This window comes from Periplaneta americana, chromosome 3, assembly GCF_040183065.1.
Source record: "Periplaneta americana isolate PAMFEO1 chromosome 3, P.americana_PAMFEO1_priV1, whole genome shotgun sequence".
Taxonomy (NCBI): domain Eukaryota; kingdom Metazoa; phylum Arthropoda; class Insecta; order Blattodea; family Blattidae; genus Periplaneta; species Periplaneta americana.
The window spans coordinates 33766216-33870391 of record NC_091119.1 but is presented as its reverse complement, the minus strand read 5'-3'; the positions used below and the strand labels follow the sequence as shown (position 1 = coordinate 33870391).

The 104176-nt window shown below is 36.7% G+C and overlaps 1 protein-coding gene across 1 annotated transcript; it reads right to left on the bottom strand.

Annotated features, from left to right (window-relative positions):
- Positions 1-45253: 45253 nt before the first annotated feature.
- On the bottom strand, positions 45254-103964 carry LOC138695910 (uncharacterized). Its single transcript, XM_069820269.1, has 7 exons — positions 103430-103964; positions 94373-94557; positions 79259-80814; positions 72158-72620; positions 67352-67725; positions 60945-61596; positions 45254-47440 (listed from the first exon to the last, which is right to left on the bottom strand). The coding sequence occupies exons 1-7, from the start codon at positions 103870-103872 to the stop codon at positions 46041-46043; spliced, it is 5073 nt and encodes a 1690-aa protein (XP_069676370.1). The 5' UTR covers positions 103873-103964; the 3' UTR covers positions 45254-46040.
- Between the last annotated feature and the right edge of the window lie 212 nt (positions 103965-104176).

Genomic DNA, 104176 nt, shown 5'->3' with positions numbered 1-104176 from the left:
ATAGAGATTTAAACACATGTTCAGTAATCCCTTTAACATCAGAGTTATTTGAAAATTAGCAGTCCTATCAACAATGGGAAAGTAAGTTACAAAACTGTATTAATTTAATTTAAAATTTTTAACAGACTTCAGTTGTGCAGCTCAACAGTTAAATGCCAGTCAGAGTACACATAGGTTCAGTTTTGTAAATCATACTATAAAGACGGTAAATATGCCAAAAATACGTCATTCAGTCAATTTAAAATCAAAACTAACAAGTTACATTTCAGAATTTAAAGAAGATGGTTTATCAACTGACAATAAAATATTATTTTGTAATTTGTGTCAGTGTGCAGTATCATCTACACAAAAGTTCCTGGTGCAACAACACATTACAACTAGTAAACATCAGGCCAACAAACAACTAAATTCCAAGCAGAGACAATTGTTTTTAACACAACCAACAACATCGAATGTAAGATCTGAGTTTAACATCGACCTGTGCCGTTCTCTCATCTCTGCTGATATTCCTCTCTACAAACTAAAGAATAAGGTCTTCAGGGAATTCCTTGAAAAATATACTCAACATGCAATCCCGGATGAGTCAACACTTAGGAAGACGTATGCTCCATCCATCTACGATGAGACAATACAGAAGATAAGAGATGAAATTAAAGATAGTTCAATTTGGGTTTCCATTGATGAGACTCCCGACAAAGAAGGTAGACTTGTTGGTAATGTAGTTATCGGTTTGTTAAGTGAACAATATTCTGAACGAATTCTTTTACATTGTGATGTTCTAGAAAAGTGCAATAACAAAACTATAGTTAAACTGTTCAACGAAGCTATGGGTATCCTGTGGCCAAAGGGTATTATGTACGATAATGTGTTATTTTTTATTAGCGATGCTGCCCCTTATATGGTCAAAGCTGGACAAGCATTATCTGTTGTATATCCTAAATTGACTCATTTTACTTGTGTGGCGCATGCATTTCATCGTGTGGCAGAAGTGGTCAGAGACAATTTCCCTAAAGTAGATTTGTTGATTTCATCAGTGAAAAAAGTATTTCTCAAAGCTCCCAGTAGAGTTAACGTGTTGAAAGAAATGTACCCTGAAATTCCATTGCCACCAAAGCCAATTTTAACTAGATGGGGTACATGGCTAGAAGCAGTTGAATATTATGCCGAACATATAGACTCTATTAACAATGTTCTCCTTGCATTGGACTCTGAAGATGCAGTCTCAATTGATACTGCGAAAACAGTTACCTGTGACATAAGTGTGAAGAATGACTTAGCTCACATTCAGCATACATTTTCATGCATCATAAAAACGCTCAAAAGTCTCCAAAATAGGCACCTTTCACTATCTGAAAGTTTTGAAATTATAAATAGTACTGTGGAACAACTGAATCGTGGTAGAGGTAAAGTTGCAGATGCAGTAAGAGCTAAGGTGGACACTGTACTTTCAAAAAACCCTGGATATGAAGAACTACAAAAGGTTGTTGCTGTGATGAGTGGTGAATCAACAGTGAAGATTAACTTGGACTTATCCCCAGCAGACATTGTGAAATTGAATTATGTACCAGTTACTTCTTGTGACGTCGAACGCTCTTTTAGTCAGTATAAATCTATCCTCAGAGACAATAGAAGAAGATTCACTTTTCAGCACTTGAAAGAAATGTTTGTAACCTATTGTTATGGTAACAGACAATAAAAATTGTGTTTTGTTGAAACTACATTGGAAGATAAGGTCCGTCCATTATATTTTTTGTTTAGTTTGATTAAAATGTACCAATATTTAACGTACATAGTCATTTTTTTATAATTTTAAGTCCATATTTAATTCCATATTTTGGTAAAAATCCATATTTAATTCCATATTTTGGTAAAAATAACTACATATATATTTACATATTTCATATATTTTTAGTCCATATAAATCCGTTCCCTGCTGATAACGTGCAAGAAACATTAACAACAACGCAGGTGTACTCCGTTTATTCACAGGTTGCGGTCAAAATTCTTCACGATTTGAGGTAATATTTTCATATCTATGTAACATGTCCGTCTATTTTACATTTATTATGTTGATTCAAAAGTTACTAGACATGAACACAACATTAATATCGTCTATCATATGATATCTTCTTCTGCCCTCAACTCTTATCCCGTTCACCATTCCTTCCACTACATCCTTCAGAAGTCAGTTTCTCCTCAACCAGTGACCTAGCTAATTCCGTTTCCTCTTTTTGATTAGTTTCAGCATAATTTTTTTCTTCACCCATTCTTTCCAACACAGCTTTGTTTCTTATTCTGTCTATTTCACACGTCCATTCTCTTCCATATCCACATTTCAAATGCTTCTAGTCGCTTCTCTCACTTCCTCGTAATGTCCATGTTTCTGCCCCCACACAATGCTAGGATTTTTTTCTCGTTGCCAAACTTTCAGAATGGTCCCGAGGTTCACTCAGCCTCCTATAAAATTGAGTACCGGGTCTTTCCCTGGGGTAAAAGGCGGTCAGAGCGTGGTGTCGACCACACCACCTCATTTTCTAGTGCCGAGGTCATGGAAAGCATGGGGCTCTAACTCCATGCCCCCCAAGTGCCTTCATGGCATATTACGGGGATACCTTTACCTTTTTTTTTTTTTTACCACACAAAGGAATTCACTAGTCTCTTCCTTAGTTCTTTTTTCAGAGGTTCGCAGAAAATGCTCCTTTTTCTATTAAAAGCTTTCTTTGCCATTGATATTCTCCTTTTGACTTATTGGTAGCAGCTTATGTTACTGCTTATAGTAATTATTTAACAGAAAATCAAATTAATTCTGCTCGAAGACCATTCTTAAAAATAAAATCTATAACAATATTTCATCTGGACCTCCTCGTCCGATCTATCGACCGGGAAAGACGTTGTTCAGATGCCTCCGCACTTCACTAATCTTCTCCTTAGTTCTTTTTCCAGAGGTCCGCAGAAGATGCTCCTTTATTTATTAAAAGCTTTCTTGGCCATTGCTATTCTCCTTTTGACTTCTTGGCTGCAGCTCATGTTACTGCTTATAGTAATAATTATTTAACAGAAAATCAAATTAATTCTGCACCAAGACCATTCTTCAAAATAAAATCTATAACAATATTCCATCTAGACCTCCTCGTCCGATCTATCGACCGGGAAAGACGTTGTTCAGATACCTCCGCACGGTAATGCGGAAGTGGACTGTAGCACCATCGTGTAGCAGCCACATAACCAAAGACATCTCTTCCAGCAGGGGAGGTGGGTCACTAGCAGGAAGTGCAGATATGGCTCGCCTGTGAGGCGCTGTGGAAGGACTAGTCCCACGAGGCGGTCGTCAATAATTCCCGCCCACACATCTCGTTATGGGCAACAGTACCGCCCTCTAGCGAGGAACCCATGCATTTCCGGACATATGTCCATATGACCTTTCTTGTCCCTTATCCTCTCAAGGATCGTCTCCTTCAGTTTGTCCCCATTGGCCCAAATCACCTTGTATAGTTCCTTTTATTAAATGAATTTATGCATGTAACTCAAGTTTTCACTTTCATCTTTTTTTTTTTAAATTGGCTTATTTCCGACGCTTTATCAATTGGAATGGTTATTTAGATTTTAGATTTATTTATTTAACCTGGTAGAGATAAGGCCGTCAGGCCTTCTCTGCCCCTCTACCAGGGGATTACAACTATAACATGAACAATAAGATTACAATTAATATTAAATTTACAATTACAATTACAATAAAAATTAAAGTACGACAAGAATACCTGATTAATGAAAGCTAGACATTTTATCATAGAAGTTAAGAACAAAGAATATTTTTGTATTTACTAAATTACAAATTAAACCTACAATAACAAAATTCTATAGTGATGAAATTACCGGATATTGAGATATTTTGTGGTAGATTAAAAGAACTATTTACAAGAAACAATGTCTGAACGAGTCTCAATTACTGACCAAGTGCCTAGTAAGTTTGCGTTTGAATTGAATTTTATTTCGACAGTCCCTGATGCTAGCAGGTAGCGAGTTCCAGAGTCTTGGCAGGGCTATTGTGAAAGAGGATGAGTATGAAGAGGTGCGATGGGATGGTATTGTTAGTATTGTTTCATGGCGAGAGCGTGTGTTCAGATTGTGGTGGGAAGAAAGGTAAGTGAAGCGAGACGACAGGTACGAAGGAATAGAAGAGTTCAAGATTTCGAAGAGAAAGAGAAGTGAATGTAAATTTCTTTTCTTATCTAGTTTAAGCCAACCTATTGCTTCCAGGGATGGGGTAATATGATCATATTTACGAACATTGCTTACAAAACGTACACACAAATTATGAGCACGTTGAAGTTTCATTTTGTTGTCGCTGGAAAGGTCAGTCAGTAAAATGTCAGCATAGTCAAAATAGGGAAATACAAGGGTCTGCACAAGGGACTTTTTTAAGCAAGAGGGAAGATGAACATTTATCCTTTTTAGCACATGAATAATAGAATATACTTTTCTGCAGGTTTCTGTGATTTGCATGTCCCAGTTGAGATTATTATCCATGTGAATGCCAAGATTTTTTACCGAAGAACTGAAAGGGATATGCACTGTACTTACTTTAACGGGGGAAATGTCGAGGTGCTTTACAGCGTCGGTTTGCCGTTTGTGTCCTAATATGATTGCTTGTGTCTTTCCAGGATTGATATTAAGATGGAATTTCTTTGTCCATGTCACAATCGAGTCAATGTCTTCGTTCAATTTATCTATAGCGTCATTTATTCGATCTAAGCGGGAAGAGATGTAGCATTGAAAGTCGTCAGCATACAAGTGATAGTTACAATGCCTTACATGAGACGTAATATCACTGACATATATTGTGAACAACAATGGTCCGATTACCGAACCCTGTGGTATACCTGATGTTATGTTAAGCCAGGAAGAGCTTCGATTCCCGGATACAATACATTGTTGTCTTTCCCGTAAGTAGGATTCGAACCAACTCACAGCAGTCTCTGACAAATGCAGATTTCTCAATTTATGGGTGAGCAGGTCGAAATTTACAGAGTTGAAAGCTTTGCTAAGGTCAAGAAGTGTTAGTATTGTTACTTTATTAGAGTCGATTGCTTCACGAATGTCTTCGGTCACTTTAAGTAGAGCAGTGCTTGTGTTGTGTCCAGCTCTGAAACCTGACTGATACTTGTCGAATAGTTTGTGTTCGTTCATGTAGTTAGTAATTTGTCTGTGTACGATTCTTTCCAGTGCTTTTGATATGGCTGGCAGGATACTGATTGGTCTATAGTCGTTCGGGTCGGTGGGAACTTTGACTTTTGGAAGAGGAAGAACGAAAGCTTGCTTCCATATTTTAGGGAAAGTTGAAGTGATTAAGGAACTATTGAATATGTGTGCAATTGTAGGTATTACTATGTCTTGTATTTTCTGTATGAGTAATATGCTAATGTTGTCTGGCCCTTGGGCTTTTGTCTTGATGCGTCGGATGGCTTTCATTACGTCAATGGGAGTGACGTCGGTAAAATAGAATTTGTCTCGAGTTGGGGGAGCTGAGTCAGGCAAAACTGTGTCTTGTTTCGTTATCTAGCGTCTGAATGAAATTAAGGTGACTATTACACTTTTACTACGTCATACTACTTTTGACCAATAAAATGGTACGAAAGGACGTCTTTCAACCAATCATAGCTGCTTATCGCACAATTTTATCGCGTCCCTAGCATTTGTTTAATTTTATCGCGTCCCTAACATTTGTTTATTTTTATCACTACCCTAGCATTTGCAAAAAAAAAAAAAAAAAAAAAAAAACAGAAAATTACAAACCACTCCAATCGATACACAGCACTTTCAAATATGACTCGCATTGGCATTCAAGAACAAGAATTAATACAGATCACTGGTCATAGCTATGCATCTTCCCTGAAATCCTATTTACAAATAAATGAAGAGCACCATTCGGAAATCCAGAATAAGTTGAGGAATACACCATGCACATCAACGAGTTCCATTTCTTTTACGCACACGTCTAATATAACATCAACTGGACCATCAACCACTAAAACATTCAAATTTGAAAATTGTACTTTCAATAATTGTGCCTTTTAAAATTATTGTTTATTTTTTATTTCAACATCGTTAATTAAAACTTTTCTTGTTTATTTCATCATCCCTAATTAAAACTTTTGTAACACTTGTTTATAATAGGTTATGTTATAGCTTCTGCTATATGATATTATAAATAGTCACGTATCAGACATTGCTTAATACTAAGATTTATCGAAAATCATCTGTCAAGTGACGATGATTACTGGGATCCGCATAATTGAAGTGGAATGCAACTTTTTAATAAAAATGAAACTGAATAAACAAAGCCTTCTTGACTAGTAACCGTCCACAGAATTCAATAAAGATTCCATAGTTGGCACAATTGATAACAAGAAAACAGCTAAGCATAACACACTACTGCCATCTAGCGTAATAATTGTAATTTAGAGATGGTACAATAATACATTTGAAGACAGTTGTATTTTCGTAAGTCAATTAATATTTTATTGTAGTGAAGTACTTCGTTACTTCTAATCTTCATATACTTTCTTCTAATCGTGTAATAGTCAATTAAATCCCACTCGAGTTTTGATTTTCTCTAGATAAATCGAAACTTCTAGTGAGATTACTGTTAATAAACTGATGATGTCAGCGAAATGAGTCCAGGGTTCAGTGCCGATATCTTATGGGATATCTTATGCGAAGTTTTACCGCTAGATGGCAGAAGCGTTCCATGCGGTGCAACATGTTGTAGGGCTATGTTATGTCATATGCTACAGTTGATTACGTATTCCCGCTTTTGGTTTTCTGTGCGTAACAAAATTATATTTATAATTATTTTGTATAACCTAGTAAAATTTAATATAATTCAATATTTTCTTACCTCATAATTGAATTTAATTTACAATAAATAATAACGTAAACCTGTATAATATTGAGCGATTCCCCGAGATGAGTGGGGAAATCTGCAGTATGCAGAGTATAGATACGAGTAAATTGAATGTTCATGAACCTAAACTAGAACTTTGAGAACGAGATGCACGAATAAAAAAATAGGAACCATGTCGAAGGTGAATATTGCCCTCTTTAATCATTAGTATTTAAGTACCGTACGCTAAAAACAGGATATGCAGCCATCAATGTGCGTTTTTTTAGGGAAGGGACTATCGAGATTGAATTCCTCGTATTTTTTCTGTAGTTGCAGAAAGATCAAATGAAATTTTTAATAGGATGATATAATATGATCGCAGTAGTATCACGATTAGTAGTGCGTTTTGTAGGTTAAGGACATGCAGTTTTGAATACTATGTGGGATGATTTTGAAAATTTGAAGTTAAAAAAATGATTTTAATAATTAGGGTACAGTACATTAAAAACATTATTCATGAAATGGATTTCACTACGGATCGTCTTGGATAATAAACATTCCAGTTTATCGAGAGTTTACTGCAGGCGTAAACTTCGGAGACTCCTACAACTACTGCATATAATCTAAGCTAACATAGCTTGCTGTCGAGGTTGCATATGTTTTTATTAATTTTTCTTTTTCCTCTTCCAAAATGAAACTGTAGTCAACAATTCCTTACTTGAAGTAGTTACTTTTATTTAATAGCTAGCACTTTCGAGGCACAATTTCATTACTTATATTTTTTAAGGTTTAAAGCATATTCAGATTGTTTCGGGACCTGATTGAAGACAAAAAGCTTTCCCTGGTTTTTACATATATGGACATAACAAAATTTGCCATTTTTAGTTGTTTTTAATATACTAATACACTACGTATATCCTCAATGTTTATATACCGAAAAACAAATGCACACGCAAAGCGCATCCCTCATAGTACACGTACGCTATCTGTTGGTACTAGTTCAGGATATCCCTATTACTCAGCATTTGCTCTTAATAGGTTTGTCCCTTTTCGTTTTCCTGTTATACAAAGTTCTATTCTCTCTTTTTTGAAGTTTTTGAGCAAATTACTTTTACAGGTCGGGTTGCCAACCTAGAACAAACCTCTACTGGATGAGTTATGGTTTTCTTTGGAGTGGGGGTTCCTTCCCCTAGGGGAGTTGTCAACCAAGATTAAGAGGTTTCGTCTACCCCGAGCATAAGGTTTTATGGCGCCAGAGTCTCGCCATCCACACACACACACACACACACACACACACACACACACACACACACACACACACATACAGTACAGTAGGGGAGAGTTGGGTAGTATCGGACATCAGATAATATAGGACAGTGAGTTTCTTTCATCTACCACCAGATGATAGTACCTGTATAACATGATTATGTTTCTGTGATGTCGCATACAGAAACGTAACCATGTCATTCAGGTATTACGATCTGGTGGTAGATGAAAGAAACGCACTGTCCGATATTACCCGATATCCGATACTACCCAACTCTCCCCTATATCCAGCGACAACAAAGGTCTTTGAATATAATGTCTATAGGCATGTAGATAACAGACATTTCGGTCATTGTGTCTTTTCGGTAACAGTCATTTTCGGTCACTATGTAGCATGAACTCAATTGTCAATAGGAAATGATTATACTCGTATACAGAGTGTTAAAAAATAGTATCCAATATTTTAGGAGATGATAGTATGCATCAAAATAAGAAAATAATGTCTAATAAACATGAATCCTATAACACATACTTTCTGAGATCTGAACACTTGTTCATAGGAGGTGCTCAATGTGACGTCCATTCATGGCAATGCATTCCTCGCCTTACAATACAGCAGACTACCAGATAATCATACCGTACTTGACGTCCCTGGCATGGAATAATGATACGTCGCAAGGAATACTGAAAACAAAAGTCTGGTTGCGGATATGAGTGGGGTTCAGCAGAGATGGTGTTGTGAATTTTCATAATCAGGATGTGCAGGCTGGTGAAAATTCCCATGCAGTTGAAACGAGGCATCAGCACCGATTCTCAATCAACGTATGGGCAGGCGTTCTTGGTGATAGATTAATAGGACCATACGTGCTACCACAGAGACTTTCAGGACTTTCTTATTAACGTATTGCCTGCCTTGCTGGAGAATGAGCCATGTCAGGAGGACTACAGATGTGGTTCATACACGATGGCGCACCAGCAAATTTTCTCCGCAATGTGCGTGAACACCTGACGTTGACATTTCAGGATCACTGCATTGGTCGTGGAAGCCCCACACCTTGGCCTGCTCGTTCCCCAAACCTAAATCCCCTAGACTTTTGGTTATGGTGACGCATGAAGGAACCAGGCCAATTTTAAAGAGTGCGTGATTCCTTACGCCAAAGGGCAGAGGAATGCATTGCCATGAATGGACGTCAGATTGAGCACCTCCTATGAACAAGTGTTCAGAACTAAGAAAGTATGCATTGTAGGACCCATGTTTATTAGACATTACTTACTTGTTTTGATGCATACTAGTACCTCCTAAAATAATGGATATTTTTAACACCCTGTATACACAATCTGTTGCTATCAATACCACGTCATCAGACATCTCTGTACTCAAGTTCTTTCTCAATAGCCATGGCCCGCTCTTGGAATTCGCTGCCGCTCGAAATCAGGGGTAGTCTTAGTCCTCGGTTGTTTAAAATTAGGTTGTTTAGATATATTTTAAATGCAAAGAATTAGTTTTTTAGGTATCATTTTTATTTATTATTATTATTATTATTATTATTATCAACATTATTATTTTACACAGTCATTACTTTATTTTTCCATTAACACCTATATCTAGGTAATTGTCATTGTCTCAATGTAACACGTGCTGTGCTGATCATACTAATTCTACTATTCCTTTAGTTGTGAGATTGTATTCATGTGTATTAATTCTTTTTTTTTTTAAGTTAATACTGTATACTAGATATATTTTCCTGTTTGTGATTATGTATTCAGTCTCTTTTTTATTATATATATTTTTTATTATTGTTATTTTAAAGTTAATACTGATTGTGTGTATGTATTCAATCTCTCTTTTTTACTTAATTATGTTTATTATTATTATTATTTTTAAGTTAATATTTGTATACCGGTATGTATTTTTTTGTATGTGATTTGATCCTGGTTCAGTGGAAGAGAAGGCCTGATGGCCTTAACTCTGCCAGGGAAAGTAAAATTATTATTATTATTACTTTACTGTTGAAATTAACTTTTCAAGTGCACTTTCCTATCAAAATTAAGGTGTACTTCATTACAACTATAAAAAATCATAATCTCATAATCCACAGTTCTTTTATACTGACAGCAAAAATGGTAACAGGAAGTACTGGAGATTTGAGAAAAGACACATCTGCAATGTGAGGTGTGTAACCAGTGCTAATGTTGAAAATGGTGTAAATATAATAATTAAAGAGGAAAATCATACATATGAGGCTACAAGGCCAGAGGTTGGAGTGAGAAGTGAGAACAGTTACCGATCGAATCAAACGAAGAGGAAGAGAAGATTCGAACTAACCACCGAGAGTTATTCTTGCGGAAGAAACTCGGAATGTTGCAGATGCGGTAACACTTTCAAACCTCTCAGAAAGAAATACACTTCTGTGATCTGTTAACATGGCTCAAAATGCATACATGCATCCATCGCCTGCATCATCGAGCAAATCTACTGCACTTTTTCCTAGCCTTATTTTTTTGGTCTGCCTAAAATGTTTCAGTCTCTAATCTCCAGAAATAATGACGATATCGAGGAACGGGAGGTGGTGTTGTATTCCCCCTTGATTCACTCTGAATATAGTAGCATCACAATGGGAATTCCGAACACAAACTGATTTTCGTGAAAAAAATACCAAGGTTTAACCCCTATTCTGACAACTTTCTCGCCGTCATAACTCCACCGTATGTTTAGCGAGAACAAAGCTGATAAGTGCGGCGAATAGAGCTCCTCGAACTCTATCTCAGCGAATAGGGATTATAAGGAATGGACACTGAGCGAATTTTCCTGTGTTTTGTTTCTCTGTGCGCCAGCGTTCAGTTCCACTTTCAAGCGCTAGAGGTTAGTGTAATCGAGCATACGCTGAGATAATAATTGAGAATAAAGTTGAGACACAGGATCCAAACATCGCCTATCTTATTGCATAATCCAGTAACGCTTTGCTTCAAATAAATTCAAGTTAACAGCTTTTCCTTAATTCTCAGTGACAAACTAGTTGTAATAATAATATTTTATATTTCAGATATAATAAATTATATTATAAAATAATATAATATATTATAAAATTAAGTATCGAATTCGTTTAATATTTGTATATAATATAATATAGGTATATGGTTTTACTTCTCGTAAGAGTTTTGTTTTTCCATTTTCAGCGCTATCAAGTCATTACATATTTTAATTGTTGTTGGGGTCAACGTCACAACTCTCATTATAAAGGAACTCTAGAGTCTAGACATTACAGTTAATGACGGATTTATTATTTTATGGATCCAATTTATTTTATTTTAGTACATAATGTACCTAGATGCATTAATTATATGTGTTATATTTCCGCTGTGTCGACTGCTAGCTGGTGTGATGTCAGCGCCAACTCTAGGGAGAAAGCAGAATCTCATGCTTTAGCTGGCTTGAAGGTCATTGAAATCAGTCCGGCTACATCAAAGGTACCGACGCGAAGTGTCCATTCTTTATAATCCCTATTCGCTGTCTATCTGTAGTGTAAAGGGCAACTGTCTGCCCCCAGGCATTCCAGCAGTGTAAAATAATACCGTCATATAATACCACACTTACTGGAGAACACTTTTTGCAATGAACGATCCTAGTCGCCAAATAATGTTTTATACACGTCAGGTATTGGAACAACTAGCCAGATCTCGTCCTCTATTTGAAATTACAACTGTGTACGACATTATGCATCCAACTGAAGACTTTATCAGCTGGAAAATTGAAGGGTTCAGAACCATAGTAGGCCAAGCGCCATTTACTAAAACCGTAGAAAACAAGGGTTAAAATGAAGTTATTACCATAATTCAATGGAAACATGTAGCAAGTAATATAAAGAATACACATTAAAACTAAATTTTATGTCAATCTTCATTAAACTGTGGTATTCACTTAATTTTAACCCTTGTTTTCTCCGTTTTTAATAAATGGCGCTTGCCCACTATGGCTCTGAACCCTTCAATTAAGGCTACGTAGAATAACTTTACATAATCCTAATGGGAGAAGATGAAGAATGACTTAATTCTTCTCTGAAAGTTAATTATTGCGTACGAAATTATGTATGACATTCATGATTTCTTCACTTGAAAAATGAAAGTTTTAAAGATTTTAAAGATTGCTCTTTTTGCCATCTTTTTACCACGTCGCTCGTACCAATCGGGTATAGCTTTACCGAGTGCGATACTCCGTCGCATAGGTGGCAGGCCTGTCGCGGGGAGATAATAGACTGTTGTGACATGTAATATAAAAAACCAGCAAATAGTTACACTTTTTATATTACATGCCACAACAGTCTATAATTTAAGATAATTTATTCAATGTTGTAATGCAATGCATGCTATTCACGAGCGCTGAGAGACGGTGGTGGGAGTACCCTGTTGCTATTTTTAGAACCACAACCAACAGGTTCACTTCATTACGACAACAGAAAGTTACTGATTTTATGAGTATGACAGATGTGTAAATTATGTACAGAAAACACTAATTGTTGTCCTTGAATGTGCTATTTTCATAATTTTTAAAGTAAAAGAAATTAAGTGAATTTATACATTTTTTCTTTTCGCTACTTTGTACTATTACTATAAATTTGTTTTTTTTTTAAATACTTTTGTTCGGATTAACCAGATTTTCGGATTAGGGTAGTTCGGATTAACGAGACTCTACTGCATATTTTAATTTTTAACATCGTTTGTATTTCATCCCTGTAGTGTTCATATGTATTGTTATATTTATATTTAATTGATCTGAAGATGGCAAAATAATTTGCCGAAAACGTTAATCTGTGTTATAACTTATTTGTCATACACATAATGCTAATTTAGTGAACAGTAATTCAGACGGCAAAACATACAATATTCATATGAGCTTAGCGGAACTTACACAATATGCCTGTAAAATTTTACAGGACTTTTACAATATTAAATCTGTGTGTCTTATCTTCTTAATCTTCGAAACGGTGAAGCAGGTGGGTGATTTCCTGGAATTTGGCAGATTAGAGAATGTGTATGGTCACCGAAAGAACTGTGTAGTGTTCTGTAGCTATTGCGGAGGATTGTGTTCTCCTTCGGAAATCCTAAATCAGAATGCAGTGTGGTGTTTCGCACATACTAGGGTGCGCCTGTTATTAATCCAAGAACCGATTTTGGACGGTTTGTATTCTCTTAATTTGGCTGTGAGAAGCAGAACTCCAAATTAAGCAGCCACATTGCCAGATAGATCTGATTAATGAAATGTATATGATATGTTTATACAGGGTGTTTCAAAAATACGGGGCATAATTTCAGGTATGTATTTCCCACATGTAGACAATCAAAATAGTTCATTACAACATGTGTCCGGAAGTGCTTCATTTCCGAGTTTGGGCCTTCACAATATTGAAATTCGCCGGAACGTTTTTCTTTCCGCAGGTCGTTGTCATTACAGAAGATGTTCAAAATGTCCACCTCATGCTTGAATACAGACCTCACATCGATGTCTCATTGACCTGCGAACACGATCCCAAACTCCAGGAGTATTGCGTATGTCCTCAGAACATGCCACAATTCGATTCCGAAGGGATTCCAAATCAGGCACCGGAGACGAATAAACCAATGATTTTAAATAGCCCCACAAGTAGAAATCGAGAGGGTTCAGATCAGGTGAGCGTGGAGGCCAAGCAATTGGGCCACCTCTACCTATCCATCGATCAGGAAACCTTCGATCCAAGTACCGGCGAGCCGTACGACTGAAGTGTGCAGGAGCGCAATCATGCAAGAAGTGAATGTGTTGACGATTGATCAGTGGAGTGTCTTCTAAAACATGAGGTATGGTTCCGGTGAATTTCAATGTTGTGAAGGCCATAACTCGGAAATAAAGCATTTCCGGACACATGTTGTAATGAACTATTTTGATTGTTTACATGTGGGAAATACATACTTGAAATTATGCCCCGTATTTTTGAAACATCCTGTATTGCTGATTTGTGTGACATTATTTATTTTTATTTCATGTTTATATATTTATTTAACCTGGTAGAGATAAGGCCATCAGACCTTCTCTTCCCCTCTACCAGGGGATTACAACTACAATATTAAGAATACAATTACAATTATAATTACAATTAATATTAAATTTACAAATGCAATAAAAATCAAAATACTAAAAGATTAACTGATTAATGAAAGTTAGACAGTTTATTGTAAAAGTTAAGAAGAGAGAAACATTTTTTTTATTAATTAAGTAAAAATTAAACCTACTCTACGCAGTAAGAAAATGCTTAATAAGTTTGCTTTTGAACGCTACTAAATTCCGACAGTCTCTGATGTCACTGGGTAGGGTATTCCACAAGCGCGAGAGCGAGATTGTGTATGATGATGAATACGATGATGTCTTATGTGTTGGTATGGCTAGTATGCGGCTATTTTGCGTGCGTGTGAAGAGATTATGATATGATGACAGTTAACTGAAACGGGAAGCAAGGTAGGTAGGTGTACATGTGTGAAGGACTTGGAAAAGGAGAAAAAGAGAATAAAAATTTCTACGTTCGTTAAGCCGTAGCCAGTTTAGAGTTTGGAAGGATGGGTAATGTGGTCAGCGCGACGGACATCGCAGACGAAGCGAACACAAGATCTATGAACACGTTGTAATTTTTGCGACTGGTTGACATTGAGGTCAGTCAGTAGAAAATCACAATAATCGAAGTGGGGCATTACTAGTGTTTCCACTAGTATTTTCTTGAGTGATAGCGGGAGGAATTTTCGAATGCTGTTTAAGGAATGTAGTATGGAAAGCACTTTTTTGGTAATATGGGTTACTTGGTTATTCCAGTTTAAATGCGTATCAAAGTAAACTCCAAGATTTTTAACACAGGAAGCAAAAGGGATTATTGTGTCGTTTAACTTGATTGGAAGAACAGGAGTAATGTTGCATAATAGACGTTGATGTCCCACTAGGATTGCTTCAGTTATATAGTAATCTTGTTTATTTTTATTAAAGAATAAGGTCTTTCTCGTCGCTCTTTCGTTACATAATTTTGGAAATAAATTCTTTAAGATCTTATTTTTTTTAACTAAAGAAGTCTTCAATTGGAGGGATAATTCTGTACGTAATTCCGAAACATTTTTTTCGAGAAATGGTCTATAATCTACAGTAATGTCATCCTGAGTAAGAAATACACTGTTGTACAATAAATGAATCCTCTAGATTCAAAACCCTCTAAAGACCATTTTGTTCTGAACTGATTTATGCCTACATACTGCTTACTAAGAATGAATTCTAATGATTTACATAGTTTGAATTAAAAAAGCCACAAATTTAAAGCAAATGGTTTGTTAAAAGTCACTGTTAGGTTGAAAATTCCCTTTATTTGCCACCGGTTATTGTCAAAATCCTTTAATGTGTGAAAGTCGATATAGAGGATTTTGAATCTATAGAGTTCAAATGTAAAATTCATCTTTCATTGAGGTATTCAACGTTGAATTTCGTTGCTGCAATGTGCTGGAGGTATGGCATCCTGCTCGACGTGTTAGACAGCGTATCTGACCCTAGATAGTCAGCTGTTATCTAATCTTACGTCATCTATCCTTCATTACGCGCAATCGTATCGCTTGACGCACTCCATTCATTCCCTTATCAGTTCTTGTCTTGGTGATGTGAGCTACAACCAATCCTTATCTTGCAACATAGCTTCGTAAGCAACGGTTGTAGATATTGTTATTACGTAAGCTTTCTGTTACAAGACGCAGAAGATATTACTACTACTACTACTACTACTACTACTAATAATAATAATAATATTCAGCTCTTTGGACCTTTTCCTTCTTACAATTAAGTCTGTAAATCAGAAGTACAGGGACATCACTTTATTTTTACCAACATTTTTAACATTAACCTGGCTATACTCGGAAACACTGTTGCCCCCTTCCATTACAGGAGTTTGATGTTACTAGTGCAATATGTAAACAAATCATTTTACTAGGTATAGGAGGAGAGAAAAGTAGTGTATCCATTTATGTTGTAGGGAAATACGATATTACGATTTTCAATTTGATCATCACTTTTACGGAATTTATCAAAATACAGTAGAGTAGTAACATTTTTTTTTCAAAAACTCAACTTTTCAGGCGGCTATGTTCGTTATGTAATGTCTACTTTATTTAGCATATTAATTATTGATGTTAACATACAATATAAAGAGTGCATTTAAGTTGAGGGGGTCATAAGTAAAGGGCTGTAAGTGCACTTAAATTACTTTTGAGAAAATGGGGTTTAAATATTTAAGCTTTCGTAAAATCGGTGAAATGTTTATTTAAATTTTAATGTGTGATGCGATTAAAATATCCCTTTGCCACTAAAATTGTAGATACTTTAGCTTACACTGGATGCACTTAACTCATGTTATTACAAATGTCACTAGCATTCCTTTGCTTCTAGCCACCTCAATTCAAAATAAAGCTAATCTGAATTTTTAAACAAGTTGCTGAAAATGGTTGCCGTTCATTACAATGCAGGCTTCAATTCTTTACGCATATTATTAAAAACAGTTTGAAGCATATTCTCTGAAATTGAATTTATCGTTTCTTGAATATAATTTTGTAGTACGATATTATTAATATAGGTTCTTTCTTCTATAGAAAACGCAACCATATTTCTGAAACATACTATACACTGCAGTGTTTACTTCAGTGCTTGAAGACTTCGAATACAACAGCGGCCGTAAGTTTGTGTGTCTGACGGGAGCAAGGACATTAGTGAAGAGGTGAGAGTGAAGTACATTCAGAAATGCAGGTACAATAAAAATGCAAGTAAAAATAAAATGATGTCCCTGTACATACAATTATAGGCCAATTTATATAATTAAATGATACATTTTTTCATTATAGGTATTAAGCATTGCGTAAATATTTATTATCTACGATTTAACACCAGCATCAACATCATTACTTGATCATTAGAAAGAATTAGGATAGTAAGCTCCACTCCAACAATTAAAAATCTATTTTCTAAAATATATAATGTGCCAGTCTATAAGCTTATAGTCAAATCTCCGTATAACGATTATCGTTATAACGATAAACCCTTCTATTGCGATTAAAAATATAGTTCCCGGGATAAAATGAATTCCTTCATTGTAAAAATTCTCCCGATATAACGATATCCTCTATTGCGATACATCTCTATTGAACGATACACTTTAATGGTCCCCAGTATAGTATTTTCTCTCTCTACTACAATAAATTCCGGTAAAATGAAATGCTTCTAGCTAAGCGATACAATATTAGTAATGTTCCAGAAGAGTATTTAGTGTCTTTGGATTTAATAAGGTCTTTATGTGTGTCAATTTCCGTGAAGAGAGTTCTGAAACAAACTGATATAAGTGATTTCTTTTAAAAATGTAGAACAGTACAATAGGCAGCGTGTGAATCACTTCAACATTTCCTATCTAATGTTAATGATGTTCCACAAGAGTACAATATTTAATGTCTTTGGATTTAATAAGGTCTTTATGTGTGTCAATTTCTGAAACAAACTGACAAGTGATTTCTTTTAAAAATGTAGGACAGTACAATAGGTAGCGTGTGAATCACTTCAACATTTCCTATCTAATGTTAATGATGTTCCACAAGAGTACAATATTTAATGTCTTTGGATTTAATAAGGTCTTTATGTGTGTCAATTTCTGAAACAAACTGACAAGTGATTTCTTTTAAAAATGTAGGACAGTACAATAGGTAGCGTGTGAATCACTTCAACATTTCCTATCTAATGTTAATGATGTTCCACAAGAGTACAATATTTAATGTCTTTGGATTTAATAAGGTCTTTATGTGTGTCAATTTCTGAAACAAACTGACATAAGTGATTTCTTTCAAATAATGTAGGACAGTACAATGGACAGCGTGTGAATCACTTCAACAGTTCCTATCTAGTGTTAGTGATGTTCCAGTGGAGTACAGTTTTTAGTGTCTCTGGATTTAATAAGGTCTTTATGTGTGTCAATGTCCGTGAAGAGAGCTCTAAAACAAATTGACATAAGTGACTTCTTTCAATATAGGACAGTACAATGGGCAGCGTGTGAATCACTTCAACAGTTCCTATCTAGTGTTAGTGATGTTCCAGTGGAGTACAGTATTTAGTGTCTTTGGATTTAATAAGGTCTTTATGTGTGTCAATGTCCGTGAAGAGAGCTCTGAAACAAATTGACATAAGTGACTTCTTTCAATATAGGACAGTACAATGGTCAGCGTGTGAATCACTTCAACAGTTCCTATATAGTGTTAGTGATGTTCCAGAAGAGTGTCTCTGGATTTAATAAGGGCTTATGTGTGTCAATTTCCGTGAAGAGAGCTCTGAAACAAATTGACATAAGTGACTTCTTTCAATATAGGACAGTACAATGGGCAGCGTGTGAATCACTTCAACAGTTCCTATCTAGTGTTAGTGATGTTCCAGTGGAGTACAGTATTTAGTGTATTTGGATTTAATAAGGTCTTTATGTGTGTCAATGTCCGTGAAGAGAGCTCTGAAACAAATTGACGTAAGTGACTTCTTTCAATATAGGACAATACAATGGGCAGCGTGTGAATCACTTCAACAGTTCCTATCTAGTGTTAGTGATGTTCCAGAAGAGTGTCTCTGGATTTAATAAGGTCTTTATGTGTGTCAATGTCCGTGAAGAGAGCTCTGAAACAAATTGACATAAGTGACTCCTTTCAATATAGGAAAGTACAATGGGCAGCGTGTGAATCACTTCAACAATTCCTATCTAGTGTTAGTGATGTTCCAGTGGAGTACAGTATTTAGTGTATTTGGATTTAATAAGGTCTTTATGTGTGTCAATTTCCGTGAAGAGAGCTCTGAAACAAATTGACATAAGTGACTTCTTTCAATATAGGACAGTACAATGGGCAGCGTGTGAATCACTTCAACAGTTCCTATCTAGTGTTAGTGATGTTCCAGTGGAGTACAGTATTTAGTGTCTTTGGATTTAATAAGGTCTTTATGTGTGTCAATGTCCGTGAAGAGAGCTCTGAAACAAATTGAAGTAAGTGACTTCTTTCAATATAGGACAATACAATGGGCAGCGTGTGAATCACTTCAACAGTTCCTATCTAGTGTTAGTGATGTTCCAGAAGAGTGTCTCTGGATTTAATAAGGTCTTTATGTGTGTCAATGTCCGTGAAGAGAGCTCTGAAACAAATTGACATAAGTGACTTCTTTCAATATAGGAAAGTACAATGGGCAGCGTGTGAATCACTTCAACAATTCCTATCTAGTGTTAGTGATGTTCCAGTGGAGTACAGTATTTAGTGTATTTGGATTTAATAAGGTCTTTATGTGTGTCAATTTCCGTGAAGAGAGCTCTGAAACAAACTGACGTAAGTGATTTCTTTAAAAAAATATAGGACAGTACAATGGGCAACATATTAAAAGGGTTTCATTGATAATTTTAACACTTTGTACCATAACATACACACCAAGTAAGCTGAATAGAAAGCCTCTTACCAATTTAAGTCTTAATTTGAAAAACCTCCTTATAACAATACATCTCTTCATAATAATATTTCTCTTTGTTCTCCTAAATATCGCTATAGAGATATTTGACTGTATCGGTAAAGGAATGTTAAGAACCTTTTGAAAATCATGAAGGTGTAATATCTTAGAAGAGAAAATAAATAAAAGAGGGTAGGCCAAGTAAGAAAAGAAAATAAGGAAGAAAGAGTCGGCGCCTAGTCATTTTGAGCATGTATTTACCACGTACCTATCTGTAAGGTCTTATTTGAAATGTGTGCTCAGCTGAATTCATAGAATGTAATAATCTAATCTAATCTAATCTAATCTAATCTAATCTAATCTAATCTAATCTAATCTAATCTCACAGTCTGATAACCATAGATAGTTGCTCGATAAATGAAAAAAAAAAAAAAAACATGAAGTACACCTTTTGACACGGAAATTGTCTGTTCAGAGGTTAAAACCAACTTCGGAATAGCGCAAGAATTATTGTGTAGGCCTAAATTTAAAAATACGGAAATAAAATTTGGAGTTATCTTATTGCATAAGTTTTGCTTACAATACACTGCACATGTGCAGTAAACAAGAGCTCCTGTATACAGAGTGGAAGTGAACTAGCCTTGCAGATTTCCAGAGCGAATATCTCATGTTCTATGTAACAAAAACTATAATATCATATTCGTGGAAAGTTCATAGCTTTTTTTTTTTCCAGAAAAAAAAGTCCCCCCCCCCCCAAATGTTTAACAATCGGTAACTATTGCGAGTAGGATCGCGATTTTTGTCCAGATCGAAAGGAAATCTAATAAAGAATAATTTGCCCTCTGGTGTATTTTAAAAGCATGGACGGTTTTCGTGTAAATTTAACTTTAAAAACCCCTAAATTCAAACCACGAAGCGAACGCGTGGCAACGTCTTGGCAGCTTACGTACGGAGTTCGTTGACCTCTTACATCTTTATACGAGTAGAGTGTGTTAGCGACGATGTTGCCGGACTGCTGAAACTTCGAACTTAATTTTCTAATTAACCGTGCATTTAATTACAAAACGTAATACAGGTTTTCTATTCATTTACGTGTACCCTATCGTCTCTTTCAATCTGCAAGGTTATTTCACTTCCACTCTGTATTCACTACTTGTGGACAGGAATGTCGTGCGAAATTGTTGCCTACATACAAGTGGACTCCCATCAAGACTTGCTCCAAATTTTAATAACATATGTGTACACTGTGTTTATATGCGTGTATTTTACATAGTGAAATTCGAATTCTGGTTTTTGGAAGGAAAAGGAAGAACTTTACCACTAAGTCATAAAGGCTTCGTAGGAATATATCGTTTCGTAACGTACAAATACGTAGTTGCTACTTGACTTCACTGTTAGTGCTTTATTTTCCTTCATGTGAATCGTGCTTTAACCGAACGACAAATTAACGCTACAGAAGAATGGAGATTTTCCGTGTAAAAGGATGTACACTGATACGAATATTGTTGATTAATTGAGGATCTAACATTATAAGGCCCAGTTAACCAACCTGTGTTAAATATTTAACATGTCGTTAAAGCAGTTTAACAGTAAACTTAACAGTAGAGATGTTTCATCAACTGTTGTTGCTGCTAACATTATGCTAAACCCACTGTTAAATTAACACAGCCAATGCCCACAGTTAAATCCTTAACATCCTGTTACAGCGTGAATCATGGCTGCCAGGGAACATATGTTACAAGCTGCATTATTATATTGAGATATATTTACAATGAAAACAATTAGCTGGCAATTACTACTTCAGCATTTTTAATTGTTTAGAATAGATTATGTTCATAAATACTAAAACGATTGATATTAATATTAGCATTCCATCTGCAATAAAGAGAAGATGTGTGCTTATTAACGTAAGCTTTTGTGTGATTATTATTCCGTATTAATTCTCAGATATAATTGCAGATTTTCAAAATGATATTTCTTTACTTCACTGATTTAACAGTTCATATGTAATGATCACTAATGACGGGTGAGAATATATTTAATGTTAACGCTTACTATTGTATTCAGCATCACAATCATGTTCATTTTCTATTCGTCTACTTGATTCTAGATAATTAAAAGAACCATCGCACCCATATCATCAACTGAGAGTGAAAGTAGCCTATCACCGCCAGTTTTCAGACGTTCCTCTGTATCTTGTGCATGATCCTTCTTAGCATTTCTCTTAATATTTTCATAATATTGATTTGTTTCATAGTTCGCGTTTTCACATCGAAATGACGATTGAAATCTTGGGTTGAAGAAACCCATGCATATTCCTTTTTCCCAATGAAAGTTCCATTACTATGTTTGTCTTTAATTACATTATTATAATTAATTGCTAGATCTACTAAAATAATTATATTTCTCATGTGAGGTAACATTACTGCTTCTTATACGGTTTTTTTCTCGATTTCCGTTGTAATTATGTTATTCTCTAATACTTGCATAACGTAAAAAATAAAATTTTCTGCTAAAACAAATGACTACACCACAACTAAAGGAACATTCAGTAAACTTTCATATAATCACTGCTTCTTTGATTCCTGTTACATTGTTCTTAACATCATGTTAGCTAACAAAAGTACCTCAAATGGTTGGTGAAACACTATTACTAACAGGATATTTAATTGTTAACAACACGTTAGTTAACATGCTGTTAGCGTTATTTTAACGAAGCTTGGTGAAACTGGGCCTAAATGTGCTAAGTGCAAAAAATAACTTTTTGAGATATTGATGAAAAGCACACTGCGTAATGCACGTTGGAATACCTACAACACCGGCTTTTGGTGCACGGATAGTCACTTACAATTGAGCTACGACAAAGACAATTTAGTATGATATTCTCACATGGATGTTCCTCCCTTAGATTGAATAAAATTAAATTTAAAAAAATTGGCACTAGAATGTTAGATATTCAATTTATTTCAGACTTACATAAAATACATTCCCGCTTGGTTCTCAAATTTCATAATGAAGTTTCAGTTCAACTGCACAATGACATGTGGCAAATTTCTTCGAAGTATGGTAAAATTACTAAGACACGCAAAATGCCTAGCCGTCAGCACGCAAAGCACACTCCACACAATCTCTCGCGTGTCACTGTCGCCGTAGGGACGTACATATAACGGCGTTAGTACTGAATGAACTATTGGACATCGAGCAAATTGCTACTTCCAAGCGCCCCTACCTTTGGGAAAATCATTAACATCCTGCTATTGACTGACACTTTGTTGCTGTTCTGTAAGGGTTGTTCCGCTGATAGGCACGCCTGCTGTTCTTCACCAATATTTGCAGAGTTTGAGAAGTGTAACCATATTGTATTATATTATAGTCGTCACAGTGACGAATTTCAGAATCCTTCATTTGTCTGAGGCCTTTGAACAATGATACTCTGTTACTCATATTGCGGATCTTCCAAACAGCCCAGAGTCTCAAAAATGCTGGGATCTTGTTCTTGCTTCCAAAACTTTTGACAGCCTTTTGCGTCCTCCTCCTCAGAATTTAACAGAGCCCGTTTTCTTGCTTTACGAGAAAAAGAATCAGGATGCTGGCTTCAACATAGGAATCTTAATAGATAATACGTCCTTTAAGATTGCTATTGCCTTATGGCTTGGCGTTAAAATTTGTTTTCCACACAAATGTATTTGTGGTGCAGTTGTTGATTCTTATGGCTTTCATGGATTAAGTTGCCCCAAAAATTCTGGACGATTTTCCAGACATGATATGATTAACGACATCATTAAAGGGCCCTAATTTCCGCTGGTTTTCCTACCATCCTAGAATCGCTCCGATGGCAAACGTCCAGATGGCGTAACTTTAACACTGTGGTCCAAAGATAAATAACTTTTATGGGACGCCATTTGTTATAACACTTTCGCTTCTTCTGATTTGCCCGACACTTCCAAACTCGCAGGATCAGCTGCTGCATCTGCTGTGACAGTTAACGCAATAAGTATCTCGAAATTCTGGATCGATATAATTTTGTCCACATATGAATATTTTTCTTTGCTGTAAATTATATGTTCTTTCAACTTAATTAATAATATTCAAGCCAATGACAGAATTTATAGGAGATCCGAAGTTCCTGAAATAGCATAGAATTGCGTAGAATCAATTACGAAGACGTTTCAGGAATATGTCATAGTTCTCACACTGAAAACATCCGCATTAAAATAACATGCATGTCGAACTCTTATTGGCTGCACGTCTTGGTCACCTCAGCTAGAATGTCAGATACATTACTGCATTTAGTAATTCAGATCTCATTATGGGTAGCCTACTGCGTTTATGGAATCGACTATGAATGAGCGGGATTGGAAAACTCCTCGACTCACCTGATGTAGCGCCGTTTACAGGGCTGATCATCGCTGCCCTAAACTGGAGAATTAGCACGGTAGCTTTGAACCGTGCCGTTACGGTTACGACCAAATTTAACTAAATACACAATGTTGCCAATATAAGAACATGACTTTGGTCTGTGGTGTCGTTAGAAGGAGAAATTTGTTTCTTTTTCTCTCTACCTCCTTCGTTCTGAACATTACACCACTGTTATTCTCATGTATTTCAATGATTTTTCCCTTTGCCACCAATTTGTTTGGACAAAATTTCTACATAGAAGAATAAGACAGATCGCACAAGCGACCTCCAATTACTAACAGTATGGTCATCAAAATTTTGTGTCCATTTTATCTCGAACTAAAATCTCTCTCGCATTTTCTTTTGTTTCATCACGGCCGAATGGGTTTATCTCTTCGATATCGATGTTTCTACTCTGTCATGGCCTTTATGACAGTTTTTGTTTCGTAATATCGATAAACAATAGTATAACTAAAGCGGTGAATAATTTAATTGCCCCTAAAATTTTTTTCCGTAAAAGGCTAGGTATTTTCTCTAGGCCACAAATAAAACTGCAACACGGTTATAATTGCGTACTTAACGTTTTGGCGAACATTAACCGAAAATTTATTTTCCGTTATTTAAATGATATTCCGTGAAACACACCTTTTTTCTCTCTATTTCGTTATCATAACCTACTTTTACATCTTACTACAGATGCATTTTCTTTTGGTGGATTTAAAAACATTGTCACTGTACTGCATAAACCTTGCACTTAACTAATGGAGTGATTTATTTAAGAATATAGTCGCGAATTTTAATACCACCATTTCGATGGTCTTTTGTTTGACTCGGCTCGGTATGGCCCGGTGATTAGTGGCCAGCGAGTAACGTCGACTATAGACATTGCTCTGCCGTGCATATTATCCGGTTGTTCCCGTCACTGTTTTCCAAAAGATTTCGCAATTGGATATTTTTACTCTCAAAATTCCTGTTTTGCAGTGCAGATGACGTTCCTTCATTCTACGATTTCTTGGACCTTCTCTGTGGCATCCAAGGCCATTTTGCTCTTCTGATGTCCACGAAAGGCGAACGAATCTTTTCAATTCCTCGTCGGCATTCCTTATTCCTCATTCCGGAACCTTTTTGAACATCATACTGCGCCTTAAGCCAGTTTTCCAGCCCGAATTCCTTCTTATCATTTTGTATCATCCGGTAGTAACATTCACCAATTTTTTATGACTGCGCGACCAATTCGTTTCTTTTTAGTGTCGAATGAGCCTAACGGTTATTGATAATTCTAACAAAAAATCCTTCTTTAAATGACGTTCAGGAAAACCACTGATTTGTTTTCAGCGAAAGAGGGAAGGAGTTGGTGCTAGAAAAATGAAAGTCTTCCTAACACAAATTGCTTTTCACTATAACGGTCCGCAGTGTGTTACATCGATTTTGTCATTTACTGCAGGGTCTCGACAAACTAGCAAGCTTTTTATGCGAACTCGCACGAGCTTCATGCGGCACTTCACCACATCGAATCGATCCTGTTATTATCGTGTGGCGTGTCTGCGAAATTTCACACTAAATTCGACGTCTTTGCAATAACACGTATTTCACTTTCTTATGGAATTAATTTTAGCACAATATACTTTCCTAAAAGCAAAATATAAGACACAGACTATAAGTGCAAGAGAAAAGAATGGTAGAAATAATAGAAGAAATAAAGGAAAGAGAAAATTAAGGTAGGAAAGTTATTTTTAGTCGGTTATTTAAAGACGCTGTAACAACTACTAGGTTATTTAACATCGATGGAATTGGTGATAGTGAAATGATATTTCGTGAGATAAGTCCGAAGATTGTCCATGTGATTATTTGACATTCGCCATTCAGTTTGGGGAAAACGTTGGAAAAATTTCCAGGTATCACCCCAAGCGGGAATCGATCGCAGTTTCTGATCAGCGGGTAAACGCACACCGGTTGTTAGGAAAGATATCAAGAAACATAGAAATAAAGAAGAGGTGTGAGGAAGAAATAAAGAGAAGATAATTAATGAAAATATAAAAAGAAAGCTTAAAAAAATAAATTATGATAGAAGAACAAAAAGAAAAAAGAGGAGAGAAAAGAGAGAAAAAAGGAGAAAAAGAAAGAAAACGGAGAAAAAGAAAGAAAAAGGAGAAAAAGAAAAAAAACTGAGAAAAAGAAAGAAAAGGAGAGAAAAAAAGAAAACGGAGAAAAAGAAAGAAAACTGAGAACAAGAAAGAAAAGGAGAGAAAGAAAGAAAACGGAGAAAAAGAAAGAAAACGGAGAAAGAGAAAGAAAAGGAGAGAAAGAAAGAAAACGGAGAAAAAGAAAGAAAACTGAGAAAAAGAAAGAAAAGGAGAGAAAGAAAGAAAACGGAGAAAAAGAAAGAAAAAGTAGAGAAAGAAAAAGTAGAAAAAGAAAGAAAACGGACAAAAATAAAGAAAACTGAGAAAAAATTAAAAGGAGCAAAATAAGGAAAACGGAGAAAAAGATAGAAAAAGAAGAGAAAGAAAGCAACTGGAGAGAAAGAAAAAAGAGAAGAAGAAGAGAATAATAAAGAAAACAGAGAAAAAGAAAGAAAACGGAGAAAAAGAAAGGAAAGAAACGAACAAGATAGAGAAAAGGAGAAAAAGAAAGAAAAAATAGAAAAAGGAAGAAAAAGGAAAGCCTAAAAGAAAGGAAGAGTAAAAAGGCGAAAGAAAATAAATGAGAATGAAAGCGAAAAAAATAGATACAAGAAAGAATGCGAGACAAAAAAGAAAGAGTAAGAGAAAGGAAGAAATGTTAAGGGAAAAAAGAAAAAAGAGATAAATAAAAGGAAGAAAAATTAATAAAAAGGTAGACAAAAGAAAAAGGAAAAGAGAAGAAAAACAAATAAAGATTGAAGTAAGATTGAAAAAAACTAATTAAGGAAGAAAGAGAGAAAGAAAAGAAAACGAAATGAGCGCAAAAATGAAATAGAGAAAAAGGAAGAAAGTGATACGTTATTGTTTAGTCAGCTGTCCGAAGACAGATTGGAACCTCTTAAGTGACACCAATAAGGCGTTACTCATGAGGTAACTAAGCCAGGAGATAATGTAGCAAGATTGCCGGTTCTTTCTCTTTCCATTGGATATATCGTCGACTAGTAACATATTTCACTAATCAGTCTTAAGATGTATACAAACAAGAAAGCGATAAAGTAGAGAAATGTGGAAAAGAAGTAGACACTGAGAGAGAGAGAGAGAGAGAGAGAGAGAGAGAGAGAGAGAGAGAGAGAAATAATAATAAAATCGATTCCTAAGAAACCCACAGTGTTGTATAAGTGACGGCAACTTCTCCGTCACAAGTGCTTGGCGCTTCATCTAACTGAAAACCTGCAGGCGTACATGAAACTCAAATACTGAAGCAGTGAAGTTGACTGCAAGTAATTTGTGTTCCCAAACATACTTTTACCTAAAGAATAGTATATTGCAGTCTCCGATTTGGAGAAGTTACAAACTCAGTGGATGCCAAGGCGGGCATAGCAACCGGGAAGATGAATTCATTTACGTGGGAATATTTTGAGTTTCTGTACCGTGTCTACGTTGTAAATGCATATAACGTTTCAGAGCCACATACCGCAGTCATTATTATTCGAAAGGACAGGGGTTTTTGTCTGTTAACAAAGAACTGTCCCCCACATGTTTTATTGTTTCCATGATGATGATGGAGCGGTTGCTTCTAAGCGTGGATATTTGTAAAAAGCATAAAAGGTTTGCAACATATAGAACTATATTACAGCATTAAGCTTATAGCAGTAAAATTTTTGGAAATGTTCAACATTTTTTCCCTCCATTACTGTATCTTGTACAATAATGAAAATTGATATGAGTAAAACACTGTCCTTCTCCTTACTTACTTACTGGCTTTTAAGGAACCCGGAGGTTCATTGCCGCCCTCACATAAGCCCGCCATCATTACCATGGCATTAACATCATTAGACACGGAAAGCAACGGGAAACTACCGCGTCTAATATGTAATCTCCTAGTGCAGTCTGATAGCTGCCGGAATAGCAATACGGTGTTTATACGGTAACTAAGGTCGTTCTGGTTATACACTTTAAACATACGTAGGAAATACCAATTTAATAAGATTCAGGTTAACCTCGTTATTGTAGGCTATATCTTAACTTCCCTTTATTGTTTCCATCAACATTTCTTTTTCAAAATCACTCAATTATCTAGGTACATATTTTCTATGCTTCTATTTCATCATCACTCCAAAAATTTAAAGAATGGAAACAAATTCGACTATACTCTTTGCACATAAAATATACTAACATTGACGAAATTAGAAAATTATATTTATTTAATGAAGAAAAAATTTGTGAGGGAAAAAAAAAACTCACTTGTCATTTAAGACTGGTCCAAAATAAACCATGAACGGAAACGACAATGTGAACGAGAACGGAAATATTGTTAAAATAAATTATTTTAATGTGAGCATTCACAATTAATTTTCACGTTCCCTTTCCCGGGCTCCGGCAAACTTCACGTTAATTGTGAATGCTCACATTTAAATATATTTAGTTCAACAATATTTTCGTTCTCGTTGTCGTTTCCGTTCCCGGTTTATTGTGAACCAGCCTTTACTTGTCATATATAATCTCCCAAATAGACAGGCCAAAGTAGACAGAAAAAACTATTGGGAGAACGAACACACTACGATAATAATTTGTTTTAAAAGAGTATTTAACAATGATACAATTATTGGATGTGGTGTAACAAGGTGCATATGATGTTATGCTATGAGAGATATTTAAGAAAATATGATTGACAGAAATTGTACGATGTGATAGATGTGATATATTAGAATATAGTGACGTGAGATGTGATATATTAATATTTTGGCAATTTCTGTGCTAATACTTAATAATATGTCCTGCACTTAGTTCAATATTGTATGAAATTATGGTGTTTAAATAGTATTTGAGTTAACATTTGATTTGATTTGTAGTCTATGATGTAATGTACTGTAATTAGAGTTAAATGAGTTGACATAGGCTAAGAGCGATTGTGTTGTATTCAAAGCAGTGTCATGTGATCAGATAGAAGATCAACGTTAGGATAATTGGATGTAATATATTGTGGCGTCATTAGGATAAGGTGATGATTATGTGTCATGTAATTAATTAGTTTAATGAGAGGTAATAATATAATAAATTGCACTGAACTTAAGTTCCTTCTAATTCGATGTAACATAATGTAATTTCTTTTAGTTTAATATTCTTTAATTATAGCGTGAGGCAGTTAAAATAATGTGAATGACATAATATGGATGTATTTAGATTTATATGAGGTATGTCATTCAGAAGTATTCAGATTAATATTGTGATGCTACAAAATTGTGCCCTATTAAGAAACTGCATTTTGATTGTAATGTTATGTGTTCAGTTAATGCATTATGCTGCATTGTGGTGTATATTTACCAAGCTTAGTGTGCAGTAATTCGAGAAATTACGTAATATGATGTGATGTACTACGGTGCAAATAGAGTAGAATAATGTGACATAATGCAGTTTCTTACGAATAATATGATATAAAGTGAGATATATGGCACGATATAAGATGATAAATCAGGTAATGTTATAATTTGTATATTGCATGTTTTCTGTTCATATATTTGATGTTATGTATTGGATACATTCATGTTCACATGGTATGATGTAATAGAATGTAGTCTAAAATAATATTAATATATATTGTGCGAGATCGTGCGTATTTGATTGGTTTCCGCACAAAACCAATCCGCGGAAAGTCTAAAATTCCACATTCAGTATTCCCAACCTAACACACATAACAATTTCCCTCTTCTTACCGCTTAAGTGGCATATTGATTTTACTGCTTTAGGCTTTTAACATATTATTTTTAGAGACGTTCAATATAGTAATAATTATAAATTGGAAACTTACCACTGCAATTTCACCTAAATTGCACTGTTAATTATTGTTTTTAAATATTTGCAAAAATTAAGTAAACTCTACAACTCCACTAAAGTTACTGCATTCGTGATGCAAGTAACATTAACGAAGACGTGAAAAAGTCAACAAGATTCCAGACTCATCATAGACTGGGGGAAAAAAAAAGACAGACGTATATCACGGCCTGCTGGAGTATAGTAAACACAGAAAACATTTTAAAGATACAATGTTGAAGATAGATATTTTTGTTTTGCAAATTTGCCGTCATTGAACAGAAACCAAGATGGAGATTTCATTGCAACTAATTAGAAATTCCTCTTTCAGGTATGTAATAAACGATCTTCGCACAAAATAATGTACGATGCACGAGCGGTATGTTTGCCTTTAATTCTCGGAAATTAAAAAAGCTCAACTACGTTTCGCTTTTTCAAACTTTTCCTCGAACATGAAAACTTCAAAATACGGCTCTTGTAACGCATATTACTATTATATAAATGTGGAGTGTAAAAATGTAAAGAATAACATGATTTTTAATAAAAAAAAATAAGAAACTTACGTCAAAAAAAAAACACACTAGGAAATGGAAGGTAATATATTGGCGCCGGAGTAGGAGAATTTCCTAAGCGATGTAGTGACCGCACCGCTACTCAGCGCCGCGAACTCGAGTTCGATACCCGGCGTTGAGTATAGTGATCCTTGTGTGCGCAAGATCAGAGGATGTGGCATTTTCCCGGAATTCTCCCGTTTAACTCAACATGATGTTATTCTAACACCAACACTCACCCTATTTCATCCTACCCTTTCTTTTATTGCATTAAGATATGTGCTTTCAGTGTGAGTCAAGTTGTACGATATATATTATTTTAATGTACCGAAGTACATATGATATTTCCATGCAGATATTCTGCGTCATCATACGATGAAAGAGTAATGAAACGGAGAAAAATTCTCTCCGGCGCCGGGATTTGAACCCGGGTTTTCAGATCTACGTGCTGATGCTTTATCCACTAAGCCACACCGGATACCCACCCCGGCGTCGGACAGAATCGTCTCAGTTTAAGTTCCAACTCTTAGGTTCCCTCTAGTGGCCGCCCTCTGCACTAGGTCATAGATGTCTATGAACGTAGGACTGAAGTCTACACATGTGCTGAGGTGCACTCGTTATGAGTGATTAGTTGGCCGGGATCCGACGGAATAAGCGCCGTCTTAAATCACGAAGTGATTTACGCATATCATATATATTATTTTAATGTACCGAAGTACATATGATAGACCATATTTTCCGGCGCCGGAGAGAATTTTTCTCCGTTCCATTACTCTTTCATCGTATGATGAAGCAGAATATCTGCATGGAAATATCATATGTACTTCGGTACATTAAAATAATATATATGATATGCTTTTTTTTATTGGGTTATTTTACGACGCTGTATCAACATCTAGGTTATTTAGCGTTTGAATGAAATGGTGATAATGCCGGTGAAATGAGTCCGGGGTCCAACACCGAAAGTTACCCAGCATTTGCTTGTATTGGGTTGAGGGAAAACCCCGGAAAAAACCTTCAACCAGGTAACTTGTCCCGACCGGGATTCGAACCCGGCCCACCTGGTTTCGCGGCCAGACGCTCTGACCGGATATGCTTATTCCGTCGGATCCTGGCCAACTAGTCACTCATAACGAATGCACCTCAGCACATGTGTGGACTTCAGTCCTACGTTCATAGACATCTATGACGTAGTGCAGAGGGCGGCCACTAGAGGGAACCTAAGAGTTGGAACTTAAACTGAGACGATTCTGTCCGACGCCGGGGTGGGTATCCGGTGTGGCTTAGTGGATAAAGCATCAGCACGTAGAGATGAAAACCCGGGTTCAAATCCCGGCGCCGGAGAGAATTTTTCTCTGTTCCATTACTCTTTCATCGCAAGTTGTACGAGATTCGATGATGCCGAGTAGGGAACAGACAGGCAATCAGTTACCGCACAAAATTGAGGACTGTGCACCTTGCCAGATGAAGACGCTCGATGTTCGGGGATCCAGAATAGGCCTGTTCCTGGTGTTGAGACGTTATGTTGGTGTACGTGAAATGATCATTCCGGTCGGGGACCGCCTGCTTAGAGCTCTGCTGGTGCTCGGGGAGCGGTCTGTATTATCTGATGACCTCTATTATTGTCTCCGGGGACGGAGAGTCCCCGTAGTGTCACACTCATCTCATCTCTACCACCTGGGGTTGCACGCTTAATGGATCTGCAAGCTGATGGGCATTCGTCTGCCACTTTGCATACTCTCTCTTTCTCTTTAAGCAAAGAAGTGAGAATGATGACGATAGTCATAAAATCTGATAAATAACTTACAAATATTTCATTTTAAAATATTGCGCATAATGAAGCAACTGACAGAATATGTGCGAGTATTTCTATAAGTTGTACAAATTATTTGAAGGATTCGTAACAAGCTGTTTTTTACGGTGAAGGGTTGTTAGCCCTTCGCCCAACCCAGTCAGTTTCTGTCAGATGCGTTTCCAATTCACTGTGGGCTAAAGCAAGGAGATGCACTATCACCTTTACTTTTTAACTTTGCTCTAGAGTATGCCATTAGGAAAGTCCAGGATAACAGAGAGGGTTTGGAATTGAACGGGTTACATCAGCTGCTTGTCTATGCGGATGACGTGAATATGTTAGGAGAAAATCCACAAACGATTAGGGAAAACACGGAAATTTTACTGCAAGCAAGTAAAGAGATAGATTTGGAAGTAAATCCCGAAAAGACAAAGTATATGATTATGTCTCGTGACGGAAATATTGTGCGAAATGGCAATATAAAAATTGGAAATTTATCTTTCGAAGAGGTGGAGAAGTTCAAATATCTTGGAGCAACAGTAACAAATATAAATGATACTCGGGAGGAAATTAAACACAGAATAAATATGGGAAATGCGTGTTATTATTCGGTTGAGAAGTTTTTATCATCCAGTCTGCTGTCAAAAAATCTGAAAGTTAGAATTTATAAAACAATTATATTACCGGTTGTTCTTTATGGTTGTGAAACTTGGACTCTCACGTTGAGAGAGGAACATAGGTTAAGGGTGTTTGAGAATAAGGTTCTCAGGAAAATATTTGGGGCTAAGAGGGATGAAGTTACAGGAGAATGGAGAAAGTTACACAACACAGAACTGCACGCATTGTATTCTTCACCTGAGATAATTAGGAACATTAAATCCAGACGTTTGAGATGGACAGGGCATGTAGCACGTATGGGCGAATCCAGAAATGCATATGGAGTGTTAGTTGGGAGGCCGGAGGGAAAAAGACTTCTAGGGAGGCCGAGACGTAGATGGGAAGGTAATATAAAAATGGATTTGAGGGAGGTGGGATATGATGATAGAGAATGGATTAATCTTGCTCAGGATAGGGACCGATGGCGGGCTTATGTGAGGGCGGCAATGAACCTCCGGGTTCCTTAAAATCCAGTAAATAGGTATTATTATTAAAGTCCAGGATAACAGACAAGGTTTGGAACTGATCGGGTTACATCAGCTCCTTGTTTATGCGGATGACGTGACTATGTTAGAAGAAAATCCACAAACTATTAGGGAAAAACACAGGAATTTTACTTTAAGCAAGTGAAGAAATAGGTTTGCAAGTAAATCCCGAAAAGACAAAATATATGATTACGTCTCTTGACCAGAATATTGCAGGAAATGAACAAATAAAAATTGGAAATTTATCCTTTGAAGAGGTGGAAAAATTCACATATCTTGGAGCAACAGTAACAATAATATAAATGACACTCGGGAGCAAATTAAACGCAGAATAAATATGGGAAATACGTGTTTTATTCGGTTGAGAAGCTCTTATCACCTAGTCTGCTCTCAAAAAAGCCGAAGTTAGAATTTATAAAACAGTTATATTACCGGTTGTTCTGTGTGGTTGTGAAATTTGGATTCTCACATTGAGAGAGGAACAGAGATTAAGGGTGTTTGAGAATAAGGTGCTTAGGAAAATATTTGGGACTAAGAAGGATGAAGTTACAGGAGAATGGAGAAAGTTACATAACACAGAACTGCATGAATTTTATTCTTCATCTGACATAATTAGGAACATTAAATCCAGACGTTTGAGATGGATAGGGCATGTAGCACGTATGGGCGAATCCAGAAATGCATATAGAGTGTTAGTCGGGAGGCCGGAGGGAATACGACCTTTGGAGATGTCGAGACGTAGATGGGAGGATAATATTAAAATAGATTTGAGGGAGGTGGGATATGAATGTAGAGACTGGATTAATCTTGCTCAGGATAGGGACCGATGGCGGGCTTATGTGAGGGCGGCAATGAATCTCCGGTTTCTTTAAAAGCCATAAGTATTATTATTATTATTATTATTATTATTATTATTATTATTATTATTATTATTATTATTATTATCATCATCATATTAGAGTGTTTGATTAATATTGAAATATGTTAAAAAAGGAAGTGTATTATATTTTTCTATTTGTGTTTTTTGGATTTGTTACCTCATCGGTCATAATTTTATTTGTATTTATTTCTATGATTTATATTACCTAATTATTTAATTTATCAATAATATTACTTTTCACTAAAGAGAACATGGTTGTTTGGAACGCTAGTCATGTTATAAAATAAATAAACATTATGTTCTTCAGTTCTAGGTTCCACGTTTTATTGATTATTTTATCCACTTTCCGTGTGTTATTTTTAAGTGGTTTAGGCAGCGCTTCGTGGAGCCCGTTTCTTTGTATTTTCTTTTTCACTTGGCTGCAGCGTTTAACTTTTACATCACAAGTTAATTTATTAGCCGTTAGTATTATAAATTATTTTATAAATTTTATTTCGTCTGTCATGTATAACAACAGTGAAGGTTAAATAGGCCTTTCATATAAAATAACTCCGCAAATAGTTGTAATCACGCAAATAAAATTTGCAACCGTCATTTTGCAGTGAACAGAAGCACATTTTTTCTCGTCAATTGGCAAAGCGAAAGCGCTTTACTACAACGCTTTTAAAACAAGCTTGGTTTCACTTTCAAAGTACGTTCTAAAATCGACTTAATCTATCCAAATTTTATATCTGCCGCCACAAATTTGTACTCGGTACTCTACTGCGTGTTCAGTTCAAAGTGTGTCATGGCTCGCTGTATGCCGTCATGTGGCAGAGGCGTATTACCTATGTGGCAGAGAAGTTGCCTAGCAAGTACGGCGTTCATTCTGAAGAGTACTTACCGATACGTACGGTATTGCCGGTAGTGGCAGGAATGTGAACTGTTTGGAAACACGTACTGTGGTGAGTTTTTTTCTTTATGGCGAGAGGGTTAAGACGATTACTTACGTATTTGTTGACATTAACTTCGACAGTCAACATGGACACGGAGCATTTGATTTGTGTTGTGGAATGTTGCCTTTACCGATGATAACAAATACCCTGCGTACGATTTTCCCGCACAAAATACAGTTCGTGTTATGGTAGCACACAGACTTTACAGGCAGCCATCTGTTGCTACGACGTTCAAGTTATACCGTACACGTTCTGAAGTTCAGATTGAACGCCTTGAATAATAGACAACTTCTCTGACATAAAAGCTGAAACTCGCTTCAAATCGCTGACTCACAACAGTGACGTCATGACACATTTTGAAATGAACACCCAGTACTCGGATCAACCGAGTAATGACGTCACAGTACCTGCTCCGAACCGAACCGATCCGTCCCCAGCCCTACCGTAAGATACTAGCTTAGCCTCTCCTCTTAACCCGCAAGAACCATACTCCCCTCGCAGAGATCCTTTCGTGATATTTTTACAGTATAGGCCGCGCCACCGTTTTTGGCATGTGAAATAAATAAATAAATAATAGGAATCTTAAGTGCGAGTGTCTTACCTTTGTAGCAGTCTATGGGCGATAAAGCTGACAATTGTGATTGGCAGATTTTTGATGTGACGTGTATTTAGGAGGAGGTACCGTTCTCAGTTGCAGTGGCAACAGAAACTCACTGACTGAACATTGTACTCAAGGACACACCGCAGGAACGCTAGCGTAGGGAAAGTTAAGTGCGAGTAACTTACTTTTGCTGCAGTCTGGGCAGCAAGACTGATAACTGCAGTTGGCAGATTGCTGACGTGACGTGTATAGGAGGAGGTACCGATCTCAGTTACACTATCAACAGATGCTCGCAGACTGTGCATTGTACTCAAGGACACGCGCCAGAAACGCTGGCTTCAGCAATACACACTGTGTCTTTTCCTGTAGTGATGCAATTTCACATATTCAGTAGCTAAAGCGCTTCTAGCGGCGGAATTTGGAACTGAAGCACGTACCCACCAACACTTTAACAGTTCACCATCTCACTTACAAAAGAAAACCAGAAATCATTGACATCAGTAGAAAGCAGTAACAGTCTGAAATCAGGGTAATGATTTCGGGATACTCTGTATATTCTATAATCATGATATAACATCTTAAGTTCAAGTTCGAGACAAAATAAAACGTTACTAAACTTTTTGGACTGCGCTATAGGCGTACCTATAAAATTTGGCGGCTTCTATCGTTCACACTCTGTATTATAAGAGTTGCATAGATGGCTGTAATTCGCAGGATTTTTTCATCATGTATTTCACGACGCTATATCAACTACTAGGTCGATGGAATGTGTGTTAGATGGTATTTTGCGACATAGAGCTGAGGATTCGTCATGCGATCACCTGATATTAACTTTACTATTTATGAAAAACTTAGAAAAAAACCAAAGCAGGAATCGAACCCACGCCCCGTAGCAGCACACAGTCTTTATTTTTTTTTTTTAATGATTCTTACTTTCTAAATGAATTTGAAAAGCGCCGTCATAAGCACAAGGTTCAAAACGTTTTAAGACAACTTTCACGTATGGTTTCATTTAAAATTTCACATCTGAAAAAAAAAAAAAAACACTGAAAAACCTGAACTGTTTAAAACTTTCTTCTGAAACACAAAGTCAGCAAACACCAGCGAACTACACTCACAAACAGATGACGATAACAATAATAATTGTCACTCATGCGTTTTGTACAGAGCGAAAAGGGTCATAAATCCATTAATTATGTTTAATGATACAATGACTTCAGTGTCAAACAGTTTCAAACGAAACAACTCTGCTCTTGTGTAGCTAAAATTTAACCTTTAAATTACTAATTAAAATTTAATGTTTTAACCTGAACTCTGTTTAACAATGCAAATACAGTATTTTATGCAATCCAGTAATTAAACAGTTCAATTTGTTTTATACTCCGGTTAATTCATTCCATATCATGAAAGTTACATAAATAATATTAATATTAACGATCTGTGGCTAGTGTCAGCATGTCCGAGAGCACACAAAGCGTAACAGTTCGGTTTCATGCTACAGAGTGAAGAAAATCTGTCTTCCTCTCGTAGGACTTGAGTCCTAATGTGTGGTAAGAATACGAACACTCCTATTCAACAGCGAAAAATAATTGAGAAGAGGCCAGGATTGAACTTCTTTCATTGACTATATACGAATATAAACGAATGTCATCAAGATCACACAAATTTTCTCCTTAATTAATAAATATTTCGCAACAAATTCAGATCCTTTATGTTATCAATAAGAGCGTGATTTTTTGGTATTAACGAAATACGGTCCACCGCTGTGGAGTAACTACCGATTAGCCTGTCTGATCGTGGAACGAGTGGCCCCGGTTCAAACCCTGGTTGGGACAAGTTACCTGGTTGAGGATTTTTTCGGGGTTTTCCTTCAACCCATTAAGAGCAAATGCTGGGTAACTTTCAGTATTGGATCCCGGACTCATTTCGCTGGCATTATCACCTTCATATCATTCAGACGCTAAGTAAGCTAGATGTTGATAAAGCGTCGTAAAATAACCAATAAAAAAACGAAATACGCACAATGTTTGAAAACGTCATTGAAGAGTGTCTTAGACATGAGAAAAATGTCTGTTTACTTTCCACTGAGCTATTTGTTTAAGCAATTGCAACCGTTCCTTCGACCTGGTTGCCGAGTTGGTATAGCGCTGGCCTTCTATGCCCAAGGTTGCGAGTTCGATCCCAGGCCAGGTCGATGGCATTTAAGTGTGCTTAAATGCGACAGGCTCATGTCAGTAGATTTACTGGCATGTAAAAGAACTCCTGCGGGACAAAATTCCGGCACATCCGGCGACGCTGATATAACCTCTGCAGTTGCGAGCGTCGTTAAATAAAACATAACATTTAGCAACCGTTCCTCAGATTGTAATGACCTTTTCCTCTTTATTGGTGGCTATGCGTTGTCGAAATTTTGTCTTCTGTCTTTACGGATGTTATCCACGTCACTTTCCTTCAACAGTTCCTTATGCAGGGTGTCCATAAAATAAGTAACTATTTCGTGTTTACGCTAATTTACGAATGTTTTTGTTGTTACAGATTGACCACTAAGTACAATGTTGACTATTGCTGAACGTGTTGCCGTTGTGACATGACGTGACAGGGTGTTCCGTATAATGAGCTGCGACGACGGTTTCAACGGAAATTTCGAAAGGATGGACCAACGAATAAATCCATATGGAGGCTGTTGAATATGTTTCAACGAACAGGCAATGTTGCTGACGAGTCTCGACCAGGTCGACCTTCCACAAGCCCAGTTGACATTGACGCTATACGGGAGTCAATTGCACGGAGTCCTAAATTTGTACGTTGTCTTTCGCGTCAATTGAAAATTCCGAAATCAACAGTGTTCAAAGTGCTCAAGTTCACCAATGTGTGGTTGCGAATCACGCCGACAAAGATCTATGGACAATTTTTTTTCAGAGAGAAGGCCATTACTGGTGCCTGTTATAGTACTTGGATATGCTGACAGAGTTTCTGCAGCCACAACTGCAACAAGATGGTATCGGAGACACTGTTGTTTACCAACAAGACTACTGTGCGACAATTGTTAGGGACTACTTGAATGAAGTGTTTCCCAACCGGTGGATAGGACGAGGCGGCCGTAGATCATGGACAGCAAGATCCCCAGACCTTACCCCATTAGACTTTTTCGTATGGGGATTTGTTAAATCCAAGGTCTATACAAGAAAAGTGTCTAACGTTGATGAACTGAAAGAAAGAATTCGTGATGCAGTACAACTAATGACACCACAGTTTCTACGAAATGCATTCCGTGAAACCGTGTCCAGATGGGAATTGTGCAGGGACATCAATGGGCGACATGTCGAAAGGAACCAATGAGTGTGTATGAGTGAGTTTGTAGTGTACAATCGTCTTATGAATACAAATATCATGAACTATATCGTTTTCATGAAAATAGTTACTTATTTTATGGACACTCTGTATTTGAACTTGATGACGCAGCATACTTTATTGTCAACCTGTGCATCCTCTTTCGTAGTCACACTTCCGTTGGTATTGTGTGCTCACTATTCTAATGTTAATGTATCAACATAAAAATGAAAAATATTTATGTAGTACACCTGTTTTATTAAGTTTACGCTAATTTCACACCACAGATTTTGCTCCAGCTGTAGTCCTTGCTCTTCACATATACTCGTATTATAATGCTCCTTTTAAAAATATATTATTATATACTGTATTTAACATTATTGCGTCTCCAGCCATTAAGGGGATACTCAACTTAAAAATTGGAGAAAAAGTGTCATAGAAATGAAAAATTAAACTTCTACACTAATTTACGTGACAGAACTAAATCAATACGCAGAATTCTTCCCCTATTCACTGAGAAGTCACAGTCAAATGCATAAAGCCAAAAAATAAAAAATGATAATTAAAAGTGATATTTCAATTAATGGTTGATTAAAAATTGAAATATTTTTCATTTTGAAAAGTATTGGATCTAATGAGCTGAGATTTTGCATGTTACTTTCCATGTGTATATTAAACTTTTTCTCCAAATTTGAAAAAGCTTGGTCAAATAGGAAAAAGTTCCAAAATATAGTTGAGTGTCCCCTTAAAAAAATGCTCACCTTCAAAAATTTAATCAAAGCAAATACAGAGAATTGGCTAATCGGTATTTAAATGAAAGTTGTAAAAAAGGAAATGCTACACAACAAATGAAATTAAATAAGTATGTCAACAATGATGTTACCGATAGTACAGTACCGCCAACGATCACCAGCCTACCTTTTCCTGGATCTGAGATCTTCCAAAATTATTTCACCCCTTGACCAATGAAATAGTCTCTCGTTGCTTCGTTTACTGCCTAGAACGCTGCGTCATCTTTAATTTTATTTAATTCATTTCCTCACTCATCGCTGTCATTACTTTCATTACATGGAAACTGATTGATATTACCATTAATTATTTCACTTTCGCAATTAGTAGTAATAGAACGGTATATATGTTGTGAATTTTTAACGTACGAAAAAATCAGCGCCAAAGTACACATTGAAAAACTTGTATTTTCAAAAACACATAAAATTAACTTGTCTGAAAAATTTAGAACTAAGTCATTAACGTCATAAATAGTACCGCCAACTTATGGAACAAACATTCATCGCCAAACCACAACCTCTTATACCAAAGAGTTCCAGATGCAATTTCAGTTTCTTCATGCAATAGAGCGGGATGAGAAAAAAAAGTTTCACACATAAACTATATTCCGTAATTAAAAACAATTACAATTAAAATTTTTCAATAAATTATACAGTACACGAAATTATTTAACAAAATAGAAAACACACACAAATTTTAAATCTTTTCAAAACTTGAACTCAGATCTCACTTGAAGTGAAATAATTCAATTGTTCGTTAAATGAAAGAAGTTAAAAAATGTGTATAATAAATTATTTTGTGTATCTCCTTTCACTGCGTTGTAAATGTTTAATGACAACAAATATATTAAGTAAAAATTAAAAAAAAAATATATATATATACAAAATTATAATTATTATTGAATTTGTATGCTTCTTAGTATTGAAGCACGAAGTACACTTACACAGTGTGTTAAAAAAGTATCCAATATTTTAGGAGGTGATAGTATGCATCAAAACAAGAAAATAATGTCTAATAAACATGGGTCCTATAACACATACTTTCTGAGATCTGAACACTTGTTCATGGGAGATGCTCAATGTGACGTCCATTCATGGCAATGCATTCCTCTGCCCTTCGGCGTAAGGAAACAGGCACTCTTTGAAATTTGTTTTAATACGTTAATGAGAAAGTCCTGATAACGATCCCCAGTTAATCTGTGTGGTAGCACGTATGGCTCTATTAATCTATCACCAAGAACGCCTGCCCATAAGTTGATTGAGAATCGGTGCTGATGCCTTGTTTCTTCAACTGCAGGAGAATTTTCGTCAGCCTACACATACGGAACGAAAATTCACAACACCATCTCTTCTAAACCCCGCTCATATCCGCAACCAGACTTTTGTTTTCACTATTTCTTGCGACGTACCATTATTCTATGCCAGAGGCGTCAAGTACGGTATGGTTATCTGGTAGTTTGCTGTATTGTAGGGCAGAAAAATGCATTGCCATAAATGGACGTCACATTGAGCACTTCCTACGAACAAGTGTTCAGATCTCAGAAAGTATGTGTTGTAGGACCCATGTTTATTAGACATTATTTTCTTGTTTTGATGCATACTATCGCCGCCTAAAATATTGGATACTTTTTTAACATCCTGTAGGTAGGCATATACAGGGTGTTTCAAAAATACGGGGCATAATTTCAGGTATGTATTTCCCACATGTAGACAAGCAAAATAGTTCATTACAACATGTGTCCGGAAATGCTTCATTTCCGAGTTATGGCCTTCACAACATTGAAATTCACCGGAACGTTTTTCTTTCCGCAGGTCGTTGTCATTACAGAAGATGTTCAAAATGTCCACCTCCTGCTTGAATACAGATCTCACATCGATGTCTCATTGACCTGCGAACACGATCCCAAACTCCAGGAGTACCGTATTGCGTATGTCCTCAGAACATGCCACAATTCGATTCCGAAGGGATTCCAAATCAGGCACCGGAGACGAATAAACCAATGATTTTAAATGGCTCCACAAGTAGAAATCGAGAGGGTTCAGATCAGGTGAGCGTGGAGGCCAAGCAATTGGGCCACCTCTACCTATCCATCGATCAGGAAACCTTCGATCCAAGTACCGGCGAGCCGTACGACTGAAGTGTGCAGGAGCGCCATCATGCAAGAAGTGAATGTGTTGACGATTGATTAGTGGAGTGTCTTCTAAAACATGAGGTATGGTTCCGGTGAATTTCAATGTTGTGAAGGCCATAACTCGGAAATAAAGCATTTCCGGACACATGTTGTAATGAACTATTTTGATTGTCTACATGTGGGAAATACATACCTGAAATTATGCCCCATACTTTTGAAACACCCTGTATATCCATATTAATTTGCATATTTAATCATAATGACAACTGAAAGAACTTCAAATGTTAATAATAAAAGTTTTAAAGTTGATTAATTCAAAGCAATAAGACGCATAACACACGAATATGTAATATTTTAAATTGCAGTCGATTTACTCATCTTATAGATTTTGGTTTCATTATAAAATCATAATAGTTCCTTGAAGTGCACTTCCCTCCATTCGACGCTCAGTAAACACAAACAGCCGAAGTTCCGGAGCTCTATGGGCTCCAGCATCAAGCAAGGCAAGGAAAAGATAACCTATCTGTTTCTAGGCGCACTGAACAGAACATGGAAAAATTGCCATGGCGTAGAGGAGTACGAAGCTTGTCCTTCAGCTAAGACAATATGGGATATTAAAATGACAATGGAGAAAGGTCCACGTTGAGATTCGAGACCATGACTGTGGTTCCGAGCTGCGAGCTTTGATCGCTGTATAACACATAATCCAGGCGGAACGCACATACACACACACACTAACATACCTACATATCAATATGGCATTTAGTCCTGGAGAGCAGCTCTAGGTAAGCATCCAAAAGATATTATGTTTCCCTTTCTATGGTTTTTCTGATGATAGAGCTGACACTCAGCCTCAAAATGACTTATGTTTCTGTATATAAGGCAAACTCGGCTAATTTCGCAGTACGTCTAATTTCGCAGTATCGCATATATTAATTAGTTGTGGAGTTGTCCGTGTTCGTTTGAGCTTACAAAAAATATGGATGTTTCATCCAGGAAGATCCTATTGCAACGCATTCTGGCGAACGTTATACAACTATCTACTTTAGTAGGTGTGTATTTGCTGAGATAGTGAGTAAATATGCAGTCTTGTGTTTCTGGACAGTATATCGTCGATATATTCAAAAGTGTAATTATCACACTATGATTAATGAATTCTCCATATTCTTACGATTAATTTGAACCCTTGCTTGTTGCTTTATCTAATATAGTTTGTTCGTAAAATGCTTTTGCCGGTACTCAATTTCTTAACTAGTTCCCGCTATTAGTTGTTGGCAGAGAAGTTCGAGTGGCACGTAGATTCAAACTTCCCTTAAGAAGCTCTAAGAGCTAAGTATCAATCTTCTTAATGTATCCAGCTGTTTGCTGACAACATAAAGTCCACTATAGTCCACTCTAGTCTATTCAGTTGTTGTTTTTCACGAGAAATGAGAGGTATTTTGATCGGTGTTCATTATAGATGCCTGTTGCTAGTAGCCAGAGTTGGGGTGTAGTCAATATATACTGCAGGGCTGTGTCTTCTGCAACTGGTACTGATAATTTTAATTTACTTCTTTTGTGGTTTATGGACGGACAGTATTGAAGAATGTGTTCCAGATCTTCATCATGATTATTGCACCACAGACAAGTAGGATTATCTATGAGCTAAGTATATGCCAGCCAGAAAATCTGTCCTACCAAAGAGCAGCAGCCTCAACTCGTTCGAATTTGAAGGATTTTTATGATGTGTTAGGAAGTGTGTATGAGAAAGCAGAACCGAGTACCATTTGAAATTTAGACGAAACAAGATTTTCACTGATTACGAAATCTAACAAAATTGTGTCCCCAAAAGGAGCAAAGTCTGTCTACCTCCAAACAACGGCAGAGAAAGGAGAAACAACAATTTTCTTAGTTTCATTTTGGAGTTGCCGATAAGCTTAATGTATTACAATGTCAATTTTTTATTTTCCACCTTTGCTTATCTTAATGTATTTGGATTTATATTAACGTTTTCGATACTCAGTGTGTATCATCTTCAGATATGTATGTCAATATGTGTTGTGAAGACCTAGCCTCTTATTGTGTAGTGGGTTATTCACGTGCGTGTGACCTATCATGATTTCTTAATTTAACTAAAATTTTAGTTAAATTAAGAAATCATGATAGGTCACACGCACGTGAATAACCCACTACACAATAAGAGGCTAGGTCTTCACAACACATATTGACATACATATCTGAAGATGATACACACTGAGTATCGAAAACGTTAATATAAATCCAAATACATTAAGATAAGCAAAGGTGGAAAATAAAAAATTGACATTGTAACAATTTTCTTGCCAGCGGAAGCGGATTAGGCCTAAATAGTTCTCATATTTTTTTTCTATCTTTGGCGTAATGTTTAATGCAGATATATGTTAAGTAAATTTATTAATTTAAAATTAATATGCAAGCCTTTCTCTATTATTATTGTTAATAATTCAAGCCCGGTTGTTCTATATTTATTGCCTACTTTGTTGATGTGTGTTCAGTTCATGTGTGTAAACATGTACTGATGTTTAGATTACATTAAAACATGTTTTGAAAATTGCACAGGTATTACTGCGAAATTGCCCGAGCAGTACTGCGAAGTTACACGAGTTCCTGAAATACACACACATATTGAAAAATTGTAAATTTAAATTTATATACTGTAATTGCAAATTGTATTCTATAATTATTAATTATAATTGTATTGTATAATTATTAATTTCAATTCAGGAATCCGCCCCTGAGCACGAGTTCTACTCTTTCAGGGGCGAGCTAAAGTTTCTCTGTATATTTTATAATTTATGTTACAATTATTAGCAAAATAATAAATAAATAAATAAATAAATAAATAAATAAATATGATCTCATGTTTTAGATAGAGCTATTTCCCTGTTGAGATACACTAAAAAAAAAAATAAAATTTTTACACCCACCAATACAATTATGTCTAGTGAGTAAGTGCTGCATGAAGGAAATTTTTTCAAACATTTTTGAGTATAACTATAGACAGAAAACCTTAATACTGCGAAATTAGCCGAGTTTGCCTTATGACACGGTACAAAACTCAAATGTTGAACACCGTGAAAGTTTTAATCATATAAAATAGAATAAACTCAATATCATACTCCAATAATATTTATCAGCTAAAAATTACATAAATTTCACAAAAAGCAATAAGAGCTAACCAATGTTACGAATAATTCATAGTTATAATCCCACAGATCAGTTAATTTCTGTGTTTATGCTAAAGTATATCAAACGATATAAAAAACGTGACAGTACGTTGGAAGAAAAACACAAATGTTCATATTTTTAAGTCGCAATATAAGGGATATAAAACACATTAATTTTTAACAAAACATGAATCGCTCCTGGTGATTTCAACAAGTTTGTTGTGACCTGTTAAAGGTCGTTTCCTCCTTCCTCTTTGCTTCTTCATCGTCTGACATTAGCAAAAGTCAGGATCACATCACTGATAGATACGCTGTGCTTCTTTAAATACAATGCCTTAAATTTTAGTGGTTTTACTCAGTCTTGTAGATAATGGTTTTCATTAGAAACTAATATGTTAGGCGTACACTTCAATACATTCAACGTTAAATAATCAGTTCAGCTGCAGTAGTATAATAAAACAGGTTGAATATTACATCCTAGTAATTTATATAGCTACAAAAGAAAATGGATCCAATTTCACTGAAATCAACAGTCAAGTAACTTAATATGAATGACTACATATTTAATTTCTGTGTAAATGTTCTGAAACATTTCAAGTGACCTCATATATTTGGAGGTTTGTTGGAAGATGAAAACGCACATGGATTTTTATACTTACAAAATTCGAATTTGAGTAAAAATAAATATATTATACTTAATAAAATAAGTGTCCCGTTTTATAACATCCTATTGTAGGCTACAGGACATATCAGATTTACTTTTATTTTGATTTTCACCTTCTTCTTCCCTTTTGGTTTTCCTCTGTTTGGTGCTGGTGGAAGGCACTATCACCGTTTTTCCAGCTACGTTTTTTTCCCTATTGAATGTATCTGGAGAGTCTTGTGGCGTCTCATTAACTGCTTGTGTTAACGAAGAAAAGTAATCGGTGTAAGTTTCAAAGTCTGTAAATATATTCTGACGATCTAAACTATATGAAGAATTCATCTGTACTTCGCGTTCTTCCTCATCTATGATGGTACAAGAATAGTTTTTAGTCTGGGACATGAATTCCAAATCTCCACTTCCGGTTTCCAAATGAGTCAAATTGGACAATCGAACCTCAGACCTCTCATTTGTCATTTCTTTCCTGTCTTGTTCAATTATTTCGTCTTCAGCAGGCGGAATCTGCCCCTGGCGAGTATCGTACATGTTCTGAGTCAAAATGCTGGAATCACTGCAAGATTTTCTTATCCTCTCCGGTTGAAGAACGGATGTTTTTCTTTCATATGGGACCTTTTTAAAAGCCCAGTTGAATGCCGCTTTTAAATTCCGTTGAATGGGCGAATCTCTCTTAAAAAGTTTAGAATCGGAATAAGGCTTCCTGCATTTCACTAGAAGTCCGTCTTGGTTATCCATTGGAGAGTTGCTGAATTCATTTGACTCTTGCAATAAATCTCGATTTAAGCTATGTATATTCTGGTTTAAGACCGCTGATTTGGTATCGGTATCTTCAAATCTCTCAGAATGTTCTGAAGAGGAAGGCGATTTATACAGTCTTCGTCTTGCTTTTAAAAATAATTTCGGTTTTCGATCAGATCGATACGTGTTCTTGTCAATTATAGGAGGTTGGAATTCTTTTAGAACAAGTTTCATTTTTATTCGTGACGAATACCTTAAAATCTCGGCACTTAATTCGTACATACTGACGATTTCTTCCGACGCCAAAGTTCCACTCCAAACATTCTTAGGCCATTTAATACGAATTTTATAATTGTTTATAAATACTTTTTCAGCTCTGGAATTTGTAATGTAATCAACGATACATTTACTTGGATGAGCGTTTATGTGGAAATCGTACGGTATTATGGATCTCGGTGCGAAATTACTGTTATTGAATTTAAAATGCAAGTGATTGTTACCAAGATGAATTAATATAAAATGATCAATGGATTTTATGCCTTTGTCAATAGGTTTGCCACAACAATCGAACCATTTTTTAGAAGATAATTCACGGCTTGGGTTGACATCGTTATTTTTCTTATTCACTGTCAATTTAGTTCGTTTTTTCCGACCCCCAGGAGTTGGCCGTTTCTTGCGTTGTCTCGTCATCCAGAGGGGCAGTTTGGAAGTGGACGGTCGCTCTAAATCTGAAATGACACATGCAAATCAAATTTTAAATTTCATGTAATGACAGATTTTTGGAAATAGTGGAAATTAGCACGCAAAAGATCGTGGGAGATTTATGCATCAAAATAAATTTATCCTGATTGTGAATAAATTTGATCCTATCTTTCACAATCGAAGAAAAATCCTAAACTTTTTACCGCTAAATAACACACTACGAACTTACACTAAAATATTTTACTTCAAATATTCTTTCTGTAAGTTCTCATCCCTATCCATAATTTCAAAATGCAACTTACGGGTACGTTATACCAAATACCTTACTATAATAATACCGGACAGCTGTATACTAGCAGCATTGACGTGAGTGCGAAATATCGCGGACCTGACATCTAGTGGAGCGACGTGGAATTACGTCCACAAATATAAATATTAACATAGCGGGATTCGGACTGTTACTTAAAACGTGAGTTACTAATGTGGAATAATATATGAAACACTTAAGAAATGGTGAATAGTATTTAATGTAAAATTATTATCTTATATCAAAGCTGCATATTATGAGAAATATTTCATTTTTCATATTACTTTCCGTAATTGTTATATATTTTTTCTTTGGTTTAGTGAGACAAAATCAATTCAGATATTAGGAATGAATTTACAATAATGCTTCATATACGCATTGCTGACAACTACAAAGATAAAATTGATAGTAACCTGATGCTTGTAATAATTAGTAAAGGCATGTGGACAACAATAAAACTAAATAATATGATAAAACCTTAAAATTCCAAATACCTTTCAACTTCTATTCAATTATTAGTCTAAATAAAAAAGCTAGTTTGTATTTTTCTATCAACACAAAGACGAGGAATTAGGCCAACTAAAGAATGTTGTTGACTCTTGTTTTATGATCCCTCGGAAATCGAAAGCACGATTTGGAGTAATTTGGTAACGCTAATTGTAGCAATTATAAACAGCACATATACATCCTGACATTTTAACACGCACTAATTAAAACAAAACTATTAACTAGCCCAGCAACAATATACAATGCAGTTGATTACAGCTTGTTTCGCGAGTATCACCACACCGGCCGCCTAGGTAGCAGCACCAGCGTCGTTCGCGCTCAGAACTGCTAGCTGTCCGGTATTATTATAGTAAGATATTTGGTTATATCACTGACCTATATTATGTCATGTCAAATCAATATACTGTGTATAACAGTAATTTCTTAATTCTTTAAAAATTCCATGTATATGGTGAGTGTATCAAAACGTTTAATACTAAATGCTTAGTGAAATTTTGCTAGTGAAATTTAGTCTACAGAAAAATCTACAAGCTATCAAATTTACGAAAATGACAAGTACTTCATTTTTCGCGAATGTTTTTGTTTTTGCAAAGCTGGGCATACGTAGAATTTCGAAGTTGATAGAATTGGACAGTTGATAGAACCAAAGAATACAGAATAGAACAGAGTCGCTGTATGATTTTTTTTTCACTGAAGCCGACAGTGTCGCGCGGTAGCCATCTTGATACAACCAATAATTGAGGATCGTTTTTGCAAAACTTGCTAACTGCAAAATTTGCAAAATTGAGATTTTGATGGATTCGTTAACATAAGACAGGCCTCTACATGATGTTCAAGGCGTCTTAGTAATATTAGGTTATTTCTCTTCATTGTAGTGTGTCAAAGTGTGATCGTTTTGTCAAAACTTGGTGTCTGCTATAGGTGAGAGTTACAGCAAAACTTGCTTACTATAGTGTTTTGTCTTTCCTGTAAAACTTAGTTTTTTCAGTTAGCAAGTTTTGCAAAAACGGTCCTCAATTACTTTTACACTTATGGTGTGGCTATGTTGTTTTCCGTTATTTAGAGTAATATTTTGATACATTTAAATATGTAGACCTAGGTATGTGGTTGCGGGAATAAGGAATCTAAAAAGTTACATGGAGTAACTTATGGACATGTATAGCAGATTAATGGCATTACTATATACATAAACGTCAGACTTCTATGCCCAAGGTTGCGGGTTCGATCCCGGGCCAGGTCGATGGCATTTAAGTGTGCTTAAATGCGACAGGCTCATGTCAGTAGTTTTACTGGCATGTAAAAGAACTCCTGCGAGAAAAAATTCCGGCACATCCGGCGACGCTGATATAACCTCTGCAGTTGCGAGCGTCGTTAAATAAAAAAAAGTAACATAAACGTCAGATGTTGTCGTCTGTGGTTTATTCATATTAAAATGTAAATTGTATTACAGCTTTCCAAAGGATCCTGATGTCAAGACTATTCGGACACCTATTCGTTGCAGCACAGATTTTACCAATCACTTCAGACAGGAGGATATGGATCTTACGACCTTATCATATGTATGTATCACAAAGGGAAACGATGCCGTCTATATTTCCATCATGTCCGCCGAGTTAGCTCTGTGGTAGCCCGGGTTCGATTCCCGCGGGGTCAGAAATTTTCATGTAAAATTTCTACCTCGGGACTTCTAATCACTAGATTGTGCACCAATATGCCTGGGTTAAATCCTAAATCTCTCTGCAGTGCATATGAAGAGAAGGCATATGTCACTGTTGATAGTGATTATTTCGTCGGATGGGGACGTTAAGCCTAGCGGCCCCCTTGTTGCTATTCGACAGGAGTAGGCTACGTGCCGGCACAGGGTTTCCCCTTCTCCCTTCCTCATCTTCATCATCATCACTCATTCCAGACACTACACTTACACATACACTCACCCTAGTACACGACCTAACTCTCCACAGATACACATCAAGTACAGTGTGACCCGCCGAAGTGGTGTACAACTAGAAAATGGGTCACAGTTCTGCCATCTATCCGCAATGTGCAGAATCCGAATCACGCAAGTGAAGTGGGTAGGCATTGGCCACACATACACATATTTCCATCATACCAGGGGCGGCCCGTCCTTATGTGCTACAGTGCTACAGCACAATGATAATTTTGGCTCAAATAATGTATTTGTAATACCACCATAGTATTTGATCTGTCATTTGACAATTTCCCGTGGTTATGTTCATGACGCGTTATAAAGTCTTCGCTCTCCATTCTTTGGTGCCTCAGGGGGTTCATTGTGCTACTCAAAGCTCCACATGAAAAATGTAGACAGTTATGCGCATGTGCGAAGCTGAAATCACTGCTCTGATTGGCTATTTTTACGCTTGAAAGTGCTGTAGTCAGCTTCAGCACAACACAGCTTGGAGATTGCAAAAGTAAAGCGTAACGAAAGAAAGTTTGTTTGTGGAAGAATCGGAACTATGTACAATGTATTTGGTAATTCAAGTGTCCGACTGCTGCTGCCATCTACCAGTTAAAGTTTCTGTCAACAGCTATACTATACTGAACAAAAGAGTGTTCCAGATACAAGTTGGATTTCTATACGGAAGACCTGACTTCCGAACAACAATTTACAGGATCCATTCTGTGAAGTATCGAAGTTGTTAAATATTTTGGTTACAACACCAATGACCACTGCTGAGCCAGAAATATGTTTTTCTGCTCTTGTAATACTGTCAATAGAAAAGTGTATGATGTCCAAGATGGAGGGGTTTAACACCAAATGACTAGTTCTGCAGTACGAAAGAACGTCGTATGGACTTCATATTTCATCACTAGGCGAGACTCCAAATTAAGATAAATACATAAGTGTAGGCCGATAAAGAGATTATAGCACACTCATTATTTTGACCACCAGCCCCTACTGCATCATACCCAAAATATTTTAACTCAGTTTCTTTCTCGGAAATTAGCGCATGGAAAGAATAATTTGGACATAGTTTGCAATGGTAACTTCTTTTTATTTATTTTACTAGGTTATTTTACGACGCTTTATCAACAGCTTAGGTTATTTAGCGTCTGAATGAGATGAAGGTGATAATGCCGGTGAAATGAGTCCGGGGTCCAGCACCGAAAGTTACCCAGCATTTGCTCATAATGGGTTGAGGGAAAACCCCGGAAAAAACCTCAACCAGGTAACTTGCCCCAACCGGGAATCGAACCCGGGCCACCTGGTTTCGCGGCCAGACGTGCTAGCCGTTACTCCACAGGCGTGGACCTGCAATGGTAAATTGCGTGGTGACTTGCATATGGCGAATTATCTGTATATGCGAATCCTAGGCCTACTGCAGTGCCAACACGAAGTTTATACTGGTACTGTAATTCAATACGTAAATAATTTAAGCCTATAATTTTGTACACATATTTTAATATGAATTACGAAGAAATGCACAAAGTTTTTTTTTAAATTCAATTTTTATCCTACAGCTTTGCTACTTTTACAAAATGCAGATAGCCCTACATCCTTTAGGAAAAAACTGTCACTTTTACACATAATCCCGTTTCATTCAATTGCCTTACACCACCTCGAAACTAGGGCCTGCATACTCGCACTGTAAAAGTTTGGACCAGCACGTTTGAGCTACTATGTAGCAGTGTTCATGAGGAAGTCATCATCTTCAAATCTTGTTCCGCGAAGAGATTCCTTCAGTTTACCAAAGAGATGGTAATCGCACGGTTCCCGATCAGGACTGTAAGGCGGGTGTTTCACTGTTGTCCATGGTTTTGTGACTAACATGTGGTCGGGCGTTGTCGTGAAACAGCATAACATCCTGCTTCTGCCGATGTGGTTGAACACGATGCAGTCGAGATTGAAGTTTCTTTAGAGTTGCACATATACGCGTCAGAATGAATGGCGGTTCCGTATGGCATGATACAACAAGCAAGAGTCCTTATGAATCCAAAGTAGCCATAACTTTTCCTGCTGAAAGCGCAGTTTTGAATCTCTTCTTCTTGGGTAAGTTCGCAAGACGTCACTCCATTGTTTATCTCTTCGGCTCCGGTTCAAAATGGTGTAGCCATGTTTTATCTACTGTTACGTTTCTTGCAAAAAAGTCATCTCCACCATTCTCGTACTACCCCAAAACTTCGCTGCGCATTGTTTTACTGCCTTTCTTTTTTTGTGGGCTTCTGTCAACATCCTCGGAATTTACCTGGCACAAACCTTTTTCAACCTCAACTGTTCTAATTTTCTCAATACACTTCTTTCTCCTATTTCAACTTGGATCGACAATTCTTTCACTGTTATGCGTTTGTCAGCCAAAACCATGTTGTTAACAAACTGTACATTGGCAGGAGTTTGTGCAGTGTGCGGTCTGCCGCTGCGAGGAGAATCCCGAATATTGGCGTGCCCCCTTTCACCAGATAATCTGCTTGCCCATCAACTGTACTGCGATCGACAGCGGCATCTCCATACACCTTTCTCAACCTGTGAATGTTTCCCAACTCCTCGTTCTCACAACACAGGGACTCTATAACAGCACGTTGTTTTTGACGAATATCAAGTGCAAAAGCCATTTTGAAGGAGTGCTATGACGGCGCCATTCATGGGAACGGGTTGAATTAAATTTGAATACAAGCGAGAAGGGTGCTTCTACGAACTTTATAAATTGCAAAGATGTAGAATAAAAACTGAATTTAAAAAAAAGTATATTTCGTTTAGAGTGATCCTAGTTTTTTTTTATTGGGTTATTTTACGACGCTGTATCAACATCTAGGTTATTTAGCGTCTGAATGAAATGAAGGTGATAATGCCGGTGAAATGAGTCCGGGGTCCAGCACCGAAAGTTACCCAGCATTTGCTCGTATTGGGTTGAGGGAAAACCCCGGAAAAAACCTCAACCAGGTAACTTGCCCCGACCGGGATTCGAACCCGGGCCACCTGGTTTCGCGGCCAAACGCGCTGACCGTTACTCCACAGGAGTGGACGTGATCCTAGTAATTACTAATTACATACTACTGAATTTTTTGTGGGAACAAAATCTTATCCTTTAATGACACTTGGCCACTCTGTCTTGAGATGTTCTTCTGTTGAGAACCTGAATACATGGATTTTATAAACATTATCGTAATTTCCTCTGTAGTTAGGAACATAACATTTAAATAACCACATATCAGCTATTGTTAAAAGAATTAGACATAGAATCTAACTGCTAAAACACACTATTCAAGACAAATCTCCATTGCCTCTACACTACAAGAGACTTATCCATATTTCAATTGTGCGCCCTCTGTGGCAATATGGATGTTCAATTTGGGGATCTCCTTCTGCATCACAATAAGAAGAATACAGGTCATGCAAAATCGCTATTTGAGGCTGATGTCTGGTGCACCTTGGCATATTAGCAACAAGAACCTGCACGATGATCTCTATATTCCTGAGGTGATGGAGGTCCTAAGACAGAGCTACATCAGACTGTACAACTCCTTCCTAAACCACATGAATCCGCTACTTCGAGTAATTGTCATTAATTCACAAGATCCAGCACATAGAAGACTAAAAAGAAAACGGCATAGTGATATGAGGCTATAGGGTACTTTTGGGATTGCCAGTGGGCAATACTCATAAATAAACACGTGTCAAGTTATTTTATTTTTTTTTTTTGTTTTTTTTTTTTTTTTTTTGTTTTCCTTTCTCAATTCCTGTTATGCCCAACTATAATGTATTTATTTACGCACAATAAAGTTTACTTAATTTAAACAAAAAATTGTTATTTGTTCACATGAAAAATAGTAAGTTACTAGGCAAAAAAAGTCTCAATTTACTGCCTAAATACTTAATATTCACTCAATCACAACAGTAGTTCTACATTACAATAATCCAAATAGACGGACATATTTGACCTTACGACAGCAGCGCTTTGACATTATATCTAGGTGGTGATAGAATGAGATCTAATTTCCATGGTCGAGGAATTGCCTGTAGGTAATCTCCCTTATATTAATGTTTTCTCTCGCTAATATAATAATTTTACAGAGTTCATATATGGTATACAAGAGTTAACAGATATGCTACAGTTACGCTCGAAGTCATCCACTCGGGAAGAGGTGGAAGGCATTGGTTCGCTGTGTTCGCGGTGCCGCTCGAGCACGGTTTTGGTACCCCAAAATGCGCCCCTCACCATTTTAGCTATGAGCGCAGCGCGCGATGGATACTTTTACAGTCGTGTACTCATACCACTCCTTATCAGTATACGGCGTACGCAGTTTCCACTTCGTCTGATTCAGTGACAACGATGTTCCTGCGTTACACATATTCGTTACATTGAACTCGAAATGTCACTTGAAGAAAATCCGAGATCTGCAATTCTAAGTTAAAAAACTGATACCGTGTAGCCTGGACGGCAATAAAGCGTTGTTCCTGAAGAAGGTTCAGAAAATAAATAGTTCTGGATTTTAACATATGGAGTATCTTGAAGTAGGAGGATACAAGTTTGAAAATGTCGCCGAATTTAAGTACCTAGGTTCACTAGTTACCTCAGATAATAATGTGAGTCCAGAAATCCAACATAGACTGCTCACAGCAAACAGATGCTATTATGGACTCCGAAAACAGTTAATATCACATGATATCGGCCTCAGCACTAAGAGCAAATTATATGAAACATTAATAAGACCAGTTTTGCTTTATGGATCTGAAACCTGGGCAGTTGGCAGTCCCGACAATTGTAGGCTGAGTATATTTGAGAGAAAAATTCTGAGGACGATATACAGACCAGTAAATGATGAGGGCAGATGGAGGAAAAGGTATAACTATGAATTATACCAACTTTTTAAAGAACTAGATGTTTGCAGAGAAATTAAAGCTAGGCGAGTCAGGTGGCTGGGCCATATCACAGTCTACTATATACAGTCGCGAAGCTTGAGGTGATTTTTTGCAAATCTCGCGATAAAGCGCTCCAAGAGGTTAGCAACTAGAAACAATAGACTGTCCACGGTCGACTTTGGATTTAGAGCGGATTGAGTCGTATTTCCATCGAGTGCTAGGTTGTTGCGTATTTCACATTGATGCTCGTGAAGAAAAATCCTAACATCTATTTCTTATTCTACTTCTAGATGCAAAAAGTGGTTAATAAACAGCAGGAGGGAAGATCTAATGACAAAGAATGAAGCATATCTTTATAATAATATAAAGTTTTGCTCTCTTCATTTCGAAAACACACAATTCATGAATGAAAACAAAAATAAATTAATCTGGAATGCAGTTCCAACTTTATTTGATGTTTCAAATAAACCTGTTCTGTTATTACCTGCAGCTGAGAAACAAAAGCTTTGCACTAATTCTACGTCTGTATCAGCTGATTCCTTGAATAACTGTACATTTTCAGACAACTTAGGCCTACTTTTTTTTCAAAGGATATGTTTTTAATTATAGCTGTTAATTTTGTTGCTATTTTTATTTGTTACCGGTACTTTACTAGAGACGTAGAAAAAGCAAGTCTGGTACAATAAAATTTATTGATCACGTTTTATTTCCAATTCTGGTGTGATTATTATTGCTTAACCTCATCCCACTTTGTTAACTACGTAAGCCTACACTACACGTACCGGTACACGTAAGTTACTCCCATTAATTCATATTTCCATTATTATTGTTATTATATTATTGTCGTAAAGGGAAATGCAAATTAATATTTATTGGTTTCATAGTTCATTATCGCTATAATCTTGAATGAGTGAAGCGATTATAGTAAATTTCAGTTCGTTTTGCACAAACAAAAATAATATTAACCTATTTCTTGCAGGTATCTTCCAGTTTATGGTGGAATTTAATATACTTCATTCAAATAATAAATGAACTTTATCCATTTAATATTTCAATAATGGAAGGTGTTAATTTTTCCAAACGAACACGACAACGAAAGTGTAACATATTTTGTCATCTGCTAGGAGAGATCTGTGATGATGAGGCGATAGTAGCGATCCTAGTGGTGGGCAACTACCCATGTTTGCATTTTTATTACATATTGAGCTTCGCGACTGTATATAGTAGACTGTGGCCATATTTTGTAGGAAGGACGAAAATGATCCTTGCAAGAAATTGACTCTCACTATACCTTTTGGCACCAGAAAAGTAGGGAGACCTCAGCTAAGATGGCTGGATGAAGTGGAGAAGGATGTAATAGCAGCAGGCGTTAGAGGATGGAAAACAATAGGTGTTAGATCGAAGGACATAGAGAAGCATCGTTGGGGCGGTCAAGGCTGGAACTCGGTTGTAGAACCAAAGAAGAAGAAGAATAAGGAGAAGAAGAAGGATTTTAAGATATGTTCCAGTGTTGCTCTGTATTCTGCTATTCTCCGAGGTAAAGTCGACTTGCTTTAATTCGCATTCTGAATTCAGTGTGAACCACCAATGTATGCATTAAGGTGGCTTCTAGTATTATCGGCATGAAGTTAAACTGAACGACGAGAGCGGTAATCTAGCGGTGAGCATCTTCCGAAGATCTGTATTTTGCCCAAAGATGAAGAATCAAAAATAATTCCAGATTCCATAGCCCTTCTCTGCTTGGATCAATGGTGAACATCAGTTCAGTGGTAACTAATGCGTTGGAAGGCATATTGGATTTTACACCTTATTCGATCGTTCTCTACCCTCGACCCAGTCACGAAGACATGACTTCACCGACGGCGATTGTGGTAGGAATCATCGCGTACTTTATAGCTTTCCGTACTTGGACGATCTCTACCCTTGACCCAGCTCTTCTTATTTAAGCCCATTTTGACTCTTCAACGACTGCATTGATTCTGGTTCATCACGCTATCAGCACCTGGTGGTCGAAGTATGGTGCTAATAGAAGCGGTGAACCATGCAAATCCTATGGCCCATAATCTGGACATAATTCCTACCGAGTTTGATACCGAAGTATAAATAGTTTCCTGTCTAGTGTGGGTTAAGTAGGGAAAGTTTAATTATAACCACCTGATATAAACTACGTAGTACAGTCAGCTCACGAAAGAAATTACGTAGTATATTCATCTACAAAAACACTGTTATAGGAAATAATAATAATTGTTTATATTATAAAAAAAACATGTGATTTCTTATAATTTTTAAAAATAAATCGGCCTAAACAGTAAACTACAGATCCTAATTGAAATAAACAAAACTTTCCAAGAATTTCACAACAACAAAAAATTATAACCTACATGGTAATTTCGTGACTAAACAGTACTTCCGTCAACTATGGTAATTTAGTTTGAATTAGAGAAACGGAGCATCAGACATTTCAGATCTTGTATAACAGCATTGCGCAGAAAGGCGTTCAGAAGTTTTTACAAGACATTGTGTTTGTTGGAGGGAAGTAATATTTTTTTTAAAAGGAAGATGTATTATTGTTATTGTTTTTAGTGAACTGTCCGAAGACAGGTCTGAATCTCACAAGTGATATCAACAAGGCACCAGTTATGAGGCAACTAGGCCAGGAGATGATGGGTTAGGTTCGCCAGTTCTTTTCTCCCTCCATTGTCATACATCGCTGATTAGCTACATATTATAAGGTAGGTGTCCCTGACAATGGACGGAGAGAGGCGAACCCGACGCTTAGCAGCAGAAGGGACTGAAGAAGAAGAAGAAGAAGAAGAAGAAGAAGAAGAAGAAGAAGTGTCCCTGATACGGCCATGCTAAGGTTTGAGAATTTTTCTAGCCGCCACTTTTTTCTTACTCGTTCTCAGTCTGACTTTCTTAAAACAATTTCCTTTCCTCATAAAAATAGCTTTAATTGTCCAGAAAGTCCCAAATTCCAAAAGTGTACCTAGTGGCCATATCAGGAACATGTGCACATGATATGGCCACCCTTGTTCTATGTTCTACAAATCGTGATTGTTTTCAGTTTGATAGCGCAGTTATAAAATTAAATAATTTTGGTGTAAAATAAATAAAAATGACACTTAATAATATTTTTTATAAATCAAAAGTGTAGTCAAAACAGGTTTTTCCATAAAAAATTAAGTTATTTTTCTTAAAATACAAAATTTTTGCGTAATCCCAGCTATAAGGCATGTAAATTTGTCAGGTGAAAAAATAAAAGTGAAATGAACTTGATATGGCCATGGTGCATTTCATATGGCCAAATCAGGAGCAGGTAAGGTTTCTCGAAAATCGTTTGATTATGAACAACTCGTAAAAGATACGCCATCAACGACAACACCAATCAACAGAACATTAAAAACTGAATGGAGTACTATGGTTTTCATGAAACAAGTCCTTGAAAAACATGCATAAAACAAAGGAGACTTAACAGAGAAAAATAAGAAGAGGTCACATAAAACAGCAAAACAGGCAACTGACGCCATAATGCTCAACGTGACTGGATGGAAAACGATCAAGTGACATACCAGGATGCCCTTTCACTGGATGCTGCTTTAGCGGATTTTTTGGTTAACTAACTCACAATGGGGGGGGGGGTGGCCATATCAGGAACATGGCCATAACAGAGCACCAACCTTACTAACCAGACTTCTGATATACACAAACAATATTGTTCTTCCTCTGAACATATCGTCAAGCGAGATCTACTGTCTGATAATGGATGTAGGCCTACATATCAGCCACAACCTCAATCAGCGGTGGATGTGTTATGATTAAAGACAGAAATTTATCCACAGAAACTACAGGGCAGGTATGCATAAAGTGTTCGTTGTTGAAAGAGAGAGACTGAGCGTAGCCAGCATTGCAGGTGCATGGGTATCTGTTAGGAAACTCAGTCGTGGTACGAGCAGGGTGAGGTTGTAGCTTTATGTGGTTAACCAATCAACGAATCGCAGTGCGATGTTGTTGTTTAGTCAACTGTCCAGAGACAGGTCTGAACCTCACAAGTGATAACAAGAAGACATCACTTATGAGGCAACTAGGCCAGAAGGTAATGGGGTAGGGTGGCCAGTTCCTTTCCCCCTCCATTGCATAAATCACCAACTAGCTACATATTACATTAGTCAGAATTCAAATGCATACAAACAATTGTTTTTCCTCTGACACGTATCGTCAAGCAAGATGTATTGCCTGATAATTAGGGACCGGATTTTTATGCAATTACATATTATATTCCTTTCAACCTAACCGTATATAAATAACAAATCTTTGCGAATCTTATAATTATCATTAATATATTAAAATTTGATACTACATATTTTACATATTTACCCCACATTACATATTATGGCTTGGTATTACATAAACCTACATATTTAGGGGTTTTATTCATTTTTACTTTTCTAAAAGGAAAAAAAAAACTTCTGCTGGGGAAGCTTACAATTTGAAACACGCAGATTTAAAAAGTCTTTTTACCTACCCAAGACAGGATATATTTCGGGACGAAACATAACGTCCTTAGTTCCAGGAAGTAATAGAGGCACTCACCCCATACCGCCCACTGCAAATATGAGTGAACAAAAGGCAACCTTTCTCACACAACTACCTTGTATTGTAAAAATCACTCAGGAAGTAGTGTTGCCTTCATACGGTGGAGTGGGACGAGGATGACATACTTTGTCTCGAACTATAATTGTTCTGCTCACGTCTTAACAAACCGTTCCCATGCAATTTGCAACCTTACCCACCCTCTTCCTAATCCTTCCAGGGAAAACCCGTGCCAAGTCTGGCATGAGCCGCAATGAAGTAGCCGACTTTTGAAAAGAAGCTGGAGTAAAGGAACAAACTGGAAAGATGTTGAAAGATTAAAATAAATAGCTTTTCAGGTTATTGCTTGACCTCTTTACTTTAATTAATTCTTATTAATTATTCTGTAGCACCAAAAAAATAATAATCTTTACGTAGATTCTTTACTTTAAATTTAGTAGACGTATACGGAAATGGGATTTTCCGAGCAATTAGAAAGTATGTTTCTCGGCTGGAATAATCCTACGCCTCCGAATGAGACAGGATTGTCAATTTTCAAACAACAGTTTGCAAATGCCCATAGTTTGAGGTTTTAGTAGGTAGGCCTATTTTGTATCTTACAGGGAGCAGCTAAAATGCATGTGTCCCACATCTCCTCTTATTTTCTCCTAATCCAGTAAAGCGAAACAGTGCTTGGAGTACTGTTGTGTCATTCATTTAACTCAGTTCTCTAGTTTTAGTACTTACAGTATAAAATGCAAGTGAGTTTATCTACTGCTTTTAGCTAACTACAAAAATAAAATCATGGATTGCGATGGACGAAGCTTTCACAACAATAATGTGTCAAGTCGGGTGCTCTATGAAATCACAACTGGAGAGTCTTACCTATCCTATATCTGCCAGATATTGATACTAAATATTTTCATGATTTTACATATTTTGGTACATATTCAGCTTATTTTTCTTACATAAATATGTACATATTTTACACCTTGATATTACATAAGAATCCGGTCCCTACTGATAATATATGTACATATCAGCCAGAACCTCAATCAGAGGGACAGTGCAATGTAAACAAACCAATTGCCGGGCCACAACGCTGGACCCTAAGCACGCGAAACATATCCCCATTCAATTGGTGCGAGACACAACACATTTCAGTTGTTCATGACGTAACGACAGTTTAGGCACAAATAACCTAATATCTTTATGTTATGGTATAAATTCCTACCTTTAGTTATGATTCAATATAATATGCTTCTTCCCAATAGTATGACTATTAATTCCAACAATTAATATTATTCAAATAAGAGCTTTGAAAACTTACCGACTTCTGATGTGATCGGGGATGTATTAACCTTGGTGCTCGAATCGGAGGCCAGGCTGTCATGGTCCCAGGCCTCGCAGCCAGTAGTGTTCACTGCAGTGTTTTCACTGACTGCTGAACCGATCAGATCCCTCTTACTGATGTTTACGGCTTCTGATATGAGCGGGGATGTATTAACCTTGGAGCTCGAATCGGAGGGCAGGCTGTCATCGTCCCAGGGCTCAGGGATCTCCAGGCAGCCAGTAATGTTCACCGCAGTGTTGGCGCTGTTTGCTGAACCGGTCGGATCCTTCTCACTGATGTTTCCGGCTTCTGATGTGAGCGGGAACGTATTAACTTTGGTGGTCGAATCGGAGGGCAGACTCGCACGGACCCAGGGTTCAGGGGTCTCCAGACACCCAGTACTGTTCACCGCAGTGTTGGCGCTGGCTGTTGAACGGGTCGGATTCCTCTCATTGATGTTTCCGGCTTCTGATGTGAGCGGGAACGCATTAACTTTGGTGGTCGAGTCGGAGGACAGACTCTCACGGACCCAGGGCTCAGGGATCTCCAGGCAGCCAGTAGTGTTCACCGTAGTTTTGGCGCTGGCTAATGAACCGATCGGATCCCTCTCACTGATGTTTCCTGGCTGAGGTACTGATTTTGCGGAGACCTGTGTACAATACAAAATAAATGGAGCTTGCGTCCAAAATCAGACAATACTATAATTTTAATAAAACAAGTTTATGTTTTCGTTATAATTTTACTGAAGTCGATCGATATCTACATTTATTTTCAGTCAGACTTGGATAAATCCCATACAAAATTGCACTTGAAATATGAGTTTTCGGTCAAAACCGAACACGTCCGAAGGCAATCTGAAAAATAAAATGTTAACCCATTTTCAGTCAATACCAAACAAATCCTATAATAAACTAATATTGTACTCTTTTTCAACCAAAATTAAACAGATCCCTTTTACACATTGCCTTGGGAAACCTTTGTATAGAGAACAGTAACCTGTCCCTACTCATCTTGGGAATAACAGATGGATCTGTTGTGTAGAGGACAGTAAACTATCCCAATTATACCAATTAATTTCCCCGAAACACAGAGTTATGGAAGCATGGTACTGGATACTCATTTTATCTTAATCTTATGCAGAAACAAATCGTTTAGCCGACTTCGAGTTCATCACCATTTTACATTTTAACATAAAATATATAATATATATTAATTGTTACTACTATTATTAATTTCGAAGAGATCGAAGGACTATTAGCGGGCGGCGGGGTCATAAGACTACTGGGTGTTCATTTGAAAGTGTGTCATGATGTCACTGTTGTGAGTCAGCGATTTGAAGCGAGTTTCAGCTTTTATGTCAGAGAAGTTGCCTGTTATTCAAGGCGTTCAATCTGAACTTGAGAACGTGTACGGTATAACTTGAACGTCGTAGCAACAGATGGCGGTCTGTACGGTCTGTGTGCTACCATAACCTCTTTCGAACTGTGTTTTTGGCGGGCAAGTAGTTCGCAAGGTATTTGTTATCATCGATTGCGTACGGCAACATTCTACAATACAAATCAAATGCTCCGTGTCTGTGTTGACCGTCGAAGTTAATGTCAATAAATACGTAAGTAATCGTCTTAACCGTCTCCCCATATCCCGACAGTAAGAAAAAACTCACCTCAGTACGTGTTTCCAAATAGTTCACATTCCTGCCACTACAGGTGTTACAGTACGTATCGGTAAGTACTCTTCAGAATGAACACCGTACATGCTAGGCAACTTCTTTGGCGCATAAGTTATACGCCTCTGAGAAGTGTAGGAAGATTGAATTCTCTAGACTCATCGACTAGCCACATGACGGCATGCAGCGAGCCATGACACACTTTGAACTGAACACCCAGTACTAGTGGGAGGTGGAGTCGAGGACCTATCAGCGGGCGGCGATCAGCAGTGACGACGAGGTGCCACTGAGACCCAGATCGTTCAAGTAAGGACAAGCCTATTTAGACTAGACGGCATTTCGGAAGGCGGTTAGCTTCTATATGCGCCGTAGCATTTCTGGTATGTGACGTCACAAGCTTGTACAGTAGAACCAATCAGAATCAGTCTATAACAAGCACTTCCCGAGTTCGTCTGTTCACGTGCGAGTGTTTCAATACATTGAATAAGTAAAACTAACATTTACTGTGTGTATGTAAGGTAAATAAATGGAAGAAGAGACTGTAAAAAGACAAGAGTATTACACAAGCAGGAGCGGAAAATAATGTTTAAGGTGAATAATTATTTTAAAAACGTTAACGAGCAGAACTCTGCCGGCCATCTTGATGCTGGCAGCAACGTTGCCAACATGCAAGAAACGACTGCAGAAGCAAGTGGTGTGGGATTAAGAACCGTGCAAAGAATATTGTTAGTGAAGGAAAGAGGGTTTGTTTGGTGTCATGCTTACAGTAATTAACGGCTAAGGTCATTATTGTCTTTTGATAATTTAAATTATCTCCTGTGCTATTTGTATTGTAGTGCTCGTGAAGTACGATGTGGCAATGCTGTACGCTGCCTTGCTCTATCTGTCTCTCTCGACGCAAACGCTAGCAGACAACCGCCTTCCGACAACCGCCGTCGACTCTAATGCACGTTAATTGCCGGAGTATTAGAAATAAACCAATTCCCTTTTGGAACTTAGCTGATGTTTATAATCCAGGTTTGATAATTGGGTCGGAATAATGGCTTAGGGAAGAATAAATGGCTCGGAAATTGTTAGGTTGGATTATAAGTTTTCAGAAAGGATATAAGTGAGAGGAGAGGGGAGCTTTCGTTTGTACTAAGATAGAAATAAGTAGCAATATTCTATGGATACATGAGGAAGTTGAAATATTAAATGATCAGACAAGAAATAGGCGGAAACTTTAAATGTATTAGCATGTTGCAGACCATCTAGTGAATTAAACAATTTAACTTTACACAAACTTAATGAATTTATTAACGCAGTATCAGAGACCGTAACGTAGTAATTGCTAGGGATCTAAACCTCCAACAAATTAACTGGAAAGGGGTTTCAGGTACCAATTCAGATGCACAGACCCTTGTTAATGAATTGATCTGGCGATTCAGTGGCGGTTCCTCGGGGGAGCGAAGGGAGGAACGTCCTCCTCACATTCTTCTTTTCAAAAGTAAATACCAAATAAAATATGTGCCTTGAAATTCGAGGAAGATTCGATAATTTTTAAGTTCATAGCTATAAGAAAACCTTGGTTAATCGAGTTTTAAACGATGCGCGCTCATGTGCTGTGCGAAAACTGTGAGAAGGATGCGAGATTGTTTGTGTGGAGAAAAGTCAATCCTTTCCTCCTTTACTGCAGTTAATATACATAGACAACAGTGCACTAGCGGCGTAAGGACAGAATATATACCTAAACATAGGAATTATGTCCTTACAGATAACTGAAATGTATCAGGACGCCAATCGATTTTTTCTTGGAATTGAGAAATTGTGTCGCCTTTTCAGACTTTTCTGACTCCATTAGCTTAATGTATGAAATGAAGAGAAACATGAACACTAGATAATAACTAGGGGGCGGATGTTGATGACCTAAAAATCTACTTAAAATCATCATAAAAATACCCTTAAACTAATGGAAAAATGACATGAAATTAAAAGAAAATGACATTTAAATATTATTCAAAGTACTCGCACCACAACTTCTTAAAAATTAATCACCTTGTTTCAATGACTGCCCTGCAAATCTCGAAGAGAGGAGGCAACTTCCTGGAATTTGGCTAAGATAAAGGAAAAGGGCATGCAACAAAATGAAGGTTTCAAGGGAAAATTGTAGATTTTAATAAGGGTTTACAGTGTGTTTCAATCAGGGATGGTCCATGTCAGTGCCTTCATTCTCTAGATCCTCCTCCTTCCGCTCTTCACTTTTGTTACCAGATCTTCCAGATGAAGGAGTGTGAATGACAAAACAAATTATGGGCGCAGCGTGTATTCTTGCAATCTTTGTGTTAAAAATACTGTCTACTACAATAGACAAGCCTTCCAAACCATGTTGGGGACACAACATCCTTTCCAGGACACTGTGAAAGTTTCCTCCCTTCCAAACATAAATTCTAAAGACACCCTCGTATCGACAAAAGAGCAGTAGCGGTCAAAGCCCTCACTTAAACTAAGCTGCTGTCAAGCATTTTATATTACTTCCGTCGTGTGAAGTGAAGCCTTCAGTGGAATGAGGAATGGACTTTAGAGTTTGTTCCAAACTATAAAACTCAAACTTCACTGTTATTTACTTAGTCAGTAGGTAATTACTACTGACCTATTTGCTTAGAAAAAGATTTAAGGTATGTATTAACGTTTGAAATGGCGTTTTTATGACTAAAATTTTCTTTGTAATAATGTTAGCTGCAAAATCCTAGTATAGAGCATTGTACGCATAAACATCAATAACTCAGTGAAAGAAATTTCAAAATTGAGTAATTTTTAGAAAATATATGGCATTTTGAAGAAATAGAATAATTTTTAATTAATTATTTTTTTAAGGAATCAAAAAGTGAAATTGAAGTTTCTGATATATGGTTATGTTAGTCTACTTTCATATGTTGTCTGATAAATATCTTAAAAAGGTTGGTTAAAAAATGTAGATTTTCCTCCAAAACGTTAATACATACCTTAACAGACCTATCAGTAAAGACGAAAGTAAAATGCATTCCAAATGATCTAAAAGTTCTTCAAAGTGTTAAAAATGACCAAAAATTCCGAAAAAAATATAAAAATGACATATTTATTTCAAAAACGTCAAAAAATGAAAAAAAAAAATGCAATATAACAAATAATGTTTTTACGTTGATATTAACATATAAAGGATTTCTATATTAACAGGCATCGTTCTAATGTGAAAAATGAGATGATGACTTTCCATCAACATCCGCCCCATAATAATAACAAACACAAAGTGGCAAAGCCGACAAGACGAAGTTAGAGCAAAAAACTGCGACCAGTTTCAGCAATTGGATGAAGAAAAGGAGTTCAAACAAACTTGTCTTGCATAATACAAAACGCACCATATATAGCAATAAGTCGGGCGACATCATCATCTACTTTACATATAAAGGTTCGGTCACACATCGCTACTTTTGCAGCGCTGCAGTACGAAAAACTGCGCAACTCTCGTACTGCGACGTGTGAACAACGGTGCAACCCGAAAAGTAGCGGCTGCCGAACCTGCTGCCCGCTACTTTTTCATGCTGCGCGCAGCTTAAAAGTAGCGACGTGTGAACAGGGTTCTCAGGGTTGCAGCCGCAGCATTTTTTATATCGGTTTTGTTGAAACTTTTGCTGAGGTTGCGACCAGTGTTGCCATCCAAATGTGCCAATTATACTTTTATTGTTTGGATATATTTTAATGTTAGATGTGATGAAAATAAATTATTTGTAACAGTTATTAAATGCACAACACAGTCTGAGCATATTTTCTGACGATATAATTCATTTTTTTTTTCCGTAGCGTAGTTTCAAACAGGAGGTTTGCCAACATTGATTACGTGAATATGCTGTTGGTTATCACTTAAGTATATAGGCGTTTTAAAAGCTTTATAGTAAAAATTATGCCAATTTCTGAATACTAGTTAGGGCAGAGAAGCAAATAATAGAGTTTCTTAATAATGCGAACATAGCCACAAAATGTTGTTGTTGTTTTCTAATGCCAGGCATTTGACAATAAAGTCATTTGACCTCTTGCACTCCAATATTTTTCAAAGATATTGTCATGGTTAGCCACTGACGGACAGATTTTGAGATTTTCTGAATCCATTTCTTGATTTGAGTTGCACAATGGACAGCTAGGAGACTGATATATTCCAATTTTATGCAGATGCTTGGCCAAACAGTCATGGCCTGTTGCCAATCTAAATGCAGCTACAGACGATTTGCGTGGTAAATCGGGAATCAACTGTGGATTATGATGCAGAGAGTTCCATTTTTTCCCTTGTGATTGTGTTATCAAATGTTGTTTATTGAAGTCTAAGTATGTAGATTTAATCAATCTTTTCACAGAGGAATACGTAGATTTAGTAACAGGTCTGTAAGTAGCAGTGCTGCCCTTCTTTGCTAAAGCATCCGCATTCTCGTTTCCCAGGATTCCACAATGGGATAACCACAAAATGTATATTGAGAAGTCAACACGGAGATGGAAACCTGCAGCATGACTGCGGCTGCAAAAGTAGCGCCTTGTGTGTGAATAGACTCGCAACCTCCAGTTGCAACTTTTGCTGCACTCGGGTTGCGCAGCACGAAAAGTAGCGTGCAGCACGCTACTTTTGGCTTACGTGTGAACACGACACACAACTTTTGTAGCTGCAGTACAAAAGTTGCGCAGCAAAAGTAGCGACGTGTGACCGTACCTTTATATAGCAACTCGCAAGACATACCTGGGTCCGTTGCGCGTTTGGGTTCGTGTTGGCGAGATTACGTTGTCGAGGCTTCTCGTCACCTCCGCCCCCGACGTTTCGTGTCGCCGCTTGACGTGATTTGTCACTCTTTGTCCCGTCTGTCCTTGTGGAACTTCCTTTTGACTTGGAAGCCTGATGTTTGTCGGAAACGGCTGTTACCAGTCGACGCTGGGTCTGGCCTGGGCCCATATTGTGACCTGTTCCTCGCCCCCCGGGCACAACGACCACCAATTCGGGACCCACCGCTACCCCCTCTATTTCCACATCGGAAGGAGGCGGCTGGCGCTTCTTGGTAGGAGTGATCAGCACCAAACGTGGCCTGCACGTCGCTGAGGCGTCGTCCAATGCCGAATCTGTAAAAACACCGTCAATATCACCTTCGCTTCTTCCAAAAATCAATTCTACTCGTATCTAAATGTTATCTTTTCCTTACAGCCAAATATACTACAGTGCGTATACTAACTGGCTCCGCAGAAGAAGTGGTAAGCAGAACGCGGGGACTCGAGGAGTTATGTTGGTATCGTGTAGGTAGAGTCAATGACCTTGGCCGCATTGAATGGTGGAGGGTGAGAGGGAGAGGCAGATAAGATGTAATATTCCTACGTTCAGACCAGGCATTTCACAGTACCAACTTTACATCGGTGCCGAGTTGAATCCTGCCGCTTGCTTCACTGCGGAGCCAATTAGTATTTGCACTGTATTAACTCATAAATGTATTGCTGTTTACAAGAGAAAGAATCAACAATGGGAAAATTTATTTTACTCAGAATTGCAGCAATCATACAGGGTGATCTGTTTGGATATGGATAAAATAAAAACACTTTAAAACATTTACTACTGAACTTTATTTGTTGAAACTTTGTGCATACAACACTGAAAGATGGGAAATTCCTTAGAGCTCAACATGACCCCCATTGCGTACCCTGCACAACTCATAACGGTGATGAAATTCAACCCATGTCCGTTGTAACATAAAAGGGATGATTTGTTGAAAAGCTTGAGTAATTTTTACTCTCAGATCATCACCCAACACGAAGAAGTCAGGAGGGGTTAGATCTGGGGAGTTTGGGGACCAAGCCAAGAGATAACTGTTTCTCGTATTGGGTTTCGCCTGAGAACTCCTGCATGTTTTTTTTAAACACAGAACCTGTTTCTACAAATGTTCGATACCATAACATTATGGAATCGTATTTAGATACATTACGCACACCATACTCGCGTCGAAATTCCCTTTGAACTCTTTTAACACTCTCAAATTTAGCATACCAAAGAACATATTGTGCCCGCTGTTGATTTGTAGTAGCCATTTTAATCATATACGATTTTCATTTGTCCTTTCAGATTATTTGATTGTCATATATGGAAACGCCCATCTTTTAATCATAATATAACCAACAAGAAATTTTTCCTACTATTATAATAGGTTTATAATAATCAATTAATATTATCCATACTCAAACGGATCAAACTGTAATAAAAAGCAAAATATTAAAACACGCCACGGAACAAAGCACAAATGGAATGTTGACAATTTTATGGAGAAAATCAGAAAAATGACGAAAAGTGATTACATCTACCATGCCGCCCATATTGTGAAGTGCTAACGTTTAACTTATCTAGTAAAATAAATGTCAAAAGTTTTAATGATCAGGTATATGAAGTATTTTTATCAATGGGCCTATACTGGTGACTAAAATTATTTGTATATCGATACGTAAAAATATAGTATACACTTACTTACTTACTGGCTTTTATGGAACCCGGAGGTTCATTGCCGCCCTCACATAAGCCCGCCATTGGTCCCTATCCTGAGCAAGATTAATCCAGTCTCTATCATCACATTCCACCTCTCTCAAATCCATTTTAATATTATCTTCTCATCTACGTCTCGGCCTCCCCTAAGGTCTTTTTCCCTCCGGCCTCCCAACTAACACTCTATATGCATTTCTGGAATCGCCCATACGTGCTACATGTCCTGCCCATCTCAAACGTCTGGATTTAATGTTCCTAATTATGTCAGGTGAAGAATACAATGCGTGCAGTTCTGTGTTGTGTAACTTTCTCCATTCTACTGTAACTTTATCCCTCTTAGCCCCAAATATTTTCCTAAGCACCTTATTCTCAAATACTCAACCTATGTTCCTTTCTCAAAGTAGGTGTCCAAGTTACACATTCAAAAAGAACAACTGGTAATATAACTGTTTTATAAATTCTAACTTTCAGATTTTTTGACAGCAGACTGTATGATAAAAGCTTCTCAATCGAATAACAACACGCATTTCCCATATTTATTCTGTTTGTAATTTCCTTCCGAGTATCATTTATATTTTTTACTGTTGCTCCCAGGTGTTTGAATTTTTCCACCCCTTCGAAGGATAAATTTCCAATTTTTATGTTTCCATTTCGTACATTATTCTCGTCACGAGACATAATCATATACTTTGTCTTTTCGGGATTTACTTCCAAACCTATCTCTTTACTTGCATCAAGTAAAATTCCCGTATTTTCCCTAATCGTTTATGGATTTTCTCCTAACATATTCACTTCATCCTCATAGACAAGAATATAGTATACACTACTCATAATAAATGTCTTGTACATACAGTAGGCCCATTATTGAATTGTTTTGTTTTTTTAATAGTCCAGTTTTACATTCGGACACTTTCAGTTTTCACAAAAACGAAATGGTGCCATCTGACCCATGGCGATTGATACGTTCAGTTAGTAACTGACGAAATTCCTTACCACTATAACAGTCACGCCCCAAATGAAAATACTATACGTAGGCCCTATTAAGCTTTTTCCAATAAGAGTGTCATACTTTTAAAATGTAATAAATGAAAGAGGTTTATTATTATTATCATTATTATTATTATTATTATTATTATTATTATTATTATTATTATTTTGAAGCACATATAGACTGATGTCAATACGTATAGAAGAGAACGTCAGTTAAATGGCCGCCGCGGCTTCGTTGGGTTGCGCATATACGGGTCTTCCAACTTTCAATGACAAACATAAGCCAGGCTCAATTTCACGAATGACGCACGTGATATTGTTCCTTAGGTCATTAACTGTTCCTGGCTTGTTGGCATAAACCCGTGATTTATCATAACGCCATAAGAACTAATCCAGCGGTATTATGTCTCATGATCTCGGGGGCCAGTTAACATCACCACCACGCGAAATGATGAAGCCCTTGAAATTTTCCCTCAAAACGACGACCATTTCGTAAGCAGTATGACACGTGAAGCCATCTTGCTGAAATCAGACTTTCTGAGATCCATACCATCCAATTGAGGCGAAAAATAATCCCTTATCATAGCCCGGCATCTTTCTCCATTGACAGTCAGAGCAGCGTATAGGTAACTAAATATGTACACTTCGCGTCGATACCTTTGATGTAGCTGGACTGATTTCAATGACCTTCAAGCCAGCTAGAGCGTGAGATTCTGCTTTCTCCCTAGAGTTGGCGCTGACATCACACTAGCTAGCAGTCGACACAGCGGAAATATAACACATAATTAATACATCTAGGTACATTATGTACTCGAATAAAATAAACTGGATGCATAAAATAATAAATCCGTCATTAACTGTAATGTCTAGACTCTAGAGTTCGTTTATAATGAGAGATGAGACGTTGACCCCAACAACAATTAAAATATGTAATGATTTGATAGCAGTGAAAATGTAAAAACAAAACTCTTATGAGAAGTAAAACCATATACTTATTATACAAATATTAAACGAATTTGATACATAATTTTACAATATTATTTATAATATTAATATTATTTTATAATATAATTTATTATATCTGAAATATAAAAAATTATTATTACAACTATACTTGATTTTTGAAAGATGGGACATGACAGTTAAGCGGCCGAGCTTGGAACTACAGTGCTATGTTGCCAATATGAACTACCATGTTGCCAGCTGATGGAAGCTAGCAATTGACATTAAGATGGCTGACGTTAACACATTCATTGACAATTGACGCGAAGGTAAGAAAACAATACAAAACCGACAGAGAATAAACACGAAACATACCAATGCTAACATTGTGTGCACAATAAATGTCGCCAAGAGAGCTATTAAGCACTCGCCATGTGGAAACGTTAAGTTTGGCAACTCAACCGTTGTTACCATGGCAACAGGCCTACCACGCTATGTGACATTCAGTTGTTTTTCCGATCGCAACGCTCCTGTCATGTCCCATCTTTCAAAAAAACAAGTATAGTTTGTCACTGAGAAATAAGGAAAAGCTGTTAACTTGAATTTATTTGAAGCAAAGCGTTACTGGATTATGCAATAAGGTAGGCAATGTTTGGATCCTGTCTCTCAACTCTATACTCAATTATTATCTTAGCGTATGCTCAATTACACTAACCTCTAGCGCTTGAAAGTGGATCTAAACGCCGGCGCACAGAGAAACAAAACACAGGAAAATTCGCTCAGTGTCCATTCTTTATAATCCCTATTCGCTGGTCAGAGCCTCTCCTCGTTCATCTTGGAAAAAATATGAACCAATGATTCCACCGTATCAAAATCCACACCAGACGGTAACCTCTTGGGGATGAAGTGGTCGTTCTTTGATTCCCCAATAGATTCTCATTACTCCAAAAGCGGTAATTTTGTTTGTTAACGAAATCATTCATACAGAGATCTATGATGTAACATTTCTGTACGGCTGTACAGCATGACGCTAAGAAAACGTTTCTCAGCCGACCAGTTTTTCTTTCCTTATGCGATATCAGAATGACTACAAATACTTACCGCCCTTGTCTCCAGCCGCCCTCAGAGATGTAGCCTCTTGTTTCGTAGTTGCTGGCGACAACGCCAAACCTATGGCCGTAAGGCTTTTGGAAGCCGATACTGGCTTGTTCCTGGTAGGGGCAGAGCATGCCGACAGGGGTGTCGCACCCGTAAGGTCGTGCTGGGACTGGCTGCAGGTGAGGGCCTCCACTCCTCTCTTGCCAACTCCACTGCCTCCAGCTCCTCCTCGAGTCCATGGTGGTCCCGCTCCCCCAGAAGGGAAAGACAGTTTTCGATCGTCCCCCAAGAGAGAGTCCTCGACAGGTACACAATGCTTTGGGCCTGAGCAGGCAGGCTGATTGGGATTCGCTACTCTGCCAGGAACACCAGCGCCAGTAGCGTCCCCCACGCAGCCGTTGTTACTCCCAGAACTGCTGCTGCTGCTGCTGGACTGGTACTGTTCCATAGCCTGGCGCTCCAGCTCCTGCGGACACCGCAAAGCTGCAACGCTTTATTTCAGTCTGGAAACTAGTCTATTCTGTTTAGTGGTGGTGTGTGATTTGAAGACCTGTGACAGGTTTGTCGCTGATTCCGACTGCGATTGTCTTTCGAAAATCACAGCTACGAGAAATCGCCATCTCCGCCCAATATGTGGCTAACGCGACGATGGCAACTGATGTCGACTGTGATTTTATAGAGTGATTTATATAGAACTGACTAAAAGAATTGTATTCCAATGGATACCATCCCACTGTGGAATCCTGGGAAACGAGAATGCGAATGCTTTAGCAAAGAAGGGCAGCACTGCTACTTACAGACCTGTTACTAAATCTACATATTACTCTGTGAAGAGATTTATTAAATCTACATACTTAGCCTTCAACAAACAAAATTTGATAACACAATCTCAAGGAAAAAAATGGAACTTTCTGCATCATAATCCACAGTTAATTCCCGAGTTACCACGAAAATCGTCTGTAGCTGCATTTAGATTGGCAACAGGCCATGATTGTTTGGCCAAACACCTGCATAGAATTGGAATATATCAGTCCCCTAACTGCCCATTGTGCAACTCAAGCCAAGAAATGGATTCGGAACACCTCAAAATCTGTGCTTCAGTGGCTGGCCATGATAATATCTTTGAAAAATATTGGAGTGCAAGAGGATGAAATAACCTTACTGTCAAACGCCTGGCATTAGAAAACAACAACAACATATAGAACTGACACATTTCTTTCTTTATTTATTTCAAAACGAATGATGCTAGCCACAATTTGATATACCTCAAATTTAATGTGAGTTTCTTTGGAGATTACTAATTTCTATAGCAAATATGTGCGGAGGGCCAAATTAGTCAAATCCACTCTCCTCACCTCCACGCTGGGGTCCCCTGGAATTTTTTAAGATGCGAAAGAGAGAATGGAGTGCGGAAAGCAAAGAGAAGCCACCAAGAAAAACTGCAAACATGGCATGATGAGTCTTTCCACGGTAAAAGATTCCGGACGTAAACTATCCCCCCATTCGGCATGGACGTTACGACGAAATGAAGAGAAGCGAATAGAAACATTTGAAATGTGGATATGGACAAGAATGGAACGTGTGAAGTGGGCAGATAGAATAAGAAATGAAGTTGTGTTGAAGAAAAAGTGATGCTGAAACTGATCAGGAAGAGGAAAAGGAATTGGTTGTGTCACTGGTTGAGAAGAAACTGCATACTGAAAGATCCACTGGAAGGAATGGTGAACGGGAGAAGAGCTTGGAGCAGAAGAAGATATCAGATGATAGACGACATTAAGATATATGGACCATATGAGGAGACAAAGAGGAAGGCAGAAAATAGGAAAGATTGGAGAAAAATGGCTTTGCAGTGAAAGACCTGCCCTTGGGCAGAACACTAAATGAAAAAATGAAATAGCAAATGTTGGAAATGTACCCGATCTCCTGTGAAAAACGTCTTAATGACTTACGGGGTGACCGCTCCAGTCGTGCCCTGACGTCCACAACAGCCTAGATGAACGATGTTTGCCTTCTTTACTCACCAGAGATCCAGTTGTTTCCAATTTGTTTACCAGTCCCAGTATTGTGTTTCTTTGGGGAGGGAGGGATTACGAACACCAAATTCTCTCTGGTATGCCCTTTGAGTAGCTGTAATTGAATTCGTAATCCAGTATTGCTTCACAAGGAAGAGACGTTGATTTAATGTGTACTGCATTTTCAGTGACTAAAACAAAATGTCGAAAACAGCTGCCAACAATAAGGAATAAAGAATAAACGTCTGCATAAACCGTGACAGGGACTCAAAACTCCTGCTTAATTTGACGTTAAAAATTGGTCATTAAGTGAATTTCCAGCCGAATAAATACAAAATTTTCAACATCTGCTATAGAGGTTAATACTCTCCCAAAGATACTTTACATTTGAGGTAGCCTATAACAAATTGTGGCTAACGTCATTCGTTTTGAAATAAAGAAAGAAAGAAAGAAATGTGTTAGTTCTATATAAATCACTCTGTATATGATTGCTTCAAACAACTCATAGTCAGAAGATTCATACTAACTTGAATATCAAATAAAATGCACTACAGTGTTAATGAAAGTAGGCTACATATTGTATTTTGTTAGTTAACTCGGGTCCAGGTGTTTCATGTATCAATTCAGATTTATTTAAATTCCCAGTCTTTTTTTCCCGTCTGTTACAAATACCGTATAGCATCTTTTCTGACAATAGGGGAACAGGCGAAGATGATAGTGAGTTGAATTTTAACGAGAGCAAGAGACGACCGAAAAATTTCGATTGAAACCCTTCCATTCAGGAACAGAGTTAGTGGTGGGATGTGACAACGTTTAGCCGTCACTGCTCCAAACTGTGACAGCTCTGGAAAAATCGAAGTAAAATAATGGCGATTTTGTCACAGTGTGATTTTGTGTTCGGCTGATTCATGGCAGTTGCGATTGTCACATATAGTCGTATAATCACAGTCGCCATCATCGCTATGCGTCACATATTGCGCGGAAATGGCGATTTTGTTACTGAGATTTTTGTATTCGGCTGATTCATGGCTGTTGGAATGTTTCCGAGTTATTCCGAATGTAACTGAACTACATACATAACGACACATGGTTTGCCACCAAGAAACAACAGATGTGTACAGTATGTTTGTCTTCTGCGAATTGGCAGACCGGTACTATACAGGGTGATTCACGAGGATTTACCGCCACTTACGGAGCTTATTTCCGAAGACATTCTAAGCAAAAAATGTCATATAAATATTTGTCCTAATCTCAATATTTTCAAAGTTACACTAATTTAAAGTTGTTTGTAAAATACCTTTGTTCTTTAGTTTTAAGGTAAAAGAATATTACAAATAGAGAATGAACTATTCAGAAGCATCATTTCTTTAATTGGCTAGTGTTCTGAAACTAAAAATGTGTTGTCAGTTGCTTTGTACAAATTTTCTTTTTAAATTTTTAACTAAAATGACATTATTTTTACGCACTGATCACAAAATTGTTACAAATCATACGACTTTAGAAACTCGATTCTTTATAGTTTAATTATGCATCCTAATGTACAGTCTTGAAGAATTTACAAGAGTGGCGTGATTTGTAACAATTGTTGTGATAAATGCGTAAGAAAATGTAATTTTGTAGTAAAAAAAAATCTGTGCGAATCAACTATGCAATTCACAACACATTTTTTGCTTCAGAACATTAGCTAATTAAAGAAATGATACTCCTGAATAGTTCATTCTTTATCTGTAAAATTCTTTTATCCTTAAAACTCAATAATAATGGTATTTAACAAACAATTTCAAATTAGTATAACTCTGAAAATATTGAGATTATGACAAATGTTTATATGACATTTTTTGCTCACAATGTCTTCGGAAATAAGCTCCGTAAGGGACGATAAATCTTCGTGAATCATCCTGTATATTATATCAACAATACTGATTAGCACGGCGATTAACAAACACGCTTGTGCATCAGTGTGTTGAGTTGTTGAAATTCAAATATTCGAACACCACCTTACTACAAATAGCATCTCGAAAAAAAGGTTCCACTAATATAATTACTTCTAACAAAATTACATTCATAAAAACCATAACACAGATAAATAAAAAATTGGGAACAATAGTCATAATATAAATAACAATATAAAAATTGTTGCTGATTAAATTTCCTATTTCTTTACTGTGTTAATATTGGAGTTTACCTTTCTTGACTAGTTTCAAAGTCTTGTGCTTCAGTGTCCAAAGTAGGAAATTTAATCAGCTATATACAGAGTGTTTCCGAGGTGATGTTACAAACTTTCAGGGATAATGGCGAAGGGCACATGTATAAATTTGAGATAAAGAACCATGGTCCAGAAATGACTGAGTCGAAAGTTATAAGCAAAAATAGTTGTGTGGAAATGGAATTGTAATTTGGCACCACGTGCCCTCCTTCCCTTAACCTTTGGAACAGTCGTGGAAAGATGGTATGGGCCGAATGTCTCCTAGGGGAGACCCGAGCAAAGAGAATAATGCCTATTTCTTAGAAACGCCAACAGGTAGCGCTTTCTGTTATGTTGGGGAAGAATCCCTACCAGATTTTGCTGCTGGAACTGACTTGTCGTCATTCCAGCTATAGTAAGAGAAGAAGTCAGCGTGTGTTTGAAGATAATTGACTGTTTTCTTAAAATATTTCAAGGTAAGAGACACATATGTACAACATACAGTACTGCAGAAACTCTTTGTTATGTGATAGTAATATATAGGCGATAGAATTAGTTCTAAAATGCTGTACTTACGAAGAAGGTTACTGACGTTTATGTTTGTATAACCTTAAATGAAAAGCGAAGTGGCGTCTGCGGGCAAAGTGAATAGGGCAAAGTGGATAACTTATCCATTATATAAGTGTCAGTTGTATTTTTGTATATATTTGTCTATTGTAATAAAGCGTATTAGATCATTTTACATAGTGGAGGCATTAGGTCACACTAATTAAATTATAAATCAGCAACACTGATCTTATTTTTTACTTAAGAAGGTCGTAATGTGTTTTCAGATGGTTTAATTTTTCAAGAGGAAGACGGAGCAAGCCAAATGGTCGGAAGAAGATATGAAGAAAGCACTTCAAGAAATAAAATCTTCCAATCAGTGGTTCTGCTATCTGGCCATACAACCATAATGTGTTTGTTGATAAAGAGTTTGCTCCAGATGAACTTACAGATCGCCCACTTGAGACAGAAATCAGCGAAACGACAGCTGGCTCAGATTTAACAAATTCTGCGGTGCCAGCTTCTTCAGCGGCTGAAGAAACAGTTAATGCTCACTCACAATCAACCACATCTGTGATGTTGGCATCTTCAGAGATTTACGAAATATTCAATACATCAATTACACTCATTAACATCGTGTTTATGTGTTGATTTATTTTTATTATCAGTGAATAGAAATTCAATAGAAAGGTGAAAATATTATAGGGATATTCACTTTGCCCGGTTACTGTATTTTCTTTCTCAAATCATATCACTGTCCGTAGGTACGGGAAACGAATTGCTGTTTTGTAGATATGTTGACAACATGTGTCACAACCAAAGTCATGAAATTTTTATTTCGGGAGCACCAAAATATAGCCTGTGGCATTGTTTATTCTTAGCTTATCCGCTTTGCCCGGGTTTCCCCTAAGTGGGTACTTGACCCGATACAATCTGTGAGCTTATCTGCTGTTCCCATTGGCTATCCGTATTCAAAAATCAGGTCTGCTTATTCCGCTCTCGTGTACTCCTCCATTTCACTAGGACTGATCGACTGGACACTGCAACTTCTTCACATACACTGCTGTCTACAGACGTGCATATCAGGACCGACCATGTCCGTTACACATTAAGCTATCTGCATTGCTTTAGTGTAGTTTCCTGCCCCCACCCCTCAGACAGCGCACTGAATGGAATACTGTAAGTAGACAACGTACACAACGTCAGATGAATACAGTATGTGTAAGATGTACAGAGGTGTACAGAGGAATAAAATTATTTCATTTCCACACAACTATTTTTGCTTGTAACATTCGAACTCGGTCATTTCCGGACCAGGGTTCCTTATCTCAAATTGATACATGTGTCCTTCGACATCATCCCTGAAACTTTGTAACACCACTTAGGAAGCACCCTGTATAAGCGTTAAAAGTGTATATAGAAAAATGAATAATCATGATAAAAATAAAGTAATTTGAAAGCAGGCAAACTAAAAAATGAAGAAAATTAAGCTACAGATTGAATTTTATATCTTGAAATTTCCATGACACAGACTACCAAGGGGGGGGGGGATAATCAGATCACCTCACACGAATAATGTGAATTACATCTTAAAATAGATTAATTATTTATGTTATTCTTAATTCAAAATTGTTAGTAGATATACAACGGACAAATACATGGAATTTAAAAAATAAATATGAAGAAAAATGAAAATAATATTGAAAAATCATCAGTGGATTTATGTATTGGGTTATTTTACGACGCTGTATCAACATCTAGGTTATTTAGCGTCTGAATGATATGAAGGTGATAATGCCGGTGAAATGAGTCCGGGGTCCAGCACCGAAAGTTACCCAGCATTTGCTCGTATTGGGTTGAGGGAAAACCCCGGAAAAAACCTCAACCAGGTAACTTGCCCTGACCGGGATTCGAACCCGGGCCACCTGGTTTCGCGGCCAGACGCGCTGACCGTTACTCCACAGGTGTGGACTCATCAGTGGAATAATCCTATTGTCCCTCTTGGTAGCAGGTGGGTTAAGTCCAAGTGAATAATAATCTAATTTGTATAGAATTAAACGACGATTTTTAGTATGTTATTTTACTACGTTTTATCAACATCTAAAGTTATTTAGCGTCTGAATGAGATGAAGGTGATAATGCCGCTGAAATGAGTCCGGGGTCCAACACCGAAAGTTACTCAGCATTTGCTCATATTGGGTTGAGGAAAACCCCGGAAAAAACCTCAACCAGGTAACTTGTCCCGACCGGGAATCGAACCCGGGGCACCTGGTTTTGCGGTTAGACGCGCTAACCGTTACTCCACTGGTGTGGACAATTAAACGATATCATCTGGTCTAAGCAAGAGGCATCCTCTAATACCTGATATCTCTGCGAAATGCTTTCCTCTGACGTCCGCTGTTGCTGAAATCGCTGACCCAAATTTTCGTCGGAAGGACGATACTGCTCCAAAGCTTGTCTCTCCAGCTCCTCGTATCTTCGTTCCAGACCGCTGTCCGAGACAGTAGGCGTCACGGGCGAAGTTGAGTTTGTCAGTACATCGCGGTATAGTCGTTTTCTGACGCCTGTACTAGACTGGCCACTATCTGACGAGCTGGGTGAAATCAAGGACGCCAAAGGTCTCTCTATATCTTGACTCGAGAGATCTACAGGAGTTGAAGTACTTATCGGAGAGATGGGCGGAAATTGTTCCCTCTCTATGAACGTCTTCTCTGTCTCTTGTGTAGTTTCGGTTTCCGAATTTACATTTACAATTCGTTGCTTAAGTTCTATTTCTATACTAACAAATTCTTCTATCAGTTTACTAACGTCCTGAAGTTCTTCACCACGACATGGATAATTTGCTTGTAACCACGGGAGCGCCGAATTTTCTGTTATGTTGACATCACTACTCACACAAATTTCCTCTGTTCGACGCCCCTCCTCTTGATGTGACACTGAATTTTGAACCTCCCGAGATTGGTGCGTCACAGTTCTCATTGGCAAATCAGAGAAGAGATCTCTGCCTAACAAGTCAGACACTGAAGAGGAAGAATGCTGGCATTGTCCTTCTTTAACATGTACTTGTTTACCACTACTTTGCATCCGTTGAAGGTTTTTACTTCCACGAGTTAACAGAATGAGATTAGAGAAATCTACTCCACCACCTCCTTGTCTTCTTCTGCTTCCCGTTCCGTTACAACTAAACAACGAATCTTGGTATTGGGTATAAAATTCAGGAGGACGTTGATATACAGGGATGCTCCTAGGTACAGAGTCATGTCTAATTGTCTCATGACTGGCTGTTTGTTGCTGTTGTCTTTGCTGTTGTTGTAAACCAATGTTAAACCATCGTTGTGGTGGTTTGCATAATATTGACGAACTAGGAGGGGCGTACTGACGTAAAGGATGCAACTGAGAACTTGATTGTTGAATTTCTGTCGTCATTGTAGTTGTAAATGTTGCGATGCCAGTTGACGCGACAGAAATACTGGCAGTTGAATAACAAAGTCTTTCTAACTCGCTGTTTCTGTCAATGGAAGAGCTGATGGAATCATTAATTTGTGCATATGGAAAGAGTTCACTTTGATGGCTTAAATCGCGGGCAGAAGGGAAAAATTTTCGACCACTCTCGCTATTATCACTTAAGGAAGATGTGATTTCGATGTTCGTTTTGGGATAGAACTCTGGGACATCAGCATTGAGTGTCGGTGGCGGTGGACGATGGGAGTTCTGTGTTGTGGCAGCGTAGGGCTTGTGGACTGCTGTTCGTTGATGTAAATCTCGAGTTTGGAAGTCTGAGATCGAGGGTCGATTCCAGAGGTCTCTGACCTCTGCTGAGTTGATGCGTAGATGTAGTTCCAATTCTGCTTGCGTCTGCAATGTGTAACGAGGAGTTGGGAACCGATTCAGATCGATGGGTTCAGTGCAGTTCAGTTCTGAAACAAGAGGAAGGAATAATCTGTAGGATTATTAAGGTAAAAATAAGTCTCTTGAGAAACAAAAAATTCACTCTATTTTCTTCTTTCTCCATCTGCATTTTTATTGGGGTACACAATGGACAATTAGTAACCGATTACAATATATCCAAGAGAAGTATAAGGTGCTGTCTGCCCTAGTTATTGCTAGAGAATATTTATATATTGAGCTCGGAAGTTGAAGACCTATAAATTTCCTAAAAATACCTTTAAAAAGACCTAAAGATATCCTAAAAAGGACCTAAAGACTGGAAAAAGGGACGTAAAAAGGCGATCCAAATTAATTAATAATTTCAGTTTCAATTACGAGTACATATTTAATGGATATGTTTCAAAAATACAAAATTCTGGTGGTATGCAACATACAGTGCGAAAAAAATATGTATGAATGAAATGTTTCTTTTTTCAGACATTATATAATATTTTTAGATCAGGCCTGCATAAACGGCGCTCATTAAGCGCGGCCGCTCTTTCGGAGCGGGAGAGCCGTCTAACAGCTCGCCGGAAAGGTACGTCGGAATGACGTAGGCCTGCTATAGGTAGAGGATAGTCCACGCAGCTATCTGGTGTAGTGTGTATTATCAGTAGCTATTTCACTTTGTCAATCTACGGCTACACAATGGAGGAGTCTAAAAGACGGAAAAGTGATCATCAGGAAAATTCTTTCAATATGGCATTTGGAAATGCTTATTTTTTCACAGCAGCTGGAGTCAATACTTATCTGCCACAAAAGTTTGAAAGAAAGAGGAAAATATAATACTAGTCCACACATAGAGATACGATGGTTTTGTTGGTGAAGTTCGCAGTAAAAAAGGTTCAGGAGTTGAAAGTTGCATTATTACATGAGGTAGGGCATGTTAGAATTTATTAATCTTCAACAATTTAAATATCTCTCGAAAAGGCCAGTTCATTGTTGATATGTTGAATAAATTACAGGATTTCAGTCGTAAACGTACAATTTTCGTCATTAATTGAAACTCAAAATGAATTTAATTCTAGGTTCCAAGATCTTGTCTTAATTGGAAAGAAGTTTAAAGTTATCACAATAAATTCCTTCAATACCAGGTGAAACAATGTCATACGATTTACAGCTTGAACTTATTGATCTTCAATGTGGTCTAGGGCTAAAGACCGTTTGAATAATACTACTAGTCAGGTTGAGTTTTACAAGACTAAACCTCAGCAATAATATCCACGACTACACAAGCTGGCTGTAAGAATGATTGCTATGTTTGACTCGCAAACCTGCAAACGTCTCCAATCTTCCCTCTTTTCCGCCTATCTCTTCATATTTGCATATGATCCATATATCTTAATATCGTCTATCATCTGATAACTTTTTTTCCCGAACTTATTTCCCGTTCACCATTCCTTCTAGTGAATCCTTCAGTAGGCAGTTTATTTAGTCAATCCCCCAGCTAATTTCTTTTATACAAGATGGGTTAAAAGTCGCTTTCCCCATTATTCGTTCTTAGGTTTCATACTTATACACATATATACGGATGTCATAACTTGAATAAACGAATAGCTGGTAACATAGAAACATTCTTTTTTGGAGAAAGGTTATCAGCAATCAATATCTTCAGTTGTTAGAACAGGTGCTTATTCCTTAAATTGAAAATAGTCCTCGTTTTTGACGATATGTAGTTGATATGACAACAGGATGGAGCACCACCTCATTTTGGTGTAGGAGTGAGGGACTTCTTGAATCAGCAATTACATGAATGGATTGGCCGTCATGGCACAACAGAATGCCCACCCAGATCATGCGACCTGACACCATGTGATTTTTCGTTGTGGGGTATCCTGAAAAATGTTGTTTTTTGCTCAGAAACCGCAGGATGTGCATCAATTGCGACAGATGATTGAACAGTCATTCGTAAAAATCGATTAAATTCGTCAGTTATGTTCTGTCATCAGTAAATCAGTGCCTAAACGTTGTAAATTATGTATCGAGAAACAGGGTCTCCATTTTACAATACCTGTGAAGGAATGTCTAATCAAATGTAAATTGAATATAAATATAAAATATGTAAGGGAGTGTTTGGGGAAAGCGACTTTTCGCCCACTCTGTATAAGTATTGAAACACATTAATGGTGTATTGAGATTCCTTCCTTTAAATCTAAATTATTTGGACTTTTCTTTAATGGTAACACGCGTAACAAGTTTGTTTAAAAAGGATTGATAATGACACCGCTATGCCCTATTCCCCGCTATACCTCAATGCTGTTTAATAGCCTCCGACATTGAAACATTGAATTGGCAACGAAAAGTAAAAATAATCATACACATTGTAATACATTTCTCTTAGCAAGACGTTTTTCTTTAGAAACTTAGTGATTTGTCTCATTTGTCGCTTTATTTTACTTCATACAAAAATCAAGAAAATCGTCTGAAAATTCGTGAACTTGAATGCCATTGTGTGTTTTTTATTTAAAAAATACGTTAATTTTCTACTAAAATAATTTATTTCATGTGCATAATTCTCAGAGGAATTGTAGACGCTACATAAATATGAAGAAACTCCGAACAAGAGTTTAGAATAAATCGCTATATGTAGACGAACAGACAAATGACATTGCGAAAAGCTCTAAATCGACGGTTTGCAACGTCAAAATAATTTCTCTAATGAGAAACTAATGAGCTAATGTGTCAGCCACACCAATGTATTTGCGGGGGAATTGCTGATATTTACGGTTATCATGCACTCAGCTGTGCGAGGAGCAAGGGTCGCATTCCCAGACATACATCACTCAATGATATCATTAAAAGATCTCTGACTTCGTGTGGCATCCCGTCTCTTTTGGAACCACCAGGTATTAGTTGCGCAGATGGTAAACGACCCGACGGTCTTACCATAATTCCATGGTCTAGAGGAAAATCTTTAATTTGGGACTCCACTTGCGTTGACACTCTAGCTCCATCTCACTTGCCGAATACCTCCAGACACGCAGCATCTGCTGCTGAATTAGCCGTGAAGAAGAAAGTCAATAAATATGCTCATCTTTTAGACAATTATATCTTTGTCCCATTTGCTGTGGAGACCTTCGGTCCTTGGAGTCATGACGCTAAAGTTTTGGTATCTCAAATCGGCCAAATTTTGATCTCCATTACTGGTGATCGCCGTTGCACTACTTATTTGCGTCAACGCTTAAGTATTGCTATTCAACGCGGAAATGCAATGAGCGTTTTGGGTACTCTTCCAGAGTCCAGCCCTTTGGACGAACTTTTTCTGCTGTAAATTTTTTTATCTCTATGTAAATGTTTATATTTAGTGTTTATATATGTGTAATTGTAACAGTGAAAATATTGTTAATCCAATAATTTTTTATTATTTTTTTTTCATAAGTGTATATTATTTTTGGGAGTGTTTTTGTAAGTAATTTTATGAGGTTGTTATTGATATGCTGACAAATTATTTGGAAGCAGACTATTTCAACAATGTATACAATTAACCTACAAATTGAATTTCATTCCTGGAATCTTCTATAACACATGAGATAAATATTACTGCTATTACAAAAATCAAGAAAACCCGTCTGAGGATTCGTAAACGTGAATGCTATTGTGTGTTTTTGATTTCAAAAACGCATTAATTTTCTACTAAAGTAATTTATTTCATATACATCAGTCTTCGAGAAACTGCAGACATTAAAATAAATATGAAGAAAATTAAAACAAAACTTTAGAATTAATCGCTATATGTAGGCGAACAGACAAACGGCATTGCGAAAAGCTCTAAATCGACGGTTTGCAACGTCAAAATAACTTCTCTAATGAGAAACTAATGAGCTAAATATGAAGAAAACCCGATCAAGACTTTAGAATAAATCGCTAAATTATATGTAGACGAACAGACAAACGGCATTGCGAAAAGCTCTAAATCGATGGTTTGCAACATCAAAATAGTTTCTCTAATGAGAAACTAATGAGCTAAATGTTACTGTGAAACACAGGAACATAATAATGAAAAAGTGACAACTTCACGATCATTTATATTTTTATTTCACAGTAAAAGAAAGGGGACCATTATGAGTTTTCTGAACATTATTTTTTCGAATGTTATTAAGTTTGTCTTATACATTTTGTTGAAGTCAATATTCTTGACGCCTAAAAACTGGAGGGTAAATAATTACGAACTAGCAATTTTAATTTCCTAGAAATTACTGATAAATTCTTATATACCATCAATATGAGGTGGCCACCGGCGTAGCTCAGACGGCTAAGGCGCTTGGCTGCCGATCCGGAGTTACGTTCGGGCGCGGGTTCGATTCTCGCTTGGGATGATTACTTGGGTTTTTTCCTAGGTTTTTTCCAACCGTAAAGCAAATGTAAAGTAATTTATGGGGAATCCTCTACCTCATCCTCCCAAATATAATATCGCTGTCACTAATTCCATCGACGCTAAATAACATCGTAGTTGATATAGCGTCGTAAAATAACTAAGTAAAAAAAATAAATTATTATTTTATGAAGTCCCTTAACTTCTGATTACTTAAAGCAGACTACCATAACACGCCGTTTAGGAGCGGCAACTTCTCTGACATTTCAGTAAGACAAGCAGTCTAACCATAAATATTCAGGCGCTTTGATCGTCATTACAACAGCTGATAACGCAGGATCTGCTCTCGAAAATTTTTTGAAGAAAATCATTACCCGAATAGATTCCCACGCTGAAAATTCAGATAAAATTTTCAGAAGACCTAATGGAACTGTTTACAGAATGAGGTTTTCTCGAGATACTCCCATTTCCCTTATAAACACCCCACCGCTTCTCATGGTAGGCCTAAAGAAAGATACTGTCAGCAAAGGAAAGGAGCGGCGAGAGCTCTCCGACAGTAAGCACGACAAAAAGTAGGCAATATGAGAACGGGCACTATAAGCCAACAGATTGCAGTGTATCTGGAGTTTAAAAATGGACGAGTTCTGATAAAAGAAATCGGTGTCATGAAGATGACACATATAATCTTTATGCAATTCGCAACAATTCTAGAAGGAGATTATTCTAGTAAAACAGGAGTCTTATGCAGTTATAACAATGGTCGCATTCGACAGAAAACATCGATGAGTAATCGCTAGGTGGCTGGTCACGTGACGATGCGCAGTTTTGATAAGTCTTTCTGGATGAACCTTTGAATGCATTGAAGGCATATTGGCACCAGTTTTTATGTTCAATTAAATTATTACAAAACAGCTCAATAAACCAAAGAAATTGTTGTTATAAACATAGATAACTAATTAATTTACTTGCCATTTCAATATGTCACAAAATTTTCGGCTTCCAGTTATTTATCGTTTTGTTAAATTCATATTCTTTTTTTTTTTTTAAATCCGCCGTCTATCAGATGTAAACAATCTCAAATCATGATTACAAATCGAACTTCAAAAGTGATGGAAAACATGGCGTTCAATTTCTATTCGAAACTACTCATCGCAGTTTTACGCGAGTTCAGCAGATGCTTAGATCATCGATTAGAAAAATAATCATGTGTTCTGCTGACTGCGGCCTTAAGTTATTGTCTCTTCCAATGTTAAATCAAATCTAGTATACATTGTCTAGTTTTTTCAAGCATACGTTAAACATAATATATAAAATAATATATAATACGAGTATAATAGAGTGAGTCAGCCAGGGCTATACCGGCGTCAGCGGAAAGTCGTATGCGTAGTAATTGCTGCGCCATCGCAGTGACCAGACCTCTTGCTCGCGAACGTTTCGTGTTTAGTTACGTAAACACGTTTTTTTAATTGGTGGCACTTGATATGCCTGTTTAAACAAGTTCCAGATCTCTTATGGACCCTTGCCTTTCACAGTCGTATGGACAAATATGATGAATGTAACACCGGCGTTTTCATCTTCCTTTATTCCTCATCAGTGATGGAGATGGTGAACTGACTGTAGCAAGTGGAGGTTGATCACTGAGTTAATTCTTGCATGAGAGGGTTGGAGTGAGAACGTAGCTTTTCCTGATAATGTAAACACCTTCACACAGTCAGGGTGCAGCTCTATACCGTACATTTAGAATGCAGTAGTGTGTCCATTATGAAATATAGCCTTGAACAACGAGTGTTTATTTACGACAACTTTGTGAAATGGAATTTTGTAGAACAGTTGTAACAAACTTCCGTCAGTCATTGCCTGATTCGTCAGAGCCTTCTAAAGCAATGATTTACAATTTAGTGAAGAAATTTCGTACAACTGGATCGGTATTGGGTGAGAAACGAACATTTGTGAAGTGTGTTCTCACTGAGGAGATGTTAGATGAAATTGGCCACCGATTAGAGAGGAGTCCTACGACATCATCCTGCCGTGTAGCTCAGCAGGTAGGGGTCTCACAGTCTTCAGTAATAAGAGGTACGAAACAATTAAAATTAAAACCTTACAAAATTCGTGTAGTTCAGAGGTTAACGGAACCCGATTATCAGAGCAGACTTACCGGTGATTTTGCATGTGGTTCCAAGAGTCAGTTTATGATGGACTACTTGACCTCACCTTAATTTTTAATAGTGACGAAGAATAGTTCCACCTCAGTGATTACGTGAACACTCAACACAATCTTTACTGTGACAAAGAAAATCCACACCATTTTCACGAACAACCGCTAAATTACATAAATTCGAGCCATTTCGGAGAACGAACTGCGGCGATTTGTTGGACATGTCTTCAGGAGATGTGCAGCCTTCCAGATATCACAAGGACGTCATTTCGAACATGAATTGTGAACTCAGTAAGTACATCATTACGCGATACTAACCGCAAAAGCGCGGAACGAATCCTCCGCATATGGTAGCGTCGTTACTTATGAGTGCGGTTAGGAGTCTAACCCAGGCTGGTTCCCCCTGTATAATTAGGGGTGGTGATTTTTCACAAGAACGATAAAATGCGAAATGGCTGTAAATATCTGTGCTTTTGTATTTTCATTTTTCACGATCGGTATAACCCTTTTAATGAATGTTGAATATTCGATAATATTCGAAATGTATTGGTATAGCGCTGGCCTTTTATGCCCAAGGTTGCGGGTTCGATCCCGGGCCAGGTCGATGGCATTTCAGTGTGCTTAAATGCGACAGGCTCATATCAGTAGATTTACTGGCATATAAAAGAACTCCTGCGAGACAAAATTCCGGCAAATCCGGCGACGCTGATATAACTTCTGCAGTTGCGAGCGTCGTTAAATAAAACATAATATTTTACGAAATGTAGGTACTAAAAGTCCAAAATTTGTACTAAAGTACCTACGATATAAATGCGAAATCGGCGATTTAAAAAAAATATCTTACATAAAGTGAAATTTGTATTCGTTTAATAGAATTCTTATATTCAAGAAGAACAAAAAATGCATATTTGGATTATCTAGAGGAAAGATATCGAAACTTTGCAATAGTTTTATTTCCATTACCTGTCTTACACGCTAAAATTCATGATTTCAGTTAGTAGAATATCTTGACAAGTATTTAAGCCTACACGCTTTAAAAATTTATCTCAATCTTTGGATGAGAATTCAGTGAATAGTAATTCTTCAACCCTCCTAAATGTTGTTAAAGAAGAATGTAATTATACAAATCTGGCCTTCCAGATATACCTCCCTGTAAAGCCGATTTGAATAATTTCAAGGTAAAAATTGTTCAGAGCCGGGCAGCAAACCCGAGACCTTTGGCTGAGCGCACCAACGCTCTACCGACTGAACTGACTGCTTGTATCAGGCGGTTTTTGCACATTCCTCACAGTGGCGGCTCCTGCGTATTTCGTAAGAGGAGGAAAGAAGGTAACAGGACGAAATGACACCTTCTTGAATGAAACATGCTACAAATTAGCCAACATGCAAACATGTAAGACCAGGTAGTGTTGGGGTTGGTCTTCCCTTCTGTATAGCAATAATCTGTTCTTGTAAACTGAGTTTCCTAAATTTTCCAAAATATATAATGTTTTCACTTCCATTCATTGTTGAATAATTACACAAATTAACAATTACAAGGAAATTCACCTCGCAGCATTTTTCGAGCACACTACAGCATCACACGTGTTGGACGAGACTATAGCTACTAACACGTAATCGGAACCGCGGAAATGGGAATGGGAAATAATCTGAGGAAAGCGAGAACACTGCATCCACCTACGTGGTCTGTGTTGCCACATGTTCATTTTACAAGTTCAGTATCACATGCTTTTGAAGAATATCAGTTCTTGTAAAGTCATACTACCATTATTGTTCAAAGTTGCCGGTGGTCAATTAATTTTTTATGTTAAAAATAATTTGTAGTTTGGAGTACTACTTTCAATTTCAAATATATTTGTACAAAACTGACAACTTGGCTGTTGCCCTGTGTAGTACACAATGAATGGAAGTGAATTTCAGGGGCCAAAAATATCTGCGATACTAACGTAGAACTACTTCCTCTTTGTTTTATATAAACCCGACTTTAACTTTCAATATCCACGAAAGTTTCAAACCATGAATAGTAGCCTATATAAAGTGCAATGAATAATATTTTTAATTATAAATCAAAAATATTATATTGTTTTTATTGTGCCTCCTCCTAGATGTGTTATAGTCTGGTTGAATGCAGCATCGTTAGATGGCAGCGGTAGCGAGCTTGCTGCACGATCAGTCGGTTTCTATTTCCCGCCCATGCACTGATTCAGAGGAGGATCTCCTCCCTCTCCGTTCATTTACTCGCTTTAAAACTCTGCTTCTTTCTCTGGCCGCTAGTGCGCTGTTGTCTATGTGTGCTTACTGCAGTAAAGGAGGAATGGATTGACTTTCCTCCACACAAACAATCTCGCATCCTTCTCACAGTTTTCTAGCAGCACATGAACGCGCACGTTTAAAACTCGACCAACCGAGGTTTTTTTATAGTTGTGAACTTTAAAATGATCGAATCTTCCTCGAATTTCAAGGCACATATTTTATTTGGTATTTACTTTCAAAAGAAGAAAAATGTGAGGAGTACGTCCCTCCCATCCCTCCCCTGAGGAACCGCCACTGATTCCTCAAAGAATCCAGACGGAGAAATAGTGATACTGGTAATAATTCAAATCACTATAAAATACTTTATCTTAATATACAGTGGTTACGAAATAAAATCGATGAGCTATAACTTGTTCCACATAATGTACTGTGTATTTGTGAACATTGCTTGAAAGACAGTGAAGTAGAGTTTAATACGGTACTCCTCGTATTTACGTACTGGGTAATATTTACTATAGGAATGTTTACAAACAAGGTGGTACAGTAATTTTTGTGCATGAAAATATTTTGTTTGATAGATTTCTAATTAGAAACTTTAATTTTGAGAAAGTGTTAGAACTAGCCACTGTAATATTGCCTGTGCGGCTATAGATCGCCAAGCTCAGATGCAAGTCAATTTATTAATGCACAGGAATCATTTCTTCTACATGTTTACACTTTACGTGGTAAAATTAAAAATTTTATTTTATGTATGGATTTAAATATACCTGCAAGAGTGTTGGCTTGTATTGATAACTATATAACAAATTTACACCTTGACTGTTATAAGACAAGTGTGAGTAATTATGATATTGCTGACCATATGGCACTGGATATAGTAATTAAGACTGCAATTAGAAATTCTAATAACAAAAATATAAAATGGCAAATTCAATTATTAGACCTATTGAATACCAAGGCCATAAAATGCAGCAATTCAAAACTTTAATGTCATGTGTAACTTTGCCTATGACATTTGGACATAAAGAGGCTGTTGAAGTCTTTAAGGTAGGCCTATTTTGGTTAATATTTATGGATATTTTCAGTCATTGTTTTCCAATTAGAGAAATTGATGAAAAAAGTATGTTAAATTCAAGTAAGAAAGATAAAGTTAGAGTCAATTTTGGTTTGATGCAGAATTGATAAATATGAAAAATAGTGTAATTAATATTTATAATAAATATAAATATACTGGAGATATTGCTGTTTACTAGGAATATAAGTTATTAAGAAATAAACATAAATTCAAAATCAGGTACACAAAAAAAGCTGCATAAGGTAGGTACATTAGTGAGTCTTCTAATAAATGTAAGGCTTCACGGAATATGTTAAGAACTGAAGTTTTAAATAGTAACAAACGTTCAGTGGAAGATCATCTGTTCACAGTACATGATTTTAGTGAGTTTTTTGCAACATCAGTAAAATCAGTACAAAATGCAACTCACATAAATGCAAATAATGCTACTGGTACTAATCACATACCAGTAATAAGTAACGACGATAAAATGGCAAATTGGATACATAGCCTACTACATCTTCTGAGGTTATATACATTGTTCGCAGAATGAGTACTTCAACTGCTAGAGATATTTATGATATTATTTCAAATAAGTTTATAAAAGAGGTACTGGTATTTGAGTAATTGCAATACCATTAGTTGATATTACTAACAAAATTTTTTCTGAAGGTGTGTTTCCTATGGAACTAAAAATAGCTAAAATGATATCACTGTATAAAAAGGGAAGTAAAAATCTGATAACAAACTATAGACCATTATCACTAGTATCAATTTAATCCAAAGTTATTGAACATATTGGGCCATATTCATAGACATTCTTAGCGCGGGCTTCCAGTGGATGATCAGCGAACTAACATTTTTCGTATTCATAAACCAGTGTTAGCGATATGATAAGGTGTGAATCCTGTACAAGTAATCAGACGATAGTCGGGGCTAGTTTAGCACGCTCGTAGCGCGGGCTAGCGAAATGTCTATGAATAGCACCCATTATGATTATGTCTCGTGACGAGAATATTGTATGAAATGGAAATATAAAAAATTGGAAATTTATCTTTTGAAGAGGTGGAAAAATTCAAATACCTGGGAGCAACAGTAACAAATATAAATGATACTCGGGAGGAAATTAAACACAGAATAAATATGGGAAATGCCAGTTATTATTCAGTTGAGAAGCTTTTATCATCCAGTCTGCTGTCAAAAAATCTGAAATATAATTTGTAAAACAGTTATATTACCGGTTGTTCTTTATGGTTGTGAAACTTGGACTCTCACTTTGAGAGAGGAACATAGGTTAAGGTGTTTGAGAATAAAGTTCTTAGGAAAATATTTGGGGCTAAGAGGGATGAAGTTACAGGAGATTGGAGAAGGTTTCACAACACAGAACCGCACACATTGTATTCTTCACCTGACATAATTAGGAACATTAAATGCAGACGTTTAAGATGGGCAGGGCATGTAGCACGTATGGGCGAATTCAGAAATGCATATAGAGTGTTAGTTGGGAGGCCAGAGGGAAAAAGACCTTTGGGGAGGCCGAGACGTAGATGGGAAGATAATATTAAAATGGATTTGATGGAGGTGGGATATGATGATAAAGACTGGATTAATCTTGCACAGGATAGGGACCAATGGCGGGCTTATGTGAGGGCGGCAATGAACCTCCGGGTTCCTTAAAAGCCAGTTAGTATTATGAAAAAACAAATGTATGAGTTTTTAGAATCACAATCATTATTTCCTTCATTACTATATGGCTTTTTGCCATATAGATCTACTATTGATGCATTAGAGAATGTGTATACTTCTATTATTGAAGCTTGGGAGGAAAATAAGAATATAACTATAAGTACGATAGATTTATCTAAGGATTTTCATTGTTTGAGCCATGAGGTAATTAATGGTAAGCTACAAAGGTATGGTGTTCGTGGGCCTGCATTTGAGCTTATAAACTCTCAGACATTGTATCATTTTCGAAGAATCAAACTTATAATTGTACAAGAAATGCTAGTTAAAATACACAGTGTCCCTTTCAAACCTCCCATATTTTAATTAGTCATTGCTAACAAAGTATGTGGAATTATGAAATAAGACTGATATTAAAAGAAAGAAAAACTCAAAGAATTGTTATTTCATTCGTTTGAAGTTAATTCATCTGTCACATGTTGGGCAAAAATTGGGCAACATTGGCAACATTTTAAGATTGTATTAGCCATACTTCTGGAGCCTGACTCTGAAGTTCAGCATTGCCCTGCCTACCATGTCTCTGGCGTATTTTGCCTTCCTGTTGACTTAAGTTTTGATGCTGAAGAAGTTCTACTCATGGCTGAGAACTCGCCCATGTCGACTCACATTGAAATATTGTCGGAACCTATGCTGCATAAAAACTACCAGTACTCTATTAGTTGTTTTGAAAATATCTCCTTGGCAAACACTAAACGCGATGCATTCCACTGATCCATTGCAACTGAAATGGCATCAATAATGTCGTTTATTCTCTATCCTTCCACCGCTGCATGAATGTCTTAGCCACAGTTACTGTCAACTTAAAAACGTCAAATCTTTTTGCCGGACTCTGTTTTTTCCCCTTTGAGTTAAATGACGTGTTTCATTTATATTTTTCCCCCAAATCCTAACCTAAACACAAAAGCATTGATGCAACTGCTATGTTTTTTTTTTTTTTTTTTTTCCCCCTGACATGAGGGGCTGTGAAAAGATTCTGTTATCTGAAGGTGTCATAAACTGAGAAAGTTTGTAAGTCACTGCTTTAAGGGCTTCGAAAGATGCAACCCATATCTATGATCTGATCTGTTCTTTCTTACATCACACTCATAGTTACGTTCAAGCTCAACCTAACTTTCAGAACAATAGTCTCAGGAATCTTCTATGCCACATCAATAAATTTAAGAATGCAGTTATATTGTCAGACTCCAAAGCAGCTATTCTACCAATAGTCTCTAAACACACACCTTCATCTCAAACAGCAGAAATAACTAAAATGCTCTCTCAATTAATATCACTCAATAAAAGAATTGGATTCCAATGGATACCATCCCACTGTGGAATCCTGGGAAACGAGAATGTGCATGCTTTAGCAAAGAAGGGCAGCACTGCTACTTACAGACCTGTTACTAAATCTACGTTTTACTCTGTGAAAAGATTTATTAAATCTACTTACTTAGACTTTAACAAACAAAATTTGATAACACAATCCCAAGGGAAAAAATGGAACTCTCTGCATCAAAATCCACAGTTAATTCCCAATTTACCACGAAAATCGTCTGTAGCTGCATTTAGATTGGCAACAGGCCATGATTGTTTGGCCAAACACCTGCATAGAATTGGAATATATCAGTCCCCTAACTGCCCATTGAGCAACTCAAACCAAGAAATGGATTCAGAACACCTCAAAATCTGTGCTTCAGTGGCTGGCCATGATAATATCTTTGAAAAATATTGGAGTGCAAGAGGTCAAATGACTTTATTGTCAAACGCCTGACATTAGAAAACAACAACAACTTTCAGAACAATAGAGCCCATTCGTTTTCCTGTTCAACAGTCTACACGAAGTTTAAATTAAAAACATAGTGCCTAATTCACTGGTTAGAATGTTTGTTGAATCATTATATTCCATCTTTTTAAAATTACTGCAATGTCTCCAGTCCTTGTGGATGATCATCAACTGTCATTTATGCAGAGATGAAAGGTTGTGAGGTTATCCCCTGTCTAGCATTAGTAAAATATAGTTAAATAAGGGAATATGTACAGAATTCTAACCTGCTGTATTGTCAGAGAAGAGAGATTGGTGTTGTGAGTTTCCAATTGATGTTGCGAGCTTCGGATACTTGGTCAAAAGGATGGAAGCCCAACATTCAAACAGTAATCGTTTAGAGGATGATTCTTCTTCAGAGTGTGTCACTTCCTGCCTTGATGGTGTAAATGGAGTTAGCTGTTGAGTCCACCTGCAACAAGAAAGCAAGAATGTACATGTATTTCATGTAGTGAGCAGTGGCAAAGTTTCAGGGTAGGCAGGGTAAGCTGAGCTTTCCCAAACATTTTCGAAGAAGGGACAAGATCAATTTAGAATTTAGTTAATTAAAAACAGGAGCGTTTCCGCGTTTCGTTTACCTTTTAGCGACGTAAAGCACGGCCTAGATCACCATGCCTTCAGCCCAGCTTACCCAAAATTTTTGTCACGCTTCACTACTGGCTAATGAGAACAATTCACAAAACACAAACTGTTCACTTTATGCAGGAACCACTTCAAAAGTAATGCACCATATTTTTAAACACAACTTCCATTCTAGACTTCTGATATTTCCAGAACAGAATATTCAGATTAAGTCTTTTACAGTCAAAATATTTTTCCATATAATCCCTGCTTTCTTAATAGCTTAGTGTACTCAGTATTGGAATAAGAATAAGTGTGCCCACATGGACAAACTTGGAACCACTTTCCCACAGTCACTACGTCATACTCAAGCTTTGTTTCTTTTCTCTTTTTTAGTAGGTTATTTTACGACGCTTTATCAACAGCTTAGGTTATTTAGCGTCTGAATGAGGTGAAGGTGATAATGCCTGTGAAATGAGTCCGGGGTCCAGCACCGAAAGTTACCCAGCATTTGCTCATATTGGGTTGAGGGAAAACCCCAGAAAAAACCTCAACCAGGTAACTTGCCCCAACCGGGAATCGAACCCGGGTCACCTGGTTTCGCGGCCAGACGTGCTAACCGTTACTCCACAGGTGTGGACTTTTGTTTCTTGAATACAGTTTACCGAACATGTAATAATGTAATGGTGCCAGACGAGTGAGCACAAAAACATAAAACAATATTAATCATGCATTGAAGCAGCAAAGGGGGCGAGTTTTGGGAGTAAAAACCCCTTCCCAGAGCCCCTGTAGAAATAAAGAAATGCTGTTGAAGCTCTGCAACATTATAACAATGACTTACTTCCAGCAATACACAACCTGTTCGCAATAATGGCAACTCTCCCTGTAATTACTCGTACTCCTAAGAAATCGTACCTTAGGAACACCACAAAGGAGCACTTTAGCTTAATGGATGGCTCTCCTGTACATACAGACAGACAGGGGAAAATTTCTGTGAATGAAAATGATGTGCTTAAGAAACTTCCTAAGAAACGCAAAAGGTTGAAATACAGTGTATCCTGCTTAAAAGTATAATAAAAGGAATATGGTCGTCACTTATTTGTTCACACTTTGATATATTTCTTTTTTTTTATTTCAGCACATAAATATTTTTCATTTCATCGCATGGCAACACTGTAATGAAAAATTTAAATCTGTGCTCAACTACTCTTGATATCCCATATAATCCCATGCTCCTCAAGTATTGTATATGGGATATCTCGTTCGAAGTGTATTGTTCATACTGATTCAAAATTAATAGTTCCTTGCGTGCTTGTCCATTCCACTTTTTTTACTGTCCTTCCGTTTCCATTTCTCGCATTTTTTGTACCTCATATGTAGTCTACGTTTTTATTTCAATACATCTATGGTTATGAAGATATGTCTTACAACATTCATGCTGTAGTCCATTGTAGTAACATTTTGCCGCATCTGTAGTTCGTACAGTTCAAAATTGTGGTGCTTCAGCCCATAATTGATGGGAAAAGGTTGATGTTTCAATATGGTTTCCAGAATATAATGAGAAAATTTAAAGCATTCACTAACAGGAGGGACCTGTGATATTAGTGTGATGGTAAATACGGAAGACCAAAAAATTATAGTTTTTTTAACCACTTTCGAATTTCATATGTTTTGTTTCGGAGTTCCTGGTTTGATATACTGTTTCCTTTAATTTTCCTAAGCCAACTCTGTCCTAAGTGAAATTTACACCATGTAATCTTAATGCTGGGAAAATTAATTTTGGCAGAATTGTGTGATACTATTTCATAATCTAACAAAAGCTTTGAAGTGATTAACTACTTTCCACGTATTTGAAGACAATTCCTTCGGGAAGCACCATATGTTATGTCTGGGTATTAGCATTTGACAGAAAAACAAGTAACACAGGAATATAGTAAGCATTAACACATGAATGTATGTTATTTGACAGAAATGGTTGTGAGCATAATCAAAAGTACTGCATTGCTGCCGAAAAAGCATATCGTTGCTGCACCTCCAAAATGTGATATGTGTTTTAAAAAAATTTTGCATGAGAAAGACAAAAGCATTCTCACTTCTAATTCCCTTGATTTTCAAAGCTACTTTTGGTATAATTTCAATCATTACAAGAAAAATGATGAAATTATACTGAAAGTACCTTTGAAAATCAAGGGAATTAAAAGTGAAAATGCTTTTTTCTTTAGAAAATGGATTTCTGTTTGTTTTAGTTGAGGATCTATTTAGTCCAATGAGAAGTTCTGTTTCATGCAAACTGTAATTATAAGTAATGACACATTAAAGTTTTGTTGCTGTATGTATTAAAGTCAGTTTTTGAAAAAAAATTTTAAACCTTCACCTCCCCCTCCCCAACCAAATTCTGGCTGCGCCTGTGGTATATTTAATTGTTTATAACATTGATTGCCTTTTTTTCGAAAATCGTCATTTAAGGGGAGAGGATGGTTTTTTTTTAACTTTTTTCCTATTTGGTGTAAAATATTAATTTTTTGTATATTGAGAGCTCATAGGTGTGGCAACTCAACCAAATAAAAATATTTTGAAAAAAAAAAAAAATTATTTGGGGGCCCAAATTTGAAAAAATATACCCAATGCAGGACTGTACTAAAACCGATATGGCTATCTAAACCGTTTTTAAAGATAGATTCAAACAGTTTTTTGCAATGTATTTGCAAAAGCATGTTCTACAAACTGTCTGTAACAGAATTTTGATATTAGTCCCTACGTTTGTAAAATAAACAATTAAAATTTAATAACAATTTTCTGATTTCCTTTCTTACAAACAAACGGACCTATTTTTAAAATGAAATCAATTAACAAAATTCTGTTACAGAGAAAAGTTTCCTAATAGTCTAAAGAATGTGTGTTCTAAATTTCATGCTTGTATCTTTAATGGTTCAGAAATTATATCCATTTTTGTCTGGCAATGTAGCAAAAAAAAATTAAGTTACTGAAAACCGATAAAAGCGGGCGTGTGATTTAAAAATCCATAGCGCAGGAAGTTTAAAAATGACGTCTCAACATCCGATAAGAGCACAACTACCCACAAAATGTTATGCAAATGCATTCCACACATATCAAAGGGTATTTTAAAGAAAAAAAAATTTTTTTTTTGAAAATTTAATTTACCGGAAACAACAATAAAAGTAGGCGAGTGATTTAAAAATCCATTATGCAGGAAGTTTAAAAATGGCGACTCAACATCCGATAAGGGCACAAATACCCACAAAATGTTATGCTATGCATTCCACACATATCACAGAGTATTTTAAAGATTTTTTTTTTAAATTTACTCATTTTTCACCAAAAAATACCATCCTCTCCCCTTAAAGGCGATGTGTATCTTAAAATATACCACCAATAGTTTGCAAATTACATTCTAAGCTTATCCCATTCCTATCAGATTGAGCAGTTCTGTAGATTAATTTAAAACTTTTGTTAAGACGTTATTTTGTGTAAATTAATCTACACATTGCAAAGGGACTTTACAAGTGATTATTAATCTTTTAAGGAAAACTAAGGTAAAGTGAGTTTACCATATTAAGTTTTGTAAGTTAACACAGTGAAGTATAAAAGTTGTTAATTTAATACATTTTCATTATCATTAGTAGTATTAATTTTATATTGAAATTACTATATATTTCATGCCCACCATTCCTGCATTAATGGTTTATAAATGCTGACCATCAACAAAATCCGCCCAATAGTTTAAATAAATCGCAGTATGCAGATAGGCAGATGACATGCCCAAAAATCACTTCTTGGTATACAAAGTAGCTAGACTACTCGAAACTTCAATCTTTCAAAATATTAAAATCTACTTTTTGCAGCACAAAAACTCTCTATATCCCCTTTTCTTCTTACAGTGAAGAAGTAAAAATACACAAACAACAGTACCTACTAAATTCTGAATTATTATTTACCTAGTCATATCATAATCTTTATTTCATCTCTTTATTTCTTCATCTACCAATTACTTCAATGCAAGAAATATGTGCTACTATACCATAGAAAAGCTCCTATTGTTAAATTTCTTTCGAGCTAAATGATGGAGATAAAAACAGATAAGATATCATTTCTTTTCAGAGTTGTAGAATGTGATCAATTTAGTCTCAGAGTGAAGTATGTATATATAAAATTGATTATTTTACGACGCTTTATTAACTGCTATTGTTATCCAGCATCTGAATGAGATGAAGGTGATAATGCCAATGAAATGAGTCCAGGGTCCAGTACCAAAAGTTACCCATTATTTGCTCTTAATGGGTTGATGAAAAACCACGGATAAAACTTCAACCAAGTAACTTGTCCCAATCAGGATTTGAACCCGGGCTCGCTCGTTGCACAGTCAGGCATGCTAAACATTACATCACAGCGAGTGAAGTATAAGGTCGCAGCATTTAAAGACAAAGTACACAGGAATATTTGTAGAGTCAAATGAAATGAACCTCTGGCAGATGAGGAAATTCACAAAACTACCGAAAGAAAAATTATAGCGTGAACTTTTCCTTTGCTGAGTAAGTATACAAAAAACTCATATGATTTCAAAGATCAGATCAACTTGCGACTTCGGGAGAACAAAAGGATAAGAGGCAGAGGCGCTGAGTCCATGGCTCTGGTGGGAGAACTGCTTTCCCTTTTAGTATTGTATGTGAATAAATTAATAGTATTTGTTTATTCTTATATTCCATATTTATAGAGTGTTTCCGCCTATCTCTGACACTTCTCTGCTGTATTGACAACAAGCATCAGCCAGCAGCATGTGTTACTATCTAGCTCGCGTTTCAAAAATTAATTTACTATGATGTTAGTAGTCATATGGTATGTTAATATTATAGCTATAATATACATTACTAGTAAGGGAAAAAATGGAACTCTCTGCATCAAAGTCCACAGTTAATTCCCGATTTACCACGAAAATCGTCTGTAGCTGCATTTAGATTGGCAACAGGCCATGATTGTTTGGCCAAACACCTGCATAGAATTGGAATATATCAGTCCCCTAATTGCCCATTATGCAACTCAAACCAAGAAATGGATTCGGAACACCTCAAAATCTGTGTTTCAGTGGCTGGCCATGATAATATCTTTGAAAAATATTGGAGTGCAAGAGGTCAAATGACTTTATTGTCAAACACTTGCCATTAGAAAACAACAACAACATTACTAGTAAGCAATAATAATAATAATAATAATAATAATAATAATAATAATAATAATAATAATAATAATAATAATAATAATAATAACAACAACAACAACAACATATAATCACTAGGGCTAGGATTTTGATGAAATTGCATCTTTTTTCTAGTAAGCCAGAAACATAGCCGCTTTAGTATTTATATGTTATGTGATAAACTGAGTGTTTTAAGACACATTTGTTAGGGCATTTTTTTGCCTGTTTCAACTCATAAGAGCATCTTTTATGTTATTCGGACATTTTTTTAGGCATTTTCATTTAATTTTGGCCACAAATCCCCATTATTAATATAAAATAATGTCTATTTCCTTTGATATTTTGTATACGTATTTTATCCATTAATACCCTTTATTTTTTACTTGGTTGTTTAACGACGCTGTATCAACTACTAGGTTATTTAGCGTCGAGATATTGGTGATAGCAAGATGATATTTGGCGAGATGAGGCCGAGGATTCGCCATAGATTACCTGACATTTGCCTTACGATTGGGAAAAACCTCGGAAAAAACCCAACCAGATCGAACCCGCGCCCGAACGCAACTCCGGATCGGCAGGCAAGTGCCTTAGCCGACCGAGCTACGCCGGTGGCTAATACCCATTATTTTGTATAATATTTTAATCGTTTTTCTACACAAATATTGCCCTTTTAACGTAGTACACCCCATGTAATGAATCAGTCCAACCATCCCTTCAATATAGACTCCTCTATACTTGCTAATTCCGTATGAGTGGCCTTGTGATGAGCTACATGGAAACTACATAGGTAAAATAATTAATTAAAGTGTACCACTTAGAAAAAATTATGTAAAATTAAATAAACTTAAATGTTGGTACCAGAATTTAATTTAATTACTAATCTAAATATTAAGTAGCACAAAACTCCTTTTTCTACTAAGCCAATTTTAGAATGTAAGATCAATTTTTAGGGCATTTTTAAGGGCATTTTTGAAAGATTTTTAGGTCATAAATGCATTGTTTTTAGGACATTTTTTCATGATTTATACGTCATCAAAATCCTAGCCCTAATAATCACTAAATACGAATGATTCTGTCCGCCCATCTGTCCCTATGCCTACAGCGCCAAAGTTATTCAAACAATTTTATTCGTATTTAAGAGTAGACCTAGGATATTTAAACTCTAAGAAAAACCACACTTAGGCACCTGAAGTAGGTTTTAAAATATTACAATAGGCTTGAAATACTTTTTATTTAGTTATTTAGAGCCTATAGGTACATCAGACGAGAACAATAATGTTAAAATTGAGATGAAAAACTAAACCTACGTATTGGTACATACCTAAATATAAATTATTCAAAATCGATTTAATTATAGGTGCTTTAGAAGGGGACAGCAGTGTTAGAATTAAAAAATAGAAAGTAAAATTATGTACCGGTATATAAATTTAATTATACAAATCTGATTTTACGTATGTTTTAGGTAGAGCCTATCTTAGAAGAGAACAGCAATCTTTTAATTAAAAAAGATGGCAGGGGATTCGTAGAATCTCTATAATTGCGTGGAATGTAACTGCTCAAGCCACTACTAATATCCTGAATGTAATGCAAGCATAAACGAAGATATTAAAACCTCGTTTATTTTTCTATTAATGATATGCTGCTAAGGAGCAATGTTATGTTGCGGGTTGCATCAACACTCCTCCTCTAAGTAGCAAGATACACGTCGAGTATTACAGAAAATATGGTAAGGGATATTTTTCCAGAATAAGTGTCCACTTAAACGTTCCAAGTTAATACAGAAAACTGAAATTGAAACTAAACTTATAACCCTAAATTTAATTAAAATACAAGTGTGGTGCATAAGTAGGTATACAGTAATACAATATAATTTTATTAAGTACAAAAAATGAGGATTATAATCGATAAACGAATCGATCAGGCAGTTAAATTGATGTCGATTGATGTCACGTTAGCCTACTACAAGTGGTATGTAATCCTCATTTTTTCTTAATAAAACTATATTGCATTATTGTATACCGGTATCTACTTATGCGTCCCTCCATATTAATATATCGTACAGCACTAACATATGAAAATATTAAAAATGTATTTATATTATATTGCATTTCGATGGATATTGTAATGAATAAATATTTATATTGTAAATAAAAGTATCTAACTTTTAAACAAAACAGAGAAATAAACGAGTCTACACTGAATGTATAAAGGATACTTAAGGTAAGACTGTAACTAGTAGGTCTAAACATGTAAATAAAACACATACAAAATTTTCGTTCTGAAATTATGTGAATTGAACTTTTGCTATTGCTGGTAAGTAAATAATAAAAAAATATACCAACATTTTTTATTTACTCATTTCCACCAGCAATGGAAAATGCTCAGTTCAAACCTCTTCTTAATAATTTACCATTGTTTGTTTTTATTTTTTACGTTTCTGCATAATTTTTATATCTGACGAAATTATAAAATATATAGATAGCATTTGATCCATTATTAACCTATTTATAAATTGTTAGTTAAATTAAGAATACTCCTTTGCTAATTATGTTCATCATATAATTACATCTCTTAGTCTGTGACGTTTGTAAAAATGATCGAACTTGAAATTACATTTAAGAGATAAAACCAAGCAATGTACAACATATTAGAGTGTAGGCTTTCATGGCCGGCGTCAATAGGAGAAAAGTTTTCTGGGCTATGAGGCCATGGTCCGTTGGTTGTGTGACCAAAGTAGTGAATGAAACGTTTGCTCACACAACCAACGGACCATGGCCTCAAAGCCCGGAAAACTTTTCTCCTAATGTACAATATCGTTCTGGCTGATATGTAAATCTATTATCAGGCAGTTCATCTCACTTCACAATAAAATGACAGTGGAAGAACAGTTTATTAATGTTTTTATAGCCTACAATGCCTACATAGTCTGATTAGTGAAATTTGTTACTAGTCAGCGATGTATGCAATGAAGGGAGAAAGGAATTGGCCACCCTAACCCATTATCTCCTGGCTTAGTTGCATCATGAGACGCCTTATTGGTATCACTTTTGAGGTTCAACCTGTCTTTGGACAGTTGACTGAACAACAACAACAACATAGTGCAACAATATAATTTTATTCACTATTAAAGTGAGTGATGAAGGAAAATGACACCCAACAAAGAGGCATGAGAAAGAAGATAGAAGCTAGTACACGATACTGGGATTATGAGGTCATTGTTGTAGATTTAGTAGTAGTTCGCGAAACGGGTAATAATGAAAAAGTTTTTGTTAATTTTAAACCCACCAAACGTCTATTTCTCACCTAAATGCCATTTTAGAGTCCCTTTGGCCTACATCTAATACTATTATGTAATTTTTCCAAACTTTTCAGGAGATACATAAAACTGTTTATTATTTATACTTTCTATCTTTTGGAACCACTGGAAAGCACAATAATAAGTAAAAATGTATGAACCGGTAGAGTATTTTAAATTTTAATAAATATTTACAACCCTGTGAATAAAACTTACAACTTGAAATTCTCTGAAGAATTCTCGGACGTAAGTCGTTTAAATTCTTCTTGCACTTCAGAGGACATCCATATCTCTTCGCACTGTTCCGATGGTAATTCATTTTTAACTTCTGATAATTCTTGTTGAGATTGTGAACTGTCATCAGAAGTATAGAACTGTTCCCTATCTTCATTATATGGATAGTTTCCGTATTGTGCTAAACGACTGAATGGAATGGTATCCCTTACTGTGCGAGCTTTATCCCTCCTAGGATAAGAGAAACACTGAGAATTGTCTGTGTTATTTCTGTACAAATTACTCACAAGATTATGTCGAACCCACAATTCTTGATTGGCTCTTTGAAAACTATCAGGTTCGTCCGCAATCCACACAGTATCTGAATTAAGCCCTATTTTTGCATACGCAGTCTTAAACGTTTCATTGCAACTGTCCGATAACATAGTAAAACATTGTCAGTTTATTCAGTACTTTTAACTCAGTGACCTAAATTTCTTTGCTCTTAAACAATCCGAATCACTTTCTTATATCAATAGTCTTCTAGATTATTCAAAGATACGGTAACAATGTAAATAAACGGTCAACAATATGCTAGATCATATGTTTTTTCCACAATGGCAACCGAATAACTCTTTTCAGTATGTGAAATATAAGTTAATAAAGGTTTTTCTATTATGTTCAAGATATGCTACTACAGTTTTCTTTTAAATAAGGACTAGATATTCAGTATAGGTCTTAGCAAAATAT

What these genes read in the sequence shown, in the direction of transcription:
- LOC138695910 (XM_069820269.1), bottom strand. Translation starts at nt 103,872, where the DNA reads ATGTTATCGGACAGTTGCAATGAAACGTTTAAGACTGCGTATGCAAAA. An exon ending in GGCGGCTGGAGACAAGGGCG is followed by an intron (nt 67,726 to 72,157) that starts GTAAGTATTTGT and finishes GTGTTTTTACAG; the next exon opens with ATTCGGCATTGGACGACGCC. An exon ending in CCCGATCACATCAGAAGTCG is followed by an intron (nt 47,441 to 60,944) that starts GTAAGTTTTCAA and finishes GTGTCATTTCAG; the next exon opens with ATTTAGAGCGACCGTCCACT.